At 40.9% G+C, this 144,179-nt stretch overlaps 1 protein-coding gene across 1 annotated transcript; it reads right to left on the bottom strand.

Moving 5' to 3' along the window:
* Nucleotides 1-51,623: 51,623 nt before the first annotated feature.
* Nucleotides 51,624-133,184, bottom strand: LOC124798912 (trissin receptor-like). Its single transcript, XM_047262443.1, has 5 exons — nt 133,144-133,184; nt 125,391-125,452; nt 125,090-125,234; nt 92,635-92,794; nt 51,624-51,890 (listed from the first exon to the last, which is right to left on the bottom strand). The coding sequence occupies exons 1-5, from the start codon at nt 133,182-133,184 to the stop codon at nt 51,624-51,626; spliced, it is 675 nt and encodes a 224-aa protein (XP_047118399.1).
* Between the last annotated feature and the right edge of the window lie 10,995 nt (nt 133,185-144,179).

Genomic DNA, 144,179 nt, shown 5'->3' with positions numbered 1-144,179 from the left:
ACCTGAAATGTTGCATTCTTCTGTAGTTTCTCGGACAGTCTTCGATTAACACGCACAATTCCGTTGACCTCCCAGACGTGAGCGTCGTCGGTAGACGTCGAAGGGCGCCCTGAACGAGGGCCGTCTTTAAGATCCGTCCCGATTATTTTAAACCGTGTGAACCATTCGTAACACCGAGTAAGGCTTAAGCACTTATCACCGAAGGCTTCCTGCATCATTTGGTGTGTTGTGTCTCTGTAAATGTTTTCTTGAGTTCACGCAAAATTTAATGCTGATGCGTTGCTCCTCCAACTCCGCCAACTCCAAATTTACAAACTCTGCGACACAACGTTCTACTCAATACAGCACTGAACAATGACTAACAAACATACAAAAATGAAACTTCAAACTTCACACATTTAATCAGGCCTGTGCAGGGACGCCAACCGCATTTCGCTCCACCACATCATTGGCTCGAATGTACGGATGTCCCGGAATTTTTTGAACAGACCTCGTATATGCAGGGTTTGGCCAGAAAAGAGACGGACAGCAGTGGGAGCTGCAGATGGCCGACTGTTTGGAAAAAAAAAAATATTTTTAGTGACGCATGAGCAATTTATGTTACCGTAGTTTCGAGGCAGCAGTTAGTGCAACGGAAAGATCATAGAACAACAATCTGAGCTTCATAGATTTGAGTCCTTCTGTAGTTTTCGTTTGTTTCAGTTTTTATGTTATTTGCACTGAAAACAATCCGAAACAAGGCTTAATATACTTCATTTACTAATATTGTGGTAAAAGACATGAAAAGAAAAAGCGAAAGCGAATTTGGAATCGCAAACAAATTTCCAGGGAGGGATTTTAATACGAATGTGAGAACGTCATGTATAAAATCAGATGCTTTTGTTATAGTTTATTATTTTATAGTTTATTATTACCAGTTGCTGTTGTTTTATTCATCGTCAAATATGGTGAAGCCGTAATTTTCTCGGCATCTTGCACATACTGCGGTTTTACAGTTACATGTCTTTTTTTTATTTAAAAGTTTCTGTGCAGTTATTAACCTGGTTTACTTTCATGAATGGTTCTCTCTCATCGCACGGTTTGGCAGCAAACCACACACAACGCATCACTTCGCTAAATATTGGGGAAAGGCAGCTGGTGATGTACGATGGAATGTATTAGGAGGCAAGGTCAAACTTAATTAACGGAATAAGGGGTCCTATAGTCTTTAATTACAACCCGTTCTCGAAATGTTTTTTCAAAGTCCTCGTGGACGTTGTAAGTTCAATTGTTCCTTGGAAATTTGTTTACAATCTCAGATTTTCCTTTGCCCTTTATGAAAATATTAACAATCACCATATATTGAGAATTATTTCAGATTATTTTCAGTGTAAGAGATGGAAAAATTAAAATTAAAAACAGTTTCCGCATAAGGAATCAACCTGACGACCCGCGCATTACCGTTCTGTCACCTTCCCGCTGCGCCAACCACTGCGTAAGGCCAACATAAATGACCCTTACTCCGCCTGATACGCGCTTAAATGGCAATTTTTTCTGAACGCTTAGCCATCTGGAGCTCCACTCTTGTCGCTTTCATTCTGCTCTGGCTGCACATATATCATGAATCTGGACGAAAGCAGCGATGAAGCGTAGACGCCGTCCCCTTGTGAGTACTAGATGAGGAAAAAGTATGAGAACAGGAATGGAAGATTGATTGATATTTACTTTGCACAAGCGTGACGAGGAAAAATTAAAAAAAAAAAAATTATCTGGTTCTGTACAACTAGTACTGTGAGCCATCAGCATTTCTCTCTCAGTTCCCGTGCTGAGTTGGGAACAGAGGAAACTTAGACACGTTACTAACTGACGGTTTGTATGAAGTGCCTCATAATCACTATCTGTTTCTATGCATCATGAAATTTCTAGTGAGTATTTATTAAATATATACTCACAAGGTACCAAAGTATCATCAGCTGCCCATGTGACGTGTAGATCGTTATCTACAACGGAAATCACTTGGTAAGCCTATCAGCTTCACTCATTTTTCTCGCTCTCGTAAAGAGTAGATAAAACAATTTCCCAGACTTCAAAAATGGATAACAGTCTGTTCATGGGAAAACGAGGGCGATATTCTGAAGTGGGGAGCTTTATAATTTAGCTGCATAATTTTCGAGTGTGTAAAAGTGCACCATTAAGCGTATCCTTAAAAGTAACTGTGGAATGTCGTGTGACAAGAACATCAGATACAACCGTGTGTCTATGACGGTACATGAAGGCTCAACGAAATTCTACAGTGGAGCTATCTACTCAGCAGTTACCCACAGGGGTTATGACAAGGGTCCAGGGAACCCTGCTGGGTATGGGACTCCGATGCAAACAGTAGTTAACGCAGAAACTGACGACAATATTCAGCCTTGTCGAAATTTGACAGCTGTCAAGGGCATCGTTTAGTTTTCTGCGATTAGTTCCGCTCACCGCTGTCTTGGAATTCTCCGGCACGTTCGGCATAGTTGCGTTCACTCTGTTATCGATGCTGGTACTGCGTCAGTCAGCACGTAGGAAATGGGTGTGACGCATTCGTTCATTTGATAACCAATGTGAAAGGAGCATCCATCGTGATAAATATCATTTAATTCTGTGTTAAAACTGTATCCCCTGATGGGAATGATGTATTTCCTAAAGATTATGATCCTCTTTCCGTAGCCTTAAAGTTGCAGTAAGACGACTAAGACTACATAGTACTTCTCTGGTCTCCATTCCTCAGAACGCCTAGGGGGCCAATCGGATCTCAGTTTTTGCCGTTAAGTCCTCCGCTACGCAAACAGTTTGGCTTTAAATACTCGTAAGTCTGGCCCGTTTCCGGCTTCTCCACGTTCTTTGTGTAATGAAATAGGCTGTTGCGTTGGGTCTTCATAATAATTTAACTCGACAGTGTATTTCGCAGCCGTGGGGTGTACGATAACTGTAAGTCCCGACGCAAATGATTCACCTCCTGCCGACTCGTTAGAGCTTTTCATGTTATAAATAAAAATAAAAATATTCAGAGAAAGCGTCTCAGATAAGACTGTGGTTTCTTTATGATAGTAGAGGCGTAGTGGTAACCAACGCATTTAATCTCAATGCTCTGATTGGCGATGTCTGTCGCGCCAGACAGAGTGGTGTAATTGACGTGTCTGATTGTACACCTAGACTAGTCATTACTTGCCACCTGAGTAACGAAGCCTTTAGGGACATGTCATCTCTTCTAAAACTGCCCAAGACAACGGTTGGTGATGTGATTGTAAAGTGGAAACGCGAAGTAAACACCATAGCTAAACCAAGGCCAGGCAAGTCTCCTTTACTGACGTGTCGGTAACTGTCGACCATTGCGGATGGAGCTTGTAAGAAAATCGCAGCGATGTCAGCGGAAGAATTCCAAAGCGCTGTTACCAATCCACATAGCACATTGACTGTACGAAGGAAGTTAAAATATATGGGGTACAGTGGTCCAGCAACTCCTCACAAGTTGCAAAATTCTGTAGTGACTGCTGAGCGACACTTGAGGTGCTGTAAGGAGCGATGCCGCTGGAGTGTAGATGAGTGGAAACGAATGATTTGCAGTAATGGATAAGCTGTGGTAATCTGATGCAAGTGCTTGGTCTTTCCGAATACCTGGAGGACGCTACCAGTCATCATGTGTAGAACCAACAGTGAAGAACCGATGAGGTGGTATGACTATGGGCTTGTCTTTGATGGTTAGGCTGTAGTCCCCTAATTTCGCTGGAGAAAAAGTTCAGTGCGAGAGGATATGAAAAAATGAACAGTATTATGTACTGCGTACTGCAGAAGAGCAGTTCGACACTGATTTGTTTGTACCAAAGTGACAGTGCACCCTTTTATAAAGCTGAGTCTGTGAGTAAATTTTTGGTGGATAGTCACACATCTGAAGTGGATATGTCTCCCCAGAGTCCCGATCTCAGCGCAATGTAACACGTTTGGGATAAGTCAGAACAGATTCCCGACTTGAAACTAATGGAACACCTTCGAGATAAATCGTCGACTTCGCTCCATATCTCATCGTCAAACATGACTACCTTTTCTGAATTCGACTCTTGATGAAGCATGAGCTGCAATTGCTCCACAGAAATTCAGACACCTCGTTGAAATTGCGACAGCAGAGTTCAAGCCGTCACAAAGGCGAAGTCATAATCCTAAAATGTGTCTGCATACTTTTAATAAGATATTGTCGTTTGTAAGACTGTGCTGCAGTGAAGAGCCAAAGAAACTGGTACACTTGCCTAATATCGTGTAGGCCGTAGGGCCTCCATGAGCACACAGAAGCACCGCAACAGGACGTGATATGGACTCGACTAATCTTTGAAGTAGTGCTGGAGGGAATTGACACCATGAAACCCGTCCATAAATCCGTAAGAGTACGAGGGGATGAACATCTCTTGTAAACAGAAACTCGGAAGGAATCCCAGATATGCTCAATATTGTTCATGTCAGGGGAGTTTGGTGGCCAACGGAAGTGTTTAAACTTAGAAGAGTATTCCTGGAGGCATTCCGTAGTAATTCTGGACGTGTGAGGTGTCGCATTGTCCTTCTGGAATTCACAATGGGCATGAATGAATGCCGGTGATCAGACAGGATGCTTACATACGTGTCATTCGTCAGAGTCGTATCTACACGTTTCAAGGGTCCCATATCACTCCAACTGCCCACACCCCACACCATTACAGAGTCTCCACCAGCTTGAACAGACCCGTGCTGATATTAGGGGTCCCTGGATTGATGAGGTTGTCTCCATACCTACACGTCCATCTGCAGGATACAACTTGAAACGTCCGATCAGGTAAAAGTTTCCCGTCATCAACACTCTAATGTCGGTGTTGACGGGCCCAGGCGAGGCTTAAAGCTTTGTGTCGTGCAGTCATCAAGGGTACACGAGTGAGTCTTCGGCTCCGAAAGTCCATATCGATGATGTTCCGTTAAATGTTTCGCACGCTGTCTTTTGTTGAGGGCCTAGCACTAATATCTGCAGAAATTTGCGGAAGGGCTGCACTTCTGTCACATTGAACGTCGTTGATCCCGTTCTTGCAGGATCTTTTTCCGACTGCAGAGATGTCGGAGATCTGATGTTTTACCGGTTTCCTCATATTCACGGAACACTCATGAAATAGTCATACGAGAGAATCCCCACTTCATCGCTGCCACGGTCATGCTGTGTCCCATCGCTCCTGCGCCGACTATTACACCACGTTCAAACGCACTTAAATCTTAATAACCTGCCATTGTAGCAGCAGTAACCGATGTAACAACTGCGCCAGACACTTGTTGTGTTACACAGGCGTTGCCTACCGCAGCGCCATATTCTGCTTGTTTACATATCTCTGTACTTGAATACGCATGCCTATACCAGTTTCTTTGGAGCTTCAGTGTATCAGACTTGGCATTTGCCATGTCACGTACCACAGAACTATGCGATATAGACTTGAATTGTTGCAGTCCATACAGTTTCACCTAGAGGACTGCTCTTCAGTAACACTTGATGAATAATCAAGAATTATTTTCTGCAGAGCAGCCTCAGTTTAGCTTGCCAAATACGGGAACCAAAAGATTGATGAAATTAATTATTTAGAATATGTGAACCACCTTCGTTCTTAAGTGAAATGTTTTGCTATCTCTGAAAACATACACTGTACGTTCCTATTTGTTTTTCATTATTGATGATATTTGTGCTTAATACTTGCAATCTGATTACAACCTTCATTCCAAGAAAACCACGCATGCAACTGAATTTTTTCTAGTGAAATCATTGCATACTGTTCCGTGTAGTATGACTTATGATAGAGCAATGTTGCAGTTCAGCTTTAGAGGCGATTAGCACATAATAGCCGGTGTGCCCAATAGATATTCTATAGAAGATATCCGATTAGCAGCTAAACGTTTGCTCGAAACAATATATCATGCTAACAAACGCAGGTGCATATGATTCAGAACAAAAGTTCATGTGATTTCTAACGACTTTCCCTTATTCTCCATCGAAATACAAATGTGTAGTTTCAATGAAGTAACCAAAACACAGCGGAATGGAACACCTTATGAGATGACTGTGGCTTTTGATACTGGTCTCCTGAAGTCCTCACACAGCTAAAATTATGTAGCATGTCCTCTTGGTGCCCTTTTTGATGTGCTTATTCTTCTGTTCCCTTATGTTTTAATTCTTCACACTGACACTCCTCTATTGCGTAAATATGACAAATAGTGGAACAGCATATGAGAACATTAAAACTTCTATTTTGGAAAATAATGTACGAAAGTTCATTTTTCCCAGCAGATACTTTTTCCATTTTAAAATTGTTTTAAGACATTCTACCTTGTTTCTATTGGAAAGTCAGCGATTATATGTTAAAAATTTTTATAATTATGTAGTCCCGGCCGAATAAAATGCTTCTTTGTTTATTAATAATGTTTATTAATAATGTCTGAAGATGAAGAAATCTAAAGAGTACAGAGGTACTAGAAAGAATATTATTTGTTAATAAATAATCAAGTACTTGTATGCTACTGGGACTGTTATGTTATAAAAGAGTTTTTGGCCAAATACTGTCTCATTTGTGAGGCATGTCAATCTGGTGCTCATAATTATCTGTTACGCGATAGTGTTTCTAGTGATTATGAAGTCTTTATGTTTCTTCATCTTCAAACATCGAATGCACATAAATGCAGAAACTTGGGGATAAATAAACCTGATGGTTGGTACAACAAATACATCTCCGTATCTTGCAAACATTTTTATTCGGTGTGCTTCTCTGCTTTACTTATTAAGGGTCATATGAAAAAACCATCACCCATCAGTTTATCTCTAGGTAGACATATGGGGCAAAAACATTCCATATTAGATATAATAATATTTCTAACGGCACATTTCTCTGTGGTTCATAATGATCCGAACGAAAGGAGTATCGTATTCGTATTACTGTGGGCGCGACCACCGGCAGAACAAGCCGGAGCGCATTCTGGCGACCACCTAATTGAGAAAGTTTCTGGTAAGTCCCTCGCCGTTCTCGAACGAAGAAACAGTTCTTTCAGCGAAGATCTTTGGCTTGATACTGCAGTTGCAAACCTGTCTTACATCTCTAACTTTATTTGTGAACAAATGTGGTTGCTCATTTTCTGCTAACAAGCAGTGTTTATGTCCTACTTTTTATTCAATCTGATCAATTTATACTGCAAAGATTTTGTGGAGTGATTTATATTGTTCTGATCAGATAGGAAATTAAAATATGATTGCTGAACCTTTTTAATATTCGTCAATAAAATTCTTCTGGGCAGTTGACCGCATTGTCAATATATAAACACGACCCACGTTGCGACCAATATTGCAAATGGCCTTCCTCAGTACTGACTGCTGAATGAGAGAGACTTAAGAACTTATATATCAGCGGAGGAAGCAGTTTACGTAATTATATTGCTAGTGACAATGGCCGTGGAAGCCTACGCTTACTTTTTGATATTTGTCAGAATTTAATACGTCATCTATTGAACCGACGATAATGTAGCATTTCGCACGAAAGTTACCAAATTATAAAACAGTATCATTAAACTGATTCTGATCCTTGGTTTCAGGTTGCAACCGATTTACAGATCGATTTATTTAAATATTTTTCTCTAGATCTTTCTAGGATTCCGATTGAGGTTAAAAGGACGGTCCCCTGACACTCTGCGCTCTGATGTAGTAACGTGATAAACAGATGACTATTTAAGGATACGTTAGCGAACCAAATGCATTGGGGTTTTTATTTAACGTTAGCAAAAGACAATTTCATCCAAGCGACTTTTGTATACTCTCTATTTGACATCATCAACATTTATTCTCGATATTGACCACATACGTAGTCTTACATATTTGTTATTTTACGTCGCGATGTTTAAAAATAATACGAGATGTTTAAAACAATGAACTCAAATTCTCGTATCCTGAAAGCGCAATTTTCATATTACGGCCTGGAACCAAAATGGAAACGATACTCTTTTACTGGTCTTCTTAAGTGGCTTGGGGCTAGTGTCAGAAGAGTTCCCTTGACAGTGCACGATGAATTTCTTTCATCATTGTTATCAAAGTCCAGCTTCTTCCGCATCTAATGAGCTAGTGCTTGATGGAAGGATATACCAAAATTTTCCTCCTTTCGGCCTTACAAGCTCCGCGCCCCATATACAAGGTGAACCGGAAGCCCATAGTTAGATATTTCAGGGACAGCTTCTGAGTATTTAGGTATAAGGGACCAACGTCTTCCTGCGTCTCATTACTCAATAATAATATAAATATGACTTACACTGGTAAGCTCAAACATTATGGCCACTGTCTATAGCGAAGATGGACGCCGCCTGCATGCGCTGTGGGCACGTGTCACGGTAAGACATGTATGTGAGCGGGGCAGACACGGACGGGACATAACCTAAGGAAATGGGAAAATCCATTAAGCAAAGCGACTTTGACAAAGGGCGGATTATTATTACGCAGTGCCTGTGAACGAGTATCTCGAAAACGACAAAGGTGGTCGAATGTTCATGTGCTACTGTCACGAGCATCTACGGAAAGTAGTAGAAGGACAATGAAACTACCACTAGGCACTAAATGGTTGGACGTCCACGACTCTTCAAAGAAAGTGGGGATCGGAGGCTTGTCTGCCCTGTAAAGTAGAATAGTTTGTGGCCTGTAGAATCTCTGCGAAGAGACCACAATGCTGGCTCACCCACGAGTGTTTCGGAGCACACCTTTCATCATACATTTTTGAAAACGGAGCTCTGGGGAAGACCACTCCTGTGTGTTCACATGTTGAGCCAATAACATCATCAACTACCCTTGCAGTGGGCACAGAACCATTGGGATTCGACGGTCGATCAATGGAAACGCGTCAGCTGTACGTGTGAATCACATTTTTGCTACACTAGGTCGATGGTCCTCTCCACAAACGCCATCATCGATATGAATGGCTGCTCAAAGCGGTAAGCGCGCACGGACGCAGGGTTGTGGGAGACATTCTCCTGCGCTTACTGAGGAAGTAACCGAAAGCACGTTGACGCCTGCGAACCACCTGCCTCCCTTCATGCTTAATGTCTTCCATGACGGCGATATCATATTCCAGCAGTATAGCTGTCCACGTCTCGGAGCCAGAACGTACCACATTGGTTTGTGGATCATTATAGTGAAGTCTGTTGATGTCTCAGTGACCAAATTCGCCTGATGTAAATCCTTTGGAACCCACCTCGGTCGCTATCGGGAGCCATCACCGAGTATGCAGATAATCGCCCCCTTACTTATGCGAATTACATGCCCTTGCGTAGACATCTCATGTCATAAACCTACCAAAAACTGTCAGATTCCCTGAGACACGGAATAAGTATGTTTTCGTTCCAAGAACAAACAAACAAGTAATCAAGCAGATGGTCATAATGTTTTGGCTCATCAGTGCATTCATTTTGTTGACCCATTTACCTTTATTTCTGAGAAATTATCTTCACACGGGGAAAAAGCCTGTAGTATGTATTCGTCAAAACGTACAACTCAAGGCATAGGATTAACAGCTAACGTGACTGACGTCGCTGCAGAGACAGCTGGAAACGCATCGTTGTGCCTCTCATCCATTGCATTCATTGGAGGCATACACGAGGTGCATATCGGCCAACTCGGCAGACTTGAGGGAAATGAGTTGTCGACAGCAGGTACCCTGAGCAAATGGACACGAGAAACACAGCACATGCCTCCTACATTTGAGAAGCTGCGCACTACTTTCAGCGCAGTATAGGCACAAATCTAATCGGATTAAGAAACGAAACGTAATGAAATAAAACGACCCGCCGGCTGACTATGGGTCCCTTACACCAAAATACTCTGAAGATATCACTGAATAACCTTTGAAACTTTGTCGCTGGACTTCTGGTTCACCTTGTACACTTTCCCGTGTAACTCCTACCGCTTTGGAGCGGCAGATTTTAAAGTGTTCACTTACAGTGATACGAGGACTTAAGAATACCTCCCCAGAAGCCCCCCCCCCCCCCTCCCCCAGACATTCCATCTCCAGCAATCTCATCTTGTTTGCGGTCTGCACACATAAAAAATATTAGACGTCCCGAGCGCGACACGATCGAAACCAGTACGGAAACTACTAGCGCTGAAGCAACATATAAAAACAGGAAAACTGAAATAAGGAAAATAAAGAGTAAACAAAATTCATTTTATTATACAACTTAGATGATTTCCATGTCCACCAATGCTAAACACAAGATATGAGCTTCATGTAAAGTTCACATTCCATGCTAAGCTTCAACCATCACAACCCTCGACTTCAATAACGAGCATTTTCTTAACTTACTCCATAACCTTCAAGAAAGAGAAAGTACTGGTTTCTGATATGTATGGAAATTGGATATACGCCATAATCTCTTCATCCACCCGCGTCTGTCCACCTTCTCCACTATCTCTCTCGGTCCATCACCTCCTCACCCCTCTCTCTACCTTCTTTCTCTCCATCTCCTACAGGCCCCTCTCTTAACCGCTCTCTATGTCCATCACTTCTTGCCTCCTTTCTCCGTCCGTATTCTCGTCGAATCTCCATCTCGTCCTGCCCCCTCTGTATGTATGTCATATCCTTCCCCATCTCCACTCCTCTCTTCCCCTCTTCCTGACCGTCGCTTCCTCATTCCTCTCTACATCTACTCCCCCCCCCCCCCCCCTCTTCTCGCCATCTACTCTTGATACCTCTCTCTGACCTTGAGCCTTGTTAACTGTTATCGCAGATGCGGATTCTGTAGCAGTCTTATAAGCCGATAAGCCATAAATAAAGCTCTCTTAATGCCAAATATTATCCACAATAATATATATAAAGCGTATGTGTGTTGAAATTGTTGCAGCAGATTCAGTATGATGCGCCAAAGCCAAACGGCGAACACGATTATCTTCCCTCTCGGCTTTGACACGTGGCTGTCCGGATGCCAGGCTTCTTGCGGATGTACATTGTCATGAACGCCACTGACAGCAATCACGTACAGTGGCTATTTTTGTGCCAAGTCCTTCTGTAATATCGCAGAAGGAACCTCCAGCTTCTCGCAGCCCTATTACACTACATCGTTCACACTCACAAGTCACTGGGATGTTGATTATGGCGTCTTTGTTGCGCTAAAGGAATTCTTGAACGACATCCATTCACCACGTCCAATCTCTATCCTCACAACCATTTTTTTTGGTCATCAGTCTGCTGACTGGTTTGATGCGGCCCGCCACGAATTCCTTTCCTGTGCTAACCTCTTCATCTCAGAGTAGCACTTGCAACCTACGTCCTCAATTATTTGCTTGACGTATTCCGATCTCTGTCTTCCTCTACAGTTTTTGCCCTCTACAGCTCCCTCTAGTATCATTAAAGTCATTCCCTCATGTCTTAGCAGATGTCCTATCATCCTGTCCCTTCTCCTTATCATTGTTTTCCACATATTCCTTTCCTGTCCGATTCTGCGTAGAACCTCCTCATTCCTTACCTTATCAGTCCACCTAATTTTCAACATTCGTCTATAGCACCACATCTCAAATGCTTCGATTCTCTTCTGTTCCGGTTTTCCCACAGTCCATGTTTCACTACCATACAATGAATGCTGTACTCCAGAAGTACATCCTCAGAAATTTCTTCCTCAAATTAAGGCCGGTATTTGATATTAGTAGACTTCTCTTGGCCAGACATGCCTTTTTTGCCATAGCGAGTCTGCTTTTGAGGTCCTCCTTGCTCCGTCCGTCATTGGTTATTTTACTGCCTAGGTAGCAGAATTCCTTAACTTCATTGACTTCGTGACCATCAATCCTGATGTTAAGTTTCTCGCTGTTCTCATTTCTACTACTTCTCATTACCTTTGTCTTTCTCCGATTTACTCTCAAACCATACTGTGTACTCATTAGACTGTTCATTCCGTTCAGCAGATCATTTAATTCTTCTTCACTTTCACTCAGAATAGCAATGTCATCAGCGAATCGTATCATCGATATCCTTTCACCTTGTATTTTAATTCCACTCCTGAACCTTTCTTGTATTTCCATTATTGCTTCCTCGATGTACAGATTGAAGAGTAGGGGCGAAAGGCTACAGCCTTGTCTTACACCGTTCTTAATACGAGCACTTCGTTCTTGATCCTCCACTCTTATTATTCCCTCTTGGTTGTTGTACATATTGTATATGACTCGTCTCTCCCTATAGCTTACCCCTACTTTTTTCAGAATCTCGAACAGCTTGAACCATTTTATTTTGTCGACCGCTTTTTCCAGGTCGACAAATCCTATGAAAGTGTCTTGATTTTTCTTTGGCCTTACTTCCATTATAAGCCGTAACGTCATAATTGCCTCTCTCGTCCCTTTACTTTTCCTAAAGCCAAACTGATCGTCACCTAGCGCATTCTCAATTTTCTTTTCCATTCTTCTGTATATTATGCTTGTAAGCAGCTTCGATGCATGAGCTGTTAAGCTGATTGTGCGATATTTCTCGCACTTGTCAGCTCTTGCCGTCTTCGGAAATGTGTGGATGATGCTTTTCCGAAAGTCAGATGGTATGTCGCCAGACTCATATATTCTACACACCAACGTGAATAGTCGTTTTGTTGCCATTTCCCCCAATGATTTTAGAAATTCAGGCGGAATTTTATCTATCCCTTCTGCCTTATTTGACCGTAAGTCCTCCAAAGCTCTTTTAAATTCCGATACTAATATTGGATTCCCTATCTCTTCTAAATGGACTCCTGTTTCTTCTTCTATCACATCAGACAAATCTTCACCCTCCTAGATGCTTTCAATGTATTCTTTCCACCTATCTGCTCTCTCCTCTGCATTTAACAGTGGAATTCCCGTTGCACTCTTAATGTTACCACTGTTGCTTTTTATGTCACCAAAGGTTGTTTTGACTTTCCTGTATGCTGAGTCTGTCCTTCCGACAATCATATCTTTTTCGATGTCTTCACATTTTTCCTGCAGCCATTTCGTCTTAGCTTCCCTGCACTTCCTATTTATTTCATTCCTCAGAGACTTGTATTTCTGTATTCCTGATTTTCCCGGAACATGTTTGCACTTCCTCCTTTCATCAATCAACTGAAGTATTTCTTCTGTTACCCATGGTTTCCTCGCAGCTACCTTCTTTGTACCTATGTTTTCCTTCCCAACTTCTGTGATGGCCCTTTTTAGAGATGTCCATTCCTCTTCAACTGTACTGCCTACTGCGCTATTCCTTATCTATAGCGTTACAGAACTTCAAACGTATCTCGTCATTCCTTAGTACTTCCATATCCCACTTCTTTGCGTATTGATTCTTCCTGACTAATGTCTTGAACTTCAGCCTACTCTTCATCACTACTATATTGTTATCTGAGTCTATATATGCTCCTGGGTACGCCTTACAATCCAGTATCTGATTTCGGAATCTCTGTCTGACCATGATGTAATCTAATTGAAATCTTCCCGTATCTCCCGGCCTTTTCCAAGTATACGTCCTCCTCTTGTGATTCTTGAACAGGGTATTCGCTATTACTAGCTGAAACTTGTTACAGAACTCAATTAGTCTTTCTCCTCTTTCATTCCTTGTCCCAAGCCCATATTCACCTGTACCTTTTTCCTCTACTCCTTCCCCTACAACTGCATTCCAGTCGCCCATGACTATTAGATTTTCGTCCCCGTTTACATACTGCACTACCCTTTCAATATCCTCATACACTTTCTCTATCTGTTCATCTTCAGCTTGCGACGTCGGCATGTATACCTGAACTATCGTTGTCGGTGTTGGTCTGCTGTCGATTCTGATTAGAACAACCCGGTCACTGAACTGTTCACAGTAACACACCCTCTGCCCTATCTTCCTATTCATAACGAATACTACACCTGTTACAGCGATTATTTTAAGCGAACATGGTTTGCATTTCGTAGTGGCACTACTAGCGCCACTCTTATACGACTGTCATGAAATCCGATTTGACATCATCTTTCAGATGTAGAAACAAGCCTACCAACTTTCGTTTATGACTCACAAGTCCTTTTTCATTTGTCGTTTTTTCTCCCAACAGCGTATATTACTTGTGGCGCTCCAATAGGTACATAAAACACGCACGATTTGAATGCAACGTTTTGTCAAACTTTAAAATCAGTAAGTGAAGAACTTTTGGAGGCCTACAATTTTGAGCAAACGAAAATTTACATTTTTATTTATGTAGAAGACTGATTAATTTTATCCTCATGATCATTAAAATTATTTTCATATAAGTGGTCATACGAGTACTGGTTAATAGACCGCATATTAGAAAAATTGCCTAAGCAGTTAGAAACATATGCCTGACAATTATCATGAGGCTGAAATTGATCAACAGCAAATTTCTTCAAGCTACAGTATCAGCGGATACACGTTTTCATTTTCCCGTCGACAAGGTTTTCGTTATTCTCCCGTTAAAAATTTTTAGTATTTAAACGATTTACGGATGATTTTCAGCGTTTGGCATGGAACTATATTCCCTCTCATCTCTTATATCTTAGAGATTCTCTTGTTTTCAGCTCTCTGTGACCAGTTGAAGTGCTGTATGGTCATACTTTACTTAGCTACTTATATGTTATCTACATCATACGCACATTTTTTTTCTAAAATAAGGTGATATAGATGGGTTTTTAGATTACTTATACAATGACTACCAGCTGGTGATTTTCTGGTTACTAACCAGCACACAGGCTTAAATTTAATAGGAACGATCATATTAATTCCAGTACTACTCAAATAACTAGGGATACGCTTAAATTTAATTTTTCTTTCTCTACACTTGACACCTTTATTTATAAATATTCTTCTGTGTAACAGAGTAGAGTTAATTTTACGGCGTAAAGGCAAGCACCTGCACGCCAGTTGGGTACGAGGGAGCAGAGGGGGCTGTGTAGAAGACCTCACCCAATCGCACGCTCACCGACTCCTCTCCAGGACGACAACGCGGCAGCAGCGACCTCTTTGCGAAGAGAACATAACCGCCGCGCCAGACTGGCAGAGCCCCAGTTCCATAGACGCGTCAAAACCAGCGGCCTGGATAGATGCATCAACAGTATTACTTTGCTTGTATTAGGAATTATTAGCTGATGACATTGCTATCCTTAGTGAAAGTGAAGAAGAATTAAATGATCTACTGAATGGAATGAACAGACTAATGAGTACAGAGAATGGATTACAGTAAATGGAAGTAGTAGAAATGAGAACAGCGAGAAACTTAACATCAGGATCGATGGTCACGAAGTAGATGAAGTTAAGGAATTCCGCTACATAGGCAGTAAAATAACGAATGACGGACGGAGCAAGGACAATATCAAAAGCAGACTAGCAATGGCAAGAAAGGCGTTCCTGGCCAAGAGAAGTCTGCTAATATCAAAATATCGGCTTTAATTTGAGGAAAAAATTTCTGAGAATGTACGTTTGGAGTAGAGCATTGTATGATAGTGAAACTTGGACTGTGGGAAAACCGGAACAGAAGAGATTCGAAGCATTTGAGAAGTGGTGCTATGGACGAATGTTGAAAATTAGGTGGACTGATAAGGTAAGGAATGAGGAGGTTCTGCGCAGAATCGGAGAGGAAAGGAATATGTGGAAAACACTGGTAAGGAGAAGGGACAGGATGATAGAACATCTGTTAAGCCATGATGGAATGACTTCCATGGTACTACAGGGAGCTGTAGAAGGCTAAAACTGTAGAGGAAGACAGAGTTTTGAATACATCCAGCAAATAATAGAGGACGTAAATTGCAAGTGCTACTCTGAGACGAAGAGGTTAGCAAAGGAGAGGAATGAATTTCTGGCGGGCCCCATCAAACCAGTCAGAAGACTGAGGACCCCCCCCCCCCCCCCCAAAAAAAAAAAAAAAAAAAAAAAAGAAGAGGGAGAAAGAGAGAGAAAAAAAAGGATAATAAAACTCATTAATACGAATTGCTTGAATTGTTGTCTAGCGATCCGAGAAAGCAGGTTTTCTAGACCCCCCCCCTCCCCCTCCCATATTCGACGACTAGGTAGGATTGAAAAGTCAGAGGTTGTGTAACAATTTATTACAAAAAAACTAGAAGGATCTGTAACTATAAACTTTAGCTGAGTGTCCAGCTGCATGGATACAATTAAATACAATAAAGTCACCCAAGTCACTGGAAGACACGTGAGATAACGTCATTCCCTCGTTTTACACACGCTGCCTTCTGGTGCGATACTTAGTTTGCAACTACGAGGTGAGTTTTGTGTTACAATCACTCACACGTAACTGCGAATGTGATATAGATTTTGACAATTGGCTCAGTTACGTTATTACCTCTTCATGGAAAACATTATACTCATGATATTTCTACTATCTACAGCAGGATACTGCTGGAATTTTTTGGGTTCACATTAGTTCGAGCCAACGAGAAACTTCGGGTATAGGAAGAATAAACGCCCTGGATATCGTTATGGCTTGTTTGCATTCACTGGGAGACGCTAAAAGAGGGACGTATATCTATCCAAATTAAAAAACTAAGTGTCAAGAGCGTGTTGCCGAGAAAATTGCGTTGTTTGAGATGATCTTCCGTCTGAAGACTGGTTTGCTGCAGCTCTCTACGCTAGTCTGGCCTGTGCAAGGGCCCTCAGCTATGAGTAACAACTGCAACCGACATATATTTGAACCTGCTTATTGTAATCGTGCCTATTTCTATCTATGAAATAATTTTAACGCCCACGCATCCCTCTGTCATCAAACTGACAGTCTCCTTGATCCGTCTGGATGCGTCCTGTAAACTTATTCCTTCTTGTAGTGAAGTGTATTCTCCTATAGCACCACGTATGAAATGCGTCTACTCCCACCCTGTCTGAATAGCATATTTCACTTCCATACAACGTTACACTCCAGACATATACCTTCAGAAAAGACTTCGTAACACCTGAATTTATATTAGTTGTTAATAACACCTTAGTTCTCAAAAATGTATTCTTCGTATTACGCCCATAATCAGTTATTTCGAGATCAAACAGCGAGACACATGTACTACTTTTAGTGTCTCATCTCCTACTCAACCCTGTCTCATTTCCTTTTGAACCACTGCTTCACTTTCACGTTTGTTCTGATCGCCAAAAACTTGTATCTGTACAAGCTGTATCTCTTTCACCTTCAAAATTTCTAAGATGTATTCCAGTCAGCACTTTCATAGGCTTTTTCTAAGTGTACAAACGCTACAAAAGTAGCCCTTTCTTTTTTAACCTAGCTTCTAAAATTGGATGTAGTGTCACTACTATCTCACGTGTTCCTACGACTTGAGTTCACTGTGTTTTATGTGTGCTACCTCCAAAATTTCAAAGAGTGTAGTCCAGTCAACATTGTCATAAGCTTTATCCGAATCTGCAAACATCAATCTTTCTTCCAAGACAAGGTGCAGGATCATTACTGCCTCATGTGGTCCTAAATTTCTTTTCAAGATATCTCTGCTGGTATCAATAAATGTTTTCGAAACCTCTACGTATCGCTTATTTAGAGAAAATTACGATGAAATTAGGCTAGTAACAGAACACAGTTATTCTTCCATCAATCCACTATGATAGGACTGAGAAAATCTCCAACAAACGATCCAAGTTTTATCTCTCACACAAAGCATAGATGCAGATATAGACCACTGAGTAAGTTTTGAACAACTGCGTTATGTAAGGAACCGGGTGCGATATTCTTACTACTGAGGTGACACACACACTTTTCTGTGTTTAATGTTTAATATATTTTGAACAGTTTTCATTAATACATAATTCCATATGATGCTATGCATCACACTTGTTAATACTAGGGAAACCTGTGGATGACAGGAAATTGACTGGTGTTTGTTCTATCCTTTTTATTCGAAAATTTCTGAGAGTCATTCTTGTCTGAACTCAAGTAAACGAGACTGATAGCAGATGGTATTTTGCTGTGAAAGCATAACTGTATGTGCTTCCGCTAAAGGCCACCAACCGCCTTCCAGTGCCGATGCGGGCGAAACTCTCACGCTAGCAGCTGTTGCCCCGAGTCCCTCGAAACAAAGTTGAAGAAACGGCGGCTCTTGTACGCAGCAGAACTCTCCAATCTCCGCCAGGCGAAAAGAGTTCCAGTCTGCCTTTCCATAGCATTCTACAGAACCGATATGAACTGAATATCTCTTTTTCCAAGATGCTCGCCTAGCGACGCAAGAAACGCAGAGTTGCCTTTTCTGAACGACCGCAGAAATACGTCCTTGAGTCCCCTAGACTATCTGCCTCCTATTTTCAATATCCGTTAAACGGAACCTGCTTCAGGTGACAGCATCTCGGCTCCAGGCCCACAGGAGAACGGTTGACTCACGAACCGCCTTCACAGCACTGGGTCTTCCATTCTATTTGCGGTATTGATAGAGAAGGAGCCATAGCAAATGTATTACTGTAAAAACTGTAGAACTAGGTGGACTTCTGGAAGAGAGCTGAAAACAACACACATCATTAATAATATATAGTCATAACACAATTTAATAGAATGACTGTCTTGTAAAAGACATCTGTAATGACTTTAGAATTTCATTTATTCTTTATCAAATGTTTGCATCTGAAAGCAGTAGGAATTGCAGACGATGAGGTTTCCGAGCAAAACAATGTCATTCTAATCAAAACAAAAAAAGGAGCAAGTGACATTTCCTTTTTATTGCTGGATTCGGGGCATTGATCATCATGGTCATGGTCATAGTGGATATTTCAGAAGAAGTAAGATGATTTTTAGGAAGTTGTGTAATGCTGTCCGTTGCACTGCAACCGGAAATTGTTAAAAAAAGGAAGAGCGACTTTTATTTTTGTTTTATTTACGTCGAGATATGAACCGCTTGTTTCCATCTGACAATGTCATTTCAATTAATGCAATACGGAATACTGCGATGGAATCTCGGTGTCTTATTGTTGACAAAAATAAACAATCATATTGTCAATAATAAAATCAGTCTAAATGCAAGCAAATGTTCTCCCTACAGCATATAATTATGTATAGTAGTGCCAATAGCTGGATATTGTGGGGAAAAGAGAAATAAAATATGTAAATATGTAAGAAATCAACGTGAAAGATGTCTACGTTTCCGAAACACTCTGATTGATCTATCCTTCTAGGAAATGCTACACTTAATATCTAGAGTAAATACATGAATTTGAGATAAATAAGGCAGTGCGTTATTCGTATTAAGTATTAGTAGGACTCAATTTGACTGTCAAAATCACATATGTAATTTTAGTGAGGAATTCTGCAAATTAAAGCTATATAAATTGTGAATAGAGTGGGCAAGTAGTGGCAGAATGAATCATAAATTTGTATGGAGTTCGCACTGGGGAGTAGATTGTTTATTGTGAAGAGAATCATGTGAATGAAACGTCAGTTACCAAACTCCGACATGGACTAATCGCTGAAACTTTCATCTCAAGAAGCTACTATAAGATCAGAGGAAGCCTTTATTATTTCAAGTACATACATCAACGGCTACGTATTACGTACATTGTAACGTTGTGACAATGCTCTGCAGGCCACGTTAAAGTTTAATTGTTTGCTGTAAACTTGAACTCCAAGCTGGAAGTCGAAAATGAGGTTTATATAAGTTCTTTCATCAGTTCACGGGCGTCGCGTAGGATAATGACATGTTAGCTGCACACAATTTAAGCGAAACAGCTACTCGTCACCTTCAGGTGCACATATATATGACGAGCATCTGTCTCGTTTAAGTACTGTGCAGCTTCTACAACAGTATCCCACGCGACGTCCGTGAACCAATGAAGTAATTATTACGTCGGGGAAAGTCTGAAACAGCACTTTACATAAGTTATTTAAAATGCAGAAGATTATCACCTGTGCGATATTGCCAATGTCTCACATTCATGTTCCTCTGTGCTGATTGTTGCTAATTGTCATGATAATAATTGGCCTTGAAGTTAAATAAATGAAAGGGATAATTTCATATTACTTTCACGAAGATGAAGTGCTTGTTGAGATAGACACTTTAAACTGGAGAATGCATTTTGCTACCAAATTGTTACTTAACCGCATGTACTGAATATTTTGTTTATTGTCGCCTTGTTATAATACGTATGATTACGTTTTATGACTTAATGCGCATTTAAGTGCACTGAGAAACAACTGACATCGTTGTGAATATGGACGAGATTTCCTATAATCTGTATATAGTGCTGGATTCCTGTTGCTAAGTTTTTTACTATCGTTGCCGATTTCCGCGTTATTCTTTTCACCGATGTGGTAAAGTATACAAGAAAAGTATTGTGTGTTACATAGGAAAGGTTATATTGAAACTGTCAAGGGATAATCAGTTATTTGTTCACTTAGAATGTCCAATGGAACAGACAAAACTCATGTCTACAATTCTACGGGCGCGATGGTTGTTCGACGAGAAGGTTTCAGTGTGCATGTACAACCAACATCTGAACTCCTACGGGAATCAGAAATATGACAGTAGGGTGTTAATTGTCCTGGGTCGATGCGATGTGCAAGAGGGATGATGGGAAACCGTTCTACAGAAGGGGAGCATCCGGTTTCGAGTCCCGGTCTGGCAAAAATTTTCAACTCTCACCGTAATATTGCCGCAGTGCCCTTTGCTGCTGGAAGTCCTGCCTGTTTTCCATCGCATTTCCTTTCCATTCCTAGCGCCCCAGAATTCACCTACTGATTTCATTTGTATGTGACCTATATTCGAGAATTCCTTCTATGATTTAGAACTTTTATATACATTTTTCTTTCGTCAATCCGTAGCACTATGTTTTGCATCTGTTACCCACAGGTTTTTCGGAATTACCTTTTTTATAGCTACATTTTCTGTCCATCTGCCATGGTCGATCGTTCCGGGGATGTCCATCCGTCCTCAACTGACGCATCCACTTTTATCACATCTTCTACATAGCCAGAAATATTAACACGGAAATCAGTATTCCTGAATACTTCATTTTTCCATTTTCTAGCACACCGATTTTTCTTGGCTACTCTCATCTATATGTTGCTAGATACGCAATATAACCCAATATGTAATATCTTCATCTCTGTCGCGCGGGGTGGCCGTGCGGTCAGGGGCGTCTTGTCACGGCTCGCGTGGCTTCCCTCATCGGAGGTTCGACTCCTCAAATTGATCAAATGGCTCTGAGCACTATGGGACTTAACATCTGAGGTAGTCAGTCCCCTAGACTTAGAACTATTCAACCCTAACCTACCTAAGTACATCACACATATCCATTCCCGAGGCAGGATTCTAACCTGTGGCCGTAGCAGCAGCGCGGCTCCGGACTGAAGTGCCTAGAACCTCTCAACCACAGCGGCCGACTTCGAGTCCTCCCTCGGGTATGGGTGTATGTGTTGTCCTTAGTGTAACTTAGTTTAAGTTAGATTAAGTAGTGTGTAAGCCTAGGGACCGATGACCTTAGCAGTTTGGTCCCATAGACCTTTGGTATTTCCAAATTTCCGTCTCTGTCTCATCAACATGTAACACAGCTGCTATTTTCCTGCTTCTCTTCGCGTGTTTCAAGTATTCATCATCTTTCTGTAATTACAGAACAGTGTATTTACTGTTAATATCCGAAATTTGTAGCTATCGGCGTTGGTTTAGTTTCTATTCTCATAAGAATAATATTATCTCCGAACAGTTCACTGTGACCTACTCTTTCCTTATTTTCGTATTCGTGACTAATCCTACTCCCTTTATACGAATATCTGAAGTTGATATTAACGTAATTCGCCTGGCCATATTCCATTTCATTTACTGACCGTTTCTATATCTGCAGTCAGCCCGTGCATTTCCGATTTCACATTCCCGTTCTCACATTAAACATTCCACTCGGTCACTCTTCATTGGTTTTTACGGTGGACGAAGCATCTGGACACTTTTCATCATTTCGTTAATCATTGCAGATTCTTCTACTTTTTAGGTACATTTTCCCACACGAAGGGGGAGAGGGCGTCCTGAACTTCCATCACTCGTTCGCCATCTCTGATAAGGTCGTTGGGAAGACGAGAGTAAATCTTGGGACAGGTCTTTGTCAGCCTTTGTTGATCATTTTTATTAAAAACACTTCTTCATTGTTAGTCCAGGACTGTGAGTCATTTCTATAAGCGCCCTTAAATCTTTCATTACCATCCAGTGTTCTTATTCGTTTTTATATGCTTATCTTCAGCTACAGATTTTTTATGTTGTGTTAAACGACTTGCGCTTCAGTATGAACTTATTGTGTAATCATCCTGACAATCGCGTAAGTAAGTGTTTTCTTCATTACAGTTAAAATCGGTCCTATTGAAAGACTTTTTTTTCATATTTCGAGTTGTAGATCAATGTTGGCTTACGTAAGTCACTGAAAATACTGTAAATTTCTGAAGGAAAAATTTCTTCATGTTGTACATTAACTGCAACAGACTCAGAGCATTCTTCAAGTACTGAGTGATTTATGACATTATTTTATTCAGAGCTCTTTGATTTGAATTTATCGCAGTAGGAATAATGCATCCTCAACCGGATGTCATCTACAGCTCAAGCTTAATTTTGTTGCAGCAAATTTTGCATTGTGGGCATCAACAGTTGTACGATTGTACCATGATGAATAAGACCGCTTTAGCTGTATGATAAATCTTTATTTCTGATCCAACCAGTTTCACGGCGTTATTCCAAAAGATAAGCAGTAGATGACCCAATATTCTTTGTCCCGGCGCCTGATCCGGTCCAGTTCAGTTCGTCTAGGCGACAACTGCACTCCTCATGTTGTCATGACCACGTCATGCCTTAGTTCTCCTGCATTGCAATGATGTTCCCCACATTCTGCTTTACTTTAAATTGGACTGCCGTCCCCTTCACGATTAAGCAGTTTTATTTCAATGGGACAGAGTATGTTGGGTCATCTGCTGCTTTTCGTGTGGAATAAATTATAAATCCGTACACCTGAAGATGAGTCTCCATCGCCGCGAAACTAACTGGATAACAAACAAAAATTTGTCGTATAGATGAAGTAATCTTACTTATCATTGTTCTTTCCTTCGTTATTTCTGCTTCATGTTCGTGATTGTCAGCGACAGGATATTTTATTTAATAGGTGATGTTTCTCTGATCGATACATACTTTATCTAATACCTTATCAGGAATCGTAGCCATATTGGCTTATCTATGACGTAAATTTTGGAACATTCATATAACACCCACGTCTGGTGAAAACACAGTTATATAGTACCAACCACAGTGCTGCTGAAAGAAAATCGAAATTTTCCTTTCCTCTGTACGGTGTAAATCTATTATCATGCACAATGTATTATTCTGCAACAGAATTTTGGACAGCACAGCATCTTAAACTGATGATGTTATTTCGCATCACTCCACAGTCGTCATGAAGTTTAGGCTGAAATTCAAAAAAATAATTAAAATATTAAGTATACGGTTTAATTTCGAATCATCATTTAGGAAGGCTAAGTGAAAGTTCTCTGAAGCACTGAGAAGTAGATTATATAGATCACTTTGAACGTATTTGCTGAAGAAGTATAGACAAAATGGAAAAAATCATTACTGGAGACATTAGGGTAGCAGGTAAGGCACACCAACCCCAACATCTCTATTAACCAAGGGAAGTTGACGGTAGTTTGGAGCAAAGTTAGCAGCATATTTCAGTGTATTGTCCATATGTCACTAACTGAGTTACTGCATACAGACCAACTTTTTTCTTGTATGTCATAGCTCATGGAAGTGACCTCTGTGTGCTTGAAAATGGCTATTTAATGGGTTCTTTGTGTTGACTAAACGGAAGCGCAGGAGGATGTTGTTCTCATGACAATTTCCTCCCCTGTACACTGCGACTCCTATTTGCTTGCGAAACCAGCCAACATAAAAGGCAACGACGCGCGATTACTGGAAAACGTAAATGACCACTTCACGGAATGACCATAATTTTTTTCTCGTAGTTGGACAATATAGGTTTAGCAATACTGCGTTCGCTCGACGCTGGAACACTGCAAGGTTTCCACACCGTCTCTCGTGGGATGGAACGATGGCACACGCGCCACTACAACGGCGTCTTTTATCAGAAACTCAAAGTTGTTGGGAAAACTAAGTGATGGTCACGCGCTTATTAAGCGCTGCTGTAGTTATCGTAATTTAGCGGCTTGTGTGTTAAACGCTATAATGTAGAATCTCAAAATGTGACGATTTTGGGTACCATTGGAGGCATGCGATCTCAGTTTATACGTATTAAGAGCAAAACAGCAACTGTTACGTGAGGGAAACTGAAGAAACGGGATGCTGTCTCTCTTTCAGTAAACTGCACTTTACGTGTATCAGAAGGGCAATACCCGATCATATGTGGTGAGAACTGTGTGAACCATATCCTCAATAACGGCAGCTATCTGATGTGCATGTCCATCTTTTAAATCGCAGATTGGAGTTTTCTACGATATGACTGGTTAGGAACATTTACATCGCAGTCCTCCAGCAGCCATTTTTAACTATGCGACACCAATTTCTTGTTGGGAGATTATCGATGATTATAGATAGCATTCTTTCATGCCACGTGGTATCTGAGGATTCTTCACCATCAGGAGTCCCGGTCACTCGGGCTGTGTGCAGTTACGTAGTCTAAACCACTTCAGTATTTAAATATAGTAACTTTCTCTAAGATCTGAACTATAAGCCAAGAAGTTTCAAACTGGCACTCACTTCAGTCTCGAATGAAATATCCTTTCTGGATACTTTTTGTACATAATGAGTCTTTCAGTTTTCAACACTTCTAGCCGTACTGATGTCCACAAATCCTGTAAATGGTGGTCTATCTGGGTATGCTATCGTATGAACCGTGTCATAATCGGTTGTGAACTTAGGGAAGGCATAAAACATTAATTTGATGCGGGTAGCGCTTAGTTTCTGCCTTCTACACCGGAATAGTGGGTTTGTAAGAGGACTAATTGGCTGTCTGCAGGCGTTTCGCATAGTGGCAGAACAGATTAAGATTCCATCAGTTTTCCAATCAAAAATTGTCAACCTTTCACTAGTCTCTAAGGTAAAACTGTGTTATATATGATGCACCGATAGTATTCTGTGTAGCTCCCTTAGCATCGTAGAGTTTCATGTCCATTGACCAAATATAGCTCTCAAAAATTGTTTGTGTTAATGCTGCACACTAATAACTAGGGGAACCCGGGGCAGAACGGGGTACAAAGTTGAAAACATTGATTAACAGTACAAAAGTTTTAAAGAAGAGAGTTACCTATTTTTATATGAATACGTTATGATGTATCAATCACAAAAATAAAGGAACATTGTGATGAAATAAAAGAACAATATTTTTTCACTCAAAAACAGAAAGGTATGTCATTTGCCCCATTCTGCCCCGTGCATGGGGCAGATTGTGGTGGTAAGTACAAGAGATTATAAAAAAGTATAAAATTATTGGAAATGCAGAAAATACTGGCTTGCTCGGTATTTATTTAGTTTAAAGTGAATGTTAATGTCAATCTACAGTTTTCATGTATTGTATCTTTTTCTGAAGGCTATTTACAAAATTCACACACGAGGAGAGATTCATCATCTCCGCTATCTATCCTGCACAAAAATCGTACGCCCATCTTTTGCACATGGAACAAGAGACCCAACCTTCAACTGATTTTGAGTAAAACTCGCCACAATATGATATTCACAGTCAGAACTTTTCTCATTATCACTCTTGTTAGCATTGGACGATCTCTCCTTTATTTCATTTATCTTCAGGCCCTTTCCTTTCTTTTTTAAATTCTTAATTTTATTCGCTTTGGCAAATAGTTTTCTCTTTGCTCTTTCTTCTTTGGCAAAGTTCTTTTCCTCTCTTTCCTTAATAATGGCTTCTAACTCTCTTTTGTACGGCGAATGAGTTAAAACAACAGTCTTCCCCCCACCCCCCCCCCCCCCCGCCCCTCCTTCCGTTTTGCCCTTTTCATGCTTTCGTTAACTTTTATCATGGGCATCAGAATTTCAGGTGAAACATGAAATGAGGAGGCTGTGTCGTCAGTTGTCATCCAAGAGCACCCAGGACTAGAACGGTTAGCCTCAATAACTTTGTGATTCTTAGGCGGCAGTTCATTGTTCCAATTCGCTGAAAACTCACCAGCTTGATCATCCAACCCGTTGGCGTCGTCTTTTTAACTGGTGTGCTAGGTGAAGGCAATTCCAATTGTTCAGGTCCAGGTATAATAACTTCTTTATCTGACAGCCTGTCAAGTCCGATGTCAGTTGTGTCTGCCGGGAGGAAATATACATCGGTGAATATGGCTGGGTCCGTGGGCCATACTCCAGTAGCTTCGAAACCTTTAAGAGTGGTTTTCATTGTTGCACTTTTGATGAAAGCTGAACCAGAAAGCTTTGAAATTTGGAAGAGAGTTACGTCTTTCCCTGGGTTGCTTCGCAGTCATTTTCGAAGCTCATCACTATAATGAAGACTTACAGGCTTCATAAAAGAAACATCAAGCGGCTGAAATCTGTGAGAGCAATGTGGTGGTAAGCATAGCAACAAAACGCCACTCTCCCTCGCGTAGTAAATAACGTCAATTTTCTTGGCATGTGTTGAGTGTCCATCTAATATAAGAAGAACTGGGAAGTCTTTTGATGCCTTAGAAAATTCCACAAATTTTCGAAAGTATACACAGAATGACTGTGGGCATCCATCCGGTGCTGTGGACCTCAGCCCAACCTCCTGGTAGCAGTCCTAACTCAAATTCTTTCTGCTTCTTCTTTCGTGGAAAATTAGCATTGGAGGCATGTAAGCTCCGCTTGCTGACATACAAATGAGGCAGGTTACAGTTTCGCCCCTTTCTGCAGATGTTAACGATCCTACTTGACGTTTCCCCTTGCAAGCTATGATCTTTGATTGGTTTTTAGGGTTAACCGAAACGCCTGTTTCATCACAATTAAATATTTGAGAAGCCATTAGTTTGTGGTTGTCAATTGCATTTCTTAGTAATGAGAAAACCTATCGACAGCTACTTTATTAAAATCCATGGCTCTTGCACCAGATGTTGCTTCAAGTTTGCGAACAGAAAAAGTAGGATGTCTTTTAAGGAACCGTTAGCCCAATCTTCGCCTTCAATTTCATTTTTAAATCTATGAACAATGCCACTTCTTACAGCCAACTGATAAGTTTGGTTACACAAGTCTTTGATTGTTAAACGTAATGACCTAGCCTCCAAACTTTTTAAGTACTTAACGAGCTCAAGTTTTTGTTCTTCTGTAAATACATTTTTAAATTTTCTAGCCATTTTATCAATTTTGTAGTCAGGGTGTTCCCTTCTTTTTTTAACTTATCTCTCCAGAGTAGTCTGGGGAACGTCACATTGGTTTGAAGCCACCAAATACCCTCAATGGCTAGAATTAACTGCCTCCACAGCATTGTTCATGGCATCAGTAGACCATGACTGCTAATTTGTTTCTCTCTTATAAACTCGAACCATCTGAAATCGAAAGCAAAATAGATTACGAGCCTAATGAAAGGGATCTCTTCGTTAAAAATGTAGCGCAGCAGAATGGGGTACTTCCCCATCCCGCTCCAGGTACATGGTTTAGGTTATGGAGGTAAGGCCACTAAACAAAGATACGAAAACAAACATTTAACCGCATGAAACTAAAGATTATTAAACATATTTGAAACATCTACTAACAATAGTCGTATTGTAAATAAGTAGATATAAGTTTTGTTGCTTCCAATTCGCCAGACGTTACACGGCAGGAGCAAAAATTAGCACAACGAAAACTTCACGATCCAACGCTCACGAAAACCAAACAAACATGGCTGCCAGGGTTGAGCAGTGACTGTCTGAACTAGTTCTACTTACTACCGATAGTTCGCAGCGCGTCCTTGACACAAAAATACGTACATGTTCATTCTGTCCCGGTACCCCGTTCGACCCCAGGTTCGACTACTTCATTTTCTGTTGTGAAGCAGCCTCCGATGTTGTGGGCAATCGTTAGACAAGACTGAACGGGCAACCTACGAAGCATCAGCGACAGTTTCTAGATGTTCAAAAACTGTTACTGTCAAAGATACGTGATATTCAAACATTTTGCATGTATCCGAAAAACACAAAATTGGATTGCGTAAATTTAACAAGAGTACCAAACAATGAAGTCTCTTTACAGCTAGAAGCTCTCGCTGATGTTGTGTGGAGTCTCTGTTGAGGCTTAAGTTTTTTGACGATGGCCTAGAGAGCAGAAAGCGGGTTAACAACACAATATGAAATATATTCTTCTTCTGCGGCTGCTTCCGTATTAGAGCAGTTCTGGTCTCTTACATCTTTATCTTGGTATGCCAGGTTCTCTTTCCTCTTTTGGTTTAAGGTTCTTTATTGAACGAGGTGTTCTCTCCAGATCCATTCTTTGTAGATGTTCAGTCTACTTCCTTTTTCTTTTTTTTTCATTCCATTTTTCTTTCACACTCAAATTTTCAACCCCTTATCTTCATTTCGTATTTTATCTGTCCTTTCACATTCATTCGCCACTCTAATTAATCTATTTCTCGAATATGTTTTTTCTGTCTTTTATTCAATACCCACGCTCAACTTCCACATAATAGTGTTAGCAATCCGACTGCTTCATAAAATTTCACATGGGTTCCTTTCTGTTTTTTGTTCCACAGATACTTCCAAATCTGTCCATCTTAACCTGCATATCCCCAACGTATTCGTTTGATGTTTTATATCTGAGGTAGTTGAAATGTTTTACCGTTCAGTGGTTTTCTCGATACCTACTCTCTAATGTATTTCTCAGTGCATGTTTTCCACAAAATGCCATTGACTTAAATGTACTAGAAGATATTTTCACATTGTGTTCTGTACGTAATTCATTTAGCTCATAAATACTTTATTTTCATAAATTCCTTATTGCAAATCATTTTCTCTTAAAAAAAAAAAAAACAGTGTAAGGACGTCGGCATATTGGAGTGACAACACAGGAGATAAGATACAGCTTTTTATCAGCCTTTATTTTCTTTCATCGGTTATGTACATTTGCTTTCTGGGTGACCTCTGTGCTTGATTATTTTCCATAACTTTTCCGTAACTATATCATCGGAAGCCTTCTCGAAATCCATAAAAGCGATATAGGTCTCTTTGTTCAAGTGTCGCTGCGTTTCAATAAACTGTCCTAAAACAAAAACTGATTCAGTAGTTGATTGCCCCTTAAAAAATCCCACCTTTTCATCCACTAGTAAATATTCTGATACTGTTTCTTACTTGTGTTTATAAATTTTGTATGAAGTTTATATACTGTGTCAAGTAAGCTTATCCATCGGTAGATCCCACAAATATCCTTTCCCCTTTCTGATTTATCGATATTACTTTTGAATTATTGCCATTTTGTGGTAAATCTTCTTGCTTTCGACACATATAAAACAACGGTGGCAGTTTAAGCCGGAACGATAATTCTCCATGTTTAAATAACGCAGCATTAATTCCATCTAACTTGTTGATTTTCGATTTTTTTCTTTTTTTTGTGGTTTGCAAAGCTCCTGCGTGGATTATCAATATGGTCAACCAAAATTCAGGAAGCAATACAGGAAAACCAAACAGCATATTAAAGTAACTTTCAAAGCCTACCTTGGAAATTGAACTAATCTATAAAAAGGATAGGTATTACACGAAAGGAACAGCGAAGAGGTCTCAGCCGCAGTTCTGGGACACATCCATTAGTAACACAGGAAATGACATTGATGACCACCAGCAGATGGCATATAAGCCTTTGCAAACATTAAATAAAAAAGAAAACGGTACAATTCTCTTGAATAATATTACAAAAGATTAGACCATTAAATACACCCCATGCATGCATGGCGTTTAAATTTATTACTTCTTTGCTTGTAACTCTATATCTTTATCTTGGTATGTCAGGATCTCTTTCCTCTTTTGGTTTAAGGTTCTTTATTGAACGAGGTGTTCTCTCCAGATCCATTCTTTGTAGATGTTCAGTCTACATCCTTTTTCTTTTTTTTTTCATTCCATTTTTCTTTCACACTCAAATTTTCAACCCCTTATCTTCATTTCGTATTTTATCTGTCCTTTCACATTCATTCGCCACTCTAATTACTCTATTTCTCGAATATGTTTTTTCTGTCTTTTATTCAATACCCACGCTCAACTTCCACATAATAGTGTTAGCAGTCCGACTGCTTCATAAAATTTCACATGGGTTCCTTTCTGTTTTTTGTTCCACAGATACTTCCAAATCTGTCCATCTTAACCTGCATATCCCCAACGTATTCGTATGATGTTTTATATCTGAGGTAGTTGAAATGTTTTACCGTTCAGTGGTTTTCTCGATACCTACTCTCTAATGTATTTCTCAGTGCATGTTTTCCACAAAATGCCATTGACTTAAATGTACTAGAAGATATTTTCACATTGTGTTCTGTACGTAATTCATTTAGCTCATAAATACTTTATTTTCATAAATTCCTTATTGCAAATCATTTTCTCTTAAAAAAAAAAAAAACAGTGTAAGGACGTCGGCATATTGGAGTGACAACACAGGAGATAAGATACAGCTTTTTATCAGCCTTTATTTTCTTTCATCGGTTATGTACATTTGCTTTCTGGGTGACCTCTGTGCTTGATTATTTTCCATAACTTTTCCGTAACTATATCATCGGAAGCCTTCTCGAAATCCATAAAAGCGATATAGGTCTCTTTGTTCAAGTGTCGCTGCGTTTCAATAAACTGTCCTAAAACAAAAACTGATTCAGTAGTTGATTGCCCCTTAAAAAATCCCACCTTTTCTTCCACTAGTAAATATTCTGATACTGCTTCTTACTTGTGTTTATAAATTTTGTATGAAGTTTATATACTGTGTCAAGTAAGCTTATCCATCGGTAGATCCCACAAATATCCTTTCCCCTTTCTGATTTATCGATATTACTTTTGAATTATTGCTATTTTGTGGTAAATCTTCATGCTTTCGACACATAAAACAACGGTGGCAGTTTAAGCCGGAACGATAATTCTCCATGTTTAAATAACGCAGCATTAATTCCATCTAACTTGTTGATTTTCGATTTTTTCTTTTTTTCTGTGGTTTGCAAAGCTCCTGCGTGGATTATCAATATGGTCAACCAAAATTCAGGAAGCAATACAGGAAAAACAAACAGCATATTAAAGTAACTTTCAAAGCCTACCTTGGAAATTGAACTAATCTATAAAAAGGATAGGTATTACACGAAAGGAACAGCGAAGAGGTCTCAGCCGCAGTTCTGGGACACATCCATTAGTAACACAGGAAATGACATTGATGACCACCAGCAGATGGCATATAAGCCTTTGCAAACATTAAATAAAAAAGAAAACGGTACAATTCTCTTGAATAATATTACAAAAGATTAGACCATTAAATACACCCCATGCATGCATGGCGTTTAAATTTATTACTTCTTTGCTTGTAACTCTATATCTTTATCTTGGTATGTCAGGATCTCTTTCCTCTTTTGGTTTAAGGTTCTTTATTGAACGAGGTGTTCTCTCCAGATCCATTCTTTGTAGATGTTCAGTCTACATCCTTTTTCTTTTTTTTTTCATTCCATTTTTCTTTCACACTCAAATTTTCAACCCCTTATCTTCATTTCGTATTTTATCTGTCCTTTCACATTCATTCGCCACTCTAATTACTCTATTTCTCGAATATGTTTTTTCTGTCTTTTATTCAATACCCACGCTCAACTTCCACATAATAGTGTTAGCAGTCCGACTGCTTCATAAAATTTCACATGGGTTCCTTTCTGTTTTTTGTTCCACAGATACTTCCAAATCTGTCCATCTTAACCTGCATATCCCCAACGTATTCGTATGATGTTTTATATCTGAGGTAGTTGAAATGTTTTACCGTTCAGTGGTTTTCTCGATACCTACTCTCTAATGTATTTCTCAGTGCATGTTTTCCACAAAATGCCATTGACTTAAATGTACTAGAAGATATTTTCACATTGTGTTCTGTACGTAATTCATTTAGCTCATAAATACTTTATTTTCATAAATTCCTTATTGCAAATCATTTTCTCTTAAAAAAAAAAAACAGTGTAAGGACGTCGGCATATTGGAGTGACAACACAGGAGATAAGATACAGCTTTTTATCAGCCTTTATTTTCTTTCATCGGTTATGTACATTTGCTTTCTGGGTGACCTCTGTGCTTGATTATTTTCCATAACTTTTCCGTAACTATATCATCGGAAGCCTTCTCGAAATCCATAAAAGCGATATAGGTCTCTTTGTTCAAGTGTCGCTGCGTTTCAATAAACTGTCCTAAAACAAAAACTGATTCAGTAGTTGATTGCCCCTTAAAAAATCCCACCTTTTCTTCCACTAGTAAATATTCTGATACTGCTTCTTACTTGTGTTTATAAATTTTGTATGAAGTTTATATACTGTGTCAAGTAAGCTTATCCATCGGTAGATCCCACAAATATCCTTTCCCCTTTCTGATTTATCGATATTACTTTTGAATTATTGCTATTTTGTGGTAAATCTTCATGCTTTCGACACATAAAACAACGGTGGCAGTTTAAGCCGGAACGATAATTCTCCATGTTTAAATAACGCAGCATTAATTCCATCTAACTTGTTGATTTTCGATTTTTTCTTTTTTTCTGTGGTTTGCAAAGCTCCTGCGTGGATTATCAATATGGTCAACCAAAATTCAGGAAGCAATACAGGAAAAACAAACAGCATATTAAAGTAACTTTCAAAGCCTACCTTGGAAATTGAACTAATCTATAAAAAGGATAGGTATTACACGAAAGGAACAGCGAAGAGGTCTCAGCTGCTGTTCTGGGACAGATACATTAGTAACACAGGAAATGACATTGATGACCACCAGCAGATGGCATATAAGCCTTTGCAAACATTAAATAAAAAAGAAAACGGTACAATTCTCTTGAATAATATTACAAAAGATTAGACCATTAAATACACCCCATGAATGCATGGCGTTTAAATTTATTACTTCTTTGCTTGTAACTCTACTCGAAACATATTTCGCACACTGTATCGAGACATGCCGCTAAATGCACCAACAAAATTATATCATGGTACTACACATAATGCAAAGCACAAAACGTTATTAACACTGAACTGCGTGAAAAATTGCCCCATTGTGCATGACGTAAAATTATTACTTCATTGCTACCAACTGTACTAGCAACACATTTTTCAGACAGTTTCTGTAGAAGCCGTTGAATGTAACTACAAAATTATATCATTGTAAGAAACATTGAGCAGGAGATGTCATAAAGACGTAGACACGTGAAAAAATGCCGCATCATGGATGATGTTTAAATTTATTGCTTCATTGCTACAAATTTTATTCGCAACAAATTTCGCAGACAGTATCCAGAAGAATGTACCAACATAGATACATCATTGTACAGCAAATAGTTAAAGATATATGACGTCATGAACACTGAGCTGCGTGAAGAAATGCCGCATCATCCATGGAGTTTTAGTATATTTACTCTTTAGTAATAGGACACACCTACAGCCAAGTCAACTTAAGGAAATCCCTGACTCGCAGCAGCAATTTTGACACCTTTATGCTGTGAAGCGCCAACAGCTGCAGGCGAAAACCACAGTCAACTATAGAGCTATGAAAAGGCGTTGCTAGAGAAACGTTGACAAAATCGCGCTGTAGGCTTGCGCGGCAGGTCTATTTATAAATTTGTACCATTATGCGCATTTCTTTGTGCGTCAGTTTCATAATATCAGTTATGTTTTAATGAACACGTCGAAATGAAATATTTTCACTGTTACTTTATAAACAAAGTTCATTTTTTGTTTTCGTTTCCAAAAGTAAATTGGCAAAGTTAATACCCGGGAAATGCCGGTTTTGTCATATGGTATTCCATAAAAAATGTTTGAAGATCAATCGAGTGGCTATAATGCAACACGTAACTTACGAATCAAACGTTGAGCTAGAGACTTGAGTCTGAGTGAAGTGTTCAGTGGACTCTTCTGATTATGGGTTTGTGCACCAGAACGAAAATAGGTGTTCCTAGGGAAAGAATTTGTATTCGCTGGACTATGTAAACTGTTATTTATAGAAATTGTTTGAAACCTGCGTTATCGCCGACCACTTTGGCAGAGCGGTTCTAGGCGCTTTAGTCCGGAACAGCGCTGCTGCTACAGTCGCAGGTTCGAATCCTGCCTCGGGCATGGAAGTGTGTGATGTCGTTAGTTTTAAATGGCTCTAAGTCAGGGGGACTGATGACCTCAGGCGTTAAGTCCCCCAGTGGTCAGAGCCATTTGAACCTGCGATACCGATAAAAGCTTTGCGTCATTCAGTCGCCCAGAATTGTGGTGAGGTGTTTTCAACAATGGACTAATATTCGGGAAAACCACTGTTCAAATCCCCATACGGACATATAGATGCACCTTTTCGTGGTTTTCCTAAACCGTTTGAGGCAAATGTCGGTATAGTGCCTTGTAAAAGGCCACAGTCGATTTCTGCTCCAGTCATCCTCCATTCAGAGCACGCAGCGCGTCTCTAGTAGTGTCGTTGTCGTAGGTCTATTAAACCTTATTTTTCTTTCTTCGGGATTCAATACAGTATGATACCCTGCGTTTCGGGAAGCACACTGTCTCGTTACAAAAAGTGCCGATGAGGCGAATTACAGAAACTGAGTAACCGTTAACTACAGACAGGAACGTTCGTCTGATAACGGGTATTTAGTACTCTACAGGAATAGAATATTCGAGCTGAAGCCAGCAGACCTAGAGATCAAATATGCTGCGACAACTAGAAAGAGATTACAATGTGGTGCGTGTAACACAATGGTGTTAGTTTCGTATCCGCTTCAATTTCCAGTACTGTTTATGCACTTGAAAGGCACTGGCTCTGAGCACAATGGGACCTAACGTCTGAGGTCATCAGTCCCCTAGAACTCAGAACTACTTAAACCTAACTAACCTAAGAACATCACACACATCCATGCCCGAGACAGGATTCGAACCTGCGACCGTAATGGTCGCGCGGCTCCAGACTGTAGCGCCTAGAACTGATCGGCCACCCTGGGCGGCTGAAAGGCACTGTTCAATGATTTAGTAATGAGCTGATTCATGTAAATCATACTCTTCTCTAGGTATAATTTCAGAAAAACGCCTTGCCCAAGAAATGGAGGTGGACTTGAATGGCTCGAAAAGTCGGGGCACTTTCTCATCTTACTTTAGTGGGATCTTAACGAACAGAACGTTTGTGCGAGCACTTGAACTGTTATTTACGCTGTCTCAGGGTTCTGCCACTCACTCTCGAACAGATGCAGCAAGCACTTCAGGTATGATAGATCCACTGATGGAAGAAATTTTCGTGTGTAGGCCGTTTTTGTTTTTTAAATAAACATTTTATGCAGGATTTCGCCCAAAAATTCGCAGAGGCTGTGCACCAGTGTACACAAAAATCTACTGATCATATATTGAGATAACGATGAAGATCTAATGACCACTTCCTTGAGTGTCTTCCTCATCGTCTCATCGTACATGTGCTGTGTATGCTACACCAAGTGACTGTTTCTGATAGTAGCGAATATTCACAATAGTACGTCTAGTAAGTGCATAATTCACTAAGAAGAGCCTGTAAGAGATCTAAACACTAACTGTCTAATTGGTGGATCGAAGCAAATCATGGTTCACTCGAACAGAAATTTTAAATGGCCAGCTGTTAAGCGAATGGTGTGTAGAATCAGCGAACAGTCGGCATGGCTCTAACGTATCATGTCCAAGCTCTCTTGGCTGGAACAACGGATTTCCATATTTTATCGGCGCGGGACTACCGCTAGTGCACGCGCACTGCACGGATTTAGGGCGCACCTCCTGCGCTGCGAAGCTCCGCACACGCCTCGACATGTGGCTGCGAGCGCCGGGGACTGAGCGGAATAATTAAATAACCCCGACGCTAATAGTCCGAGCGGTGCTACGACCATTAACGAACTTCATGCGGGGAGTGCTAGAGATGGGGAGACAGCAGCACTCTCGGGCGCTGCGAAGAGAATAGGGGAAGAAGGCAAACGGCTGGATAGCGGAGGTACCAGGCCACACGATCAGGGGAATAGTTATGTTACCTTTTACAGCATGTCATTCAGTGATACTGTATGGCAGACACTGTCACTCGAGGAGCAAGAGTAACATCCCGACTGATTTTCGAATCGGAACGTACTTTATAATGACAGTACCGTACAGGTTTTCGCTCTGTAGTGGAATTAAATCTGTACTTCATATTTCGTGTCAGTTTTAACCCAGATTCACAACAAGCCCGATTACGCGTTCGAGAAGAAAAGTCAGAGATAATTGCACAAGCCAACTTCCATTTCTGATTGCTTGATGCTAACTAATAGTCTTATATAAATGACACAGAAGTGTTCTTGTACCTTGTGAAGAGAATACTGATGGTGCAAATCTGTTGCATTTTTTTATCAATCAGCATCTTAATAATTTTAACATTTTACAACAAAACACCATTTATGTGTCAGCCAGCTTCATTTCCACGTCGTACGATTTTCACAGATAATCTCTGTACAGTTACAAAGCTGTGAACATATTTACTTGAATCTACCTGTGGGAGAAGCAGAGGTTTGGTTCAAATGGCTCTGAGCACAATGGGACTTAACCTCTGAGGTCATCACCCCCGAATTACTTAAACCTAGCTAACCTAAGGACATCACACACATCCATCCCCGAAGCAGGATACGAACCTGCGACCGTAGCGGTCACGCGGTTCCAGACTGAAGCGCCTAGAACCGTTCGGCCACTCCGGCCGGCGAAGCAGCGGTTTTCTTGTGTGTTCTGTGCGCTATAGCCTTAGTACGAGGAAATAATTTCATTCGATTCTTAGAACATTTTGGTGTGTTGATCTGCTGCATCTCGTGCTTGAGTTTACCCGATCGATGTAACCATCAGATATCGGGCTTGAACATAATGGATGGAGGTTGGTAGACCTGAGAGAGTGTTTCAAATCAGTGGGCAGCACATGATGGTAGGTACCAACTAAAAATTAGCGTGTGGACCCTTTTCAAAAAGAGTGGGACAATGATAAGGGCGGTCGAGTCTATTTATTTTTCCCCAGTATTAGGGAGCAGTTACGGTTTTGCCATGACAACCTCAGCCGTGGCAGGGTTATTTTGTGACCAGACATGGCCCTTACCCTCAAACTATCGCAGCGCATGTCGCTTTCAAAAAACAGTATTTCCTCTATTTGATTTTGTATTTATAACCCTGTATTCACCCGACCAGAAGACTCGTTCCTCCTGCCACCGAACTTCACTAATTCCCACTATATCTTTTTAAATTTTCTAACCTACCTGCCCGATTAAGGGATCTGACATTCCACGGTCCGATCCGTAGAACGCCAGTTTTCTTTCTCCTGATAACTATGTCCTCTTGACTAGTCCCCGTCCGGAGATCCGAATGGGGGAATATTCTACCTCCGGAATATTTTACCCAAGAGGACGCCATCATCATTTAACCATACAGTAAAGCTGCATGCCCTCGGGAAAAATTACGGCTGTGGTTTCCCATTGCTTTCAGCCGTTCGCAGTACCAGCACAGCAAAGCCGCTTTGGTTAGCGTTACAAGGCCAGATCAGTCAATCATCCAGACTGTGGCCCCTGCAACTACTGAAAAGGCTGCTGCCCCTCTTCAGGAACCATACGTTTGTCTGGCCTCTCAACAGATACCCCTCCGTTGTGGTTGTACCTACGGTATAGTATCTGTATCGCTGAGGCACGCAAGCCTTCCCACCAACGGCAAGGTCCATGGTTCATGGGGGGGGGGGGGGGGGGAGGGGGTGGGGAGGGGGGGGGGAACTACACTATATGATCAAAAGTATCCGGACAGATGGCTGAAACTAACTTACAAGTTCGCGGCGCCCTCCATGGGTATGCTGGAATTAAACATCGTGTTGGCCCAGCCTTAGCCTTGATGACAGCTTCTTCTCTCGCAAGAATACGTTCAGTTAGATGCTGAAAGGTTTCTTGGGGAATGCAGCCCATTCTTCCCGGAGTGCTCCGCTGAGGAGTGGTATCGATGTCGGTCGGTGAGGTCTAGCACGAAGTCGGCGTTCCAAAACATACCAAAGGTGTTCTGTACGATGCAGGTCAGGACTCTGTGCAGGCCAGTCCATTGCAGGGAGGTTATTATCGTGTAACCACTCCACCACAGGCCGTGAATTATGGACAGGTGCTCGATCGTGTTGAAAGATGCAATCGCCATCCCCGAATTGCTCTTCAACATTGGGAAGCTAGAAGGTGCTTAAAACATCAGTGTAGGCCTGTGTTGTGATAATGCCACTCAAAACAATGGGTACAAGCCCCCTCCATGAAGAACACGGTCACACCATAACACCACCGCCTCCGAATTTTACTGTCCACTCAACACACCCTGGCAGATCACGTTCACCGGACAGTCGTCATACTCACACCCTGCCATCGGATCGCCAAATATTGTACCTTGATTCGCCACTCCACACAACATTTCTCGACTGTTCGATCGTCCAATGTTTATCCTCCTTACACCAAGCGAGGCGTCGTGCTGCATTTAACGGCGTGATGTTTGGCTTATGAGCAGCCGCTCGACCGTGAAATCCAAATTTTCTCACCTCCCGTCTAACTGTCATGGTATTTGCAGTGGATCCTGATGCAGTTTGGAATTCCTGTGTGATGATACGGATGTCTGCCTATTACACATTACGACCGTCTTCAATTGTGAGCGGTCTCTGTCAATCAACAGACGAGGCCGGCCTTTACGCTTTTATGCTGTACGTGCCCCTTCACGTTTCCACTTCAGTACTACTCGAAAACAGTGGACCTAGGGATGTTTAGGAGTATGGAAATCTCGCGTACGAAAGTAAGACACAAGTGACACCCAAGCACTTGACCATGAGTTCCGCGGAGAGCCCCATTCTGCTTTCTCACGATGTCTAATGACTACTGTGGTCCTTGACATGGAGTACCTGGCAGTAGGTGGCAGCACAATACACCTAATGTGAAAAACGTATGTTTTTGGGGGTGTCCGGATGCTTTTGATCACATTGTGTGGAACACATAACGGGACCAACACTATACGATGCAATGAGGAACCCAGATACATGGACACAGTTGAACGCAATCGCCAACAACATCTCAAAAGCAGCATATCATCAATACAGAAGGCGGAGAAGACAGGTCGACATAGATAGCTCCAGTACAGACGATGATACGAGTGAGAACGACAACAGCGACAGTACACAGACAAACAATTTACACAAATTATACACCCGTAAAATATGCGCACCTACTCACGTGAACATTACTCAAAGACTGCAAGTTCTATCTTATTACGAACGAATCTAATTAAATGTAGAAGTAATTAGAATAGTCTGTAGCTAGATATTTTTCCAAAATCCACGTTAAACCCGTACCAAACGTTCTCAAGTAGTTACATAAGCGAAGACATCATTGGAAATCTAATAATAAGACTGTAGTATAAATTTTATATCAAGTAAACAAGGAAAATCTAATCGTTTAAATACACAACAGAAACAGATCATCAGTATTACGCAAATATACAGAATTAATGGGTTAAAAATTTAAAAAAAAATCTGGATATAACCTACAAAAATGTTTCTACAAGAGAAATAATAGGTTTTTCATAGATTGCTACCCGCCCTGCAGCTTTGCAGAAACAGTATAAAACTTCATTATATTATATTGAGGCAGGACACGGTTCCAAAGCTATGCAGAATTTGTTTACTAACGAACCTACTAATAGTAGTTGTTATGTAACTTAACAATCATCATCTGAAACAGCACTCTGACAGACAACACCACCATACTTTAGATCCGAACTGGAAATTCGTGTCCATAATTATTAAAGCCGGTAGCACCATATCTAGACGCTAGACTTGTTCAGTACTAATTCCCTTTCCCCAGGTGGCGTTGGTGAAGGTATATCTATATCTACTCTTACCTGTCTTCTTTTATTCTCTTCTTAAATTATACCATAAATTCATAATTTCCTACTTCCAAGTTCCTGTATCTTTCGATGAAAAATAAATGTAATGCTGTAAGAAAGTAAAAGATAACACCAAAGTGCAGACAAAAGAACTCCCCGTAGCCCCACTTCCACATGGTGCTGCATGGACAACAGTGCCCGTGGCCTCAACTGCGTGGCACAATTGTGCTACGCTGTGGTAGCCCTGGGTACTGGCTAAGCGCTCTGTGTGGAGACCTACGGCCTACATAAAGTAATAAAACTGCCTGTCCTTGTAGTCGTAATGCAGCTTGAAAAAAAAGTGGCTTTTTTATTGTAGTCAACTGCTTTCATTAATTTCGTGAGGAATAGTTGCACAAGTACTTCGGCTTTGCTCGTGCTGAAAGCGAACATGTGCCCTCATCAGTGGTTTCTCTTTTGATTCATTACATTCAGTGCTTTATTTGATAATGGAGTACTGCGTTAAATTTGCCTCCATTAGTTTTCTATTTGGATAACCGTGTTTTGGCCAGTTTTAAGTTCGATTGAGTGATGAACCATATGTGTAGAGTAATAGTCACTCTGTAACGGGTTTACTGCCTTCAGCTATCACTCGTGTTCTAATAACATTGTTACCTGAATCAGGTCGCGCCGCCAAGAAGTGAATCCTCACACCTTGAGGCACGATCTTGTCTGTAGCTTTACTGCCTAGTGCGGAAAAGGTGATGAGATTACCAGTAAAGGATATTCCATTGCGCATAACACTGAAGGTAAAGCGGAACGTACTCATGTATTAGTGGAGAATCTCTGATTCGTTCCCTGTGACCTTTCAGGATTACTAGAGTATTTTCCTTCATGTGTTAAGCCATGTTCAACTCTGATAAATAATTAACACAGAATAATTTTCCTTTACACGAAAAAGTCCGTTTTTACCCCATCCCCAAATGAAAGTTCGTACCCCGATATCACCGTCATACCTATGGTCTAGAGGTAGCAGTTTTGATTAGTAAACAAAACTTCCTCGGTCCCGGATCCAGTGCCCGAAATCGTTTAAATTTGAAATAAAAATCATCAGCAGTGACGGCCCAAGACTTCCAGCATAAGAAGTCACCTTCATCCAACCAACGGCCTTGTCGAAGAGGGCGGATGAGCGGACAGAGGTTCAGTTCACTCTCTTAGTCTTGGGTTGAGAAATTACTAGAAAGGCGGAAGAATCAGCAATGATCAACCGTACGAGGATGCAGAAGGCAATGGAAACCATTCCATTAAAGACCCATAATGTGTATCCACAGACATGTGGCCTGTGAATGAAAAAGGGTAATGATGATCTCTCCATTGGCAAAAGATTCCGGATTAGTTCCCCATTCGCATCTCTGGGAGGGAACTGATAAGGAGGAGGGGATTGCAAGAAAAGATTGAATAACCTACAAAAGGATAACGTTCTACGAGTTGGGGTGTGGAAGTCAGAAGTTTGAGAGTGGTAGGGAAGCTAGATAATCTAATAAGGGAAACGCTAAGGTCCCATCAAGATATAATGGAGATCACTGATTCGAAACGGAAAGAACAAGGATTTCCGGTCAAATGAATACAGAATAATATCAACAGCAACATAACTTGGTATCACGGAAGTAGGATCCTTTAAGAATAGGAAGGTCGGGCAGAAAGTGTTACTGTGAACTGTTCAGTGATAGGGTTGTTCTCATCAGAACCGACAGCGATAGTTGAGGTATACATGCTGATGTCGCAAGCCGAAGATGAGAAATATATGAGGCTATTAAACGGCTAATTCAGTACGTAAAGGGAGATGAATATTTAATGGTTATGGGGGATTGGAATGTGGTTTAAGAAGATGAAGTAGAAGAAAGTGTTGCACGACTTGTGGGCTTGGTATTACGAATGAGAGACGAGAATGGCTAAATGAATTCTGCAATAAATTTCAGGTAGTAATAGCGAACATTCTGTTCAAGAAGCACAGCAGCAGGAGGTATACTTGGAAAAAGCCGCCAAGTATGGAAATGTTTCGGTTGTATTTAGTGATGGTCGGGCAGAAATTCCGAAATCTAATATTGGACTGCAAGATGTACCCAGGACCTGATACAGATTAATCTTTGTTGATCCATTATGGACTGTGGGACAACAGCTAGCATATATTTCTTTATGCAATAATTTACCAACAGCCGTATGTATTGTAAAAATTTATTTTATGATCTTCTTATGTGCTACCAGTTTCGGCATTACATTGAATCCATATACTATTACGTGTGGGGCCTGAAGACGGCATCAGTGTAACTGGTGGCACATAAGAATAAATGGCCAAAGATGTGGGCTACGGAGGAGCTAAGGAATGAAGAGATATAGTGGAAGTTCTCTGAGGCTACAGATACTGCTGTTAGGCAGTTTATTGCTCCCCTTAACTACACTACTGTACATTAAAGTTGCTACACCAAGGAGAAATGCAGATGATAAACGGGTATTCATTGGACAAATATATTATACCAGAACTGATACGTGATTACATTTTTACGCAATTTGGGTGCATAGATCCTGAGAAATTAGTACCCAGAACAACCACTTCTGGCCGTAATAACGGCCTTGATATGCCTGGAAATTGAGTCAAAGAGAGCTTGGATGGCGTGTACAGGTACAGCTGCCCATGCAGCATCAATACGATACCACAGTTCATCAAGAGTAGTGACTGGTGTATTGTGACGAGCCAGTTGTTGTGCCACCATTGACCAGACGTTTTCAATTGGTGAGAGATCTGGAGAATGTGCTGGCCAAGGGAGCAGTCGAACATTTTCTGTATTCAGAAAGGCCCGTACAGGACCTGCAACATGCGATCGTGCATAATCCTGCTGAAATGTAGGGTTTCACAGGGATCGAATGAAGGGTAGAGCCACGAGTCGTAACACATCTGAAATGTAACGTTCACTGTTCAAAGTGCCGTCAATGCGAACAAGAGGTGACCGAAACGTGTAACCAGTGGCACCCCATACCATCACGCCGGGTGATACGCCAGTATGACGATGACGAATACACGCTTCCAATGTGCGTTCACCGCGATGTTGACAAACACGGATGCGACCATCATGATGCTGTAAACAGAACCTGGATTCATCCGAAAAAATGACGTTTTGCCATTCGTGTACCCAGGTTCGTCGTTGATCACACCAAAGCAGGCGCTCCTGTCTGTGATGCAGCGTCAAGGGTAACCGCAGCCATGGTCTCCTAGCTGATAGTCCATGCTGCTGCAAACGTCGTCTAACTGTTCGTGCAGACGGTTGTTGTCTTGAAAACGTCCCCATCTGTCTCAGGGATCGTGACGTGGCTGTATGATCCGTTACAGCCATGCGGATAAGATGCCTGTCATCTCGACTGCTAGTGATACGAGGCCGTTGGGATCCATCACGGCGTTCCGTATTACCCTCCGAAACCCACCGATTCCATATTCTGCTAACAGTCATTGGATCTCTATCAGCCGCCGGGTTGGCTGAGAGGTTCTAGGCGTTACAGTCTGGAACCGCGCGACCGCTACGCTCGCAGGTTCGAATCCTGCCTCGGGCATGGATACGTGTGATGTCCTTAGGTCAGTTAGGTTTAAGTTGTTCTAAGTTCTAGGGGACTGATGACCTCAGAAGTTATGTCCCATAGTGTTCAGAGCCATTTTGATCTCGACCAACGCGAGCAGCAATGTCGCGATACGATAAACCTCAATCGCGATAGGCTACAATCCGACCTTTATCAAAGTCGGAAATGTGATGATACGCATTTCCCCTCCTTACAAGAGGCATCACAACAACGTTTCACCATGCAACGCCGGTGAACTGCTGTTTGTGTATGAGAAATCTGTTGGAAACTTTCCTCATGTCAGCACGCTGTAGGTGTCGCCAACGGCGCCAACCTTGTGTGAATGCTCCGAAAAGCTAATCATTTGCATATCACAGCATCTTCTTCCTGTCGGTTAAATTTCACGTATGTAGCACGTCATCTTCGTGGTGTAGCAATTTTAATAGCCATTAGTGTACCTGTCGCTATGAATGTAATCTGTTTTGCAAATATTTCCATTTCACGTCACGTTATTCCACTTTCACGCAACACACAATTAACGAGAAAGTGTTCAGATGTAATATGGAGGTCAATAATGATTTCTTGTTCATATAATGCACGTCACGTCTACCTGCAGCCGGATCGGATCATAGCGTTTCCGTTGCATTATTTTATATCAGTGTCTCTCATATTTAACCCTGGTCGCCCGACATTGCATACAAAGCAGACGTGGCCAAGACGGAAGTTACGTAAGCCTCTGACTTCTCCCAGTTAGCAAAAATCTCTGGTATGTGGCACCACGTTTATGGACCCACGTTGTTAACGTGCTACGAATTGTTCGATCTGAGTTCTCCACGAACACCGACGCAGAGTTTCAAAAGTGCGCCGTAGCGGCTCTAGTTCTGGAAGGGTTGCCGCCACGCTGGCGCCCCTAACTGCTTGAAAAGATGACGTCGATCCTGTTCATTAATCATGGTTAGGGTCTTTGGTGGAGGAGTGTGTTGTTGCATTTGGCCGTCCGTCGTCTTGGCAGTTAGCGGGAGGCCATGTGGCTGGTGAGTTGGTTTCTGCGGCACTCTTGCTGCCCGGTCGTGGAACTCGTGAAGCCACGAGTTGTTAAGTAGTCGCACCCAAAGTTTCTCGGCTGGATCAAGTATTGACAGTGGTGAGTTGCGGGCAGCTCAGGCAGCATGTAACCTGATAAGTAAGCACTGGGCCAACTGTGGAGGCTTAAACATTACGAAACCCGTTGATCAAGTGCAAGGATTGCAGGGAATAACTCCCGGGTTCGAATGCTGGAAGTCTTGGCTCCGTCGCACCTGAGCGGAATCATATTCATTGCAAGTGTATGATTAATCTCTGTTGTAAATTGAGTCGATGTAACTGGGACTACAATGCAGTCTGTGTGGAAAGCAATGCACTGTTATAAGAGCGTTCCCTGGTATTTGGATTTGCTGGTAGTTGTCGTTTACGTCTTCAATATTCATGTAATATTAAGAAGAGTCAAGCTCGCGAATTGTAGTGTAGCCACTTCCGAAGTAAGTTAATATTTGCTAGATCTTAGATGTTGTCATTTGTAGCCTTATTTGAGCAGCTTACTATTTCCTTTCTGATGGATGTTGGCAGGGTAGTTCTGGCAGCGGACGACGCGTGCTGCGGCGTTACTCCCGTCATCACTCAACGTCTAGGTTTCCCACAGCCAGGGGCCTCTATCAACGCAAGTTAAGTAAATTTCATCGGTTTTGTACGTGCCATGGCGGAGTGTCGCCAATTTAATTCCGGAACCCTCGATCTATCCAAATATTGAGAGTTGACCAAGCACACAATTCTTAAGGTGTGTTCTGGAAGTCTGATGGTCCTTGTGACTATACCTGCCGTTTAACCACTTATTTAAATATTGCAGGCCCCATTTGCTAGTTATGGAGCGTGTTAAGTTTATAGGCTTATACTAATGAAAATGAAGTGCTGAGTTCTTTTGTGCTCAGTCATTAGCTAACTCCATTCGTTGTCAAATTTGCGTGGCGGCTGCCAGTTTGCTGTGATAACTGACTGCTGTAATTTGTCATGTTTCTTGTACTTTGGGGGATTATATATTCATTTAAGAGTCATTATTAATATTTATGCTGGTGTGTACCAGTTGGGACTTACATTTAAATTGTATGCCTTCCCTGCTTTTCTTGCATTTTTGGGGCTTCCGTGTTTGTTTAAGGATCATTATTAATATTGTTAAATTGTAAGGGCTTTCCAACAGCCACAGTCAGTGGACTGACTTGTTATCCTTTCTGTGTTTTGGGTTTGTCTTGCCTATTTGTTTAAAGTTTCATCCATGCTTGTGAATTGTTAGAACTTTTAGTGGCAATCATTTGTAATTCATTATGCTGGTAAAACTCAGTTTGTTGAACCAGGTTGCAGTCACACCTAGTCATTGTGACTTCTGACTTGCATTTGGGAACTTTTGTATATTCCTGGTTTTATGATCTGTTCTTAATGGTATAAATTGTTAAAAATTTTAATTAATGAATTGATTCTGTTCAAGACTTTTAAATTATTGTGAGCGTTGTTATTTATTTTTTGACAAGGTTTTTAATCTGTAATCATAACAATTTTTGTTCAGCAATAAAGTATATTCCATGAAGTGAGAAATGACGAAATATGTAGGTCCACCTTCCACGTGTTTTTCCTTAAATGATCCCAACCGTTGTTGTGAGGTATCAAAATGTACCACCTGTTCCTTTCTGTATTTGCCAAACTCCTTGTTACTAGAAAATAGAAATATGTTAAGGAAACAACGTTTATGTCGTTTGTAACAAGAACTCTGTGTTGTATCCCTTTTCTCAGAGGTGTTAGTAACATTTTTCATGAAACACAGTCTGTGGAGTTTGCAGAGCAATTAATGGTAAGCTGAAAGTGTATACTTTCCAACGTTGACGGAAACATGGGTATGCAATCGAATGATAAATTGAAGGTAAGAATGACTTTGCCCTACACTGTCATTTAATAATCTTCAGTTTTATTGTAACATGATGAATTTCCAGGATTTTAGACCTATGTATCAAATCGACGTGTGGTATGTTTATCTTAGGACCACGTGTTAAATCGCCAATTGTTTTCTGTGTCCGGCCACTGAGCGTGTCATTTTGCGATTCAATTACATGCGTTCTGCTATATGTGTAATGATGCATCTCAACGACCTATAGTCCGCAGCTCATGGTCTCGCGGTCGCGTTCTCGCTTCCCGAGCATGGGGTCCCGAGTTCGATTCCCGATGGGGTCAGGGATTTTCACGTGGCTGGAGTTGACTGGGTGTTTGTGTTGTCCTAATCATTTCATCAGCATTCATGAAAGTGGCGAGATTGGACTGAGCAAAGTTTGGGAATTTGTACAGGCGCTGATAACCGCGCAGTTGAGCGCCCCACAAACGAATCATCATCAGTAATCTATAAAGTGGTCGTGACAGCAAATTTCTGAGAACGTACGTTTGGAACACGGCATTACGTAGAAGCGTGTCATGGGCTGTGGTAAAACCATCTTTTGAGATACGATGGTTTAGCATAATTTTGAAAATTAGTTGGACAAATAACTTAAAAGATGAGGGGATTCTCCACACAACCGACGACGAGAGAAACTTGAGGAAAAACTGACAAGAAAAACGTACAGGATGGTAGGACATGTGTTAAGAATTCCGGGAGTAACTTTCACCGTACAAGAGAATGCTGTAGAGGTTCAAGACTGTAAGGAAAGACGTAGATTGGAGTGTATCCAACAAATAACTGATAACATCGGATGCAAGTGTTGCTCTGAGACGAAGAGTTTGGCACAGGAGAGAAATTCGGGGCTGGCCGTACCAAGCCAGTCAAAAGACTTAAGACCCTCCAAAAAAAGGTGCCCCAGATGTGTTAGTATTCCCCTTGAACACAAAGAACTTGCCTTCAGACACGTAACTGTGAATAACGGATATTCGTCTAGCATGATGGACAAAATAACGTCAGAAACTTGAAATCTGGGATAGCGATGTTACTTTATGAAAAGAAGAAAAATGTTGATAAGATTCTCTGCCATACACCTCTCTTATGTATGAAAGACTAATCTCAACACTGAAGTGAGAGTGGGTATTTGCCATAAAAATACTTTAGGCAGTACTATGTGACATAAAGTCAATATATTAATTCGTTTCCTTTTCTGGTGAGTACAAAATTAATTCTGTGGAGGTACAAAAAAAAAAAAAAAAAAAAAAAAAAGGAAAAGCTCGAGGTCTACATCTGTACATCTTATAACAGTCATTAAGCAGACTACTTAGGCAATTTCGACGTGAGTGTATATTGGCGTTAGACCTTGATCATGTTACTTGTGCTTGATTAGTTTCATTTTCTGTAATGTTTTATCTTAACCTTACTATTTTACGCATGTATAATCACTTCTTTAGATAATACATACCTGATACACCGTTTCTATAGACGGCTTTCACGGGAGATGACTTTTTTAAACTGTTGTAGTCGTTTTTGTTTTGACAAATCATCGGACTCTTCTGTTCACTTGATTTACATGTAGGATTTCGTTCACGGAATACGTATTCCTAGCATGAGGTTCACATTACATTTATGTGACGCTTTTTTAAATAACATTGGTATTTTGTCTTGTTAGGACTGATAGTACGATACCGCGCTAAAACCTCTATCACGGATTCTGTATTCTAGTTCATTTGCTTCTTAAGCTTAGAGATTTTGTCTGTCCCTTTATGGTGTAACATTCGCTTATCGCGGTCTTATTATTATTACTGTTCTTTCAGTCTCTTTCAAACAACCACGTATATTTCTTGGCCTTCGTATGACCACTGTCCAAATTGCTGTTTCGTATTGTTACATGCATAGTAATTCTGTATCGACTTTGTTCACTATGTTTCACCACTAGTGTCTTATTCTCTTCGAGATTGTTCTTATGGCTCTGATCTGTGTCATTGATTTTCCAGGTATCAAACGGGGTGATACGAAACTTAGACTTTCATTACTGTCTCTTATTAATCTATTATTTCTGTAATGTTGAGATAACCAAAATTTCATGTAGCTTTCCATCCTAATCATCATTTTCATAGCTTTACCGTAAACAACAATATGCTGTTCTCATAAATGATAAAGAGAACTGATTAAATTTTGTTGGACGATGCAACCTGAACACGAGCCAGGCCTAGAAAATTACGTCAGGAACTAGGTTTTACAAAGTAAATGCAACTCCTCTCTACTCTCATGTCCAATTAAGAGGCCTTTTGCCGTGCCGTTTAACCCGTTTCCCCGCCGCCTGGCTCCTACTTTTGAAGTAAAGAAGCCGCCCACTCACGGTGGAGTGGAACCCTATTTGCCTTGCCCAGCGACTTTTGCTGTGCCATCGAGATCCTTTGCCACTTTTTAAATAACGTCCCTTGGCAGGTGAGGTACCTTCCCTATCTTCATTCAGAAGAGAGGCTTACGTATTTCAGCCACGTAGAAGCTTCTTTTCCGGTGGAAAGTTGTTGGTTTTTTTATGTGTAAAATCGCAACTTGTGTACGTGCAGTGTAGTTGGCTAGCACAGTAGTAGATAATTATCTAAGAATCTCTAGTTCTATATTTTGCAGTTTTTATCAACCTACATTTTGTGAACAACCCGACATATAAAAATGAACATTTTTTATATCTTTTTAAAAAAATCATACATTCATTCTTTTCTAAATACTCAGAATTCTTTGCGAAATGCTTTTCCGATTGCATTGTTTATTTACATGTTACTAGATGACCTAACCCACAAATGGTAGCACATTTGTTTCTATGGGATTCAGACTGAGTTAACTGCAAAGGGAAATCAGAAGATAGTTTGCTTCAATAAAAAAATGTGGAGGTGCTGTACCTCATCAAATTAACTGAAACTGATTGTGACTCAAATTCCATGTCCAATGCAATTCAATGCCAGCTACAGGAAAACATTGACAACAAAAGTCAATAGAAATTATGGAATGGTCGGGTACTGAGAACACACACTGGAAGATACACAACAATAAAATACTGCATTCAGTCTTAGGTTATTGAAATCTTTGTTCAATGAGTTACACTACATCAACTTGTACAGTCAAAATCTTCAGTGGCGAATAAAACATTCTTTTGTGAATAAAACCACTCATACCGCTTATTAATATTTCTTTACTTACACTACTGGCCATTAAAATTACTACACCACGAAGATGACGTGCCACAGACGCGAAATTTAAACGACAGGAAGAAGATGCTGTGATATGCAAATGATTAGCTTTTCAGGGCATTCACACAAGGTTGGCGCCGGTGGCGACACCTACAACGTGCTGACATGAGGAAAGTTTCCAACCAATTTCTCATACACAAACAGCATTCCCCGCCGTTGTCTGGTGAAAAGTTGTTGTAATGCCTCGTGTGAGGAGCAGAAATGCGTACCATCACGTTTCCGACTTTCATAAAGGTCGGATTGTAGCCTATCGCGATTGAAGTTTATAGTATAGCGACATTGCTGCTCGCGTTGGTCGAGACCCAATGACTGTTAGCAGAATATGGAATCGGAGGGTTCAGGAGGGTAATACGGAACGCCGTGATGGATCTCAACGGCCTCGTATCACTAGCAGTCGAGATGACAGGCATCTTATCCGCATGGCTGTAACGGATCGTGCAGCCACGTCTCGAGCCATGAGTCAACAGATGGGGACGTTTGCAAGACAAAAACCATCTGCACGAACAGTTCGACGACGTTTGCAGCAGCATGGACTATCAGCTCGGAGACCATGGCGGCGGTTACCCTTGACGCTGCATCACAGACAGAAGCGCTCGAGATGTTGTACTCAACGACCACCCTGGGGGACCAATGGCAAAACGTCATTTTTTCATATGAATCCAGGTTCTGTTTACAGCATCATGATGGTCGCATCCGTGTTTGGCGACATCGCGGTGAACGCACATTGGAAGCGTCTATTCGTCATCCCCATACTGGTGTATCACACGGCATGATAGTATAGGGTGCCATTGATTACACGTCTCGGTCACCTCTTGTTCGCATTGATGGCGCTTTGAACAGTGGACGCTACATTTCAAATGTGTTACGACCCGTGGCTCTACCCTTCCTTCGATCCCTGCGAAACCCTACATTTCAGTAGGATAATGCACGACCGCAATTTGCAGGTCCTGTACGGGCCTTTCTGGATACAGAAAATGTTCGACTGCTGCCCTGGCTAGCACATTCTCCAGATCTCTCACAAACTAAAAACGTCTGGTCAATGGTGGCTGAGCAACTGGCTCGTCACAATACGCCAGTCACTACTCTTGATGAACTGTGGTATCGTGTTGAAGCTGCATGGGCAGCTGTACCCGTACATGCCATCCAAGCTCTGTTTCACTCATTGTCCAGGCGTATCAAGGCCGTTATTACGGTCAGAGGTGGTTGTTCTGGGTACTGATTTCTCAGGATCTAAGCACCCAAACTGCGTGAAAATGTAATCACAAGTCAGGTCTAGTATTATATATTTGTCCAACGAATTCCCGTTTCATCATCGATTTCTTTGGGTCTTTGTCTCACTTCAAAGTGGGGTCTGCCTAGTTATGGGTTTGACAATGTTAGTGTCAGAGGGTAGCCAGATGCCGTTCCTGGCACCACCCAGAACCCCCCAGGACGGAATTAGTGTATCCCAGCTGCCTGCATCTAGTTTAAGCCATGAAATAGTGCGAACGATTTCAAATGTCTGCGAGTCGAGTAACTGAGCGGAACTTGGAGACCAGCCCAGTATTCACCTAGCGGGATGTGGAAAACCGCTTTTAAAACCACATCCCAGCTGGCCGGCATACAGGCCCTCGTCGTTAATCCGCCGGGCGGATTCGATCCGTGGCCGGCACGCCTACCCGAGTCCAGAATGCAGCGCATTATCGCTCTCGGCTACGCAGGTCGGTCTGATGACTAAATCATTACGCCGCGAAAGTATGTGTGCGTCACTTGTTTTGAACTGTTCCTCTGATCCTAAACTAGCAAAGGGAGAGGTTTTGGAGGCACAGGATTTATAAATTTTGATTTTCATTGGGTGCGAGCATCAGAAGTCAAGTTACAGGGGCAATGTTGGTACGCCTGCACATCAGGTGGCCGAGGCTACGCTACCTGGTGGCAGTGCCCCGCCGGCGAGAGACCGCGGCTGCTGCGCCAGAGCGCCACGGAGATGCGCGAGTAGAGCGCCAGCATGACGGCGAGCGGCAGCACGTACAGCAGGCCGAACGTGAGCCCGTCCAGCAGACCCTGGTCGTAGCGCGACCGGTCCGGTGCGCACAGCGTCTGGTTGCCCAGCCGCACCGTCTTCATCCACAGCAGCCGCGGCGACGAGTAGCCGGCCGCCAGCAGCCACGCCCACGCCACCACCGCCTGCCCGCACAGTACACAAGGCTCCATCAGCAACTACAGCAGATGGGACACCAAAACGGTACCCTTGAACCCGAGAACACTAAAGGGGAGGAAACGTTACATTGTTAATGCACCGTCGGAAATTTTAATACTCTATATTTTATTCAAAGGAAGTCACATGGTTTATAGTTTATTCACTAGTTAATTACAATTACAATCTCTCCAACGATGTGCCACGTAGAAAATAATATCCTGTTTTACACCCTATACTGACGATATCAGATTGGCAACAATCGCGAATTGTTACTAACAGCATGGACTGTGAGGCTGGTCCCGGCGGAGGTTCGTTCGAGTCCTCCCTCGGGCATGGGTGTGTGTGGTTGTCCTTAGGATAATTTAGGTTAAGTAGTGTGCAAGCGTAGGGACTGATGACCTTAGCAGTTAAGACCCATCAGATTTCACACGCATTTGAACATTTTTTGGTGCTAACAGCAATCGTACACTGAAATGACAAGTCGTGGGATAGCGATGTGCCTAGTTACAGATGGCGGTACTATCACGTACTCAAGGTATTAATGGGTAGCATATTGGCGGAGATGTCATATGTACTTAAGTGAATCATGTGAAAAGGTTTCGGAATTGATTATGGTCGCACGGCTGGAATTTACAGTCTTTGTGCGTGGAACAGTAGCTGGAGTTCCAAGTATGGAACATTCTATTTCGGAATTTGTTAGTGAATTCAGTATTTCGAGATCCACAGTGTCAAGCGCGTGCCGAGAGAACAAAATTTCAGGCGTTATCTCTCATCCCAGACAACGCAGTGGCAGACTGCCTTCACTAACGACCGAGAACAGCGGCGATCGCGTAGAGGTGTCAGCAATGCTGCGGGAAATAATCGCAGAAATCAATGTCCGACGTACGACGAACGTATCCGTTAGGACAGAGCGGGGAAATTTGGCGTTAACGGGCTATGGCAACAGACGACCGACTCGAATGCCTTTGCTGACAGCACGGCATCGCCTGCAGCACCTCTCGTGGGCTCGTGACGATATCGTTTGGACCCAAAAACGACAGGAAAATCGTGGCCTGATCAGGTGAGCCGATTTCGGTTGGTAAGAGCCGATGGTAGAGTCAGAATGTAGCGCAGGCCCCAGAAGCCATGGATCCAAGTTGTCGAGACGGTACTATACACTCTGGTGGTGCCTCCATAATGGTAAGGTCTGTGTTTACTTGGAATGCGCTGGGTCGTCTGATCCAACAGGCCCGATCACTGACTGGAAATGGCAGTGTTCGGGTATATGGGTACCATTTGAAGCAAACAACGATGGAAATTTTATGGATGACAGTGCATCGAGTCACAGGCTCACAATTGTTCGCGATTGGTTACAACATTCTGCACAGCTAGAGCGAATGATATGGCCACCGAGTTCGACCGACATGAATCTTATTGAACGGTTACGGGACGTAATCGAGAGGCCAGTTCTTGCACAAAATCCTGCACCGGTGACACTTTCGCATTTACGGATGGCTATAGTGGCAGCATGGCTCAATGTTTCTGCAGGGGACTTCCAACGAGATGATTGTTGAGTCAATGCCACGTCGAGTTGGTGCACCATGCCGTGCAAGATGAGGTCCAACACGTTGTTAGGAGGCATCCCATTACCTTTGTCACTTCAGTGTAGAGGTGTCACTCAGGCTGTCACCCTCTACGTATTCAGTGAAGAGGCTAATGAGCACTGACACATGACAAATATCGTATGTATAACACGTAACATCGCATAACGCATATGTAAAATCTTAAAAATCAGTGGTAATTGACAAATGGATTTAAAAATTTTCAATATAACTAAAAAGTGAAAATTAATGTTACAATATAATAGCTTCGGTAATTTTATTGTATATTAATTTCTGTACAAGGTGTGTTGGTGTGTACTTCCTCAACTCCTTCGCAGAAATTTTATAAAGTCTCAGTGTCACCGACTGGTCTGAAGATAGTCTACTGAGACAAAAACAATTCGCAAGTAATTAAATGAAACATCATTTGCGAGAACGACCTATTATTTTCATTAAAATTAATGATAACAGATTTCCACATCACGAATATCTACGCAGGCCACAGTATGGCCTCGAAATGGGCGAAAGAGAGCTGGTTAAAGGTAGTACGGCTGTCCTGCATTTGCATTTTACAAGAAAAAGCAACAAAGGAGAAAGGAGGTAATGTGGCAGCTTTCCTTTCTTAAGTAAGCACATTGCTTCCGAAACATTAATTCGTGAACTGCTGCTGGATACATATCTTGTCCAGAATAATGAATATATCGTAGTGACAGTTCTTCCGAGAATTGTTCAGGCCTTTATCAGTGAGAAAGACTGTATACCAGTTACAATCTAACTGGTGGTCACCCTCCCGTTTTTGGTTACTGATAGTTAGTAAAGAAGTATACATGGTTTAATTATGATTCTGTCTGAAATATCTCTTTGTAACAGACGCTTTGGTGGAAAAATTTGAGAAATTCATTAAGATAAATTGAAATAAAAATAAACTTTTCGTTAACCTAGGTGAAGAAGAAATTGTCAGACAGGTGAAAAGACCCAATAAACAGTAAAGCTTCTGGTGAAGATGGAATCCTAGCTCTAACACCACGAAAAAAAATCAAGAAAACCATGCAAGACATGCAAAGAGAACAAATTCCAGAAGATAGGAAAAACGGGTTAATCCACGCAATACAAGAGAAGGGCGGCAGAACAGACGTAAATAACTACAAGGGACTCTCACGACTATCAGTTGCATATAAAATTCTATCCCATGGTCTCCTTGATAGAGTACAGAAAGAGCTTACAGAAGAAATTTGTGATTATCAGCAAAGATTCAGATCAGGCCGTTCGTTTCCAAGGAAAATATTGTACTTAAAGCTAATCAAAAGACATCAGAGAATATGTAGTAAAAATTTTGTCTTCATTTTCGTTGGTTTGAAAGCTTACGACTCAACTGACCGCTAATCACTTTCCTAGATATTCAAGAAATGAGATCAAGGTGTGTAAATATTAACACATACGAAGCCCAATGTTAAATATATGGAAGAACACTCAGATCAATCTGAAATCAAAACTGGAGTAAGATAATGAGATAGGATGTGCCCAATACTTTTCAACTGTGTCTTTGAGAAACTGATACAGGAATGGTACAGAAAGAAGCCAGTTATCAAAATTTGCCAATCAATCAATTTAGGCACAGAGTGTTATCTATATATTGCCTGATGTTTGCAGACGATTTAGGAATATCAACTCGCTACAGTTCATCAGCCCAACATCAGATAGTGAACTTGTGAGAGGTCCGAGCAGATGTAATACAGATGTAATTTTATGTAAGAGGGCCGAGCAGATGTAATACAGATGTATTGCTCATGCGCTGCCTGCAATATGCAAGGTATAAGAGAATCGCTGACCAGAGAGCAGTGTTGACTTACGAACTGTGTAGCAGTAGCAGTAAGTTGTGGCCAGTGTGTGTGTCTGCTCTGGTCTGGTCTGGTGTATCATGTTGGCTGGGCCGGTCGCGGTCCAGCGATGCCGGAGCCTGAGTATTATTGTATAAGGTAAAAAAAAGAAGCAGCCTCGCGCATATCTAGTAATATTATGTAATCTCCCATGTATATCTTTTAAAAATGTCCATAATAATTACAAGCATTCATTTCAATTTAAAGAATTTAATATTTTTTTTCAATGCATGATCATTCCGATTGTTGCAAAAGAAAAATCATTTGCTTCCTTTCATAAATAACAAATGTATAGGCCAGCATTGCATAGAGCTGTGACGGAAAAGAGCTATTGTAAGAGCAGATAGTTGCCGACTTTATCGACGTGAGAATTTTTGCTTTTTATTCAGAATGATCTTACAGGGCCATACTGCAGCACTGCTGTCGTCCAAATTTTACCAGGTTACTGACTTTATTTTTTATTACGAGGTTTAGGAATTTTTCTATTTCGAGCTTATATTAAATGAGAAAAGAATTTTGTGGGTACATTAAATGGGAACCAGTTTGGTTCTGAGGTTACACTAAAATTAGAATCATTAACCAAATAATAATTAATTATATATTTTTTGTGGGGAGGTTACACTTGGCGACATCCGGCCAGGATCGTATTTCTTTGCGAATCTCTGAGAAGTAGTCATATATCTGCTCTTATTTACTTAAATGTAGTTTGCATCTGGCGCAACGCATTTACTAATTTGTCACTTTTCCTTCACAGATCATCGGCTATTTATTGCGCTTTGTTGTAATTGTGATTGTTCCATTTTTATTTCGTCTTTGTTTCATTTTTGTGCTTAATTTTGATTTATGAAAAATGCCGCGAAAACCTGTTAACAGTACATCGCGATGTGCAATGAGTGAAATAGCCGACTCGAATAGCTTGACAGATAATTTTTGCGACACTCAGTGTAATAATGATAATCCTCCATTTACAGACAATCAGTGCGTACCGACCACTAATATTGATTTTGATCCTAATAATGAGCAAACAAATCCAATTATGTTCAGAGTAAATGCAACAATTGATGACGCAGAACGTTCCGTTACAATGAACTCTGCTCAGTTTGTCACACCCGATTTGTAAAATTTGAATTGTGAGCAAATAATTGTTTCTAACGAAGGTGAACAATGTACTCAAAGTACGTCAGATTTGTTTGATTCCGATGTAGTGGCCAACAGTGCTGATCCGACTGGCAAACCTTTTTGTAAATCACAGAATGACCAAATGGTTATACAAAACGTGACACATACAGATACACCATCACACGGCACAGAAAATACAGCAGCTAATTTTGGGATGGATCAAGTTATGGCATTATTACTACAACTCAATGAAAAATACGACAACCAGAACAAACAACTTAATGAAAAACAAGACAACAATTTTAAACAGCTTAGTGAACAGATTACAGCCGTTGTCGTGCAATGTCATGATACTAAAGAACAATTACGTGAAGAAATTAAGTCTTGTGCTAGGAACAGTAGTGAAGAAATTAGATCTGTGGCACACGAATTAAATAATACATGTGCAGCCACAACTAAATTACTTAGAGATGAAATTAGTGCAGTCGCTAAACAATGCTCTGAAAACGCAACACAGTTACGCGACGAGCTTAAATTAATGTCTGCAGAACTTTCACGTACGCTGGATGCGAAAGTAGACGCGAAATTTGACCAGCAGAACAGCCAAATTGACGAACGTTTTAACCAACACCTGCAAAACAGTGAAACGCGTTACCGTAAATTTATACAGGAGCAGAATAAAGTAAAGCGACAAGTCATGGAAACAATTACTGCACAGAGACAGGAAGATAAGCGCAAATTGTTTACGAAAGCAAAACATACGTAGACAACAATATTGCTACAGTATCAGACGTAATTAATGCTATCAAACAGTTGAACACCGAATCACATGATGAAATCACTGACTTTAAAACAAAATCAGACACACATACAGTAGACTTTCAGAGAGCGACCGACAGACTTGTCCAATTAGAACTAATACAGGATCCCGATGCCATCAAAGCATACGTTAAGAAATTAAACAAAACCACACGTAAAATACAAGAACAAATTAATGCTTGCGATACTAAAAACGATGATCAGGTAAAAATACTGACTGAAAAATATCATGAATTGGCCAGTCGTATTGATGTTGTCGAAGGTAATAATGACACCAAATCAGACGATACGTCACCAGTTTCGTTTAATCAAACACCGGAATTCCTAATTTTACAGCAGACGATCAGTGAGATAGGTTCGTCCAATAATACATTACGTAGAAAATTGTCATCTTTACAGCACGAAGTGACGGAGATGAAAAATATTTCAGCCTTTAACACAACACAGCATACGCCACTTTGCGAACATTTGTCAGACTTACACAGCCAGTATAATTTAGGTAATTTACAAAGAGTACGTGAGTTAGATTCCGAACAATTACAGACAAATAGATTCTCATACAATCCTGAACCTGTTCAGACATACAGAGACGATAATTTTGATTACAAGCACTTTCTATCAGTGAGAAAGTTTAAAGTATTTAATAATGACAGAACACAGAGTCACGCTTTGGACTGGATACGACAATTTGCTTTCGTATTTTCACCAGTTTGGCCTGTAATGCAGAAACTAGCATTGGATTGGATACAACAACTTGCTTTTGAATTTTCACCGGCATTGCCTGTAACACAGAAACCAAAATTTATTTGCAGTGCGTAAATGACCTCAGGGGATTCATTACACTTCGATGAATATGTGCCGTAGCGTGCACAGGGCCCCAAGCCGTAGTAGTGCTACTTCGTCTGTAGTTTTCTGCACTGCTGCCTTCTCTTCTACTATCCTTTATATCTATCAAAACAGCTCTTCAACTATCGATCTATCTAGGGTTATGAATGAGTAAGGAAAACCTGATACGACAAGTATTACCGAAAGTGACAGTTTTCTTTAGACACTCGCGAAATGAAAAGAAATACCAGTGTAGTTTTAATAACAAACAAAATTGTAATTATCAGTATCGTCAAAATTATCAACAACAGGAACCGCATTTTGGTAACAATAGAGGTTTTTCTCAACAACAGCATCAAAACCAGCCGGTTAGCATACCTAACCAACAATGCAGTCTGCAAGGTCAACCAAGCTTTAATGTTTCGCCGCCTGCAGGTATAGCATCGGCTCCACCAAATAGTAACTCACAGCAACAAGGATACCAGAACGTACAGAAAACACATCATTTCAATTCCTATCGCAACGCGCCGTATAGAAATGACTATCATGACCGACGTAAAAGTAATGAGCACAATCTTCAGCGTACGTTTAATAACAGTCGGTCTTACCAGCAGCAAAATCATCCGCAACAACAGATTATCATGAATGACAGTCGGTATCATCCCGAATCTAATACGTCAGGAAGAAATAACAGAACAGTACAAATAGTCGAAATGCCACAGCATCCTCCCGCAAATGATAGCACGTCAGATAGAATTTGACTAGATACAGTACAGGTAGCATCTTCCAGCAACGCAAGGAATACTTTTGACACACAGAATCTTGTTCACGAAAATGTTATTACTTTTGACGACATCCGAGACACTCTTTTGCAGGAAAGACCAGTTATTCAAAAAACCATTTCACACCCTGTCATTGAAGTAAAGATTGGATCATCCAAATTTTCAGCAATAATCGATTCTGGATCACCTACGTCAGTTATAAATGAGGAAACTTTCAACGAATGTAACAAAAAGAATACCTATCCTACGTTACCATTAGGCAAAACTAAAGTAAAAGGAGCAGTACCTGGTAAAGGAGTAGATATAAAATTACAGACACATTTATCATTTTGTATTGCAGGTCATACATTTCACTCAAATTTTTGGATTGTTCCGTTATTGACACCAGACGTTATTTTAGGTACGAATTTTCTGGTACAACACGACGCAATTATTGACTTTCAAAATTCCTATTTAATAATAAAGGATGAAAATGTACAACTGGCATTAGAATTTCAGCACTCTTTATCTGCAGAAGAACAAGCAATTAATCGTACAGAGGTCATTTCCGCATCACGTAACATAGACTGTCATTCCACATTGTTCACGGATACGTACGTACACAACTATAATACTCCAGACGATGCCGACTATGACGTTATGCAAATGATTTCTTATAAAGTTAACAGAGCAGTGCAAATACAGACGACGAACGCACGCAACTGTGCAAAATTCTTTTACAGCAAGCTCCAGTTTTTGACAACGCCGCTGGTACTATGTCCGGTTTTACGTATGAATTTCAAGTTAAACAGCACGATACATTTAAAGCCAAACATTATCCTATTCCATACATTCACACAGAACAAGTTAAGAAAGAATTGCAAGCTATGCTTGACCAAGGAATTATTGAACCGGCAGTTAGTCCGTACATAAACCCACTCCATATTGTTAAGAAAAAGGATGGTTCACTTCGTCTCGTACTTGATTCGCGTCACATCAACGACATTATTATTAATGAAACAGATCGCCCACCGACACTAAGAACTTCTACAGAAATTTCATGGTACTGCTATTTATTCCACATTAGATTTGAAATCGGGATTTTGGCAATTTCAGCTCCATCCGAACTGCAGAAAGTACACGGCTTTTCTCTGTTTTGGTGACTGTTATCAATTTTGGAAATTACCGTTTGGTTTAACTATTTCTTCAGCAGCATTTATTCGCGGTTTGAATACTATACTTCCGACAGAATTAAAAGACAGAATCACAACGTATGTAGACGACATTCTTATTGCAGAAGCTAACTGGTCTGAACACAACCTGATTCTTGAACAACTGTTACGAACTTTACGTGGACAAGGACTCACAGTTAATCTTAGCAAATCGCACTTTGGCAAAACTTCTATAAAATTTCTTGGACATTTAATTTCAGCAGAAGGCATTGCGCCTGACCCGGAAGAACTTCAAGCTTTACGTGACATTACTATTCCTACGACGAAGAAACAACTACGCAGCTTTTTGGGTTTAATTAACTTTTTTCGTATATTTATTCATTACTCTGCTTTAGACACCCCCAGATTATGTCAATTGACGGGTAAAAACACTATTTGGTCCTGGGATAGCCAAGCACATTCTGAATTTGTGAATCTGAAGGAAGCTTTGTTGAACGCACCACTTTTATCACATCCAGATCTTACCAGAAATTTTGCCATTGCTACCGACAATTCTATCGCCGCTTTAGGCGTACACATTTTTCAGGAAATTGAATAAGATGGTACTACAGTAATTAAAAACATCGTCTTTGCGAGTCGCATTCTGTCACCTGCTGAACGCAATTATTCTGTTACAGAACTTGAAACGTTATGTGTTGTATGGGCATTTACGAGATTTAGGCATTTTCTTTATGGAAGACACACTACCGTTTACACAGATCATAGAGCCATACAGTTTTTACTTTCCGCTAAATTTACACACGACAGATTAAGCAGATGGAAACTTTATTTACAGGAATTTAATTTTACAGTTGTTCACATTCCCGGTACACAAAATATTGTAGCAGACGCACTATCCCGTTCTCTCAGCAACAATCAGCAAGATATCGCAACCAACTTCTGCAAAGCAAATTTTAGCGTCATGTATATTCAACAAGTTGCGTTTGAAAATTTCATTTCGTCGTCATTACGAGACATAGCACAAGAGCAGAGTAAAGACAACGTATGGAAAGAAATTAAACACCTTTAGCAAGATAGGAATAATGTTACCATTAGAAACCATTACACTGTACGCAATGACATTCTGTTTCGCTGCTCTCACCCTGACAGCAACAACTGGTTACTATGCATTCCTGACGAGCTTGTTAACAAATTAATTTGGTATACTCATTTAAGTTACGCACATTATGGAGCCAGAAAATGTTTTCTAATACTGAGACAGAACTGTTATTTTACCAACATTGAGAAACGTATTCGACGAGTTTGAGCGTCATGTAAAATCTGCCAGAAAGCTAAGTCACACACGACTTCACATATTCCTCCGTTACATCCCATTGTACCTGTTAAATTGAGACACATGGCCGCTGTAGACATTTTTGGTCCGATTCCCAGAACTAATAGAGGTTTTTGCTACATCTTTGTCGCTGTTGAACTCACCTCAAAATTTGTTGCCTTCACTCCGTTACGCAAAGCTACTGCTAAATCTTTTTCGAAAGCATTTGTAAAACATTTTTTATTTCATGTAGGGCATGTATTGAAAGTAATTTCCGACAATGGAACACAATTTCGATCTGCTATATGTACACGTATGTTACGAACAAGAAACATTTCTCCGGTCTATATATCCAAGTATCATGCTTCTTCGAACCCTTGTGAACGATTAATGAAAGAGATTGGTAAACTGTGTAGAATATACTGCCATAAAAGACATATTGATTGGGACACACAATTACTCTCATTCCAGGATGTAATTATTCCATACCAAATGAATCTACTATGCTATCTCCGACTGTTATACTGAAAAATGTTGAACCACCTAACAAAATTAAATAATTAGTATCCTTTCCTACATCTCGTCGACTACGACACCATGAAATAATTGACATTGCGCTGAACAACATCAAACGTGCCGCAGAGCGCCGGAGAAGACAGCAAAAACAGGTTTGTACACGCCGTGACTTTCACATTGGACAGAAGATATTAGTATGTACACACTATTTATCTAACAGAGGAAAGAATAGATGTAGTAAATTTGAGCTTCTATATGCAGGTCCATACAGAATTCGCAGCATTCGTCACCCCAATGTAGTACACGTCGAAACTCTGAGAACCAGAAAAAGTAAAGGCAATCACCATGTCTCCAATATTAAACCCTTTATTGAATGAACATACTTTATGATTTATCACACTGTAATGACTTTTCCTGATTTTTATATGACCAATGATGCAATTATTTATATGAACACATACTGATGATTATCATATTTTCTCTTGGCAAGTGCTCGGCAAGGTAAGGTTAGCAGGTCGCTTTTGTTGTCGTTACACATCAGATCGTACACATTTTTCCAGATAAACTTACACATTTTATGACCACTTATGCAATTATATCTATGTGATTACTTACTGATGATTATTATATTTTTTTCTTGGTAAGTTCCCGGCAAGGTAAGGTTAGCAGGTCGCTTTTCTTGTCGTTATATATCAGACCGTGCACATTTTCCATTTTTCATGTATGTATGATTGTTTTCCTGTTTGTTTGTATGCACTATGAAATCTTTAAGATATAACGAACACCAGTTGACCTTGACATTTTTGCCTTATGATATCTCAACATCGTGACTATTTTACATTATTTTTTTTTTTTTTTTTTTTTGCTACTACATTATGATACTCTGTGTACATTTTTGCACCTGCATACTTTCTATGTTTTTGACATATTACGTTTTCCGTCATGCTATGCTGTATACTTAATTATATCACTAGAAACCAGTTTTTATTTAATGGGTATATGATTTAAATGCAAGACATTAGTCATTGTTCATCATTTTCAGAAAGCAATAACGTGTAAATGAAATAAATGAAACAAACCACAGTGGATTACTATGAAATGGGAATTTCACCTTCGGAATGAACGAAAGAAGATGCAATACCTCGTCACGAAGAGTAAATGGATCAGAATTAACAAACATTAATATGAATATAGTATACACATCGTATGATAGCAGTCTTAACTAATTTTTTCTTTCAGAATACGAGGCGATTGATCCAGGCTGTCAGACAGAACTACACATCTCAGTTTTAGTGATGAAATATGCTAGAAATAAGGAACTCTATACTATGAATAGTTGTATGAAGTAAATGGTAATATGAATAATGTATAATGAAGTGTCTTTTTGCAGATGATAATGAATGATGATGAATAGTTATGAAGAATATGGTAATATGAATAATGAAGTTTTTCTTTGCATGTGATGATAATAATGAAGTTATGGTGATATGAATAATGAAGTTTTTGTTTACAGGTGATGATAGTGATAAATTTTATGTGGCCACTAAACGCACCACTTTTAAGTTTTTCTATACAGATGAGGATAATGATGAAGTTTATATATTTACTGTTAGTTAAGAAATGCTATGTAATTATTTAAGTATTTGTTGCAGTTCGTTTTGACAGTATGTCTTATGTCGCATGGTATAATGACTGCAGGTTTTGGAAAGGACAGCTAGAGTACGTTTATTGAGTACACATTTCATTACATGTTAATTCGAAGTTCACTACTTTTTAGCATAATATGCGTTTCTTCTTTCAGCTTAATAATCCATTTTGTATTTTTTCTAGGAGAAGATATTCATAAAATTAATGTGGTATAAGCAGTTAGTCATTAAACCTGTTCTAGTACTTGCATTTTTTTACCCATTTGTGTGTGTCATTCATGAATGTGATCATATATACTCTACTTGTTTCATAACCTTGCTACAGCTGACTCATGACGAATGACGTTACCTATCCTCATTTGCAGCAATAAGTCAAAAGTAAATATTTTAATGCGCCAGCAATTAATTATCGGTCCCAACGCAATGCATTGCTAGCACAAAAAAAATAGACCTTGAATAATAGTTACAGTGTGTTACATTTTAAATATGTCTTATGTCACTGGAATGATCAGTTCTGAGTAATACTGAATGATGTTTTCTAATCACAGACCTTGACTAATAGTTACAGTGTGTTACATTTTCAATATTTCCTATTTCACTTCAATGATGAGTTCTAAGTAATACTGAATGATGTTTTGTAATAATGCATAAATACTATGCCAATAATCTCTGTAAATAATATTTTTGTTATACTCTATAAATGCTATAACTCTCATTTTGAATGATAACTTCTGAATAATACTGAATAAGGTTTTATAAAAATATAAGAATACTTTGTAACTGGCCAATGAGTGCCAATAATTATTTTAAATATGTCATATGTCACTTGAATGATGAAAAATGTTTTGTACTATTCAATACTTCCGATATGTTTAGTAACTGGATAATGAATGCCACTGTTTATTATTTTAATTTTGTATTACGTCACCTACATGCTATTTTATATGAATACCAGTAGCTTGATGCTACACTCATTAGCTCCTGTTTTGAAGGATGACTTCTGATGGTTTGTAACTGGCCAAAGAGTGCCAATGATTACTATAATTAGATGAATTATGTAAATGGTATGCCATTAATTAACTCTTGCTTTGAATGATCACTTTTAAATAATGTATAAAAATGGTTTATAACTTTCCAATGAGTGCCAATATTTACTGTCATCAGATGACTTATGAATAATATTCTGTAATACTCCATACATAGTACAGAAATATTTAGTAACTAGGCAATGAGTGCCACCAATCACTCAAATCGGTTGATAGACTAGTGTAATTCTCAATGATGACTAGCATAAGACTTAATGTCCTTCATCTTCTGACCTAATTACCAGAAATTACTGCAATATACGTTTGTCCTGTCTATCCTTATGATCATGGAGTACTATATTTGGTTTCTGCACTAATTCTACGTTGGTGAAAGAGTATGGTGTTGACTCATCATGGTGTCCACTACCTTGAACAATGGAGATGTTATTATGGTTCCACTGTTCGGTGTACCTAATGTACTACCAATATGATAACATTGAATATTCATACGACATTTCAGTGTCTTGGCTACACTGATTAATACTTCAGGGAAGAGAACTTCAGATTGTCTCACTTGGTGTTGTGCTTCTGTAGAAAGATATGGACTTTCAGTGCAGCTACATGCAATATACTGTGCTACAACCATGATGCAATCCTTCCCTTTCCTATCCTAGTTCTTGTAAAATGGTAAAAAAATACTACAGTGCGTATGCACTTTATGTCATTTGTTAATATGTTTTGTACTCATTGCGTATACATTTTGTCTATGCTAGATATGTTCTGTACTACAGTGCGTATGCCCTTTATGTGATTTGTTAATATGATTTGTACTCATTGCGTACACATTTTGTGATTTCTTGATACGTTCTGTACTCAGTGCATGTGCACTCTATTTCATTTCATGTTCTGTACTTATATATATATATACTCTGTGACTGTAAACTTAGTTAATTAAGAAAAATTTGTTGCTCATGGCAAGTCCAGTTGACTCACCATCGCTGCCAAATTTTATTACCCCCCAGTGGAGGGTTATGTAAGAGGTCCGAGCAGATGTAATACAGATGTAATACAGATGTAATTTTATGTAAGAGGTCCGAGCAGATGTAATTTCGATGTATTGCTCATGCGCTGCCTGCGATATGCAAGGTATAAGAGAATCGCTGACCAGAGAGTAGTGTTGACTGTACGAACTGTGTAGCAGTAGCAGTAAGTTGTGGCCAGTGTGTGTGTCTGCTCTGGTCTGGTCTGGTGTATCATGTTGGCTGGGCCGGTCGCGGTGCAGCGATGCCGGAGCCTGAGTATTATTGTATAAGGTAAAAAAAAGCAGCCTCGCGCGTATCTAGTAATATTATGTAAACTCCCATGTATATCCTTTAAAAATGTCCTAATAATAACAAGCATTCATTTCAATTTAAAGAATTTAATATTTTTTTTCAATGCATGATCATTCCGATTGTTGCAAAAGAAAAATCATTTGCTTCCTTTCATAAATAACAAATGTATAGGCCAGCATTGCATAGAGCTGTGCCGGAAAAGAGCTATTGTAAGAGCTCTGTGCGCAGATGTGCGTATTACATTCGTGTGTGTCGTGTGTGTCGCCATTAGGTTTACGTTACTTGTCACGGCAGCTTCGTTGGCGTGACAAAGAGCAAGCAAGGCTGAGGGTCAGGTGGAAGCATTTACATGCAAGCGAAATGTTTTCCATCATATGTGAACAACACCGACAACACCTCTGACATACTGCTGCAAACACCTGCAACGGGCTGTTTTATCACCAATATTGCTCAGCGACACAACAATATTGCCATGTTCTGTTGACGGAAATACGAAAAGTATTTATCTAAGAAAGTACCAGTCTGAGATAAAAATAAAGCAAGTATACCGATCTTAGCAATTTTATTAACGTAGAAATCGTTCTGCACCAAATCTTCAGTAATGACTGAAGTTTGCTCTTCGTTCGTTATCAAGCACATTCTACTGCCATCTTTAAGAGCTATCTCCTATTTCCGTACGTCCCCATCGTTCATAAACCTCAATAATGTACGCTTTATGCAAATGTTACAGAACGCTTAAATTATCAAAAGTTATGCTCAGAAGGCACATTCCTACGAGGATGGTATTTAAAGCTGGTTATACGACACGATAAAATTCTTAATATTCCTGGGAATTGTGTAGAACTAATATTAAAGTACAGATTTTGATACAAAAATAAAACTGCTAAGAAAAGCGTACTTTTTTATTTTTATTTCATAACGGTGCCTGCTTAGAAAGCTCGCGTCATTCTAATGTGGCCACACAGTGGTGTGCAGCCTGGCCATGGTAAACACCCGTTTAGAAAGCTAGTGTAGTAACTGGGCGTGTACATCGAAACAATCAGTAACCAGCTGCAAAAAAGAAATTAGTGTCCTTCTGCTTGGAAAAATTAGAACAAAAGTCACAGAAATTTGGGGAAGGAAAACTTGCTAGCGCCTACAACGTTCCTGCTGTCATTCTTCGTGATGTCGCGGTGTCACTAAGACTCTTGTGCTTCTAGTATGTTGTGCCCATGCACAACGATGCGATTTATTACACTATTTTTTAGTTAAGGGCACTTTTATCGGCGAACCGGTTGAGTTCTTGGTACTGGTTCACTTTTATTTCTGCTTCTTATTCTCCACTTTTAGGAACTGCTCTTTGTGAAATTCATTCACGTTTCGTAGCTAAGAGGACTCGCAAGGGTTTGTAAATCAACAATAGCGTGGGCCAGTTAAACGTTTTAGCTCGTATACCTCTGGAACAAAAATAGATATTTTAAAACGACTTTCGCTAGTATGACCGTAGGACAGGAACTCATGAAAATAAATACTGTGAGACATTCTCTAAAGTAAACAAGTATTAGTTTCAACAAAAACTTGTGTCTTTTTTAAATGACACGCGGTATTATTTCTTACGCAATCAATGACGTGAAATACCACAAAAAGAATTGAGCTGGTTGCACCGCAATATGCCAATTACATCCCAAGAAATTGCAAAGCGAAGTTGAGACTTTAAATAAAAGAAACGCGCAACTACAGCACTGCACACCTCGAGACGAAAGCGTGAACCCCACGTTGCTCATAATCGCGTTGTGATTGATGTACGTAATCTTACTTTTACTGTTGTCATGAGGGCCGAAAGTAATAATAGGGTTTCCTGCTAAAAACATTGATATGTAGAGATCACATAAAGACGTCTGGAATGCAGTGTCTCCCGCCATGTTTGAAGTTCTGCTGAGGGATTTCGTCCGATTTCATGCAGTTTCCCTCTTTATGATAATTCTGGGCCGCCTACTGCAGGAGTAACTATGACAGTCCCGCAGCGTATTCGATATGCTTTGATCACAGACCATACAGCCAGGATTTGGCTCCCTCCGATTTTATCTCTTCGCCCACATGAAGCTCTGGCTGTAAGGAGAGCAATTTGGCACACATAACAGTTGTAGACCAGCTAGGGAATTCGAGAAAATCACAGCAGATATTATATGACGAGGGGATTGGAAAGCTGGAACTAGGACTGTTGATATTTTTAAGAATATCGGGAATCCGATGTATCGATATTTAAAAAAATGACATTACACCCACCATATATCAAAAATATGATATATCGATATAACGCCGAAAGATACGTACCGGCAAAAAGAAATATCGGCTTCACTTTGTAAATATACTGTCAGATTTAGAGCTGTGTATTTAAGTTTCTGTTTATGATTAGATACTGTGCACATCAACAAGCTAGCTGCCTGTTTATTCCCCTTTAGAGCAAGAACTGAAAGGAAAACGTTGCATGTTCATGCTTGGCGTTAACTGCTTTCATAACAATTGTAAATGCATATAAGTGGAACAATAAAAGGTGTCCGATCGGTCCGTCATTCGGTTTCGTCACATATCAGATTTGTCTGGATCACTTCATGTCGACTTCCCTGTTTCTTCATTTCTGTAAATGCCAGCAAACTAGCAGCTGTAGAGTCAAAATTGCGTGGTGAAGTTAAACATTGCAGGTACTGTCGGTAGCGTCAAGCGCCGATTACGTCAATTTTTCCCTCACATTCCTCCGCCCACCGCAAAGACGAATCTTGTCATTTACATTTCGTTCATCAGTTTCAGATGTTGCTTTTGAAGAATACTGATATGAAAAAATAGCACAATAGTTGCGTTAAAAATTATTTTTCACGCAAATGTTGTGCTGCATCTTCACATAGAATACATTGTTAGCCTATTCATACCGCCCCCCCCCCCCTCCCACCCCACAGTGCAATCTGACTTCTGCTTTCTTCACATAGTCAAAGAGAAAGACTGGATGTGATGAAAGCTCGAAAAACCGTAGGACTCCTTCGCACAGTGAAAGCAATATGATTTTCTGCACTATTTCAAAAGATCTTCAAATATTTATCGAAAATTGCGAAAAAATATAATCTAAAATAAAAATGTTGATACACGATTTTGGCATTTCGATATCGATGTAAAGCTGAAATGGATATCGGTGATATATATATGGATATTTCCTGAAACTGGCTATGTATCAATACATCGATATTTAGTGAAGAGACCTAGTTGGTACAACGCAACAAGAAATGTATGTGTAGAGAAGCAGCGAAATGTTGCAAGTAAAATATTTATTTTTTATTTTTTTTAGTTTTTATTTTTTAATTTTTATTTTTATTTTTTTATTTTTTACTGTGGTGGCTGAAACGTACTTCCTGGTCTCCCATCCAAGAATGTCGTACGATTTTACTTTTCGTCTTTTACCGTAACCGTTTCGACAATCTGTTCAGGAGCAGGCTCCCATTTCTTAACTATTGGACATTGGTGCTGTGGCCTTCTCCACCAGACGTCACGGCGCCTAGAGTATCAGCAACCAAACTGATAGCCTGCAGCCGCGGGCTGCCCCCTTCGCAAGCACACCAAACCACTGCACAACCGATAGGCAATATTGATGAACGGCCACAACAACAACAAAACCACAGCAAAAACATCAGCGGCCACCAGGGGCCACTGATGAGGAGTCCCATACTTCTTCACAGAGCTTAGGGGAGCGACGCGGGAGACCCGCGCCGCCTTACTAGGCAAGATCCTAGTGGAGGTGGTTTGCCATTGCCTTCCTCCGACCGTTATGGGGGTGAGTGATGATAAAGTAAGACGACACATCGACACCCAGTCATCTCGAGGCAGGAAAAATCCCTAACCCCGCCGGGAATCGAACCCAGGACCCCCGTACTCGGGAAGCAAGAACGCTACCACGAGACCACGAGCTGCGGACACCAGGGGCCACTACCGGCCCACATAAACATAAGGAAGAGGTCGCTGCAGATCCCGGAACTATTTTCACACGTCAAGCCACGCGATGGAAAATAGTTCCGAGGTACTCATCCGCTATAAAGGCCGGCGCTCGCCGCACATCGGCAGTACATCGACCGCCGGCAGACGGGGATAGCTGCCGCCCTGGGAGATCGGCTTGGATCGTCTCGCTGATCTCTGGATTAGGCTTGGTATATCAGAGATGTCTCTGGCGGAGACTAGTAGGAAATTATTTCAATTGTTTTCTATATTACTCTTGTATGTAGTTGCGATTCATTGAGAATTAGTGTTTTGTATTGGTGTTATACTTGGAGAATTTGTTTTGGTTAATGGAACAGTCCAGTAAATTGTTTTCTGACTTTGATCGATAGTTTCTTCTGCTCACGCAGACATATCAACTGGAATGCAGTAACAATCCATTCCTATTCTATTAGGGTAAAGTTTATGAAACCCGTCATTGGCGGCAAACACTTGGGCACACTGCGGTAAAGTGACTGCATTAGCAGTCCTGTGCAGTCCGCGCGGCGTGCTCACCTGTTCTGTGAATGACGCTTCATTCCCGGATAGAGCTGTCAGATGCAGAGAGAGGCCAGCTACGTCCCACAGTTTCCCAGTTCCCTTGGCGGCTGCCCATCACAACCCACGGCAGCTGTGCCCACCCCCACACCACCACCAGCCGTACGTCTCGTCAGCCAAATGTGACAGCCGCGCTGAGGATTCTGACCTCTGTGCTAGCGTCGAGTGCCTGCAGACGATTTCTCTAGAGTAGGTACGTGTCCAGCATACACTTCTACCATCAATTATTATTGTACTTCTCTCTGAATTAAGATATTCCTGCCACAGTGGTTGAGGTACTTAAGTCGCTTTCTCGAATTTGTAGTACTTAAAATGTTCGTCTGCTCACACAATTGAGATTTTCACTGAATTCTTTATATCACTTAAGCCAAATGCTGGTTCTATGAAAAGTTTTCGACCTATTTCTTATCCGTTAGTGTCAATGCCGTTGTAACTCTCTGTCGGGTGTAACACGTTTGCGCAATTCAAGTCTCACGTCGGCCAAGACGTTACTTACCTTAAAGAAGGTGTTACTTGCTCACTGTTGTTGCTTAATAAGAGAAAATGTTATAAATTCTGTAATAAGTGATCGTTACTTATCACTACTAGGCCTCGAACACTCCATAAAAATTGCAACTGCAATGCCCCAAGCCCACTTGAGACAGCGCCACGTTGAATATCTCGCCAGAAATACAAACAAAATTTAAGTCTCCTTGTGTTGTTTTATTTAATTATCACCCACATTTTCGTTTATCTTTTTTACGTACACACATTCGCTATAAACTCTAATCACTAGTCACTGGCCAGTTCTAGCGATTTTCGAGTGTTCGCGATCAAAAGGAAAAGAGAATTAGTGCCCTACTTCGTATGACTGGATTCATTGCACCTTCACCTGTGCCAGGATCAGTGGTGGCCTGTCGGCAGCACGAAAGCCCGAGTGTATCTGAATTCTATGGCTGTCTTCCCATTGGCGGCAAACACACTCTTATCGAACTCAAACGATGGCATTCAGTAAGTGTCTATCCGGAGATGCTGTGACATTCAATTTATTTAATGATTTATTTTGGGGGAGAGAGGTCTGAGGATATCAGTCTTCTGACTGGTTCGATGTGGCCTGCCACGAAATCCTCTGTTTTGCCAACCCCCTTCACTTGCATACACTGCATGTTATTTCTTGAATGTATTCTGATCTCTGTTTCCTCCTACAGTTTTTCCGTTCTACAGCTCCTTTGGTACTACGGACGACGGCTTAAGACATGTCCTACTTTCCTGTCCCTTATTTCCTCTTTTTTCTGTACCTCCCTTCTTAGCCGATTCGGTGGAGACCATCCTGATTTCTAATCTTGTAAGTCCACCTAATTACAAAATCCTTCTACAAAATCACAAATTAAACGTCTCGAATCCCTTTCTTTAAGTTTTTCCCACAGTCCCTGAATCACCACCATACAATGACAAACGTACATTCTCAGAAATTTCTTCCTGAGATTAATGCCGATTTTTGATACTAACAAACATCTCTTGGCCGCGAATGCTTCTCCCCGCCCCCTCCCCCCTCTCCTCGTTTCACTCTGCTAATCTTCTTTCTAAATCCTTCTTGGTCCTTAACTTCGTCTAGCTTATGGTCTCCAATTTTTATCTTTTTATCGCTAATCTGATGTCTGCTACTTCTCATCACTTCCGTCTCTCTTTGCTTTAGCCTTACCTCACACTCTATAATCATTAGATCGGCCATTTCATTCAACAAGTCCGGTAATTCTTCTGCACTTTCACTGATAACAAGGAAGTTATCAGCGAATCTTATCACTGATATCCATTTACCCTGAATCTTAATCCATCTCTGCTTACGACAATCTCTAGTACGCATTTTCTTATGTGAGTTCATGTGATTCGAAAACTAGTAACTAGACTGAAGTACCAATCAATCCACAGCATGTGTTGCTAGGTACACTATCCCTTGGTGAGGGGTCCCAAACTTTTCCTCTGATGGAGTACTTTGAGAATTCTGGTAACCTGATGAAAAGCCTGTTTATTTTTAAGTTAATGTAATTTTAAAAATGAGAAAACTTATTTGATTAAATTCGTAACTAATAACACAGAAATCAAAATTAAATTTTAAAAAATTATTAGTATAGGAAAAATGTCGAATAAGAGCCACAATGTTGTTAAGAGACTGTGCGGAACATTTACTCAATTCCCATGGAACACCAGTGATCCGCAGAACACAACAGTGGTAATTCTGCTGTAAGTTCAACACCCTCTCCTATAGTTCCCATGAAAATGTGAGTATTCACAAATAATTATAATTCATTACAGAAATGCGGAACATCTAACACGAAATAACGTACTTTATTATTTCAAGAGATTGAACGGCATTGTTGATATATATATATATATATATATATATATATATATATATATATATATATATATATATTATTTTCGTTTAACAAAAAGGCATTTCTGTATCAGATTTCAAAGTCACTTTTATTAACAGGTATTATTCAGTATTTGTTAATTAAGATTTCCATTTGTTAATATATATAGAACTGAAAACATAATTTGGAACTACCCCAATACAGACATCTTAGCCAGAGAATTCATTATTACTATCTGAAGATACTTTGCATTATTATGTTTATCTCCACTAGTTCGCCTTGTGAGTAATGACCGTTCTTGACACCGATAAAATGATCCGTAATTCAAAAACCATTGATTTCCCTAGAAATGTTTATACGAGTTGTTTCCTGTTCTGACACGTGTTTCCTGCTGTAGGAATATGGATCACTTTTTTTAACGTCCCAGATAAAGGTGTTGTTGCATATGTACTGAAATTAGCGTTTGTTTGTCACATTGTTAACTGTGATGAAACAAAATCGCTTAGGATTCCTAAAAGCGCTGGTGGAATCAAAGAGGATTCGTGTGAATTGTCAGAGAGAGGAAACACAGTTCGAATGCATTAGAGCACGCTTGATGACACAAGCCAATCAGACAGCTGATTTATTCATGAAGGAGCACGTGAGCGCATACTGAGTGCATTATTCGAAACTGGCAACGCTTCCTATACGCAGGTTACAATACGGGCATGGTACACCACGTGACAAGATTACAGCATTTATAACTCAAACTTTTTTTTTTTTGCGGGCTCCGCAATACTCTAGTCTTCTTATCTCGTCATAAATTTTAGTGAATTGCAGTGAATATACTTCGATTCAAACAAATTTGAGCATGATGTGGTTGGGCCCAGACTATATTAGTTCATCGCGCTCAACGTGATCGCCGTGTTGCATGTAGCGTTCCGTCAAACGTGGCAGGCGGCTCACAGGCAACACTGTCGTTCCCTCCACCTCCCACACCACCGCAATGTGTTAGTCACAATGTTATTTTCATTGAAATAGCCATGAACTGTGCAGACTTTACAATTTTTAGTTTAACACTGACCTGATAACCTCACATGCGGAGACGCTGTTGGGCTGAACCACTTAATTCTGGTACACTGTTCTATAGTTCCTTTTAAGTTTGTATCGTTTGGGTTTTTTTTATTTTGGGTATTGCACAAACTAAAGGACAGCTGGGCGTATGCGGAACGTATCGTCATGGAAATATTTTACGTTAAATACCATTCTAATCCGTTATATTTCAGTAAGACCTTGACAGATAGTGAAGAAAACGGATTCAACTGTGCACAATTACTCAGGGAAAGCGCCTAGTTTAATATGCACTTCAGCTAATGATTTGTATATTCGTCAGGAGTTACTCAAATATTTCTTAATCAGTTCGTTAATAGCTTCATTATATTCTGCAAGACAATATACTTTCCTTTAGTAATTTCTTCATTATTTTTGCCATAAAACAATGGCCCTAATTTCTGTTACAGTGGTCAGAATACTGCTTGTTCTGATGAGACCGATAATAATCATGTATTAGTTTAACTCGATATTGCAACACTTTCTCCTGATTCTTGGCTCATACACACTGCTGATGTGAGTGGCTCGATGGTTAGAAAGAAAAGCCGTCTACATTCATCGACAACGAGCTTAAGTTTGTCTAACCGTCTCGAGGACTAAACATTAGCAGTGGCTAAAACGTTACTTGCTGCAAAGCAGGTAAACCGAAATTTAATTTGCGAGGGTATTTTTACTGGGTAAATTCACTACACTATCTTCTAACCCTGTTCCGCGACTTCTATACATTGTAACTGGATCGCAATACACGTGTAAGGTAGATGACTGATAATACTGGGAGAGCAACGACTTCTGTATCCTAAGAAGCAAATTTAGAAACGCAGCGTAGCAGTTCTGACGTCGCGCTTTGTAATGTAACCAAGACTGAAGAAAATAAAAGCAGCTAGATTTACCGTCAATGTAAAGTGGTAGGTTTTTGAACTCTTATGTGGCGAGAGGTGGATACTTGTTGAAGAAGGTTTGAAGAAGAACCAAGACGGAACAACAAGACTGGAAGACCAGGAGAGAGAATCTCGGATCAAAAAGGCTGCAAGATACGAATGCAGTTTTTCTGGTCTACTATTCAGCTTTTTGAATAAGCAACGAAGGAAATATATGAATGATTGAGGACTGTGATTAATTTTCTGAACGACAGTATATTGCTGATGCCGCCTGTCCTCCGTGAATGTGAGAAAGGTTTACAGAACGTGGTGAATGGAATGAACCATCTACAGACCACAGAATGTATACTTACCGTGAATCAAAGAAGATCGGAAGTAATTAGGAATTCTAAAAATGATATCCGTAATAAACGTAACTTCAAAATGAAATGGTCGTATGGCCTTTATTGACCGGTATATCGCCTTCGGGGTTCGGCCGCCGCATTGCAAGTCTTTTTAGTTGACGCCACTTTGGCGACTTGCGTGTCAAGCGTAACTTCAAAATTCGTGGCTACGCTGTAGATATGGCGAAGGAATTCATTTACCTTGGAAATAACGCGTTAGGTACGAAGCAACGGGGATGTAAGAAGTAGACTGATGCACCCAAATGGAGAATTCATCACCAATAAAAATAACTGTACAACCATGAAACTGGAGCGTCTCTGAGAATGTACGGTAGGTGGAGGTCGATTTTCACGCGATTTCCTATTTAAATCATTTTTTGGATTGTTACCTATACCCCTCCTAATTCTAGCCCTGTCTGATCAATTATAGAGAAATCTACAATTTGACTCCATAAAATGGGCTAGAACTCCGCACTGGAGGTCTTTGTCCCATTTCAGATAAACGTGGATAAAAATTCATGAGTGAGTATAAAAGAACTTAGCCAAGTTACCTAACACAGTATGAAACTGATATGTCACGTACGTTTGAACATAATCCATAAAAATACGTGTGCAAAAATAATACTCTATGCGCCGTGAAAAGAGGGTTACTAGAGTAACCTGGAAGTTCTCAGTTACGGAGGGTAAGCTATCGAGGTACCTAGTAAACATGGTACCTCTGATTGTTCCTTGAACTCACAGTCCCTTGTTCTCCGACTTCAGATACTTCTCTGCCAAATAATATGTCCATATCTATAACTAAGCTACTGTCATCAGGTGAAAAGTCTGAATCTGACTTTAAAAAATAATCAGCTGACTGTTTGAAGGCTATTTTCTTTAATTTTCGGCACTGATGAAATGAAATCTAGTTTGTCGTTTTCTTTGAATAGTATGCTCTTTTGTTTCATTGGCACGCCTTTCATTCTCAGTAGCAAGCTATACTTTTCCCGTGCATTCTTCTTTCATTCATTCTTTGTTGGGTGTCGACTTTGGAAACAGAGTTTCTAATGCTTTATCAGAAAGTTTACCCTACATCTTTATTTTACACAGCGTAATTATATCTTCACTGACATAATCTTACGCAGAGTGTGTTGAATTTCATCTTTTGCGGCTGTTATCACAGCGAATTCTCGTCACAATGTTGTAGCTGCCGGGATTTATCACTAACCAACTGCAGGTATTTGCCCCAGTCCTCCATTTTCTGCGACAGCTGCCTCTGTTGATTTTGCGGACAAACTGGTACAATTATTTCTACGCGAAAGTGAAGATTAAATGCACTAGTGTCAACGAGTAATTCGTTGAATATTCTTTTCAAACCCTACATTATACAACGTTGAAGTAAAACATTGGAAAAGTTACATGTGAAAAGTAAAGAACAGACTTGTTTTCTCACCTCTAGAGGTACCTGCCGGGACGAGCTAGAGCTTAGAATAAAATGTTGCAGTAAGACAAACCTGCCACCTGGAGTCCAACTCCTGGATCGATGTCAGTCAGTATGAAAACTCGCTGAGGGTTTTTACCCCACTCTGAGATTTACACCACATACCTTAGGCGTACTGTATGGAAGTGAATAAGGAATGTGGGTAAACCCAGGGGTGGCTATTCATACAGAAATGCTTGTAAATAACTGGGGTCTCCTGAGGTCACGGTGAGCATGCATAGTGTGGCAAAGCAATTTGATTATACGTCAGGTGCGTCACACCACAGATGCTGTGATGTGTAATACGTTCATTTTACCTTCTGTTTGGTTGTGTACACTGTTGGACCAATGAAAACACACATGTATTACGTACTAGGACTAAATAAATTATAATTTGTAAGATGAAAAGTAGCTCAATAAGATGCAATTCATATCTGCTTCCTCCTTGTGGCACATTTCTTCATGGTTTATAGCTTTGCTTCTTGATTCAGATACCTAATCTTTATAAATTGTCTCGTTATTATATTAAAAGCAATAGTTGAGTTATGAATGTCATGGAACTCTTGTTTCTAAATAGAGCGTAGAGACTTTACAACATAATTTTTATTTGATCATTACATTTTCCATGAAAAATAACACATTATTCTTCAAACTGCAATCCCTTGTCTATCTATGCTGGAGCTGGAGAGTAAAGACCACCATCAGATATAATTGGTATCCAGTATGTATAAGGCTCCTCCACTTTTTGCTACTGGAAAATCTAAAGATTTATCAATTTTTTGGCTCTTAAATGCAGTGTAACCGGAAATGTACTTCACCGAATCTGGAATGATACCAGAGATGCCTCATTACACACTGTTACCACGTGTGTTAATAAATTTTCGTCGACATTCATAGCTTCTGGAATATCTGGCACAGGTAAATCATGAACAACATTTACACAGAGCTCGCTGGCAGTTAAACTTAGGGACGAAGGTTCTGAGTCGACGTCACACTGACATAACTCTACGTTTAATTTTTAAAGTGTTTCAGGGAAAGAAATATCGTTTGCGTTATCCGTCAATATAAGGAAACCTACCTTCTTCCTTACTTCAAATGGCATAGGGTTTTGTAAAATATACCTTATCCTCGTACTCAAAAAAAAATTTCCAAGCAATCTTGATTTAGTATGGAAATTAATACACAGCTATATTTAATACTTTCTAGGCCTTAGAAGTGAACAAGGAAGGTTGAAACCTTCCTGGAAAGGCAAAAATCTATCCCCACCTCGTATTCCTGAACAAATGTCTAGCAATCTTCTTAGACTAATTTTCTGAATTGTAAGATTCGCTCTATATCCACTACGCAGAGGTGAACAATCATTTTTTGGAACTCTAGAGTTCAAGACACAAAAGATGTTGTTAACAATTTCAGCAAAATAATTTTCAATGACTTTGTGAAGAACGTACAAGGCCTGAGCTGTTCGTCATAAAAACAGGCATGCTGCGACCATTCTGTCTTGCTCGCCGTATTACAATTAAGTGCGCTTCAGTAATCTGTTGTGTTACCGTTACGTCACATTATTGATGTTTAAAAAACTACTGCACAGCTACCTTAGTTACTCTGTGTGATCAAAAGTATCCGACACCTGGCTGAAAATGACTTAAAAGTTCGCGGCGCCCCCATCGGTAATGCTGGAATCCAACATGGTGTTGGCCTACCCCTAGCTTTGATGACAGCTTCCACTCTCGCAGAAATACGTTCAGTCAGATGCTGTAAGGTTTCTTGGGGAATGGCGGCCGTTTAAATTTTGTGTCGAATCGTGCTCTCGGTAGATTAGTTCAGACGTTCTTTGCACAACAATTTTTAGCATGGATAGGGACTGCAACTGCTGTATTCGGATGCACGCTGGGTTGGCATCCCTTCGCTCCCAGCTGCAGGCAGTGTTGGTTTCGGTCACACAGCTTGAGGCTGTTGCCAATGGGCATCACTGTGGGGGCCCGGATGGGGGTTTGTCGGGGACAGCCAGCTCGTCCCACACATCCCCCGATCGGACTACGACTGTGGCTGCCCGGGATAATGCCCACATTGAGGCTGATCCCTCACCTGTGGTAGAGTGGGAGGTCGTCTCGACGTGTGGCAGGGGGCGAAAGACATTCCGGAGGGCTGAACGGAAGGCCTCTCCAGTTTGTCTGACGAACCAGTTTCAGGCTCTGTCTCAGGCTGATACTGATCTTCGGCTGGACGTGGCTGCTTGTCCTGTTCCAGAGGTTGCCACTCAGTCTTCAAGATCCGGGCGGTCGCAGAGGGTGGACTTACTGGTAGTTGGGAGCTCCAACGTCAGGCGCGTAATGGGGCCCCTTAGGGATATGGCAGCAAGAGAGGGGAAGAAAAACAATGTGCACTCCGTGTGCATACCGGGGGTAGTCATTCCCGATGTGGAAAGGGTCCGTCCGGATGCCATGAAGGGTACAGGGTGCACCCATCTGCAGGTGGTCGCTCATGTCGGCACCAATGATGTGTGTCGCTGTGGATCGGAGGAAATCCTCTCTGGCTTCCGGCGGCTATCTGATTTGGTGAAGACTGCCAGTCTTGCTAGCGGGATGAAAGCAGAGCTCACCATCTGCAGCATCGTCGACAGGACTGACTGCGAACCTTTGGTACAGAGCCGAGTGGAAGGTCTGAATCAGAGGCTGAGACGGTTCTGCGACCGTGTGGGCTGCAGATTCCTCGACTTGCGCCATAGGGTGGTGGGGTTTCGGGTTCCGCTGGATAGGTCAGGAGTCTACTACACGCAGCAAGCGGCTACACAGGTAGCAGGGGTTGTGTGGCGTGGACTGGGCGGTTTTTTAGGTTAGATGGCCTCGGGCAAGTACAGAAAGGGCGGCAGCCTCAAAGGGTGCGGGGCAAAGTCAGGACATGCGGGGGCCAAGCAGCAATCGGTATTGTAATTGTAAACTGTCGAAGCTGCATTGGTAAAATACCGGAACTTCAAGCGCTGATAGAAAGCACCGAAGCTGAAATCGTTATAGGTACAGAAAGCTGGCTGAAGGCAGAGAAAAATTCTGCCGAAATTTTTACAAAGGCACAGACGGTGTTTAGAAAGGATAGATTGCATACAACCGGTGGTGGCATGTTTGTCGCTGTTAGTAGTAGTTTATCCTGTAGTGAAGTAGAAGTGGATAGTTCCTGTGAATTATTATGGGTGGAGGTTACACGCAACAACCGAGCTAGGTTAATAGTTGGCCCCCTTTACCGACCTCCCGACTAAGCAGCATTAGTGGTAGAACAAATGAGAGAAAATTTGGAATACATTTCACATAAATTTTCTCAGCATGTTATAGTCTTAGGTGGAGATTTCAATTTACCAGATATAGACTGGGACACTCAGATGTTTAGGACGGGTGGTAGGGACAGAGCATCGAGTGACATTATACTGAGTGCACTATCCGAAAATTACCTCGATAAATTAAACAGAAAACCGACTCGTGGAGATAACATCTTGGACCTTCTGATAACAAACAGACCCGATCTTTTCGACTCTGTAAGTGCAGAACAGGGAATCAGTGATCATAAGGCCGTTGCAGCATCCCTGAATATGGAAGTTAATAGGAATATAAATAAAGGGAGGAAGGTTTATCTGTTTAGCAAGAGTAATAGAAGGCAGAGTTCAGACTACCTAAGAGATCGAAACGAAAATTTCTGTTCCGACACTGAAAATGTTGAGTGTTTATGGAAAAAGTTCAAGGAAATCGTGAAATGCGTTTTAGACAGTTACGTGCCGAGTAAAACTGTGAGGGACGGGAAAAACCCACCGTGGTTCAACAACAAAGTTAGGAAACTACTGCGAAAGCAAAGAGAGCTTCACTCCAAGTGTAAACGCAGCCAAAACCTCTCAGACAAACAGAAACTAAACGATGGCAAAGTTAGCGTAAGGAGGGCTATGCGTGAAGCGTTCAGTAAATACGAAAGTAAAATTCTATGTACCGACTTGACAGAAAATCCTAGGAAGTTCTGGTATTACGTTAAATCATTAAGTGGCTCGAAACAGCATATCCAGACACTCCGGGATGATGATGGCATTGAAACAGAGGATGACACGCGTAAAGCTGAAATACTAAACACCTTTTTCCAAAGCTGTTTCACAGAGGAAGACTGCACTGCAGTTTCTTCTATAAATCCTCGCACAAACGAAAAAATGGCTGACATCGAAATAAGTGTCCAAGGAATAGAAAAGCAACTGGAATCACTCAACAGAGGAAAGTCCACTGGACCTGACGGGATACCATTTCGATTCTACACAGAGTACGCGAAAGAACTTGCCCCCATTCTAACAGCCGTGTACCGCAAGTCTCTAGAGGATCGGAAGGTTCCAAATGATCGGAAAAGAGCACAGGTAGTCCCAGTCTTCAAGAAGGGTCGTCGAGCAGATGCGCAAAATTATAGACCTATATCTCTGACGTCGATCTGTTGTAGAATATTAGAACATGTTTTTTGCTCGCATATCATGTCGTTTTTGGAAACCCAGAATCTGCTCTGTAGGAATCAACATGGATTCCGGAAACAGCGATCATGTGAGACCCAACTCGCTTTATTTGTTCATAAGACCCAGGAATATTAGATACAGGCTCCCAGGTAGATGCTATTTTCCTTGACTTCCGGAAGGCGTTCGATACAGTTCCGCACTGTCGCCTGATAAACAAAGTAAGAGCCTACGGAATATCAGACCAGCATTGTGACTGGATTGAAGAGTTTTTAGCAAACAGAACACAGCATGTTGTTATCAATGGAGAGACGTCTACAGACGTTAAAGTAACCTCTGGCGTGCCACAGGGGAGTGTTATGGGACCATTGATTTTCACAATATATATAAATGACATAGTAGATAGTGTCTGAAGTTCCTTGCCGCCTTTCGCGGATGATGCTGTAGTATACAGAGAAGTTGCAGCATTATAAAACTGTAGCGAAATGCAGGAAGATCTGCAGCGGATAGGCACTTGGTGCAGAGAGTGGCAACTGACCCTTAACATAGACAAATGTAATGTATTGCGAATACATAGTAAGAAGGATCCTTTATTGTATGATTATATGATAGCGGAACAAACACAGGTAGCAGTTACTTCTGTAAAATATCTGGGAGTATGCGTGCGGAACGATTTGAAGTGGAATGATCATATAAAATTAATTGTTGGTAAGGCGGGTACCAGTTTGAGATTCATTGGGAGAGCCCTTAGAAAATGTAGTCCATCAACAAAGGAGGTGGCTTACAAAACACTCGTTCGACCTATACATGAGTATTGCTCATCAGTGTGCGATCCTTACCAGATCAGGTTGACGGAGGAGATAGAGAAGATCCAAAGAAGATCGGCGCGTTTCGTCACAGGGTTATTTGGTAACCGTGATAGCGTTACGGAGATGTTTAGCAAACTCAAGTGGCAGACTCTGCAAGTGAGGTGCTCTGCATCGCGGTGTAGCTTGCTCGCCAGGTTTCGAGAGGGTGCGTTTCTGGATGAGGTATCGAATATATTGCTTCCCCCTACTTATACTTCCGGAGGAGATCACGAATGTAAAATTAGAGAGATTCGAGAGCGCACGGAAGCTTTCAGACAGTCGTTCTTCCCGCGAACCGTACGCGACTGGAACAGAAAAGGGAGGTAATGACAGTGGCACGTAGGGTGCCCTCCGCACACACCGCTGGGTGGCTTGCGGAGTATAAATGTAGATTTAGATGTAGATGGAGTGCTGCACTGAGGAGAGGTACCGATGTCGGTCGGTAAGGCCTGGCACGAAGTCGGAATTCCAAAACAGCACAAAGGTTTTCTATAGGATTGAAGTTAGTACTCAGTGCAGGCCAATACATTAGAGGGATTTTATTGTCGTATAACCATTCCGACGCAGGCCGTGCATTATGAACCGGTGCTCGATCGTGTTGAACGATGCAAACGCCATCCCCGAATCGCTCTTCAACAGTGGAAAGCAAGAAGGTGCTTAAAACATCTGTGTAGGCCTTTGATGTGATAGTGCCACGCAAAGCAAGAGATGCAAGCCCCCTCCACGAAAAACACGACCACACCATTACACAACCACATCCGAATTTTACTGTTGGCGCAACACATGGTGGCACATGTTGTTCATTGGGAATTCGCCATACCCACATCCTGCCATCGGATCGCCACATTCTGTACCTTGATTTGTCACTCCACACTACGTTTTTCCACTGATCAAGCGTCCAATGTTTACGCTCCTTACACCAAGCGACGCATCTTTCGGCATTTACCGGCAGGCAGGCCGGCCAGAGTGGCCGTATGGTTCTAGTTGCTACAGTCTGGAGCCGCGCGACCGCTACGGTCGCAGGTTCGAATCCTGCCTCGGGCATGGATGTGTGTGATGTCCTTAGGTTAGTTAGGTTTAAGTAGTTCTAAATTCTAGGGGACTGATGACCTCAGCAGTTAAGTTCAATAGTGCTCAGAGCCATTTGAACCATTTACCGGCATGTTGTGTGTTTTATGAGCAGACGCTCGACCATGAAATTCAAGTTTTTTCACCTCCCACCTGTCATAATACTTGCACAGGATCCTGATCCAGTTGAAATTCCTGTGTGGTGGTCTGGAGAGATCTCTGCCTACTACACATTACGAGCGTCTTCAATTGTCGGCGGTCGCTGTCAGTCAACAGACGAGGTCGGCTGTACGTTTTTGAGCTGTATGTATCCCTTCACGTTTCCACTTCACTATCAAATCGGAAACTTAAACCTAGGGATGCTGAGGAGTGTGGAAATCTCGGGTATATACGTATGACACAAGTGACACCCAATCACCTGAGCACGTTCGAAGTGCATGATTTCCGCGGAGCGCCCCATTCTGCTCTCTCCCGATGTCCAATGACTACTGAGGCCACTGATACGAAGCACGTGGCATTAGGTGGCAACACAAAGCACCTAATATGAAAAACGCATGTTTATGAAGGTGTCCGGATACTTTTGTTCACGTAGTCTGTTTTGGAACCTTTAGGTAGCGTAATTCCTGTCTATGTAACTTTAAGAGATATGGTATATCGAAGAAAACCCATACATTCCGGGTATCGTTGCTACATTTACGAAATATGTTTTATCTTTATCGACGCACAGTTCCTTCCAAACTTTCATATTTTTCCACCAGTATCACATGTCACAGGTGAAACATATGTTCCCGATTCCTCAGCTGCCATAATGACGCTCTGAAACATACTATTAGTGATAATTATGTTGAAATCATAATAAACAGGCTGCTTCAAATGCCTACACAACCCACGGATTATGCAAACCTGAATATTCGAATGTGCGACGAATCTTAACAAACGCTGTTGTCAACATTCATTTCTGTAACATTTTGGCAGTAAAAGCGTTTGACTTAGCCATCAATAGGATACGTTGGAGAACACCCGGCCTACATTTAAATTCTTCGTCTTTTTCTGAAGTGTTGCTCAGTACGACTATGGCGTTTTAGTTTTCGCAAATAAGCATGTGCTTTTCATGGTAGAACTGTTAAGATCAATGCATAGGCAATTTCCTCCGAATTTACGCTTTCGTTTTCGTTCATCATTCACCAGTTCTGTGCGGATGTAAAATATTTTTACGACACATTGCTTACACCTGTGTGCAGTTTGGTTTTTTCTTTGGCGTCAGGTGATATTTTCGTCACTTTAACGAAAGACCGCGGCGAAGAGCATTCGTTTTACATCGTGAGGCTACATTACTTCTTTTAGTGCTACTTCGTTTTGTGGAGTTCTTTAACAGTTCAATCTCAGCTGTCAGTTCCTTAATTTCTAACTCATTCACTATTTCTCTGAGCTCAGGAATGTGATCTGTAGCAGTGTTCTGGACGATTTTTCTTTTTTTTCGGTGACATAGTTTCTCAAACGATCCAAGCTCGTTTTTACAAACTTCTTGCTTTGCAGTGTTGTGTATGACTTCCAAATCACTAAGGAATGACTGGTCCCTTTAATCCCCACAAACCAACCAACTAAGGAATGAATTTAACTTTATTCTGTCAGGACTTGTTTACCAAGTACTATACAAGCACCTTAATTCTCTTTATTAATCAAATAAATAATAGACCAAAGCGATAAAATATCAGTGACATAAATTACTACAAAAGGTTATTTCAATGAGATTTAGAATTGAAAATTCAAGAGATCAACATTTTCGAGCTGACCACCTTCAGAATACAAGGCATGTATCTTACCAACTGTGCTAAACAGCCGCAACGATCTGAGGTGTTATTGTTAGGGCTACACAACATCACGCTAAATATCTATCTGTAAGTGTGGAATAGTTTACACATCTTGGAAATACGAAAAAATAACACGAGAAATGAAGGTATAATACACATGACCAAAAGGTAATAAATTAGAACAACGTTATTTCCTACACAACGTAGCGAGTAATTCAATGTCGTATAGTAACTCAGTACCGCGTGAAAAAAGTATTAAATTTATGTGAGTTAATTACTTTCAGGTTACTTTTGAGCTGTACTTATTTCGAGTGTTGTTTAAGTACTGACTTCTTTCCTTTTTGCTTGAATCCCAGCGTTCTATAATTTGTTCCCCGTGCCACTTCAGAAAGTTCGCGCAAGGGATTGCTGTTGATGGCAGCTTCTTTCTAGAATGTAACCCTAGAAGGTTGTTTACCAAATCTTGTTGATAACCTCCAGGTCGAAAATTAACTGAACAATCATGTGCAGTTTTGTCATGCATTTAGTCCGCACGTTTGCATCGAAGTAACCGCTCATGTTGCAAGTGCTTATCTTTGGAAAAACCATAATAAATAACGTTCGTTGTCCATCGGCCAAAATTAATAGATAGTACCAAGACGCAGTTACACTGGCCCTTGCTCATCATTGAGAACAAACGAATTATTCGTTTTAGATGCACACCACGATTTCCGTCCTCTGTTGAATGTGTGGTCCCGGAAGTCCTCATAGTAAAGTCAAGGGGCGCAATGGCGTCTGGGAAATTTTTGCTTGTCATGGGCCGGAATCGCCCACGTTCTTATTTCATGTACCTTGGATAAACCGGAAAAGAAAGGAATCTAAGCATTCGAAATGTATTTCACGATGATGCTGAACATGACCGACAGATGCAAAGACGTTCTTCGCAGAATCAACGAGGGAAAGATGACAAATACTAATTTGTAGAAGGGACAGGACTGAAGCCGTGTTTTATGACATCTGTGAATAAGTTGCATGGCACTGTAAGCATCCATTAAGAACAAATATTGCAATGGCAGACAGAGATTGCAATACGTACAACAAATAACTGAAGAGGTATGGAACAAGTGCTGTTGCGAGTTGAAGAGACTGTTAACAGGGGGGTATCGTGAGATGCCGCGTCAAGTAATACAGAAAACTGAAGAAAAAAAGTTACGCAACGCAGCTGTTGAGAGCAGGTTCAAAAACTTTTGACAAGCTTTACCCAGGAAAACCTATAACTACATCAAAATTAATTCTAAAGCCAAAGATACAGTGTCTGAAGCAAAGCGTTGAACGGAACAAGAACAATGAATAATGAATCAACAGCCGAAACACATTAGATAAGGTACTAGAAACAGTCATCGGTAAATGTATGTCCAAAAAGTGGGGCAATCTGTTAGGATATGACTACATCTACGATCTCACCTATATACGACTGACTGACCAAAACCGTTAATTTACGAAACACAGATTTTAAGTTTGTCATGGAGCTACTAATAATGAAAGTGCTTGTTGTCAGTGCTGAAGGCCATACTGAGTGAAAGACATATTCCTTGTGTCTGAGATAACTGTGTTATATTTTTCTACACTTACTTATTTAACAAGTATAAGGTAAATGAACATTCATCTCTATCGAAAAGAGATGTACAGTGTGCTTGTAAAGTATTTGATTAATAGTATAATGATATAATGTGTCAACGGCTTTGCCGCAGTTGTAACACCGGTTCCCGTCAGATCACCGAAGTTGCGCTGTCGGGCTGGGCTAGCATCTGGATGGGTGACCATGCGGTCTGCCGAGCGCTGTTGGCAAGCGGGGTGCACTCAGCCCTTGTGAGGCAAACTGAGGAGCTACTTGATTGAGATGTAGCGGCTCCGGTCTCGGAAACTGACCTACCGCCGGGAGAGCGGTGTGCTGACCACATGCCCCTCCATATCCGCATCCAGTGAAGCCTGTGGGCTGGGGATGACACGGCGGCCAGTCCGTACCTTTGGGCCTTCATGCCCTGTGCGGGAGGAGTTTAGCTTTTTTTTTATAATGATATAACTCAAACAAGCAAACAAAATATCAATATTTACATCCCACATATTCTTCACTGAGCACAATGCACTTGTGGGCAAATTCATAAATCTACTGGAAACTGTGAATGGGGCTTCGAAGCGCTGTTGTATACTTTCATCCACATTATGACTACGTCTCTCTAACCTGTCGTTCTCTAGTCCGAGCTGATGGCACCAGTTTCCACCAGAATATGACAGAGTTGGCAGGAATGTGAGATTTTGAGTACAATTGTCAATGAAATGTCAAATAGTTTCGCAACTTCTTCATTATCAGTCAATTTCTATGACACATAGCTATGCATCTCACTCCTACTTGAATTCTTGAGTATGACGACAGTAGTATTGTTGTTTCTAACCCCACATTCCTTCAATATCAGTGTGAGGAATACACAATGAATTTTTGACGCATCTGCTTGTCACAGCGTCAGTGCAAGAACCAATGGTAAAAATGTTTCCTGTTCGTGGTTCGTGTCTTTTGTTTAAAAAACTTGCACCAACAGTGCACAGTTCCCCGCCTCTGCTTTTCGTAATTTGTAACAAAAGGTTTGCCGTTGCTTCGTTACTCTATGATTCGAGGATTGAAATTCATTACATCTAGTTGACTGTCACAGATAAAATTTATGACGTATAGTATCTTTCAAGATACGCGGCGATTCTTTACAAGTGTCCGTCCTCTATCGAATTCACACACAGTGTGTGCACAATTCACCATTTACGCTCTTATCCATGAAAATTGAAACACCAGGATATCAAATAATACAATTTTACTCACTGTGCTTATATAATGAGAATAACATACACACTAAGGCAAAAAAAATACGTACTGCGAAAGAATTATCCAAATAGGACGGAAATCGATAGACTTGACATACATGTATGGTCAAACAAATTACTACAGCTTCAGAAAATTTCATTATTTATACAAGAGCGTCCAAACTGGGCAAGTGAATAACGCGTTGGTCCATCTCTGGCCCTGTAAGTAAGTTATTTGGCTTGGAGTTGATTGACAGACGGGCTGGATGTTCCCTTGAGGGACATCGTCCCAAATTCTATCCAACAGACGCGATAGATCGTCAAAGTCAGGAACTGTTTGGAGAGGCCTGACCGTAATGAAGTAAACGTTCTCGATTCGGCCACCTTTCTGGCAAGGTAGTGTTTTGCAAGCAAAAAGAATGACTGTAGAACTGTCTCCACCTGCAGGAGGGTATTGTCTTGCTTAAATGTAAGCCCAGGATGGCTTGCCATGAACTGAAACAAAAGGGGGCGTAGAATATCGTCGAGGAACCACTGTGCTGGATAACAACCAAAGGAATCCTGCTATCAAATGAGATGGCACCCCAGACCATCATTCCTTGTTGTCGGGCTGTACAGCGACTGCGGCGTCTTCGCTGCTCATCCTTCCCTAGGATCATATTGACTGAAGCTGAATTGCTTCAGTGCTGAGTCCCGCTCCGAAATGAGCCCCGATGAAAACGTGTCTGAAAATACACCGGACAGCTGTGGCATGCTAGTCTGACGTCTCCGCCATATGGCCTGACAACCAAGAATGAAAGTCTGGGGTCTCATTTCATTTCATAGCCGAGCCCCTTTCGTTGTCATCTATGCCAACCTTACAGCACACCGTTTTCTCGACGATGTTTTACGCCCTGTTTTGTTGTACCTCATGGCAAACCATTCCGTGCTTTCATTTTTTCACCAACATAATGCCCCCCGAAACCCCACCCCCACCACCCCCACCCCCTGGAGAAATACAATCAAAAATGGTTCAAATGGCTCTGAGCACTATGGGACTTAACATCTGAGGTCCCCTAGAACTTAGAACTACTTAAACCTAACTAACCTAAGGACGACACACACACCCATGCCCGAGTCAGGATTCGAACTTGCGACCGTAGCGGCCACACGGTTCCAGACTGAAGCGCCTAGAACCGCTCGGCCACTCCGGCCGGCTGAAATACAATCGGCGAGAGTTTTTTCTATTTGTGTTCGTGCTTGCCAAATCCTACCTGGGCCAGTACGATCACCAAATCTTACCCTAATTGAAATTTGTGGAGCATTGTGAGCAGGGCCCTCCAACTAGCTCAGGATTTTGACGATCTATCGCGTCAGTTAGATAGAATTTGACACGATATTCATAAGGAGGATATTGTAAAGATACTTGAATTACGTAACCATTACGGCACCTCACTTCAACCTCTCGATACCAGCAATATTCTACTGTGTTTCTGTAAAATAGTAAACATATTTCTGTGACAACATTCAGATTTGATTTCATTAATGTAGAGGTATTTCGATACATCGATATGTATATATTCCAATGACGTTATTCTAATGTGTATTTTTTCTCTTGTCAATATGATCTTTGAAGTACTTGTAACTCTGATTTTTGGGCGCGTAAGCGGTTATTAGAGAGTCAAGGTTTGGCCGTCATGTTAAAAAGACGAAAATTGTAGTCAGTTTATGAAATGTGAACTTTAACAGTGAGGTTTTAGAACAAGTTATGTGATATTGCCACAAAAGTAACAAAAAAGAAGTGTAACTTAAATTCGGAGTGCTGATTACCTTTTTTACATCACCATTGTCCTAACTTGCAGAAGTTTAATCTTCAAGAATGGTTTGTGAAACACATCTATAAAACTTTTCAATATCGCAGAGTAACACCTAGACCTCTTTGCATCCGAGCTTGGAATAATCACTATCTAAATTTTCGAAGATTGAGCCATGAGTTCAGAACGAGACCAGCGTGGGAAACACGAAAAGATGAGAGCCTAGTTTATCCATTATTTCAAGAAATGACTTTATTAACTGTGCTCTAATGACACCTGCCACAAAATATAACTTTGTTGTTGCCCGAAAATGCAATATCTAGCAGCGTGAGCTACACTACAATCATAATTAATTTTTGACCTTTGTTGTGGTAGGGTTGTTAGAACAACTCTTTCAGTCAAAGCCAAGGCCAGTAACTGCTTTCATAAGGGCCAGGGGTAGACCAACACGTTATTAACTTGATCAGTTTCTGAGGTTCTTCCCTTGAATAAATAATCCATCTTTTATGAAATTGTAATCATTTGTTGGTCTGTGTATGTACGCCACATCTACCGATTTCCGTCCCAGTGGGGCAATTCCTTCATGATGCGTCCGTTTTTATCTTACAGAGTGAATTAGTAAATCTGTTGGGTACCTAAGGTGCTACTTTTAGTACAAAGATATGCCACTTCTTTGTGAAACAGTGACTCTAAACGGGCTGCGCACTGTTTCGAACTGAACTTTTATGGCACGTGTAAATATGTCATTCAGTTCTATACGAGAGTACATGAGTCGTAGTGGTTGGCCATAGCGGTACATCAGTCTCTGCAGCAACCAATTAACGGATGGTTTCTGTGGGTGAGAGATAAGGTTTAGGTGCTGGCCAGGACGATACTCAAAGACGCTCTGTATCAGGTCAGGTTGGGACAGCACGGACTGCTTGCTGTTTCGTTAACTTGTCGAAACATCTAGAAAAGAGGGCACAACTATCGGCCTTCATACATTATAAATGTTACAGCTGCCGTCCAGATTAGCAGAAATGCGAACCATATGTGATTATGTTGTATAACTAATGGCGCACCATGCGACTATGTCTTGTTCCGATGATGAAGGATGGAATCTGGTAAATGTCTTCCTCCTCGAATCATGGACAAAAGGATGCATCAGTCGTCATGCTGTACCCAGAAACGAGAATTGTCTAATTAGACTTATCTTGTGGCAAAAATGCCCACCTCTTGACTCAAGGTACGTGACGTGGCTGTATGGCCGTGCATGGCAGAGTGTTAGTCTTATAGGACTGTTGATGTTCTATGTGGCACAGTGTATGGGCCACCTGAACCCATCTACTCCATATTCGCAAGGCAATAGTGAGATCCTGACTAACAAGTGCAGCAATATCTCCACCCGCCACAACATAAGATGTGGAACTTTTCCATTCAAACGATGCACATTTAACCCAATGGGAAACGAGACAATCAGTTCTTGTTTCGTAGATCAAGGTTGGCTGCTGATGGATTCACAATCACACCCACTCTTTCGTTTCTTCGTCTGATTGAAACCGACGTCCTGGCATGTCTTTCTTCAGCTCGGCAAAGATGTGAAAATCACACCGTGAAAAATCCGGACTGTACCGAGAATTCTGAATATTTCCCAACGAAAATCATTCATGTGTAGCCACTATCTGATGGCAGTGCACTGGTGGGCGCTATCGTGCAACAAGATGACTCCGTCCAATAGCATCCTGCCTGTTTTGTCTCGATGGCGGGTTGCAGTGTCCGCAGAGTGTCTTGTTAGCTCTGCACATTGACTGATGTTCCACTCTCGAGAAGCTCGCCGAGCAGAGGGCCCCTGTCACCGAAGAAGAATGAATCACTACCTTACCGGAACTTGTGTCAACGCCTTTGGATTTATATTATTATTATTGAATAATCAACTTAGCTAAAATCGCTAGCAATTCTTTTAATTGCTATCTGGTTTCGACAGATCTACACTGTTATCATCGGATCTTTTATATTATTGGTTGCTCATGTTTCTTACGCCAAAGTGAAGTCACATATTGTAACAAGCACGTACAACTAATAATGTTACAAGATTCAACAACGACAGTGTAGATCTGTCGGAAACGGTCACAGTAGTAGAAAGAATTACTAACGATCTTGGTTAATTTGATTCTGTAAGAACAACATAATTTTCAGATCGCCCCCAAACTGAAACAATGTCAAATATATATTGTTGTGGATTTCTTTAGTGGGGAGATGTGGGATGTTTCCAGTGTTGGCTTTGCCGTTCGTCCTCGGTTTTGAAATGGTGGCACCAAATGTCATGATAACCTTCGACTGCAGGTACGCTCTGCTCACAAGTTTCTCGATCGCGGATCCACAAGCACTGTGCATCGCTATGAAGACACTTTGCGCAAATTACAACGAGCCATCAAGTCAAAACTCATAGGAATGCTTCCGGATGAAATCATCCTTCTGCCCCATCCCCCTTCAGCCATTCAGACGAAAGCTATTATTCGCGCAAACAAAGTTGACACTCGGCGCGATGGCTGATGGGAGCGACTGCGAATCGGAAATGCTTTTACGGTCGCTCCCATTAGCCACAGCGCCGATTGTCAACTTCGACCGCGCGTGTAGTACTCTTCAGCAAATTTGTTGGGAAACACTGTAACATCCTCCTTACAACTCAGATCTTTCAGTGTGACTTTCACGTTTTTGACGAGTTGAAGAAGGCCATGTGTGCACGCCAGATTCAGTAGGATAAAGATATTGTAGAGTCGGTGCGTTTGTGGACCCGTCAGCGGCCGAACTCGTTCTACGAAACGAGAGTTGACCCTCTCGTCCTCCACTGTGATAAATATCTTAACGTACATGGTGATTACTTTGAATCGAACTATTCCATGGTCGCGTTGTGGCGGGTGTTCGATTTTCATTTGACAGCCCCTCGTATGTTTACCCTTCTTATGCAAGTCATAATGCAAACACAATCAAAAACAACAATGGAACGCCATTTTCTGGCGAAGAAACTCAGAAAAGTTGGTGTGTTGCACCTAACTACTTTGGCGATTGCGCTGAAATGGCAATAATTTTTATATCTAAGCATATACTGCACGTTATGCCAATTTAACTTTTGTTACTTTGCAGTTTTCCTGGCCAGGAGTGCACATATAGTTTAACCTACGTAGCCTTCCCGACGATGTACGTGCTACTATAGAAAAGAAATAAAGCTGAAATTTACCATGAGTCTGGCCGGCGTGAGGATGCGCCGGCAGGCGATGGGGTGTATGATGGCGACGTAGCGCTCGGTGCAGATCACCACCAGGATGAGGATGGATGCCGTGTAGCTCAGAGTGTGGACGAATACCGTCATCTTGCACATAGCCTCACCGAGCAGCCAGCTGCAACAGATCCACACAGTTGCTTGCAGGGTACACCAAAAAATGGGAAGAAATTACACTACCTGAATCATACTCCTTAAGGGGAGGTTTACTATCTTTTGGTTCAAAAATCTGTTTTTTTAAATTGAATTTTTGGATCCATAAAAGTGTTTGAATCCACCCCTGAAACGGTTTTTCCGAATACGGAACGGAAATGTTTGTTATTCGCGGTTGATTAAAAAAATGCACCTGCCTGAAATCGATCTTTTTCACGCACCAGTTTTTTCTTTCGGAGGACGCGTTATTGTATCGGTGCTTAGGGGGAAACACACAAAATTCAGCTAAAGGTTTGAGCGCGTGTGTTTGGAAGTTATCCCCCAAGCATTTGCATTCTGGTGCGAAGACTGTCGTGATTGCGACTTTCCTGGCAGTGAGCAGCTTCAGAGAAGGGTATTCAGCAATTCTGAAGACCACGACAACGATGGACGCCAGCCTGCGACTCTATTCGACGCAGTTCGGCAAGCATTCGGACGTCCACTGGATTCAAGCGGCCGAAAACCGCTTGTCACCGGCCGTACGAGCGGCTCTGTAGCAGCGCAGGATGGCCCAGATCCAGCAAACGCCCTCTGTGAGGAAGAGGTAGGACTAGCTTATGAACCCGGAATAGCAGATTGAACGTAAGTTGCATAATATTGAATTTATATGTAGTCAAAACTTCAAACGCGTTTTTCTCTAAATGACTTTTTTTTGTATCGCGCGGTATGGTAACTTCAAATCTGCTGAACCGATTAACATGATTCTTTGTTTTCGCGAAACTAACTAAATTGTCTAGGAGTTGTACCACTTTTATTCCGATATAAATATTTTTACTTGGCCGACGAAGTAGAAAAAACGATGAAAAAAAACCCAATTTTTTTCAAATGGGCGCCATTTTGTTTTCTATGGTCCAAATAACATAAGCGAGGTACAACTCCTAAAAATTTTTGTATACTTCGCTAACCTGAACTCAATTTTGATTTCAGACGAGCCGGCTGACCTGTGACATACCGCTCGTGGAGGTCTACATTGAAATTTTGGTTTCGTTCCGACGGCACTTACGCCTTTGCTCTTCGACGTTTCCAGTCGAAAAAATTCCAGTTTGTAGAGGAAATATCAATAAACATTTTGACCTAATTTGACATTGATATCTATAACAAATCCCGAGAAAAAATTCTCAAAGAACATGCTTTTTTCGGGCCAAAGATAGTACACCTCCCCTTAAATTGGCTTCTTGATGTCGGTTTTTAAATGTTAATTACCCATAAACTGCCAATCACATCAGTCAACGGCATTAAGATTCTGTCCAGTAGCGTGTACAGCTGTAATCGTCGTCGACGTACGGGTTATGCCATTTAGACCTACCACGACTCCTGTCTGGGCCGTACTTCTCTTCCACCTTCTGCTGCTGCGCGTTGCGTTGCTAAGTATTCTGGATATAAGCATGTGCTGCAGAGACTTTATCTGTTTATATCAGTAGGTAGTTGCTACATATGAGATAATCTGTACCCTTCTTTCTCTCTCATCTATTGCACCTGTTGAAGTAAAAATTTACCTACTGCATAGCACCCAAATTGCACTTCAGTTGCGTGAATATGTTTCGTTTAAACTTATACCAAAATCCAGTTTTTGTTACATATAAATGCAATTAGATTATATAACTTGGGCAATTTTATACAGTGCGGTACAATGTTCAGTGTGTAACTGCTACCAACTTTCAAATTGATTAATTTTACTTGAGATCATTGGTGGTTTGCAGGTCATTCGGGAATATAATAGTTAAACCTTAAACAGATTCAGTGATGTTCCTGTTGCTGTTGTTGGTGTCGTGGTAATGGGGGTCTCCGGTCCTAAAAATATTAGCCTATGAGGCTCTGTGCGCAAGTCTGTCCTATGCAAACACCTGCTTTTCAACATAACTACCACAATCTCCATCTACTTATACCTATTTCCTATAGTAAGTCCATAGAATCCCTCCACAATTCCCCCTTCCCTCTCATACATACACATACATAGACTACCCACCATCATCAAATGTGTCCTATGAAGCAACACCTTGCTTCAGTCAAATTGTGACACAGATTTCACTGCTCCTCAGTGCCATTGGATACTTCATTTGTTATACAATGCAACCAAATAACCGTCAGAATTCCAGGCTTTACAGCATTTCAGACGCTGTTTATAGTTCATATTTCGATTTCACATAAGACTACACTCCATAAAATATTTCATAAAGCTGAAATTGAAATTCAATGTTAACAAATTCATGCTTGTCAAATGGTTCAAATGGCTCTGTGCACTATGGGACTTAACTTCTGAGCTCATCAGTCCCCTACAACTTAGAACTACCTAAACCTAACTGACCTAAGGACATCACACACATCCATGGCATAGGCAGGATTCGAACCTGCGACAGTAGCGGTCGCGCGGTCGCAGCCTGTAGCGCCTAGAACAGTTCGGCCACCCCGGCCGGCTTATGTTTGTCAGGAACGCCTTTTACTATTACCGGACTGGTTGTTATACCATCTCTACCTCTTTCGTTGTCAGTTACTTTTCCACCCAAAGCCCCAAGGAAACTGGTATATGCATGCATACTGAAATACAGAAACATATAAACAGGCAGAATAGGGTACGATGTCGACAACGTCTACACATGGCAATATATGTCTTGCGCAGTTGTCAGATCGGTTACTGTTGCTACAAAGGCAGGATATCAATATATAAGTGAGTTTGAACGTGGTGGGACTCAGCATATCCATTAGTAGCGATGAAGTGGGGCTTTTCCCGTACGATCATTTCACGTGTGTACAGTGAATATCAGGAATACGGTAAAACATCAAATCCCCGACACAGCTGAGGCCGGAAAAAGATCCTGCAAGTACGGGACCAACGACGACTGAAGAGAATCGTTCAGCGAGAGAGAAGATCAACTCTTCTGCAAATTGCGGCAGATTTCAACGGTGAACCATCAACAAGTGTCAGCGTGCGAATCTCTCAACGAAACATCTTCCATATGGCTTTCAGAGCCGAAGGTCCACTCGTGTACGCTTGGACTGTTGATGACCGGAAACATATTGCCTAGTCGCACGAGTCTCGTTTAAAATTGGATCGAGCTGATCGACGTATACTAATACGGAGACTTCATGAATCCACGGACCCTGCGTGTCATGTGCGGACTGTTCAAGCTGGTGGAGGCTCTGTAATGGCGTGGGGCGTGTGCAGTTGAAGTCATATGGGACCTCTGATACATCTAGATACGGCTCTGACTGCTGACAGGTACATAAGCATCCTGTCTGATCACCTGCATCCATCCATATCCAATGTGCATACCAACGGTCTTGGGCAATTCCAGCACGACAAGGCGACACGTCATACGTTCAGAATTGCTACAGTGTTGCTACAGAAACAATCTTCTGAGTTTAAACACTTCCACTGGTCACCAAACACCCCAGACATGAACATTATTAAGCATATCTGGGATGCCTTTCAACGTGCTGTTCAGACGGTATCTCCACCCCCTCGTAGTATTACGGATGTATGGCCAGCTCTGCAGGATTCACGGTGTCAGTTCCCTCCATCACGACTTGAGATATTGATTGAGGCCATGCCACGTCGTGTTACGGCACTTCTGTATGTTCGCGGGGCCCTACATATTAGGCAGGTGTAACAGCTTCTGTGGCTCTTCAGTGTAAAACCTCATTTAATAGATCTAATGTCTCATTTCCTTATGTAATCCGCTTAGATTCGCCTGAGTAGACCTATTACTGTCGATTACATTAGTTTTATTCATATCCCTCTGATAATCAATAGTTCGTCAAGACCTTAGACATTACCTTCCCTGATCTTCCAAGCCGTTCGTCGTTGCTGACAGTTATAAAATTTCCAGCGAAACTTATGCTTTGTATTTTTATTTTCTGTGAATTAAAATTTACCTTGCTGTTCAGTTCCTTCTCAACTACTACTTCCATTTCATGCCATTCGTCTTTTACAACTTCTGTGTGGTTTCCGTTCAATTTGGAAATAATATTTTCTTTTCTGAATTTATCCCTGGCATCGTCAGATCTTCAAAGAGCATATTATATGTATAGGTGGTGTAAACTTTGGTTCTCATTTTTTCAATGTATGATGAAGTGTCAGCACTGCCTCAAGTGTTCGTGCATTTCTCCTGTACCCACAAATGACCACCTCTGATGTCATTTTCTAACAGTTTCTTCATTCTTCTATAAATAGTTCGTGTCCGTCTTTTGTAGCCATGGTTTATTTAACTGTTGATTTGATATCACTCACATCTATCAACAGCTGCCTGATTTGGTGTTGGAATTATTGTATTCGTCTTGGAGTATGAGGTTATTCCACTAGTCTCGTACGATTTGCTCGCCCCATAAAATAGTTTCGTCATGCTTTATTTTGTCGAATATCTCAATAAATCTGAGTGAATGTGTACTTCAAGAGTGTCTTTTAGATTTTGAGTGCACCGAGGATTCAGTGTTAAGTGATGTGCTGAGAATTTTTTTTTCTGCTAATTAGATTCTTACCTTGAAAGATAAATCGATAGCCCGGACAGAACAATAAATTACATACAGCTTATGTATCGGAATGAAAGTGAATTTCGTGAACGTCACTGCTCAAAACAAGTGTAGAGTACTCTTGATATTTTACAATTTACCCAGACGTAGTTTCTGTTTGAGACGAAGAGATGTAGAATAGCTAAAAGTACTACGAAGGCGAAAATACCTTATGCTTACCACCACAGCCTGATTAGGCATGGGAGTCGAGCTTATCTTAAGTCCTAGAGCTTCGAGAGTTGTCAGTGATTTATTATACAGCTCGCTTCAAACGGAGTAAAGATTAAAAATCGCTCATCATGTTTCTAAATTGTTCATTCTTCTTGACGTTCTGAATCATAATCATGTTGATTACCTAAGATATTACAGTCTTTGGCTAGGCGTGTAAAGTCCTATCTTCTAGCCAGCAACTAGGAGTCAGTAGGTACAAGCCACTCACAAGGCTGCATGGTCCGGTAGGTATTATTGTGAGCCCTGTTAAGCGCGTGTACTGCTTTTTTTCTGATAGTGTCCGTGACTGCGGCTTAAACGTTTTGCTGCGGACTACTGGTGTGGCACTTTGCTTTGAGGTCATTTTGTGATGGCCATTCTAATGCATCCTGCTAAAAGAAAAGTGGTGAGGTCGTGGATGTATTTTGCAGCCCGCAGTAATAGGTGTTGGCGGTATTTTCTGGACCCTTGATATTCCTTCCCTTGTGTTAAAACCTAATATCCTTTGTTCAGAAAGGTAGTTATTAATGGATGCACGTGACACACTATCGGTTTTTCATTAGTTCATCCATGCTTCAGGCGTATAAATGATTTCAAGATTTTCTGATTTATCTACAATTTTATTTTGTTCAGTTCTTTCCTATGGTCTTGTATGCCACGTGGAGGACGTCCACGCTACTATAACGTTTCTTGCATGAATGGTTATGGCTTGAGGGTCAATAATCAAGAATCTAACTACAGCTTCTACGATTTATTTTCATCCCCTTGTCACTCATGAAATTAATGTTCAAATATAGGACTGATTACGTGATTTGTGTTCGTTTTGCAACGTGCACTCAGTTGCTGGTACAACTTTATTCAGAATTCTGCCTTCAGCAAAAAGATATCGAATTGGAAGCAAAACTCCAATCAGCAAAAGCTTTTTCCAAACTCCAAGTAGCAGTATCTTTTGCAAATTGCAGACAGCAAGCACTTTTTCTACTCTTTGTATGCTCTCCGGCTTAGAAGGTGCGGCGGAGAGATCGAGATTAGTTGCTGCTTAACAGATTATTTTCAACGGGGTTGCTGTACATCTTTATATTGCAGGTTTTATGTGGGAAAAAGTCACGCAGCCTTATAGCACGTAATCTACATGAAAGGAAGATCAGTTATAGGTTCTCTGAGTCCAATTATAAACTTCCTTTAAGGAACGGTAATTTCAAATTTCATCCGAATATTCATTTATGCCTCCATTTCTTTCCGTTGACGAAAGTCAGCACTCGATACTCAGAAGTACATTATCAAATGTGGTCTCACTGCATTATAAATTGTGTCTTTCGTCAAAATTCTCGTACAGATGGGAGCATATTCGGTTTTTTTTTTCTGAAGGCATGTCCTCGACTCAGTACAAGAATAGAGTAGATGATTCAGTAATTCAAATACTGTCAAAGCAGATGACACTTTATTTCTGCAAGAGGATGACGCCATCTTCAGATCTGTTTTAAGACAAATATGGAATATACAAAGGTACCATTATATATGTCTAACACTAGTTTAATAAGTAACACAGCCCTACAGCACTTGACTTGCATTTTTCTTACTTCTATATTATAACTTCCACGACATTCAAATCAAGTACATATATGTATGAATGTTAAGAAAATATGTAGATTGCGTCTGAACACAAGCGGTGCTGATTCGCAAGTATTGTACAGATTTTTTTAAATGTAAATAATTAATGAGAATGTTAGTTATTAAAACTGCATTTCCTATTATTAATATTAACATCTTTCAGTAGTAAAACAGTTCAAAAACAAAAAAATGCACAGTAGCAGTAAACTGTTTTTGTCAGTATTATGATTTTGCGGCAATTTTATTTTTATGTCGAGCAGGTTCGTTTTGTTAGTTGTATTAAGGACTTTATGTCGTTTGGAAGTGATTAGCTGAGAAAATTAAATAAATTGTAGAAAATTTAAAGAAATAGTATGTGACATTTAGATAATTAATAAGCCTTGGAATCGATTTTGCAAGCAGGATCATTACACTAAAAAACCGTGTCAATAACGAAAACTAGTAGCAATGAAAGAAGAGCAAAAGATAAGTAAAAAATAGTGTTTTGGAACGTCACCGTAAAATTATCGACGATCTAACCCTTCCCTCTTATTTATTCTCAAGACTATGAAAAATATAACACAATTAAATCATGAAGGTCAAATTTGATAATTTCGTAAACCGCAATTTTCGTCAAATTGAAATGAGAGATGGATTGGAAGCTCTACAGTCAACATTTCTGCTATGAGTTTGTCTTTTCAAACGCTAACACACGAGCACAGGACATCCCTAACTTCGATTACAGGAAGTCCGTGAAATCAATTAAATGAGACAGTCTGTGCCGTCTACTTGCAACTGAGCGAGCATAGGACTAGCAGACACTTGAAGGAAGTCATCACGGGATGACCTCAGTAGAGCTGTCGTTTAAGAGCGAGACAAAGTTCAGTGGCAAGTTCTCCACTGCCATATGGACAACAAAGAGAATGCAAGCTCGTTACAGGACCCAAGGTGGAGCTTGGTTTGAATTCAACTGAGAAACACATTTTAAGTCCACTTTCAAACAGATCTTTTTATTTTTTTATTTTTACTTCAATAAAAGTACTTGACATGAACTAGACACCAACATTTGTGAAGCTCATTTTGAACCTGGAGTCAAATGAGGAATAAATTTCCTTTGTTACTCAGAGAAATATCTTATTTTGATCTAAATCAGTTAGTCGATATACATAAAATTCATCAGAAGCAAAACCTTTAAACTGTTACAGTTATCATTACTCAGGAGGAACATTTAGTTTAGAGGACATCCATTCTGTTCGCCAGGAGTAAATATTTGTTTGCTTCGCGTAATATATAACAACACAGTGATGTTTTAAAAACTTCTAAAATTTGAATTTCTACGAGATTTCTTACTCATGATCCTCCACTGCATTATTTATATGTACAAAGTTATGCTCGTGTTCTATGCTCTACGTTATTCAGGGTAATGGTGGCAGGGTCCACTTTAAAATGTGATCAGCGAAGAGGGATGTAACACAGACCAAATTATCTCAGTACTCAGTTATTCTTACCAGGATACTTACACTAGCTGGCATCTAGGTCAAAGAAGTTCGTGCTATGAAAACGTTAACTACACACCGTCGATCCAAGTTTTATAGTTTTTAACTGCCAGGAACTTTGTTTATGGGGCCATCTGGTCCCTTAACGAAATGACACCGCTAGCAACTACTTATACTTTGTGAAAGCACTCTAACAGCACCGGTACTTCATCAGAAGGGGAAAACAGAAGATTCTCAAATCGACAGGATACTATGTACTGGAAATCTTTCGTAGCAGCAGTACTGAAAGCGAAGAACGGCTATCTTGTGGAATACTCTAACTGATTAACAGATTAGAACCTTCAGTAGATTGTTATCTAGTATTATTTTTCAGCATTTCATAGTTTAGGATAGGTTTCATAGTACACAGCATATTTCCGAGCATTTTCCATGAAAATTTCTGAGCGAATCTCTTCTTCCTTTATTTATCCTCCAAATATGGCTTGGGAATTGGATGACCATACCCATTATTTCTCCTTTTGGCTTAGATACGATATGTTTCCATTTGTCTGTAAAGCTCTCACCATGCTTTGGCACAAAAATGTTCCGTAAGGTTAAAAAGGAAAAGATTGATAAAGCATAGGTAGTAACTACTGAGAGTAAGAAATCTCTATACATAGTCACTAATAAATTTTACAGTTACAGAGTACTTCGGTCAGTAGTGGTTATGTTACGGTTTCCTCTCCTTTATGTTCTCTGGTACGTGCACGACAGACTTATTTTTTAAGTTTCTTCCACTTATCCCTTTCAAGTTGCGGGGTAAAAGGTATGTATTTCACTAACAAAAAAATTTCAGGTTCCTAAGAATTCCATCACTTTATGTGTCAGTATTCACTTCATAAAAGCTCTCATTACCTCATTCCGAAGTTAGCGAATACTGCCATCATACGACTAATTTCGAAGCAGTAGTACCTCATCTAGCAGCTTCGATACAGTAACTACTGAAAAACTAAGTAATGCCGTTATGTTGCGCTGAAAATTTTGGAACAATGAAACTGTGCAGATCAAGTATTACTGCGAATAAAACCAGGTGGGATTGACCGAGGACATCGAAAGGGTGCAAAAAAGGGCAGCTCGTTTTGTATTATCGCGTAATAGGGGAGAGAGTGTGGCAGATATGACACGCGAGTTGGGATGGAAGTCATTAAAGCAAAGACGTTTTTCGTCGCGGCGAGATCTATTTACCAAATTTCAGTCACCAACTTTCTCTTCCGAATGCGAAAATATTTTGTTGAGCCCAACCTACATAGGTAGGAATGATCATCAAAATAAAATAAGAGAAATCAGAGTTCGAATAGAAAGGTTTAGGTGTTCGTTTTTCCCGCCCGCTGTTCGGGAGTGGAATGGTAGGGAGATAGTATGATTATGGTTCGATGAACCCTCTGCCAAGCACTTAAATGTGAATTGCAGAGTAATCATGTAGATGTAGACGTAGATGAAAAATTCACAAATAATGGTGGTTTACTCTGTAAACAATTTCATAAAATCGAGTGACAAACGTTATACACTCTAAGTCTGCATAGTTCCTAACTGTTTTTAACCAGCAGCATGTTTCTCACCTGAGTAGCTATTCACTTATATAAGCAAGTATTAAGACCCCCCACCCCCCTAATTGTTCTGATACTGGTTTCATTCGCCATTCGGTACGTGTCTCACCGTGTAACACACAATAAAACTAGAACAGAATACGGTACCAAAGTTCACCGTAACTACGCCATCCGAAATAATCTCATGAACGGCAAAGTCTGACATCTGTTCTCATCCGCCCGAAAAATCAGTTTTACATAGCGCACAATGCAGTCTGAAATGATCCCACTTCATGTACCTTAACCGGTGGCAGAAACTCTGTCCGAAGTTCTGGCACTCAAGGAATGAATCATCGTCTCAGTTAGCCGAATCAGACTGGTTCACAACTACACCACGTTCGAACCTCAAGTGGAAGAACACGAAAATACGAGGGTTGGAACTTTAATAGTGGCAAGTATTTATTTACATCTCGTACAAAATAGATACCTGTTTCAAAGTTTCACTGACCTTCAAAGTAGTCACCAGCAATGTATATAGCCTGTTGCCAGAGAGGTGGAGGCCGTAGGATACCCTTAACAGTGTCAGTTGTGTTGAGACTTCGAACTGCGCGGTCTACTTCCCGACGAATTTGTAGCAGTTCTGAAGCGAGTTCAACACATGAGGGCATACGTCATTGGATTACAGTAGGTTGTATAGCACTTAGCAGCCCCAGCGGTCAAACATATCAGTAATAATTGCCACTGTACGTTCTTGAGCATTGTCCTGCAAAATGATGGTCAGGTCCTGTTGAACAGGTCATCACTTCTGTCTCTATGCTGTTCGTTTTTGGAACACAACCTACGACCAGCTTAGAGACAGAAGTGATGACACTTTCTGCAGGACCTGACCATCATTTTGCAGGACAATGACTGATGGGGCTGCTAAGTGCTATACCACCTACTGCACTCCCCTGATTTAAGGTCTCGTGAGTTCAACTCGATTTCTAAACTGAAGGAAACACTTAACGGTATTCGCTTCAGAACTGCTACAAATTCGTTGGGCAACAGACCGCGCCTCTCGAACTGTCAACACTTCTGGCACTGCTAAGAGTACCCTACGACTTTCACATCGTTGGCAACGGATTATACACAGTGATGGTGACTACTTCGAAGGTCAGTAAAACTTTGAAACACGTATCTATTTTGTACGGGCTGTAAATACACAGTTGCCACTATTAAAGCTCCAACCCTCGTATTATGACCAACCATTTAAAAACGTGTCGATCCATTTTTAGAAAACAATACAGCAGCTATTATGAGTGCCATGGAATCCATCTGATCTGCACGGTTCCATTTTCCACAGGTATGTGGCACATGATGTCTGTTTCCCATTAATTACGGATGTTTGCTTGTTGGTGCAGAGCTGATGCACGACAACATCTCAGAAAATTTCGTGGCCTATATCAACGTGAGTTCATGATCATGCTACCCAAACTATTATAGCTTTTTGACAAAGAGAGTTATCCTGCTGGAAAATGCCATCGCCATCGGCGAAGACATCAAGGAAGAAGGGATACAAATGGTCCACAGTAATCTTCATGAAGACCACAGCAGTGATGGTACCTTCGACTTCTTCCACAGGTCCCGTGGAACACCATGTGAACGCCCCCTTCATAGCATAATACGGCCCCCACCGGCAAGCGTCCATGGCGCTGTTCGTATCTCGAGCAGCTGTTCGTCTGGATTATGCCGTATACTGCCACGATCATCGACTTCATGTGAAAGGATATGTGATCCATCCAACCAGCAACATGTCTACACTGATCCACGATCCAACCAAGCTCACTGTGGCCGAAACTGACGATGTTGTTGGTCCACCATAGAAAGGTGTCGTCTGCTATAGAGACCCATGTACAACAGTGTGCGTCGAATAGTGTTCTACGAAACGCTTGTGCTTATATCATCACACTGCTCCATAGTTAGAGCTGCCAGAGATCCTCGCCTATCCAGCTTTGCAGAGCGTACAAGCCTCCAAAGTCCACGATCTGTAATGAGGCGTGGAAGTCGAACACTTGTCCACTGTTCTGGCTTTCACCAGCGTACAGTCACTTTCCGCAGACGCTCACGATAGTACCGCGTCAATAACTGATCATCTTGTCTGTTTCCTATATGTTCGTTCGCAGGCATCGGACATAAAATTCTGCTATGTGTCAGCATAGTTCATGTCAGTGGATTTCCACATTTGCCCCTCATACCACCGTTGAAATGATTCCCAGTTTGACCTGCTGCGCTCATACACTTTCCCTGCCGCGTCATGTGCCGACAACGCCACCAGGCGACATTAAATCTCGCGGTGTGCTGTGGGCATAATGTTTTGGCTGATCAACGTGTGTCGCTGAACACTAAATGGGTTGCAATAGTCATATTGCTCGTTGTGCAAATGGTTGAAATGGCTTTGAGCACTATGGGAGTTAAATTCAGAGGTAATCAGTCCCCTAGAACTTAGAAATACTTAAACCTAGCTAACCTAAGGACATCACACACATCCATGCCCGAGCAAGGATTCGAACCTGCGACCGTAGCGGTCGCGTGGTTCCAGACTGTATCGCCTAGAACCACTCGTCCACCACGGCCCGCTGCTCAGCGTTAATTTATCTCTTTAGATCACAACTATTTTACTAGGGGCTTCAATAAGTAATGTAACAATTTTTCTCGGTCAATTTAGGATGAAAAAATGTAGTACTTGTTTTGGGATATTGTGGAATATACCCGTGTCATCTCCTTTAGTTTAATGAAGTTCCGATAGGTGGTGACGCCATACGTAGCCTTCAAAATGGCGTTGGTAATGGCGATGTGTTCCCTCGGTGGACAAACAGAGCACCACAGATATTAGTAGGCGTTTGCAGAATGTGTACGGAGACATGGCAGTGAACAAAAACAAGGTGAGTCGTTAGGTGAGGCCTGTGTCACCATCGCAACAAGGTCGGGCAAACTTGTCCCACCTCCCGCGTACCGGCGGGCCTCACATTGAAGAAATGACTTCAGTACGTTCGCAGCCACAAAACTGTAAATGAAAGTCTCCTTCTCCATGACAACGCAAGGCCTCACATGAGTCTGCGCACCCGACAGGAGTTCACACAACTTCACTGAACTGTTCGTCCTGTGGTATCGATAGCTACGATTCCACGGCGTAGGTGCAAGTTCTTAAGCTGGAACTACGATAGACGCCGACGACCGCGCCATCTGGCCAGCGCTGTAGACCTCTACGAGCATCACTCCGGATTCAGCCCATTTGATTCCGAGGAGACGACCTTGCAACATTGTCTCTGTTTCACAGTTGGCGAACCACTACTTGTAATTTAGTAACTTGATGTACGGCTCCACATCTACGTGCTCATCTCTACGCAAAGTTAAGTAAAGGTGATTTTAGTTCACACTGCAGTGCCGAGAGTACTACCTCACCTGCTGCTCCTAGCTTCCTACATTCGGCCTACCCTTCAGTTTTCAGAAGAAGACCCACGCGCCGCCTTCCGGGCTGTATTCAAAACTTCTTCATACGCCCTACAGCCTGGATCTCACACCTTCCGACTTTCATCTGTTTGACACTTTGCGGGAAGCAGTACGTGGACGACGGGAAGATATTTTACGAGTCAGTACTTGGTCTCCGACGTCACCCAGTAGAGTAGTATCATGTGGGCAAACAGACCCTCTCAGCAAGTCCGTCACATTGAACAGAGATTATGTTAAAAACAGGATCTGTGGCGTAAATAGTGGGGAATAATATGGTGTACTAGAATCCTGAATAAAACTAACTTGCTTTCAGATAAAAATGTACACATTGAACGCCTCTCATATTAATTTCGTGAAGTTTACATTTCCGATTTGCACTGATAACTTTTACGAGATACTTTGTATGATGGCCACGTTCTTTTCAAGAAATCTTCACTAAATTAATGCTTATCTCTAGACAAATATTTAAATGTGTTAAAGGAGCAAACCTTTAACAACTTTATTGTTGTTCGGACGACAGCGAGCGCCGGCATTTTAGCAACACCGTTCTTGCTTGCCAGTTTGCGATAAACGTTTCCTGCGGACGCCCTTTATGGAGCAGTTGAGCCGCTTCTTGCGAAGCAGGCGTAAGAAAAACAACTATTTTGCTAAAAGAAAAAGGAAAATGTCCAAATCGGATATTTATTTTCGTCTGATAAATATGCTTGAAGAGCGCACCATGTGCTCAGTGAGTCTCCGCTGAACGTACCACTCTTGGTCAAAAAGTGATGCTAACGATTTTCCCGGAACCCTATGAATGTGGAGGGATTGATGAAAATAAGAGTATTCTACGCTGTGGCGGATACATCTACCTTCTCAGCGTACTGTATGGTACAATTTCATGATATGTTAACATGAATTTGATGTACCGTACTGTAATATAACATCTCAATTACAATAATATATCGCATTTAATTTAGAACGTACTGCAAGGTCCAATCACACTGTTCTGACTTAAGCCAATTTTTTATGTCAATTTGCAGTAACCACTCACAGAAGGCACGTGGCAGCAGTATCAGTGAAGGGTATACGTAAAGTGACTCGGGTTTACGCGGAACACGGTGCAATCGTTGTAGTTATACGAAAACGGAGCAATTCGTCTGACGTCCATAAGAGCATGATCATGGGCTTTCGGACCGAGGATGGAAGCATATCCGAAACGAAGAGGTTTGTAAACTATTCGTGTGTCGCCGCGGTTAAAGTATACCATGAATAGCAAACCGGCACTATCCAAAACTGGCGGCGAGTTAATGTGGTGCACTACGGGCCATAGAGTGCACAGGTGAATGACGGCTGCGGAGATGTGTACGGCCGAATACACGTAAAACTCTCCAGCAACTGACTACCCGGATGAACCAAGGGACCACCAAATGTTTCTCCTCAATAACAGTTCAGTGAAAATTGCTGCATTTGGGCCACCACAGGAGGTCCCTGGTTCATGCAGCAAAGATGACTGCTGTTTATCGGCGACAAAGGTTGGAATTTACACGTCGGTACCCCAACTGGATGTCTCCTAAGTGGCAACAGGTGACCTTTTCAGATTAATCGCGTTTTATATTCTTCGTACAGATGGCCGTTGACGACATGAAGCGCTTGAAAGCAAACATCCTGCAACAATCTTCGGAAAGGTCTAGAGCGGAGGAGGGAGCGTCATGGTTTGGGGAATGTTTTTGTGGCATTCCCTGATTGATCTTGTCGTTCTGGAGGGGTTAATGGATCTACACAATCATGAATCTGTCCTTGGTACCATGTCGATCCCTACATGCAGTTTGTTTCTCTTCGGCACGATGGCCTCTACCAGCAGGACAATGCAACGTGTCACACATCTCGCAGTGTTCGTGCACCAGAATGAGTTCCTTGTACTTCCCTGGCCTCCAAACTCCCAGATTTAAGCCCAGCTGCGAACTGGTGCGACCACTTCGATCGGGCTGTTCGGGCCAAGGACGCTCAACCGAGAACCATAGCGCAGCTGGCCACAGCACTGGAGTCAGCATGCTCCGCGTCCCTGTCGCAACCTTCCAGAAACTTCTCTCTTTCTCCCTACACGTCTCGCTGCTGTATACGCAGGCTTTAGACTGGTGATCACGTTAATGTGACTGGACAGTCTAGTTTGTCAACGTAACGAAACACAAAGTATACAATAACTTCTAAAATAATTGGTCTATCAAATGTTCATATGTGTGTGAAATCTTATGGGACTTAACTGCTAAGGTCATCAGTCCCTAAGCTTGCACACTACTTAACCTAAATTATCCTAAGGACAAACACACACACACCCATGCCCGACGGAGGACTCGAACCTCCGCCGGGACCAATTGGTATATCCAAATTTGGGATTTATGTTGATGATTTCTTATAAAATCACGTACGCAACGTTATGTCTGTTCGTAGTACGGCCCCTCCATCCGGAGGTTCGAGTCCTCCCTCGGGCATGGGTATATTTGTTGTTCTTGATGTAGATTAGTTTAAGTTAAAGTAGTGTGTAAGCCTAGGGACGATGACCTCTGCAATTTGGTCCCTTAAGTACTCACACACATTTGAACATTTGTACGTAGTATTTAAGGAGAGGAAGATTAGAGTTCAGCGTCTCGTTCAGCAGAGGTTATTAGGTATGGAGCACGATCTCGGATTACCAAAGGACAGGAAAGAAAATCGACTGTTCCCCTTGCCAGAGGAACTACACCGTCAATTTTGTATTTAGAGAGTCTGTGATTTAAGATTTTGAATTAATAATCCTAATACTAACGGTTATAAGGACAATTCATTACGCAAATTATCTTCTTGACTTCCACTTTGACATAAATCATAAAAAAGTTTTGTAACACGCGTAATATTTGTAAACCACTAAAAAAAAAACAAAATAAATAAGTAAAAAAAAAGTAAAAAATAAAAAGCTTATCACTACTTTGAGGTCTTGCGCACGCGTGTAAATAATGTAAATTGTAGCATTTCCATTACCAGTGACAAATATATCGTATTATCCTCACATTTACATCATCCTTAGCCTTCTAGACTTACTCACCATGTAAACAGATAGACCTGACTTACGCATTGCGTAAAACAAAGTGAGTGTGGAGGGTGCAGCAGGTTAGGGATACAGTATGGAACTTCGCAATGGCGTGGAGCTATCTGACAGAGTGGGTAAGAGGGTAAACGGACAATTAGCAGCGGAGGAAGTCAGTCGTGGAATAGCTCTTCTGGAGGAGAATCATTGGCAGCGATATATAGCAAGATAAATTGGTGTAAGCTGAAATTGAATATCCAAGTTGCAGAAAAGATACAATGAACCGCATACTGTTCGAAGAGAGCAAGGTTAGGGTGGTAGAAGGAAAACAAAGCTGTTGATGATCGCTGACTTCGATTTCTCGTGTCGTAGAAAAAAAAAACAACTCGTGGACTACAAGAAGATTTTTTCCAAGCTACTGCACAGCAGTTAAGTGATCAAAAAATCCATAATAGACTCCACGTAAATCAATTTACGTGCAGACGGTAGAATAATGTTCCGCATTTAGCCAGATTACATAAAGAAAGGGCAATGCAGTTTGCTGAAGACCACAGACATTGGCAGTTAAGGCGTTGGAGGAAAGTGCAGCTCTGCAACGAGACTAGGGTGAGCTTACATGGAAACGACAGTCGTATCGTGGTGTGGGGAAGTCGTAGGGATCGTAATATGGAAGCTATGATGTTGCCAAAGTCCCTTTGGAGGGGGCACTATAATGATGTGAGAGGAATTACAGTGGACACTAGAACAGAGCTGTAAAAACAGAGGTTTAACACCGAAGAGGTACATCAGGGAAATGCTTGATCCTCAAGTACGACCTTTGGCAAAGATCTTGGAGAAAAATTTCTACTGGTCCACTATAATGCTCTTTACCATGTTGCATTCCTAAGTCCATAATTCTCTTCGACGACACAATATCAACGTCCTACAGTAACCAAAATGTAGTCGCCACCTGAACCTCATAGAGCACTTATGGGATTATTTGAAGAGAAGCGCGAGGGCTCGTGCAGATCCTACAGAAATGTTACAGCAGGTACAGGGAGACGTATAGCGGGAGAGGCAAGAAATACCACAGGATTTCATTCGACAGCTGATTCGAAGTATGTCGAGACACTGTGCTGCCGTCATTGAAGAAAGAGGACACGACACGGCTAATGATGTGCATCAAGAGTAAGAAAAATTCTATTTGTGCAGTAAGTTCCACTTCAGTTTTGTGCTTCTTTAGAGTTTTTAACACACAACAGGAACGAAAGTAGTCACATCTTAGACTTGTATTCATTTAAATTTAAGAAGAATTGGACGATTTTGTGAAATAAGTTTGTTTTTGTAAAAAGCTAATTTTTTGAAATTTTAATATCATGAGAACTTTTATGAATAGTGTATAAATTACAGTTATAGCTCTGACAAACAATGTTTGACGCACTCGATGCCATATCAACTGAAAATGATGATTAGTACATAGAACTTCACCTTTGCGTCAGTTCTTTCTAACACGGGTCACCTCGAATATGTCTGACCCGGTTCCTCTTTCATTGTGCTCTACCCGTGGAGCATTCTGCTACCTTCTCAATCGCCACTTTTGCAGTGCGTTACTGATCTCATAACATGTCTCTGCTACTGGAGTCATACCGTCTGGAACATAGTTTACATCTTAATGACTATTAAATTCACGCGTGTATCCTCCCTCGCAATAACATCAATTTTGGTGACAGCGTATATATCGATTTTTGCATTTGTTATGTTAATTTTGCAGACTTTGCACATTTATCACACAATCTTCATCTTGTCTAGATCTATTCTTTTGTGTTGATTTCTTAAACTTGCTCATGACGTCACTCTGTAGGGCAGTGATGGTCTCACGAGTACTTTATACGTCCTCTCTTTGACAATGACTTAAACTTCTGTGTTTTTGTCACACTGAGACCCATGAATTCCTTCCCTATTCCGTAGATCACTTTACCATGATGTGCATTCATACATATATCTCAAGGTGCAGAATTCTAGTACTTGTCACCGTTGAGTGATAACCTAACGCTCGTCTCCAGTCTTTCAGCTAGCACTGTACGTCATACTTGCTGATGCTTCACAAAACGATATCCTCATGTCAAGAAAATTACATATTTTCTCATAAAATAAGTCTCGTACTGTATCGATTTGATGGTGTTTCCAAAAGAGTATTAAAGACTTGCTCTCATATGACAAGCACTGTCTTTTCTGAAACATGTAATTCATCACCATTTCAGGGCACTTTTACAGACAAATTTAGTTAAGCTATTGTATAAGTGATATAAGAGGTTCCAATACCTATCGACCCGTTTCACAAATGACGTTATTTTCCACAACTTTTGTAAAACTCTGGTATTCTAAAGTGATAGTTCACCTGAGCAACAGTAATTTACACGGTAAATCACAGTTTGGATTTCAGAAGATCTACTCTAATGAGAATTCCGTTGACTCATTCACTCACGAAATTTTACGAGGAAAAATAACAACATATTGCCAGCTTGTATTTTCCGTGATCACTACTGGATAATGTCATATTCAGCTGAAAGAATAAAGATAGTAATACATTACAATACAAGCAGTGTAATTTAATATAATCCATTATGGAGTCGAGGTAGCAGTTGTTATACTGGCTGTCACTGTTAGCATTCAACCGCGATTCTTATACACATTTTAACAACGCGTTTCAAGAGACAATGCTCTCATCATCAGGTTGTAAAGTCTATGTGATGAAAGTAAACGGACTAAAAAGACAAAATACCATCACAAACAGTTGGGAAGTCCATATAGTAAAACAGAATTGTATATTGGACTGTGGGTCCTCGTCTTACATTGAAGTAGTTGACACAAGCCGATGGCTGTCCCATAGCTACCAAGTATGCTGTCGCACTGTGCCGGCTCGGGAGCTGTTGTGGACTGACGTGCCTAGGTGTTGTGGCGTGGTTACAGCCGTGTGCTTGACAGTAACGCTATGCTATTGGGCGCCTTATTTCCTTATTGCATTGGTCTGCCGTCGTTAGCCTCTAGCAACTCCGTCAGTGACATGCTATCAAATTAAAGTCGCATACCTACCCTAAAATGAATGCTAACAGTGATAACCAGTATAACGACAACTGCTACCTCGACTCCATAATGGATTATATTAAATCGTTAGTGTCAGGCGAGACATTGAGGTTAGTGTATAAATACAAAAATTTAAGACGTTAGTTATTAAAAACTGCCGCAAACATAAACTTTAACAAAGAATGTGTGAAGAATCATGTTATCCCGAATTACGTGAAGTTGAAACTTGGTGATCGCAAGTCATGGGCGGGACGACTAGCTGTTGAAAAAGCAAAACAGTTTTGGATACGCGCAGATATTAAATATCTGTATAAAAAGAAAGACTTAATTAAAAAACAAATAGTTCAAGCAGAGACTAAGGTCAAGGAAATATTACCGGTGAACGTATGGGAAGAGGTTACATGTAGACTTCACAAAATACTACAGAAGGAGTTTATAAAGGAAAGAGAAAAACAAGATAAAAAACTTCGTAAATTAAGTAATAACACGCGCGAAGATGGAAAAGATCAACAACAAAGCCTTTCGTCTTTAGACTTTTATCCACGGGTGGTTAATAAAACAGATATTGCATTTGATAATACAGAAGTAGAAATGTTAAATAAGGCATTAAAGTTTAATATTGAGCCGTCATTTAACAAGAAGATCGCGAAAGAAGTAATTGCCCTCACTAAATTGACAACAGAAATTGCCAAATTAAATAATAATGAAACCGGGCATGTCGGTCATAAGCTACATAAAATAGTAAAAAACGAACTAAATAAGCGAAGTAGTGCTAATCATAAGACTAGAGCAGACCGACTAACTGTCGATTCTATAAATAAAAAACTTAATGAAGTGAAAGCTATTGCCACGAAAGCGGATAAGGGGAATACGGTCGTAATATTAAAAGAGGAGGAGTACGTTTCGAAGACCTTAGCGTTTTTTGTTGAAAATGGCATTACGGAAATTCCGAAAGACATAACAGCCAATTTCCAAATTAAACTAAAAAATGTTCTTAAACGCACACACTTCCTGCTGACAGAAGCCGAAAAAATAAGATGTGTTATCATGAATCCAACGGCCCCCAAATTAAGATCACAGGTGAGGATACATAAATATCTGCATCCGGTTCGTCCGATTGTTAACGGTCGAAATAGTCCAGCATATAAAATAACGAAATTGTTGAACCAAATTCTGAAAAAGACTTACGTGTATAAAAATAACTATTCGGTGCGTGGTAGTATGACCATGATAGGTGAAATTAAAGTCACTGACACTTCCGTTTCGTTTCGTTGGATGTTAAGAACTTATACTCCAGTGTTCCGGTTAACGAAACTATAGAAATCATTAGGAGAAATTTCCTTAAATACGGTAAAATTTAAACGCAAGAGACAATTGAATTTATTGAACTCCTACAGCTCATTACAAGTTTTAATTATTTTACGTTTAATAACAAATTTTATATTCAGGACGATGGGTTAGCCATGGGGTCCAGTATTTCAGGAACAATGGCGGACATTTTTATCAACGACCTTGAAGATAAAGTTCACAATTCTGACGATAACATTATGGATAAAATTGTTTATTACAAACGTTATGTTGACGACACTCTGTTACTTGTCGATGGTTCCCGTGAGGACATTGAGGAAATAGTAAAAAATTTAAACGACGCACATAATAAAATATAATTTACCGTGGAGTATGAAACTGACAATTATTTACAGTTCCTGGACCTGAATATAAAAAATCAGGGCAACAAACATGCGTTCTCCGTTTATAGAAAACAAACTACGACTGATGCCGTGATCCCGAATGATTCATGTCATCCGCAGGCTTATAAAGAAGCTGCTTTCCGTAGTCTCGTGCATAGGGCAGTCAATATACCTATGAGCGAAAAAGATAGGGAGACTGAAATTAATACCGTGAAGAGAATAGCGATGAATAACGATTACAGAATAGATATGGTTAAAAAAACTGTTACGGAAAAGTAATAAGCGCAAAAAGAAAAAACCTGATGGAGGGAAAGAGAAAATTATCACGATGCCATACTACGGGTCTCACAAAAGATAGCAAATATTTTTAAGCCATACGATGTCAAAATAGCTTTTCAGACTAATAACCTAGTGAGGTATAGCCCTAAGCACGATATTGGCGAGAAGAGAAATAAGTTTGAAAGATCGGGAGTTTATAAGATTCAGTGCAGAACTTGTGATGCAAAATACATAGGGCAGACAGGAAGATCATTCGCGATCCGGTATAAAGAACATAAAGATGCGTTCAGGTTAGGAAATTATGACAAATCAGCTGTTGCGAAACATATATATGAAACAGGCCATCCCCTTAATAGCATAGAAGATAACGTGGAAATATTTCATGTAGAAAAGAAAGGGAGGAAACTTGATTTACTAGAGGAATTCGAGATTGCTATCCATGAAAAGAAACAAAGCAATATTTTAAATGCACAAGATAATTTTAAGGAAATGAGATTTTTTAGCGGGTTTTTAGAATTATTTTAGGGTAGGTATGCGACTTTAAGTTGGTAGCATGTCACTGACGGAGTTGCTAGAGGCTAACGATGGCAGACCAATGCAATAAGGAAATAAGGCGCCCAATAGCATAGCGTTACCGTCAAGCACACGGCTGTAACCACGCCACAACACCTAGGCACGTCAGTCCACAATAGCTCCCGAGCCAGCACAGTGCGACAGCATACTTGGTAGCTATGGGACGGCCATTGACTTGTGTCAACAACTTCAATGTAAGACGAGGACCCACAGTCCAATACACTTCTAATTCTATTTTACTATATGGACTTCCCAACTGTTTGTGATGGTATTTTGTCTTTTTAGTCCGTTTAATTTCATGACATAGACTTTACAACCTGATGATGAGAGCATTGTCTCTTGAAACGCGTTGTTAAAATATGTGTATAAGAATCGCGGTTGAATGCTAACAGTGATAACCACAAGCAGTGTAAGCAGGAGAGATTCTTCTCATTGGGGAGAAATGGCTCTGAGCACTATGGGACTTAACATCTATGGTCATCAGTCCCCTAGAACTTAGAACTACTTAAACCCAACCAACCTAAGAACATCACACACATCCATGGCCCAGGCAGGATTCGAACCTGCGACCGTAGCGGTGACGCGGTTCCAAACTGAAGCGCCTAGAACCGCACGGCCACACCGGCCGGCGATTGGGGAGAAATCACTTATAGGGTGACACAATGTTCAATCTTAGGTCCACTATCGTTTTTCATATTTTAAGCGGCAGAATTAGTTCTTTTTGCGATTGATACTAGTATTGTAATCAATCAAGAAATACATACTTCGTCAGAAGAACTGGTGTTTTCATTCAGTACTGTCACATGGATTAACGTTCTGTGGTAACTCAGCACTATGAACGAAATGCCCATTACTGAAAAAGTTCTGTAAGAATAATATGTGGCGCTCACCCACGATAATATTGTAGACATATTTCTAAGAAGTTAGACATTTCGACTACTGCCTCATGGTGTATTTTTTCCCTCATGAAATTTGTTGTATTTAAACCACTACAATTCAGAAGAAACAATGTTAACATAATTCCAATTTCAGAAGAAATATTAAGATTGACTTTAGCACAAAAAAGGATGAACCACGCTGCCACAAAAATGTTTGTTCACTTGGGACATGATATAAAAAGTCTAACAGAAATGAAACATAAATTTTAAAACTAACTGAAAAAGCTGCTCCTTGACAACTTCTTCTAGATCGTAGAAGAATCCCTATTTTTGTGTTGTGTAAAAGGTAGTGGATAGGAGTTAGTTACCCAAAACCGTGTTTAAAAAAAGGGAAGAAAGGTAACAATTGTGAATGGTCATAATGTAGCCACATTTACATATGAGTTCAATGTGAATGTAAAATGATCCGGCATGCATCATTACCAGTAATCGTAAAACTGATCCACGGAAAATGGAAGTAACTAACTGACTGTGCAAACAGTGTGCAGCTTAGTAGCATTGCGGTTTGTTCTCCAGTTCCCTTGACAAGATGTCCTCAAGTAAATCAAAAAATTAGGGGCTAAGCAATGATCCATCGTTCAAGCAAACACGAACTGGTATTAATTCTTCCAAGTCTACATTTGTATGTAAACTCTTTCTGGCATTTCATATAAGTTTAGTATGAGACGCACATATTTCTTCAGCACTAGCTACTTCCCATACATCTCCATGTTTCCTGACCTAAATCTATGAATATCATGTGCCCTTTCACTGTTTTGCCATTATCTGGCGGAATACAAAGAACTCATCGTTTGTTCATTTTTCCAGTATAATCCGAACTGAAATGAAATAATTGTGTGGCATTGATTGCCGGGAGTCCCCACGTGAGGAAGTTCGGCAACCAATTGGCAAGTCTTTTCAGCTTACGTCACACTCGGCTACTTCTGAGTCGATGATGATCAGATAATGACGAGAACAACACAACACCTAGGCCCTGAGTGAAGAGAATCCACGACCTGGCTGGTAGTCGAACCCAGGGCCGCTGCTTGGCAGTCAGACGCGCTGACCTCTCAGCTAAAGGTGCGGACAAATCAACACTGTTACCCTCCTTGTGATGTTTCGTCTCTGACCCCTTTTTCACGATATTTTTCCACACTTTCGTGGAGTTTTACCTTCTTCTCTTACGTTATCAGTATTTCAACTTGTTTAAACTAGTACTATTTTTATGATCAGTTTTTATATCTGTACCTAACTATTACATCCAACATCCTCCAAAATATGTTTGGTACGGTGTGCAGCATTAGTATAATTCCTTTGTAGGTATCACAATCTTGTCTGTCAGCTTCGTCCCATAAATTGACTCGCATTCGGGAGGACGACGGTTCAATCCCGTCTCCGGCCATCCTGATTTAGGTTCTCCGTGATTTCCCTAGATCGTTTCAGGCAAATGCCGGGATGGTTCCTTTGAAAGGGCACGGCCGATTTCCTTCCCAGTCCTTCCCTAACCCGAGCTTGCGCTCCGTCTCTAATGACCTCGTTGTCGCCGGGACGTTAAACACTAACCACCACCACCACCCATAAATTACAATTTTATTTTATGTTCACTCTTTGGAATACTGTCTTCTTTGTAGTCCCGAGTCATTAAGTCTATACCATCGCTCTCTTTAGGATTTTCCTAAGTAGCCCCATAGCAGTTTTCGAGGCTGATTTTGAAGAGCTTGCCATCTTCCTTTTCGAATTTGATTCTGCAGCTAGATGCCTACTTGAAACCAATCGTTCCCTTAACCCTTGTGTTGAGTCGGAAATAGTACAGGTAATTTGCTCAGCCCACCCAAGATGTAAGTTAGGTGGAGCGTACGTTACAAATACCAGATAAACAAATGGTAAGGTGAATTAATTCAGCGTCACAAATTGCACGTTATGCTGAAATTAGAACTGAATGAATCGATTAATTAACAGTAAACTTCAGAGAAATTTAAGGAAAAATGTAGGAAGAGAGAATGTTAAGAAGTTTCCGCTTAGGTGTGGAAAGTAAGGCGTCGAACTAACGAAATAGAAGTCATTAATTTACAGAGCACGTAAGTGAATTGTTATTAGTTTAGCAAAGTGCCTGGATACGATGTAGAGAAATAAGATCTAAATTTAAAATATAAAGCATGAGAGCTTGAAAATATTTCTATAGAATGAAGTGGTAAATCCCTTACTTAGGATTCATCTCATTCGTACTGATCACTGATGAAAGCTAAGGAAACATATACTACAGATACGCTTTATGACAGACAGGAAACGAACAGCGTCATTAGTATTAAACTAAGCTAATAGCCGAATGCCTGAGGAAACGAAAAGAATAAATGTTCCCAAAAAGCACTATGTAGTAATAAAAGAGGGCTGTAATTTATTTTCCTCTTAATTTTGAATGTGTTAGACTCCTACACCTATTGATTGACGGTGAGTTCTAAAAATACGGTTGTGAGAACCTTTTACTCTCGTGTGGTGAAGCAACGTCGTTGAATCGGAACCGACTGGAAAAGCTTCCAGCAGGCCGTGACCCGGCGCTAGCACAAATCATGTCAGTGAGTGGCGGAATACGCACGCATCACGCTCCGCTACTTCCATATTTCAAGCACCACCAATCTTTCTCAAGGTGAATATAAATGGTTATTTCGTTCTTTCATTACGTTACGTTTCCCTGAAATGGGGTTTCATGCAGACTGAGAAAAAATATGTTCCGGAAACACCGCTCATAAATGTGCTCCTGCAAGCCCTTTCGTGAAAACCCGAAAATCCTTTTGTGCCTCCGTTTATGGGTATAGGGCTATTTCTCGGCAACTTACTTTACATTTTTAATTTTTTTTTTAATTTTCAACTGTTGATTTTCTCACGCTGAAATGTGACTACGTGTTTTTTTTTTTTTTTCAAATACGTGTACGGGAGATCATTCCCCCGTTTGTGTACCCCCCTCTCTCTCTCTCTCTCTCTCTCCATCTCTCTCTCTCTCTCTCTCTCTCTCTGTGTGTGTGTGTGTGTGTTTAAGGGAGAGGGCTATACACGTAAACTTATTATTCCCGTCTTTTCAGACAACTTAAAATTCTCAGAGCGGAAAACAATCTCCGTAAGTCCATTTTCATATCAAAATTGCAGATCTCAATGTTATTTTAAACTTACATGAACGGTTTAGTATGGAGAATCAAACAATAACTAAGAAATGTAAGGTAAAGCTTCTTTCTTCTTCCTGGACCATGCAAGCACATAAAACACAGCCGTATCACATATTACAAATAGTAATATACAAAGTATGTAACATTTAATGTAAGAATTATCCGTACAATTTTGCTGTGGTTACGCCAATTGTAATTTCACAAAATGCTAATTGTAATTTCACAAAATTAGCCACGGCTTGTAGTAGTATAAGTCCCAGAAAGAATAGTCAGTATTCAAGGAAACGACACGAACGATTATTCGAAGCAGAAAAGTCTAGTAAACACTTGCTCTGAGATGAATACCTTAAGAGCTGTGAGCACTTCTTTATATTCAATATTGTGACAAAAATCTCTGCTACTGCAAGCTCTTTGCTTTCCTTATCTTGGGAGGGGGTAGTCTGGACTAATATAAGGAAAAATGTCTAACAAACACGGGCTCTAAAACGCGTACCTTACGAGGTACGGGCACTTGTTCATTAGAACAGATCTATTTCGCAGTAGCGAAGATGAACGAGTGCTGACAGCTCTTAAGGTATGCACTTTAAAGCTCATGTTTACTGTATTTTTTCCTTCTTTTGGTTTGTACTGCCACCTCTCAAAATATGGAAAGTAACGAGCTTGCAGTACAAGAGATTTGTCTCAAAATGTCGATGATGAAGAAGTGTTCATCCATTCCATCTCAGAGCCCATGTTTTCAACACTTTTTTGCTTCGAATGGTATTCCTACAAAGCCCCTGAACTCTGACCATTCCTTCAGGAGTACACTGTGTAATTATTCTGAATCTGTTTGAAAAAAATATGGTCACCTTCAGAGTTTCAGTGTAGAACAGAGTTCTCTTTGTGCTACTGGATCATAGTATGCGTAAAAAAGGTACAGAGGTTACTGAAAAAGGTATTTGCTTAAAAATCTCTTCTTAATGTTGCAGAGAGCTAAAACAATTTTGTGAGAGTTCCTTTTTTTGGCCAAAAGTATTTTTTGTATGTCCCTCCCTGTGATGGGGAGTCTGGGGGACCTCGGCCGTTCTCTTACGTAAGAAAATGAAACAGCTACAGCGGACCTTACGATGGCATTTATTGTTTGGCTACCAGTTCGGTGCTTCAGATCACCATCTTCAAGCCTTAGGTAGCCATACAATAAATGACATCATAAGGACGGACGTAGGTGTTTCATTTTCTTGCATAAAAGTATTTTTGGCTACAAAGGGCTAAAATTATTATGACGTGGGTTGCGTGCGTAGCTGACTGGTTCCGAACTTGCCTCCCACACAGTTGGCCCGAAATTCGATTCCCGGCCGGGTTGGGGATTTTCTCCGCTCGTGGACTGGGTGTTGTGTTGTCCTGATCTTTTCATCCTCATCACCGGCACACAAGTGGCCCAGTGTGGCGTCGACTGAAATAAGACTTGCACTCATCGGCCGAACTTCCCCGGATGGGGCCTCCCGGCCAACAATGCCATAAGCTCATTATTGCGTGAATATTCTAAGTAAGCTTTACTTCAAAATTATCAAATAAGATGGCAGTTCCAATTTTTTCTCAGTTTTGTCACTAGTTACTTGCGTATTAGAGCGATTTAATTACGTTTCCCAAAGTACAACTAAAGGTGCAGTTTCTTAGTTGGTCATCAGTTCATTTCTTATTGTAGCATACAGATGATGCACGGCATATTATATGCGATCCCACGAAAACTACTACACAGACAGTCATGAGGCCCTCCCCAGATGCCAGTCCATCAACGAGAAACTAAGTGACTTGAAGTACGACCCGTCATCAAGGAAGAGCTTTACCAATGTAAGTAGCTCGCATATTCAATAGTAATATAATCAAAGCTAGATGTTAATTGCAATTTAAATATCAGTCTGAACACTTCTCTTACTCTTACTATTTTAAGGAATTTATTCGCTTTCCTAATAAGTGTAAAAAGTCTTTTTTTCAGAACATTAAAAAGAGTATTTAAAAAACACGAAGACTGTGCGACCGTAATTGAAATGTGATTTATTAAAAATCTTGCATAGAAATGTCCAGTTTCGGCCACGTACTGCCATTTTCTGATCGGTGACAAGGGAGCCTCTTATGTAAATACTAGGACAGGACCAGCGGCTATGGATAGCGTCTTTGATTACCAATCAAAATGTCCTCGATGCCTGGTTCGAAACCCGCCGCCACATAAATTTTGAATAAACATTGTCAGATGGCGACTGATGAATTCGTCCATGAGAAGTCACTCTCACTCTGCCAAAGGCCTTCTAAAAATGGGTAGAGCAGCGGATAGAGGTTCAGGGCACTCCCTATCCTCTGGGGTGGGAAATTTCCCCGAACGGCGGAAGAATCAGAACTGATCAAAGGCATTAGGATGCAGAAAACACTGGAAACCACTGCATTAAAGGCGCAGTGTGTGTATAGACCATATATGTGGTCTGTAATTGAAATAGTATCATTATGACCTCTCTTGGACTAGTCTCTCAATCGCATCTTCGGCAGGGTACTGCCAAGGGGTAAGTGACTATGAGACAGATTGAATAACCAAACAAAAGATGACGTTCTACTCGGCGGGGCGTGCAGTGTCAGAAGTTTGAATATGGTAGGGAAGCTAGAAAATCTGAAAAGGGAAATGCTAAGGCTCAACCTAGATATCGTGGGGGTTACTGAAATGGAAAGAAAACAAGGAATACTGATCAGATGAAACTAGGGTAGTATCTACAGCAGAGGAAATGGTAAAAGGGGAGTAGGATACGTTATGAATAGGAAGATAGAACAGAGAGTGAGTTACTGTGAAAAACTCATTGGTAGGCTTGTTCTCATCAGAATCGACAGCAAACCAACGCCGGCAATAATATGCAGTTGTAGGGGAAGGAGTAGAAAACAGGGTTAAAGGAAAATATGAGCTTAGTAATATGAACAAGACAGGAGAAAGACTAATTGAGTTCTGCAATAACTTTCAGGTAGTAACAGCAAATATTCTGTTCAAGTATCACAAGAGGAGGAGGTAAACTTGGAAAAGACCGCGAGATACGGAGAGAATCGAGTTTAATTACATCATGACCAGGCAGAGATTCTGAAATCATATATGCATTGTAAGACGTACCGAGGAGGAGATACAACCACAATTTAGGAATGATGACGAGTCGCCTAAAGTATAAGACACTACTCAGGAAAAATCAATGCCCAAAGAAGTGAGATACGGAAATGCTAAGAAATGAAAAGGTACACTTAATGTTCTCTAGGGCTATAGATACTGCGATAAGAAATAGCTTTGTAGGCAATTCAATTGAAGAGGAACGACATCTCTAAAAAGGGCACTCACAGAAGTTGAATGAAAAATATAGTTACAAGGATGGTAACAGCGAAGAAAACCTCGGGTAACAGAAGGAATACTTCAGCTGATCGATGAAACAACGAAGTACAAAAATTTTCTGGAATGATAAATACAAGTCAGTTAGGAATGAAATAAATGAGAAGTGCAGGGAAGATAAGGCGAAATGTCTGAAGGAAAAATGTGAAGAAATAGAACAAGTAATGATAGTCAGAAGGACAAGGATGGTAACACTAAGAGTAAAATTGGAATTCCACCGTTAATTGCAAAGGTGAGTGTGGATAGGTGGAAGGAGTACATTGAAGGCCTCTAAGGTGCGAAACACTTGTCTAATGTCGAGATAGGAAAAGAAAAAGAAGTAGATACGGAAGAGATAGGTGATCCAATTTTAGAATCAGCATTTAAATGTGCTTTGGAAAACTTACGATCGAATAAGGCAGAAGAGATAGACAACATTCCGTCAGAATTTCTGAAAGCATTGACAGATGTGGCAACAAAACAGTAATTCACATTGGTGTGTATTATGTATGAGTCTGGCGACATACTATCTTATTTTCGGAAAAAAATATCATTCACACAAATACGAAGATCGCAAGAGCCGGCAAGTTCGAGGAATACCGTACAATTATCTTAACAGTTCGAGTTGCCGACAAAAATAACAAGCAGAATAATGAAAAAAATTTAAGTTGTTTCAGATGAGGATCAGTTTGGCTTTAGAAAAGGTAAAGGCACCAGATAGGCAGTTCTGATGTTGCGGTTGATTATAGAAGCCAGACTGAACAAACATGAAGACGCCTTGAAAGGATTGTTGTTAATTTGTTTGGACAGTGTTTGCCAGTTACTATGACTTATTATTTTAATTTTCTCTTGAAACTTTTCTGTTGCTTATCCAGTAATATAATAAATAGTTTCGCTTGCTTTTGACTTTCCGGAGCAGAAGGTTAGGATTTATTTTAGGATGGTAGTGATGAGAATCAAATTTACCATTTCCTAGTACAGTTCTTACTACTTTGACGTTCTTAGTTTCCCCATTTTTATTTTAGATGTCGTTACAAGGTAGATCAGGAATTTTCAAATCAGATGAGGAGGTGTTCAGATCTCCTCTTTCCTTGCAACTTTCTTGAATAAATCTGACATACATATCAGCTGAAATGATTTAAGGAGATTAATCAGTCCTACGTTACTTTTGTTTGTTGTTTCGTGTGTAATTCATTCCCTTAGAATTTCCTGTCAATCTATTTGACTATTTGTGTGTTGAATTCACCCAGTAGACACAACATTTAACTATAAGGCTTCGAAAATTTCATCGCCTAGAATATTCTACAGATATTTTGCTTTACTTAGATTCTTCTTATTGTCAGCATTTATTCCTATATGACAGCTTAACAAACTTACATTTAGCTATTACATTTAACATGTGCAAAAGATACTTCAGTAGGAGCAACGACCGTTTTATCGACATAGGAGGCCACACCTAGCAGTGGCATACCTCCCATACCTTTCAGTCCTGGTGTGTCTATAAGTATTGTATTTTATTTTCTTTCTGACACACAGTGGTACAGTAGCTTAGTCTCTGCATGTTTCAGACAATATGCATTACTCTTCGTTTGCCAGTTTTTAGCAAGAATTTTGCATTCAGAGCACCTGCAAAGTGCTTCTCCTTTAATGTTAGTCTTGAAGGTTTCCAACGCTACTCTCAGAACCCCATATTGCCGATGTTGGACATCCTCGGAACATAAAGAGCCTATGCGTTGCATAAGGCAACTGCAAACTCCATTTCCGAGATTCACGTATCTCCATTCCTTTTCCATTATGTCAAGGAAAAAAGTGTGAGAATCTTGAAAGAAGAAAATATTCACAAAACATTACCACTGATGCTTGGGAAGAAGAATAAGGTTTTTTTTCAAAAACGAGAAAATATACCTATGATTCTACAAAATTTTCTGCAATCCAGCAACAAATGCCACAGAAGACAGTCTCCTGGAAACACAGCCAAAATGGCCAAAATACCAATGAACGTCAGCAGAGGGATCAAAATTTACGATGAATAGGAAAAATGATCTAAATGTTTAAAGCATAGACGTTTATCCAAATGAAATGGTAAGAAATCGAATATTTAGTAGAAACAAGCCATGACAATAATTTATGAACATCTTCTGCAGAGGAACGGATTCACAAGATGTGCTCTCGTTATAATTAAGAGTACAAGTGAAAATACTACCGTTCTAAAAACGTAAAAATAACAAATTACAACACAGTAGTGAAATTGGAATGCCTACAAGCTAGCGAATGCTTTGCACTGAAGTATTGACTTGAATTATTATAAAAGGGAAAAAAGAATCCGAAAGAAAATATTAGTTTCTTCAGAATTTTGCAATTTAAAAAGTAACATCAAAATTTATAACAATATAAATAATGTATCAGGAACCATAAGGAAGAGGGGATTACTATTCTTTGGGCATAGACAACGGATGACTACAAATTAATCAAAATATCTTAAAATATCTAGAGGAAAAGAGGTCAGCATCCATATTTGTTCAAGAAGTGAAAAACGACATGGAAAAATAACAACATAATAGAAGAAGAACTAACGAAAAGAGGGTCTATAGAAAGGAAAACTGAAAACTACAAAACAACGAAGGTATACCAGAAGGAAATATGGGACCAATTAAAGATGTAGGAAGAAACTGGAACTTGCCTAGAAGGGCCTAACACAGAAACTAAGAAAATGAGGCTGGTGCGATTGCCAAGGACAGTCGATGTTGTTCGACATCAGGTTGCAGAAAGTAATCTAAACAACATTAGCTACGGTATCTGTCCTCCATTTGCTGACTTTAGCAATGTGCCATCATATGTCATACACATGCTTCAAAGGGAAACAGCGAAAACCCATTAGTTTCCGTCATGTTGGTTGTATTTTTTTTACCCTTCTTGGAGCTGTGCTGTCTCTAAATCTGTAAGCGTATGACTTAAGTTAAGGCCTATTACAGCTACATGTTGCCGCAATGTTTGGTAGGAGAAGATGTGTATTCAATACGACTCAGATTTCGGATTTATTCAGGATTTGCCAATATTGTAAACCTTGAAGGACAAAATTTCTCACAACACTATTTATTGCTCTGTGTTCTTCAGTAGTCGGAATTCCTTTAAATAAGTTAATAAGACATATCACTATTGCAAATGCTCACACAAATTAAAGTTCATAAGGTAACAGAAATAATAGCCAAACACAACGCTGAAGTGTTGAGCATGCGTCTATACGAAGTGTAGTTCCTGACCGGGTACTCACTCGTTGTAGAGCTGCAGGTAGAGGTGTGGGAAGACGCAGAAGAGGCCGACACAGAGGTCTGCGATGGCGAGGTTCGCCAGGAAGAAGTTGGTGATGGAGCGCAGCCGGCGCGACATGGTCACCACCACTATGACCAGCAGGTTGCCTGCACAACCAACACCGCTACTAAGTTTTCAGTGCCTTCGCGGCAGCAGTCATTAGCTGTATGCTTTAAGATTATCACTTATGTGAACTCGTAAGACAGTCATTTTATCCATCTGAAATCCACTATTGTCACCTGTGTTGTGCGAACATTACTGACCACCAGTTGGATTCTTCTGGGTGAGAAGCACAGCCTCTATTAGGCTGTCACGTTTCCCTAGGCTGTTAGTTTAAATGTGTATTAATGAGTCACTACTATTTAGACTGTTTGTCTATTCCCAAGTACGAGATGGATGTGGCTCCATCACACTCGCACAGGGTGACAATTATTGAGCTACATGAAAAAAGTATATTAGTTACAAATTACGGTGTGCACACACTTTACTCAACATGTAAACGTCACTACAGACATTCGGACTAAGGTGCTGACTAGTTCGATATGCCTTCCATCATTGGTGATTATGTGGCGCAGACAAATAGCGAAATACTACATGTCCCGCTGAAGTGTCGGGACGTCGATGGTGTCGACGACTTCCTGAATGGCTATTCTCAGGTTAACAAAGGTTTTGGGGTTACCGTACCATCAAGAAATATCGCACCGATTATTCCATGACTAGATGTTGCACACCACACAGTCACCCGCCGAGGGTGAAGAGACTTCTCGATCGCGAAACGCGGATTCTCACTCACACAAATGAACCAATTTTGTTTATTGGCGAACCAATCCAAATGAAAGTGGGCTTCGTCGATAAACCAAAGCGCATACGCATACTAATTTCTATCACGCAACGCGGCCAACCCTGCAGATTGAACGTCCTAACGCAAACTGTTCAGAAGACACGTCGATTTCACTTCGTGTACTTCGATAATTTTCATCCTGTATGTAACGACTTAACATAACGTCCGTAACTGTGCATGGATGGAATTTTTGACGTCTCTGGTTCAATTTCGGATGCGAGCAGGGAAGTTTCCTTGTCCTAATCTCTCTGGAATGGCCTAAGTCCACTTAGCCTGCTGTCAAAATGGGTACCGGGATACTTTCCGGGGATGAAAGGCGGGCAGAGTGAGTTACCGGCCAATCTCTCCCTCCTACTGCCACGATGGATCGCAGGGCTGCACTCCAAGCGCAGACGGCCGAGAGTCCTGTCAGGGGCTTGCGCTACAGACTTTACCTTTCTGCCCTACTTTGTTACATCTGTTATGCACTTCAGAATGAATACACGCCCTGAACTACCTAGCACTCATAACAATGTACTCGTTTGAAATAACTGCCTGATGGAAACTATCTTAAACGATTCCCCACAGCGACTGAATTTATACAGTGGATTCAAAGTAAATGGAAAATAACGTTTGCTGCGCGGGATTATCCGAGCGGTCTAGGCGCTGCAGTAATGGAGTGTGTGGCTGGTCCGGGAGGAGGTTCGAGTCCTCCCTCGGTCAGGGTTGTGTGTGTTTGTCCCTAGTATAATTTAGGTTACGTAGTGTGTAAGCTTAGGGACTGGTAACCTTAGCAGTTAAGTCCCGTGAGATTTCACACACATTTGAATATTTTTGAAAATAACCTTTCCTGCTCCGTGTTTCGTCTCTTATGTGACAAATTTCATAGCGTAATAGTTACCCACAGACTAATGGCACTTTGTTCTCTGTGCCTGAAGTTTGCCAGCTGTTCCCTGCATTCTTGTCGTTTGTTTCGTAATGTACCCTATGTAATTCGACGATGCCTTCCAGTTCAATACCACCCTACCGGCGTATCAAAATTGGGAACGGTATATTATGTTTCCGTCCGACGCTGATAGTGGTCGTGTAGGATGTGGTGGAGCCAATGGAGCGTGCCCACTGAATCACACATTCAGCGGCTCTGTACCTCGAGCGCCCTCTGCCGCCGCGATGTAGGAAGGCCGGCGGCAGTGACACAGCCTATTAGCATTCAGAGCTTCTTCAGTACCTGTTGCTATGCACACGCTGGTAGTCTACATCATAGTTCGTCAAGTACTACAGGGAACCTCTTCCTTTTGGACATTTTGAGATACACGTTAATTCTTGTCGTGTCATTCGTAATGATACTTTGTACGTTTGGAGAAACAGAAGTTAAGTAAATCTTCCGTCCACTGTGATAACTTGCTCGATAACCATTTTTGTTCTTGTCCAGTTTCCGCACCTCTCCTTACCGTTGTGTGTTGTTGTTGTGGTCTTCAGTCCTGAGACTGGTTTGATGCAGCTCTCCATGCTACCCTATCCTGTGCAAGTTTCTTCATGTCCCAGTACCTACTGCAGCCTACATCCTTCTGAATCTGCTTAGTGTATTCATCTCTTGGTCTCCCTCTACGATTTTTACTCTCCACGCTGCCCTCCAATGCTGAATTTGTGATCCCTTGATGCCTCAGAACATGTCCTACCAACCGGTCCCTTCTTCTCGTCAAGTTGTGCCACAAACTCCTCTTCTGTCCAATTCTATTCAATACCTCCTCATTAGTTATGTGATCTACCCATCTAATCTTCAGCATTCTTCTGTAGCACCACATTTCGAAAGCTTCTATTCTCTTCCTGTCCAAACTATTTACTGTCCGTGTTTCACATTGGTCTCCAAAGTTACGGAGACACAAGGACACTGATTACCTTTTTGGAACGTTGGAAACTTATTTTAAGTATCATTCATTCGAGCCCCACTAATAATATGGATCCCCAAATCCACGACTCGCGTCGATACATTTATCTTGTACTCAACTGTGTTCGAGGATTGCTACTTCCCCGCTTGATATGTTCAGTTGTGAGAGCCTTTTTAACTTCATAAGAAATGAACAACAACTTCTAATAATGCTTCTTTATTATTGTTCTGTAGATAGACAATATCGTGAGATCGATGTAACGAAATATCTCGATGCCTCATATCGCCCCATTCGCCGTAGGCATAAACTACAAAGCGACATATAGAAACTTACACACATCTGAGGCTCTCAAAACGTCTGCTAGGCTACACTCGTCGATACCCCGTCCAGACAGTAACCACTACTGAACCAGAGCTCCCTCCCCCCCCCCTAAAACTGCCTCCCCCCACACACCCCCCCCCTCCCTCCCTCCATTTCTTCATCTGAGGATGTGGCTTTTACTTTAGTGACTAGTCATGACAGACACCGGACTTATGTCGGAATTACGACGTGCCCTATGATTTAAATTAAGTTTAATGTGGTTTAGTGATAGCGTTTTTGATTAGTAATCTAATGGGTTCGGTCCCAAGCTCAAACCATATCACTACGAAAAATTTTGAATAAAAGGTAGTCAGTAATGGCGGCCAAAGTCTTCCAGAATTACAAGTCACCCACATTTTGCCCACCGCCTCGTCAAAGACGGCGGAGAAGCGGGCAGAGATGAAGGATATCCTCTTGCCCTTGGGGTGGGAAATGCCCCTACAAGGTCGAAGGATCGGTAATGACCAACGGCATAAGAATGCAAAAGGTAATGTGAACCACTGCATTAAATGCACATTGGCATCCACAGCTAATGCGGCCTGTAACTGAAAAAAATGTCACGATAATCTCTCCATTTCATTGGCAAAAGATTCCATAGTAGTCCTCTATTCGAATCTCAGGGACAACGTTCTGCGAATCCAAACGTGGAATTCAGAATCGTGAACGTGGTAGAGAAGCTATAAAATCTGAAATGGTATATCGTAAGCCTGAATCTAGATATCAGTTAAATGACATGGAAAACCGACAAGGATTTCTGATCAGATGAGTACAGGGTAATATCAACACAGCAGAAAGGGCAATTCATTGTGTAAATGGAGATAATGGAGACGAAAATCTGATAGTAAGGGGTACTGGAATAATGTGATAGGGCAAGGAGAAGAGGAAATGGTTACGGAAGGATATGAGTTTGGTACTAGAAAGGAGATAACTGAGTTTTGCTATAAATTTCAGCTGGTAATACTGAAGAACGTGTACTTGGAAAATCCCGGCAGATACAGAAAGATTTCATTTAGATTACACCGTGATCGGCCAGAGATCCCGAAGTTAGATACTGGATTGTAAGGCTTTCACAAGAGCAAAGGGGGGCTCAATGGGCTCTGAGCACTATGGGACTTAACATCTGAGGTCATCAGTCCCCTAGAACTTAGAACTACTTAAACCTAACTAACCTAAAGACATCATACACAGCCATGCCCGAGGCGATCGTAGCGGTAGCTCGGTTCCAGACTGTAGCGCCTAGAACCGCCCGGCCAATCTGGCCGGCTTAGACAAGAGCAGATATAGATTCAGATCAGATTTTAGTAGTGATTGAGAGTACACTAAAGTTAAAGAGACTTGTCAGAAAGAATCTACGTGCAAAGAAATGGGATATGGGAGCACTAAGGGTTGAAGACATATGTGTGCATTTCTCCAAGGGTAAAGATACCGCGATAAAGGGTAGCTCCATAGCCAGTTTAGTTGAAGAGGACTAGAAATTTCTAAACGCTGCAATCACAGATGTTGGAAACAAAAACGTAGTTACAAAAATGGTAAAACCGAGGAAACCATGGGTTACAGAAGGAATATTTCAGCTGATCATTGAAAGAAGGAAGTACAAAAACGTTCGGGGTAATTCAGGAGTACTGAAATACGAGTCACTTAGGAATGAAACGAATAAGAAATGCAGGGAGCCTAAGGTGAAATAGATGCATGAAAAATGTGAAGAAATCGAAAACAAAAAAAAAAACGAAAAAAAGATCGCAGCAAGGACTGACCCAGGATATAGAGAAGTCAAAGCATGCTTCGAACAAATTACAGACAAGGGTGGTATCATCAAGAGCGAAACGGGAATTTCATTCTTAAAATATAGGAGAGTGGTGGAAAGAGTACATTGAAGGCGTCTACGAGGCGGAAGACTTGTCTGATGACGAAGAAAGAAGAAAGAATCAACACAGAAGACCTAGCGGATCCAGTATTAGAGTCAGAATTTGAAAAAAGCTTTTGAAGGCTTAAGATTCAGCAAGGCAGAAGGAATAGATAATATCCATCAGAATTTCTAAAATCATTGAAGGAAGTGGCAACTAAAAGACTATTCAGGTTGGTGTGAAGAATATATGAGTCTAGCGATATACCATCTGACTTTCGGAAAAATGTCATCCACACAATTCCGGAGTTTGCAAGTGCGAGAATTATGGCACAATCAGCTTAACTTTTCATGCGTCCAAGTTGCGTACTAGAATCCTATACAGAAGAATGGAAAAGAAAATTGAGGATTTGTTAGATGACGATCAGTTTGACTTTAGAAAAGTTAAAGGCGTCAGAGATTCAGTTATGACGTTGTGGTTGATAGCGGAAGCAATAGGTTTTGTCGGCCTGAAAAAAGCGTTCGACAATGCCATGGAAGATATTCGAAATTCCGATAAAAATATAGGGAAGTATGGGGAGAGACGGGTAATATACAATGCGTACAAGAGCCAAGACTAGACAATAAGAGTGAAGACCAAGAACGAAGTCCTCGGGTTAAAAAATGTAAGGCATGGATGTAGTTTTTCGCCCCTACTGATCACTAGTGGAACTAAATTAAAGGTTCAACAGTGGAACTGAAACGTAAGGTGAAAGGATATCAATGATAAACTTCTTTGATGACGTTGCTGTCCACAGAGAAAGAGAATTACAGGATCTGCTCAGTGAAATGGGCAGTCTAATGAGTACAAATATAGTTTGAGAGTAAATCGAATAAAGGCGAAAGTAATGAGAAGTAGCACAAATGAGAACAGCGAGATATTTAACATCAGGATTAGTGATCACAAAGCCGATGAAGCAAAGGAATTCTGCTAAATAAATGTCGTGTGCCTAGGGCCTCCCGTCGGGTAGGCCCTTCACCGAGTGCAAGTCTTTCGATTTGACGCCACTTCGGTGACTTACGCGTCGATGGAGATGAAATGATGATGATTAGGACAACACAATACCCAGTCACTGAGCGGAGGAAATCTCCGACCCAGCCGATAATCGAACCCAGGACCTTAGGATTGACGTTCTATCGCACTGACCACTTTTTTTTTTTTAATTTTGTTCGTTGTTGATCGTTGTGTTTGGTCGTTGCGGACGTCACATGATATCTGGTCAAGTTAATATGTTGATTCTTCCACCCAGTTTTTTTATTACAGAGGCTAACCAGCTCTCTGACCGAACACGGCCACTCAGCTACCGGGGAAGGAGAGGAATTCTGCTACCTACGCAGCAAATTAACTCTTGACGGACGGGGAAAGGACGACAAAGAAAACAGATTAGCATTGGCGAAAATGGCATTCCTGGGGAAGAAATGTCTGCTAGTATCAAACATGGGCCTTAATTCGAAGCAGAAATTTCTATGAATGTATGTTTGCAGTACAGCGTTGTATGGTAATGAAACATTGACTGTGAGAAAACCGGATCAGAAAAGAATGGAAGCATTTTAGATGTGGTGCTACAGACGAATGTTGAAAATTAGGTGGACTGATAAGGTACGGAGTGAAGAGGTTCTGCAGAGAAGCGTCGAGGAAAGGAATACGTGGAAAACACTGACAAGAAGAAGGGGCAAGATAGTAGGACATATGGTAAGACTTCACAGAGTAGCTTCGGTGGTACTAGAGGGAGCTGTAGAGGGTAAAAACTGTAGAGAAAGGCAGAGACCGGAAAACATCCAGAAAATAACTGAGGACGTAGATGAAGAGATTGGCACAGAAGACGTGATCGTGATGGGCCGTATCAAACTAGTTAGAAGACTGATCATTCCACACAAATATATAACAAACGGTCTGTTATACAGAGGATTGCTTGCATGGTAATTACATTATTAGCCGTCAACAAATTGTCTGTTCTTATCGCATACAAATCCTATTTATACGGTACTGAATGAAATTGATTGAAAGGTGGTGGATAGGCTACAAATGTCGAAATAAAACTCAAACATAATTTTACCGTGACATATGAAACGATATCATTAGGTCACAATATTAGGAAACTAATTTCGTCTGTATAACATATCGACTTACAACAGAAATTAAACTCGAGGTTTTTGGACTTAGTGCTTCGACTGAATTAAGTAAGTTTTCAAAAAAATGTGAGAATGAAGATGAGCTGTGTGAGTTTCTATGTTTCCACGCCCATTTTCCGTTTAATAACATCATTTTGGGTATTATTCGGCGTCAAGATGAACCACTAAAAGGACCACAATTCCAAAGTTTCGGTCGACTTCGCATCGATCCTCTTCAGGGTGACTAACTGCTGGAGTCTGGTGATGGATGTCCCCTATATACATTATTATCTCGGTTGTTATCTGGCCGGGGTGCCAGTGCTATGAAAAGGTGACTGTGGTAGTGCGGCAGGCGATTGGTAGGCAACAGCGAATCGGCAGCTTGTACCAGGGGGCAGTGTTTTCCTGCAACGAGACGTTAAATCCGCATGGCAGTTCTCTTGTGGCCTCTTGTTAGTACCGTCGAACCTGGATCATGTGAAGCTGCTAGTTGTCAAAAATACGTAGTCCGACGGATTGGAATCGCTGGCAGCCAAACCGCAAAAACTTGTAGTCATTTTCCGATGTTCACAACATTGCGGTGTTTCATTACTTTGATAGACTCTCTTTTTCTCGCTCCTGCATTGAACACTGCCGAGCAAACACACGAGGTTCTTGAAAATTAATAGCTCTGCAGCATTCCTGGGTGAGTTCAGCTATAGCTGATCCGCTGTGTTGCCCCAGATGCAAGTAGCGTCCACTCTGCGACACGCGAGTGCTAATCGCTCTTCAGGTTTCAACGGCGTATGCTTCTCCGCACTGTCATAGAATTTCATAGACACTTGCTGTAAGGAGAGCATCTACTATACCCTTCGTGGTCCTCAACACATCCCGGATCTTGCGACCGTTCTGAATTATTTGTTTAATTCCTCCGCGGCATAACTCTTTGCCTATGGGTCGCTGAAGCCTCTCACGCGAGCAGCAGGAAGTTGTTTTTCCGTTTCTTTGCCTGCATGATGAGGGATAAACTAGTTTTCATCCAAGACAATACATATGGAATAGATCAACTGTTAGTAATTGATGCCGGATTTATGAAACGAGGAGCGAATTGAATGAAATTATATCATATCAGCAGCCTTCTTTTTATGTCTGTATTCTCTGTGCAACGTGAGATATCGACTACCACACGAATTTTTTTCTTCCACTGGCGCTATTCGTAAAATGATGTAATAGCACCAGTAAAATACACGTATTAGAGGTAAATCAGACACAACACTCTTGTCTAGACTGGACTCGAAATCACGACCCACACTTTCTATGAACACTAATGTCGTCTTTGGTATGGTTCCATCACATGAATAACTCAAACTTTTTGGTAGAACATCCTCCTTCAGTGCTTATAAAGCTGGTCGTAGAGCTACCATGAGATCAAGTCACTGTTGATTGCATTGCCTCCGAGCGATAGTGTCACAGGATACTGAATACATTCAACTTTACTTTGTATACATTAGCCTAATACAGTCACACACACAGAGACGTTTACACTTTTGTGTAGGACCTAATGTCTAAGAATCATATTAAAAACAGTTTGAGACGCGTGGTTAAATCCGCAGGAGAGAACAGGTAGTTGGAATTGTGGAAAGGGGCCAAAACTGAGTGGCTGTCAGTTACACTCGAACACATATAACTTTATTCAGTTGCCCAAACATTACAGCGCAATTTTCCAAGCTTAACTATCGACTGAATATGTCACACAATCTTATGACTTAAGGGCACAACGTCTTTAACTTTTAAAACGGCTGAAGGCCCATGATTTAAAACACAATTACAATAAATTTTCAAAAGGCAGAAAGCGTAAGGTTTTACCTTAAATAATATTTCAAATGAAGCTGAAGCCCCAAACAACCTAATACTTAAAAATAAGGAATATTACTTTTTGTGGTGTGCGTACTATAAGACCTTCGGTACACACACCATCAGATTATTTGACTTGTCGCTCTAACGGAGTAGGCGAGTGCCAGCAATATGTCTCGTGGTCTTATCGTGGCGTGTTTATCTTCTGCCGTTAGGTCAGACAATAGAAATGCCACTTGCACACTTAGAGCAGCAGATTGACGGTGACCAACTTTAAACAGACCCTGATTAATTTTCACACACATTTATTGAAATAATAAAAAATATATACATTACGTAACTTGATTCTGGATGCTGTTTACAATTGACAATCAGAAGTTCCTTTGATCTTGGTACGTTAATCTTATTCTCACATATCTCTGATACTTGACTAAGTGTCTATACGTTTTTCTTCATGGCTATGTACACGAATATGATAATCTTAATAGGCGCAGACTGAAACTTGACTATAGACTGGTACAGACTAATGCAGACTGACTAATCGGCGGTCTGTACACTCGTTATAATACCTCGAGCGTTCAGGTATCACTGCGCGAGTGTGATCCGCGAGGAGAAAAGGTTCTACGTTAGCAGCAATCTTATTGGCTACGTTACATATTAACACGCGGATCGGCGGAAGCAGAATTTGGTCCGTCTTTCTGACAGCGCCATCTCGTAGAGTGGAGACGGACGAGCGCTGCGCCTGCGCTGTTGTGCTTAGCGGGGCGTGCTCTATTGGGAAAGTTGTGTACGCGCTGACTACGCGGAACTATGTACACAACACTTTTAAAACAGCTGAAGGCCCATGATTAAAAACTAACAACAATAAATTTTTACAAGGGAGAAAGCCCAAGGCTTTATCCTTAAATATTTTTTTTTTAAATTAGGCTGAAGGCCCAAACAATGTAAGATTTAACAAGTAAGGAATTTAAATTGTAAGATGGCTGAAGGCCCATGATTGAAAAATACAACTACAATAAATTTTCAAAAGGCAGAAGGGTCAAAGCTTGATCCAGATTTTTTTTTTTTTTAAATGAGGCTGAAGGCCCCAAAAATGCAAGACTTGACAAGTAAGGATCTTTCAATTATGAAACAGCTTAAGGCCCATTACTTAAAATCCAACTAAAAGCATACAAATTCAAACCACTGGCTATGAACCATTAAAATACATAATCAAACACCAGTAAGAAGAGGCAGTAGAGTCAGTGGCGCTCAGATGATTCCAGGGTCGGTCTGCACTTGAAATATTAACGTTCGCATACGGGAGACAGGTAGTCGGCCCAACTATATCCGGTCCCCCGGCAACCCAACCAAGAGACAGTCAACGGACCCACCGACAAGACGACTTGCTTTCCACCCGACCAGTACACAAGGAACCCCAGAGCCAAAACGTAAAGGGCATAGCCGCCCACAACCAAGTATGCATAAGCTGTCAAAACTACACACACCTGTTGGACAGCGACAACATGCTGAGGAAACGACGCTGCCTGAATTTTACGTCAGCGGCCAGGGCAGGTAACCAGAACGCTAACGGCCGCAAGGCAGAAAATTCCGCTGGTGCACTTGAACTTCAAATAACCAAAACACAGTTAAAGTCCACCGGATGGTGGCCAAACTTTCGTCAACTCGAGCACTCACTATTGCTCACAGGAATACCCCCAATAGCCAACCATAAAAACCAATGGCGCAATGTGAACAGACTGGCCTCAGTAATTTAGGCCTCAACTTTGATGTCCTGGGTCGGTGAGCCACGAACCTCGTAGCAATTGGAAGACCTCCCACACACTCCGACACTGCGTAGAGACCGCCAGCAGGCCCGGCCCACTGTACCGTACAGAGATTTCCTGGCTGATCCACACCAACCTACCGACTGCCGCACACCGGCTAGCTGAAAACTGTAAGTACCAGATGAAAGGTAGTACAAGGTGCGAATATTGATACACACCGCTACTGCCGCACGTAGAAAGAGCAAGAACCATGGCATAAGAGCAATAACCGCGGGAAACGAAACACAGCGTAACAGTGAAGGGTTAAACCAACACATAACCCGGAACCAGCACGGCTCACAGTTCCCATTCCTTGACTCTGACTACGGCTTTCCTAAGGTATCTATTTGCTGCATGTCAACTGCTGCAACTGGATTTCACCTCTCAAATAATCTTATCTGAGATTTCCACTGCCCCACTATCAACGAATCAGTAGGATCATGACTCTACAACAAGATTAGGTGCTACTGCCTGTTCTACTTTTAGTGGCAGTCAATGAAAAGTATACCGGATGTTGGCGGTGTAAGTGCAGATATTTATATTTGTGGTAGGTATGTTAATACGATCACACGTATTATGTCAGCTGATTTTTCTCTGCATCGAACACATTTCCCACAAACATGTCACGAACTTTACGAGCTAATAATTTCTGCGTGGCCGTAACTGCACCAGTTAGTGAACTACGCCTGTCAGGATTAACTCGCTGTTTTGCGTTCACGCGGCCACACTTCAACGCCTGATCTGTATTCCAGGGAAAAATAAACGTTAACGGCTCGATCTTGGCACATATACTTCGAAGTACTAACCGTACGCTGTCCTCAGTCACCAACAGAAATATATGCACTTATAAAATTTTTCTTTTTAATATTCAGTCTTGATCGCACCACATATGCTATAAGAACATCCGGTTTTGGTAATATCACATGACTATCATCAGACCTGTAATTTAATTTAGAAAGTAACAGAACCTTACTAGATTGAGAATAAAATATGACAAAATGCTTATCAGGATAAAATAGAATGAACTTGTTATATCCATGGCATCCTTGGTAGGTGGAGCACTCTTCTCAGCTGTTGTGATGTCAACTGGTGCCAGCAAGGGACGGGCATACGCTCAAATACGAAGATGCTTTGCCTACCTCTTCTCCCTCTACCTCACGTCAACCAATCAAAGTAAAACGGGTTCACATAATCGTCAAAACGTAGAAAAAAAAGTACAATAATAACGTAAGATAGTTATGTATAAAATATCTCTTTATAACCGTAGAACTACTTAAATATTGTATAAAATATCAATTAAAAGCTTTAAAATAACTGTAGAGACGATGTGTACTCAGTGTGCCCTCTATGGGCTAAGGTAGTGCTACCACAATGGTTTCAAAGTCAACGATGTTGTGGAAGATTTGGCCTTGCGGTATCATATCGATATGAGAGTTGTGACCCAACTGCAAGTACACAGCTATGGTATATTCAGTCTGTCTGTCTTATATTAACTTTATTTGCAACTGGTGATATATGTAATAATGGAATTATCAGCTACAGAGTGCTATGATATTTCATACACTTTTTAAAATGTGATAAAACTGATTTATTAAAAATGGATTCATATTTCGTAATATTTCTAGTTGGAACTTTAAGATTGTGATATAAATATTTACGTACTGTTCTAAGGTACATTTCTGCCATGGATACAACTGGGTCCTATGATTTTCTGAACAAAAGAGTACATAATTGTTCATAGAATTTCGTCAAAGAGATCACGTCTGATGACGGTCATGTGATATGATCGAAACCGGTCACCTATGTTCTTATTGCATAAGTGGTGCGTTCAAGACTGAATATTAAAAAGAAAAATTTTTTTAAATTTTTTTTATCGCTGTTCCAAAAGTGTTATTAAGATATGCGGTTATACCCATTGTTGTTGTTGTGGTCGTCTTCAGTCCGAAGACTTGTTTGATGCAGCTCTCCATGCTACTCCTTCCTATGCAGCCCTCTTCATCTTCTAACAACTACTGCAATCTACATCCCTCTGAATCTGCTTACAATACTCATCTCTTGTTTTCCCTCTACGAATTTTACTCGGCATACTCCCCTTTAAAACTAAATTGGCGATCTCTTAATGTCTCAGAGAGGGTCCTACCAACCGATCCCTTCTTTTAGTCAAGTTGTGCACAAATTCCTTGTCTCCTCAGTTCCCTTCAATACCTGCTCATTAGTCACGTGATGTAGCCATCTAATCTTCAGCATTCTTCTGTAGCATCATATTTCAGAAGCTTCGATTACCCTCTTGTCCAGACTGTTTATTGTCTATGTTTCAGTACCACACATGGTTACATTCCATACAAATACTTTCAGAAAAGACTTCCGAACACTTAAATCGGCATTTTCTGATAACAAATTTCTCTTCTTCAGAAATGTTTCTCTTGCAGTTGCCAGTCAACATTTTATACCCTTTCTGCCTCGACCATCTTCAGTTATTTTGCTGCCTAAATAGCAAAATTTATCTACTACTTTAGGTGTCTCTTTTCCTATGCTAATTCCCTCAGCTTCACCTGTTACAACCTGCATAAAAAATCATACGATTGTTGAGCAAGCAGTTATCATCACAGTTGTTTTCAGTTCACTGCTCGTATGCCAAGCTTGGTTGCGGTACATTTCATAACTCTTCTTAAAATAACAATCTTTATTTTCTTAACTACATATTTTACCTGTACTTAGGTCATAACCTATAATATTCCTAATTTTTTGCAGCATATTTACTTTCCCAGCATCCGCTATCATTGTACGACTCAATTCACAGACTCGCCAGGGTAATGTGTTTTTATTTTTCTTTCATCTTTATCTCACCGTAGTTATTCAGCTTCTTTTTACTGACAACGCCCTATTACTTCTTCATTTTTGTAAACTGACTAATATTTACGGTCATTCGAAGTTTGCATTAGTTTCGTGAAGTTGTAAGGTTCTTGCTACTTTCTGAGAAACGGGTTACCTACTTAAGGGTTCGGAATACTCCTTGCAATGAGAAATGCCCTCTCATGATTTATAGTAGTATTCCGATATCACTGCAAAATGAAAAGATCGCACGGCAGTAGTGACTAGAAGGCCCGTCTGGGTTGCTTGTATAAGACTTTTTATCTGACGCCATTTCGGTCGATGAAGATGAGGTGAAACATCTAAGATAAAACAAGGACGCAATCTCCGAGCAAAAGGAAACTTCCAATATGGCCGGGATTCGAACCTAGGACAAAGGGATCTAGAGGCGGTGACGCTAATTACTAGACCAGAAACTACGGACATCTGACTCCAAAAATGAACAGAACATGAGCCTGGCAGGGAAGTCTTACTTAGCGCAATGATTTTCAATAGGCATTACAAAGGTAAACTGAATTTACAGGAAGTGGCAGCATCTGACTTTCAAGTATTCTTGCACTATAGCGTGCAATGGGCATGTAGACCCACATTTTTATAAAACCAAACAAATCTAAGGCATAAAATAAACACAGTTTATCAAATGAACAAACTGCGACTCTGACATCATCACCATACTTCTACATCTATCATCTCTGATGAAAAATCACGCACTTATGATTATCACGCAGTCAGGTTCTATTTATGAAATTACTCGCACTAAGAATTCTCGTAAGTTGTTACCACTATTGAAGGCAAGTTGTACACTGTGCATCGAGAATAGGTGTGCTATGGCAACTAGGTATACATTCCTTCAACAAGCAGCCAAGAGGTGAAAAACAAAGCTAATTTCGTTTAGTTTTCAGTGAATCGTCTAACACATAGCTCTCGACACTATAAAACAATAAAATAAATCAAAATCTTTATGTAGTGGAAAACATTTAACTTATCTCGATGAAAGGATGTGTTACGAATTTAGATGTTCTACCATGTGGAAGAATCCTGGAGATACTGGAAGGTATCAGATTATATAATGGTAAGACAGAGATTTAGAAACAAGGTTTTAAGTTGTAAGAAAATTCCAGGGTCAGATGTGGACTCTATTGGTTATGAACTGTAGATTAAAACTGAAGAAATTGCTAAAAGGTGAGAATTTAAGGAGATGGGACCTGGATAAACTGACTAAACCAGAGGATGTAGAGAGTTTCAGGGAGAGCATAAGGGAACAATCGACAGGAATGGGGGAAGGAAGTACAGTAGAAGAAGAATGGGTAGCTCTGAGGGATGAAGTAGTGAAGGCAGCAGACGATCAAATAAGTAAAAGGACGAGGGCTAGTAGAAACCCTTGGGTAACAGAAGAAATATTGAATTTAATTGATGATATGAGAAAAAATAAAAATGCAGTAAATGAAGCAGGCAAAAACGATTACAAACATCTCAAAAATGAGATCGACAGGAAGTGCAAAATGGCTAAGCAGGGATGGCTAGAGGACAATGTAAGGATGTAGAGGCTTATCTCACTATGGGTAAGATAGATACTGCCTACAGGAAAATTAAAGAGACCTTTGGAGAAAAGAGAACCACTTGTATGAATATCAAGAGCTCAGATGGAAACCCAGTTCTAACCAAAGAAGAGAAAGCAGAGAGGTGGATTGGAGTATGTAGAGGGTCTATACAATGGCGATGTACTTGAGGACAATCTTATGGAAATGACAGAGGATGTAGATGAAGAAGAAATGGGAGATACGATACTGCGTGAAGAGTTTGACAGAGAACTGAAAGACCTGAGTCGAAACAAGGCCCCAGGAGCAGACAACATTCCATTAGAACTACTGACGGCCTTGGGAGAGCCAGTCATGACAAAACTCTATCATCTGCTGAGCAAGATGTATGAGACAAGCGTAATACCCTCAGACTTCAAGAAGAATATAATAATTCCAATCCCAAAGAAAGCAGGTGTTGACAGATGTGAAAATTACCGAACTATCAGTTTAATAAGTCACAGCTGCAAAATACTAACGCGAAATCTTTACAGACGAATGGAAAATCTGGTAGAAGCCGACCTCGGGGAAGATCAATTTGGATTCCGTAGAAATGTTGGAACACGTGAGGTAATACTGACCTTACGACATATCTTAGAAGAAAGATTAAGAAAAGGCAAACCTACGTTTCTAGCATTTGTAGACTTAGAGAAAGCTTTTGACAACGTTGACTGGAATACTCTCTATCAAATTCTAAAGGTGGCATGGGTAAAATACAGGGAGCGAAAGCTTATTTACAATTTGTACAGAAACCAGATGGCAGTTACAAGAATCGAGGGGCATGAAAAGGAAGCAGTGGTTGGGAAGGGAGTGAGACAGGGTGGTAGCCTCTCCCCGATGTTATTCAATCTGCATATTGAGCAAGCAGTAAAGTAAACAAAAGAAAAATTCGGAGTAGGTATTAAAATCTATGGAGAAGAAATTAAAACTTTGAGGTTGGCCGATGACATTGTAATTCTGTCAGAGACAGCAAAGGACTTGGAAGAACAGTTGAAAGGAATGGACAGTGTCTTGAAAGGAGGATATAAGATGAACATCGACAAAAGCAAAACGTGGATAATGGAAAGTAGTCTAATTAGGTCGGGTGATGCTGAGGGAATTAGATTAGGAAATGAGACACTTAAAGTATTAAAGGAGTTTTGCTATTTGTGGAGCAAAATAACTGCTGATAGTCGAAGTAGAGAGGATATAAAATGTAGACTGGCAATGGCAAGGAAAGCGTTTCTGAAGAAGATAAATTTGTTAACATCGAGTATAGATTTAAGTGTCAGGAAGTCGTTTCTGAAAGTATTTGTGTGGAGTGTAGCCATATATGGAAGTGAAGCATTGACGATAAATAGTTTGAACAAGAAGAGAATAGAACCTTTTAAATGTGGTGCTACATAAGAATGCTGAAGATTGAATGGGTAGATCACATAACTAATGACGAGGTATTGAATACAATTGTGGGGAAGAGGAGTTTGTGGCACAACTTGACGAGAAGAAGGGACCGGTTGGTAGAACATGTTCTGAGACATCAAGGGACCAAAAATTTAGCATTGGAGGGCAGCGTGGAGGGTAAAAATCGTAGAGGGAGACCAAGAGATCAATACACTAAGCAGATTCAGAAGGATGTAGGTTGCAGTAGGTACTGGGAGATGAAGAAGCTTGCACATGATAGAGTAGCATGGAGAGCTACATCAAACCAGTCTCAGGACTGAAGACCACAACAACAACAACCATGTGGATCGATCACTAGAAAACAGGTTCTGTATTTTGTCTCACACAGGCATGAAGACCAGATTTCCACATGGAAAACACGCTTCCAAATCATGAAAGTTTCAGTGAAATCCTATACCTATAATTTTTCCATACGAACCAAGAAAATAATTACACGTGAACTACAAGATCTCTGTGATTAATTAACAACCTCGAGGTGCAAAAGTGCTAGCACTCATTCGAACTGCATCTTACCACATCGTAGAGCTGCGAACAGCGCACTGCTTAATCGGACTGCTCAACAAGACCTCCGTCTAAGAACGACACAGCTGTAAGCAAAATGGTAATTAAATCTAGACCCTAACCTATCGACAGGTGTTGATATACATGAAGGGGGACAGTTGAAAATGTGTGTCTCGACCGGGACTCGAAACCGGGGTCTCCTACTTACATGGCAGACGCACTATCCATTTGAGCCACGGAAGGCACAGAGGATAGTGCGACTGCAGGGACATATCCCTTGCACGCTCCCCGTGAGACCCACATTCCTAAATTAATGTCCTCACACTACATCCGTAGTGCCCCTGCCCACGACACTCATTACTAGTGGCAGACAATCTGACCGAGTCCCGTAAAAGTTCGGGAAAATGCGTGTGCGTCTGCACAGAAGAAGAAGAAGAACAGATACCATCTCCACATACAGCTGTAAGTGTCTTCAAGCCCTCTACACAGAGTTCACCACGAGGAGAGCAGGAAACTGATTGTCTCGCTAAATCAGAACACCACATAGACTGTTGTAGCGACGAAATATGTTGATAGCAATCAATAACTAGGTACAGAATTATGCGTTTGCGGAAAATCTGCAGTAACTAATAAGAGTTAGAATCGAATGATGAAAGCAGCAAACGTAACAGCCACTTTCAAAGTTAAAACTTTGCTTTATTAGTTTTAATTTACTTTATCGCCACAAAATCCATTATTTTGTTATATCGTTCGTTAGTATAGAACTTAACGCACACCATATTTTGACCGTTCATACAGCTATCGAGGTCCATTCTACATAGAATTTCAGCAAGTGAAACTGCTTTCTGCATAATGGGCACCCTTGTTATCGATTTCTCGTTTGCCAATTACTTCTACCTGATACTTCAGAAATGATTTATGGATCTCTCACATCCTTTATGCATCTTTGTACACATTAGCATCATCCCACCCTTGTCAGTTAATCTTCATGACAACTAAAGGATTACTGACCCGCTATGTTAATGTATGTCACAGTTCCAATTCGCTAGGTATATATCTCTTTGCCACTCAGTGAAATTTTCGAACGTTCTTTTTTATTATTTATTCGACTGTAGGTTAAATTCTAGTACAAAAGTCTATCGACAGTTTCAGACTGGCTGTAATTACTGCTGAAAAACTTACATCGCTGTTAGGAAATAGTTTAATGACTGGATGGGAAGGGAAAACAAACTTGCACCGGAAGGTGTTTTCTGCAATTCGTGGCAACGTAGTCTAAGCAGTTAAGAGATCACTAGAAACTTAGTTGGATAAGAGTATTGTGTCTGAGACTAGCATGTGCAGACATGGGCTATCATTGATTTGTTCGTGTCAGAGTCGATGAATCTAGTTAGTGGTCTCCCTGCAGTACTAACCAATCTGAGTCTCGCTCTAATACAGAAAGAAAATATTGAGGCTCAGCATTTCGTACTGAACTAAACTTTCCTTTGACTAGCTTATTAGTATCGTTTGCTTTCACGCTGTGGAGAGGGACATAATGAGGCCGCCTCGGCTCAGACCTGAGACTGACGTGTTCTGCTCTTACTCACTGAATGTTCACAAAGCTGTTCGCGACGTCGATAAACGGCGTTCTTGGAGGTCCATATTCCGCAACAGCTAAGGGGCACGCCGCTATTTTTAAAGGCTTGTCGATGGCTGCGGTCTCGGTTAAAAAAAAAAAGCGGAAACTGCCAGCCTCGTCTTCTGTACAGCTATCCAGAACCTGGAGCGGTCTCTGTGGAGGACCTTCAAGAATATGTGCAAAATGCAATAACTATATTAGTCACGCGATGTTTCTGATCAGTAATTACATTTCTTGTTGTCGCTGTCACCTATGTATTTACTAAAGAAGAATCACACGTATACCTCGGCTAGTAAGAATTTCTGTGCAGAGCTGTGTCACACACAAGCTTCTAATAAGTTTTC

This window comes from Schistocerca piceifrons, chromosome 5 (assembly GCF_021461385.2).
Source record: "Schistocerca piceifrons isolate TAMUIC-IGC-003096 chromosome 5, iqSchPice1.1, whole genome shotgun sequence".
Lineage (NCBI taxonomy): Eukaryota > Metazoa > Arthropoda > Insecta > Orthoptera > Acrididae > Schistocerca > Schistocerca piceifrons.
This window is presented reverse-complemented; position numbering and strand designations above follow the sequence as displayed.

Bases quoted from the DNA above. Each gene is read 5' to 3' on its own strand.
- LOC124798912 (XM_047262443.1), bottom strand. From the start codon at position 133,184: ATGCAGGCAAAGAAACGGAAAAACAACTTCCTGCTGCTCGC. The intron at 125,453-133,143 runs GTGAGAGGCTTC...TTAAACTAACAG, and splicing joins AACAACTTCCTGCTGCTCGC to CCTAGGGAAACGTGACAGCC. The intron at 92,795-125,089 runs GTGAGTACCCGG...GATCTGTTGCAG, and splicing joins TACCTGCAGCTCTACAACGA to CTGGCTGCTCGGTGAGGCTA.